Raw genomic sequence first — 144179 nt, forward strand, 5'->3', positions numbered from 1 at the left:
TCTTGGGCCGACTGAGTTGCAGTTAGAGGTGAGGGCACCCCAGCCGAAAAAATTTCAGGTGTGTTGGTTGATCCCGAGTTTGGTGAGAGATGGACACCACTGCAAGCCATACATTTGATACACTGGTATTTTTTGACGATTGAGTTTCCTGAATTTTATATTTAGCTATCTCAATCGGAAGCCATATTTTGGTTATGCTAGCCCGGGAGGGCAATATAGCAACTGGAGATGCAATTCCCCCTAGTACCTCGGCACTGCATTGTGCTTATCACATGTATGGCTTGCAGTGGTGTCGAAAAAAACTCGGAAACAAACCAACACACCTGAGAATTTTTTCGGCTGGGTGGCCCTCACCCCTACCTGCAACTCAGTTGGCCCAAGAAAGCATAAATAGGCAGACGCCTAGTTGGCAGTCGCCTCCCCTACAACATGTTCTCCTGCATTATCTCAGGCGTGGACACCGCTCTCACTGAAAAGGACCTTCTCAACGAACTACGTATCATCGGCGCCCCAGTCCACGATGTCATCAGGCTCCTTACTCACCATCAACGTACGTCCTGGCCTATGTACACAGCCAAGAAGACGGGGTAAACATCGTAAACAACGGCGTGACCATCCAGAACAGACGCCACAAAGTGGAGCGCACCCCGGCGTACATCGTGAAGCAGCTCTTCGTTGACTCCAGCACCACTCCCTACGTCAATGAACACCAGCCCCACCCCCACCACCTTCCAAATCCATCCTTCCCATAACCACCACTACGACCACTACTACCACCATCACCACTTTGGCCTTCTTATACGACCACCATTAGTACCACGTCCAGCCACCCCTCTCCTCTAATGTCATCATCCATCACTTCCCTCAATTTCACACCACCCAGCCCCCAGCAACCCCCTACCAACCTTACAGATACAACCAGCGCAACACAGCCAGCCACACAAGGAAACGTAGCCACCACCGCCACTCCAGCACCTCAGCAGCTACCACCACCGAGCTGTGTTATTCGAGGAGTAGATCCAGCCATCACAGAAACAGAAATACTCCGAGAACTTCAAACAGCAGGAATACCAGCCCGCCACACATATCGCACCCACAACGTCAACGGGCCAACATTCATGGTGCTGCTACAACTCCCCTCAGAAGAAGCTGTAGGTCAGCTGATATCCACCGGCGTCCGAATTCACAGCCAGTACCATCGAGTGGAACACTCGCTCCCCACCTCGTACCATGCTCCCCCTCCTACTAACTCGCACCGCCGCCCCCGGCCAGCCTCCCCACCCACCCCACCCCCGCGAACCGTCTACCTACCTGCTCCCCAATCACCCCTCTTCCCACCCCATCACCCGATACTAGACCTATTCCGTCTTCTAGCCACCTCCATCGCTAACATCACAGCTTCCCTCCCATTGATCATATCCCAACCCTACATTAGCAGTCCCCACTATACCTTCCCACCGACCCTGTAAATTGTAACAGCATTATAGGATTTTTGTATTATATCTCTGCTCAATAAAGACTCTTCTCTTTTGTAATAAAAAAACACACTTAGCCAAGAGGCCCCTATCTCCCCACTCCTTCATCACACATCTCCTTTCCCCTCTCCTTCTTCTATCAAATCTCCTCAACCCCGCCCAAGCTCACGGCCAGAGGGAGGGTGTAACCCTTCAGGTGGCCCGCTCCACCCCTTCAGAGTGGGGAATGAAAACGTTCTCGCACGCACACACAGTGGTGTCAGGGCTTTTCGTCGAAGTCTCCTTAAAAGTGGACTCAGATATTCTCTCACATATCCTATATTTTTGTGCGGCCGGGTTGACGACTCAACTATACATCTCACCTCGCCGGGCCAAATAGCATAATTGGCTGTCCCTAAGTAGGTTGACGGCCTTCCCCAGCAATGTTATCCACTTGCATCATCCAGGACACTGATCCCGATATCCCGGAAGAGGACATCTGTGAAGCCCTTCTCTCGACCGGTGTCTACTTTGTTCACCGCCTCTACCAAGGCACCGATCCAGTACCAGAGGTTCTGCTCTATTACACATCTGCCGCTGCCTGTCTCTCAGTCCAGAAAACCGGCGCTCTCATCCATCACCGCCTCTACTCCGTGGCTTCTACGCCGGCTCACATCCAAGCTGAGATTGAAGCGGACGAAGAACTGGCTGCTAGTGCTGACATTACGCCTCCCTAGTCCCCATCACCCCGCTTACCATTGTCTTCCTGCCCTTCCACTCCTCCTACTACCACCACCGTATCTACTCCAGCTTCCCTTCCTACTCCTTGTATAGTATCTGTCACCACCACTACTATGACTACCACCACCTCCACTACCAACAATGTCGCTCATACCTCTGCTTTTCTTACTACTCTGACTATGTCTCATCCTTTCCTCCTCTCGCAAGCTTCTCTCCCCCTCCCTCCCATCGCTGCTCAACATCTCACCCTCCTTCTACGCAGCCATCTGCGGAGGGACATACCGTCGCTTCTCCGGAGAACGTGGTACGCCTACCTCAGCATTCACCACCATCTATCTACAGCTGCGTCATCCGAGGGATCGATCCCAGTATAGCGCCTGCCGTTCTTGCCCACGACCTCTGCCAGGCAGACATCCCTGTACAGCGCGCCTTCCGCATCTATAACTCAGACGGACCTACTTTCCTGGTGCGGATTCAACTACCCACATCAGACGCCGTCCAGCGCCTCATCGCTTCCGGAATTCACATCTATGGTCGCCATCATCGTGTGGAACCTTCGCATTCTCCCCCACAACCCCTGCACCGTCCTAACACACCTCGCAATCGTCCCCGGCCTGACCCTCCTCCTTTCTCACCTCGTCCACATCTTCGATCACCTACTGTCCCACCCCTGCCACCCTATTCCTCCCCCACTCCACCAACCCCTGATCTGCCCCGCCTTCTTCTTACTTCCCTCACCAACTTCTCCTCATTCTACAATACCTTCGCCTTACACCTTTTCCCTAGCCCACTCGCATAAATCATTAGGCTATATCTATGCTCTGTATCATTCATATTGCATCTCTGTACTTTAATTTAATGGAAACAATAAAAACTCATCATAATACTAAAGCCCCCTTAGCCACGAGGCCTTTCCTTTTCCATCCAGCATTCTTCACATCGCCTTTTCCCAACTCCCAATTTTCACATATCTCCTCCTCCCCGTCCAAGCTCTCGGCCAGAGGGAGGGCGTAACACTTCAGGTGGCCCGCCCCACCCCTTCACGGTGGGGAATGAAAACTTTTCGCACGCACGCACAGTGGTGTCGCTACCGGCGTGCTAGCCGGCCAGTGTCTTGGAAAAGGTGCGTTATCCAACTGATGAGCCCATGCCGCACTCTGGGCGAAACACTAATAATTTTTTACGATTGAGTTTCCTGAATTTTATTTTTAGCTATCTCAATCGGAAGCCATATTTTGGACAAGTTCATTTATATTTGACTAGCAGTTACCCGCGACTTCGTCCGCGTGGATTTCGTAAATGGTTAAAAGTATTCGTTCCTCATTACTGTACTAAGACATTATCTGAAAATTGCTAAATTATGAAATCTCACCGAAAAATTGAGTTCATTTACCCCTGAAACACTTTGTAAACCACGTTTGCGGTATAGCCATTTGGCGCTAAGATGACCATGCGACATATAGTTCTACATGTGAGAAACAGTCTTCTTTCAAGTCGAAAAAATGTTCATTTTCAAAAGAGATTCCAATTACGCATTTCCACGCCTGTAATAACTTCAGTGTCTGAGGTATAAGTATCCTCATAATATGAATTAAACCCCTTTATCAAACCTTTCCCACACCCCCACACCCACCTAAGCGAATTTTCCAAAAACAAAAACTACATGTTTCTAGATTTTTAAAGGAGATTCCAAATACCAATTTTTACGTTTATAACATCTTCAGTTTTTTTAAATATAAGTACCCTCATAAACAGAATTCAACCCTTTCTTTGCTTATTTTCACACGCCCCCTTAAGTCTATTTTCCGAAAACAAAAAATACATGTTTCTATATTTTTAAAGGCGATTACAAATACCAATTCTTCCTCATAAATAATAATTCAACTCTTTTTCCACATCTTTTCACCTCCGATAAATGCCTTTTCCGAAAGAAAAGTTCCTGTATTTTTAAAGGAATTTACCAGTACCAAGTTTCACGTTTGTAACATGTTAAGGTTTTGACGTACACTGTAGATACACCATTACTCGATTTAAAAATTCACTCGTTTTGTCATTTTCTTTCACTCTCTTAAGTGGTTTTCCGACAACAACAAAATATGTTTCAAAGATGGTTCCAAATACCAGAAGAATACGTGTTCCTTTACTATAAATGAGCTTCCAAATATCAATTATCACGACTGTAACATCTTCAGTTTTTGAGATATATGTAACCTCACAAAAAGAATTCAGCTCCTTTTTCACACGCACGCACACACACACACAGAGCCAAAATGAATTTTTCTTTTTTAGAGGAGATTCCAAATGCATCTGGGAGGTAGTGGGTTCGAGCCCCACTGTCGACAGCTCTGAAGATGGTTTTTCGTGGTTTCTCATTTTCACACCATGTAAATTCTGTGGATGTACCTTAATTAAGGCCACGGCCATTTCCTTCGCACTCCTAAGCCTTTCCTATCCCATCGTCGCCATAAGAGCTATTTGTGTCGATGCGACGTAAAACAAAATGTAAAAAATAAAAAGATTCCAAATACCGATTTTTACCTCTGTAACATTCAGTTTTTAGATATAAGTATCCCCATAAAAGATTCAATTTTTCACTTCCTTTCACACTCCCACCTTCAGTAGATTTTCCGAAAACTAAATAATACATGTTTCCTTATGTTTAAAGGAGATTTCAATTACCAATCTTCAAGTCTGTAACATCTTCAGGTTTTGAGATATAAGTATCCTCATAAAAAGAATTCCACTTCTTCATTTCTTTCCACCCATCTCATCCCTTAAGTGGACTTTCCGAAAACAACAAATATGTGTTTATCTATTTTAAAGGAGATTACAAATACAAATTTTTACATTAGTAACATCTTTATTTTTCTTAGATATATAATCTTCATACAAATAATTCAACTAAATTTTCAATTCTTACACCCCACTCCCCCCATGTAATTTCCCGTAAACAAGAGAATGCGCCTTTCTTTAGTTATCTTTAGTTATTTAGATATAAGTATCTCATACAAAGAATTTTTTCAAATCATTCACCCCGACCCCCGTAAGTTGACTTCCGAAAAACATAAGAATAAGTGTTTCCTTACTTTGAAAGAAGATTCCGAATACAAATTTTCATGCCTGTAACATCTTCAGTTTTTGAGATATAGGTATCTTCATAAAAGGAATTCAACTCCTTTTATAATTCCCACCCCCTGTTAAGTTGATTCCCCGCCCAAAAAAGTCGTGTTCCTTTATTTCTAAAGGAGATTCCAAATACCAATTTTCACGTCTGTAACCTTCAGGTTTTGAGATGTATGTATCCTCTTAAAAAGAATTCAACTCCTTTTTCACCCCCACCCCCGTCCTAAAGTTGAGTTTCCCCAACAAATGCTTGTGTATTATTAAGGGAGAGTCCAAATACAAATGTTCACGTCTGTAACATTTTCAGATTTTTTAGATGTAAGTATCCTCATACAAATAATTAAACTAAATTTTCAATTTTTTCACCCCCCACTTAAGTGGATTTTCTGAATACAAAAGATGGTTTTTCGTGGTTTCCCATTTTCACACCAGGCAAATGCTGGGGTTGTACCTTAATTAAGGCCACGGCCGCTTCCTTCCCATTCCTAGGCCTTTCCTGTCCTATCGTCGCCATAAGACCTATCTGTGTCGGTGCGACGTAAAACAAATAGCAAAAATGAATTGCTTATTCCCGGAATTTACATGCCGGTTTTCATTGCATTCTGTTCAGCCGTTTTCTCGCGATGCGCGTGCATACATACATACATACATATGTAATGGAAAATTAAAACTGCATTGTAGTCCACATGGCTCACATAGTACAAAACATGGTGAAACCGAAACGCTGTGGTAATTTTCTCCCCCATTTCTCAACAAACTACGTGACACGTGTGCAGGAAACTGTGTTCCCAACACTGCGTGGGATAGGCGGAATTAGGTGCAGAAATGTTCTGTCCTGCTCTGCTCCGACATACCTCTCAGCGAGTGATTATGCAATGAATTGCGTGGATTACAAAAATCTGCTCTGCGCTCCGCTGCGCTAGCTCCTTCGCCTGCGTCCCAATGTGCGCCCGGCCCAAAATACAAGCACTCAGTCCTCAAGATAAAAGGTTACGCAATTATTTCTGTGGGGAACTTCAGAATAAGGTGGGCGAAGACGATGGCTTTGCCAATAAACTTGTGTTCGGTGACGAGGCAACGTTGCATGTTTCCGATGTGTGGTCAATCGCCACAACGCGCGTATTGGGTGGTTTGGGAATCCATAAGTAAGAGTGGAATATGTCCGTCGCTCTCTTAAAATCAATCTAGTTTGTTCAGGTTGATCTCGCAAAGTGTGGGGGCCATTTTTCTTCAGTGAGAGAACTGTTACGTGAATTACCTAGTCAGACGTGTGGAAAAATTGGTTAGTGCCACAATTGCAAGATGGTGACGTCATTTTCCAACAGGATGGAGCACCCCCGCATTTTTATTCCGATGTGCATGCTTATCATCACCGTACTTTTCTTAATCATGGATCAGACGTTGTTCAAACGAAGATTCAACTCTCATATCATGGCCCTCAAGGTCATCTGAGCTGACTCCATGTGACTATTTTCTGTAGGATTTTTTTAAAGATCGAGTCTATATTCCTCCCCGTACCTGCAGGATTTACCAGCGCTTCAACAACGCATCCTTGAAGCAGTAGCTAACAGTAGCGGCTGGTGCAGAAAATCAATTATGTGCTGTAACCCATCCCCACTACAAAAGTAAATATATTTAGAAACGTACCGGTATGTGGTTTTCAAGAAACTCTCCACTGAGTTTCCCACACTGAACAAACATGCAAACAACCCCAACACATATACACATTCCTCATAAAAACTATAAAACTATATAATTAAACACACAAAAACACCTGCAATGGCAAAATATTCACGAAATCAAACACTTGGTGTGAGCGCGCAAAAACAGAACTTCCCAATGTTACCAACATCATTGAAATAAAACCAGTAACGTCGTAATGCATAATTACATGTTATGTTTCTATAGTGACATTTATAAGCTAGACATTTTAATTAAAGAATATCACAATAGCATGTCCTAATTTTGACAACATAAAAAGTACAATTTTTATTGTTCATCGATTTACAAATGTGGCTTTGGAATAGGCAAGTTGGTAGTATTCTGTCCTCTTTGGTATTAAAAGATCTGGCGGGAACAGCTCTACAGTATTTTGTTTTCCATTTTGCCTTGAACAAACCCGTCATAAATACTATCGCTGAGTCAAGAGGGTGCCAGCTGCCACGTTCTCATATCGGTCGTAATGCAAGTGTGACTAGTGCTAGTGCTGCCTCTCTGTGGTCGAACGGAGAATCGTTGTGAAGTGATGTCTTGGCTGTTGTTTCAACAGCCTATCGGAACACATTGTCTTTGTATCGGAAAAGTTCGGCACGCATGCGCAAAAGGCAGAGTTCCTGGTTTCTGGCTAAAAGCTTATACATTCTCGCTGAGCTGTGAACGCACAGCACCCGGCGTGGAGCTCACCAGTAGTTACCTCGTTGTGAGGGGAGTTGAATAATTTCCTATTCTTTGGCTGACGTCTTTTTCAATGCACTGTATTTGACTGTAGATAATATTTTTAAACTAATTTATTTTTCCAATAGGCAATGTGCTGCAGCACTTCAGCACATAACGTACGGCCGCCCCTGGTAGCTACTATCGACCTCAGTATGTTACAAAGTGATTGGCAGAAACTCGATCACAGGACTGACGTCTGCAGAGTCACCAACGGTGATGTTGAGCATTTTTGGGGTAAGACAGAAACTTGTACACTTCCTTTGTCTTTTGACATATTTTCACTTTTTGCCACTCAGCTGCATTTTGTTCTGTCGAACTGTGAATCCCGTAAGGGACTTGACGACTTACAATTATAAGAACCCATTGAACTAAAATCGTAACAAAACCACACCCACTTCCTGAATTAGATACACATAAAGAGTATAAAATGATATGACTTCAAAACTGCTAAAATAATAATCAGTTCATAAATATTGTTGAAATCAAAATGGTCACTGCATTTTAGTTCATTGAACTCACTACACATAATAAATGCAGCCCAAATACGTCAAAATTGTATATACGGGGTTTCTGGAGATTCCAGCTCATAAATCTGGTAGGTTTAACATTTGCGAGGAATGATGTGTCGACTCTTCTTAAAGCACACAGTTCATAACGACCTTGTTATGATGATAGGGCCCTCCTTGAAGTAGGCTGATGTCTAGATACAATTTTCACGACGTTCCCAGTACAATAAGACTGTGTCTCTTTCAACATACAAATTACAGTCCTATTATCATCAGCCTTCTTCCATTTACCTCGACTTTTTTACAGTGTTTCTTCGGTAACTCTGTTCTTGAAGGCTGGTATAACAGAACCACAGAACCAGAATTTTTTATTTCGATGGTAGTATCTTCAGACTAATTGAATGCCGATTATTTTTGTCATAAATCAGGGTTGAAATAGTTCTTGAATTAATGCTCCAGTCTAGTGACAATACAAATATATATGTTTTATTCAAGCTTAAGAACACCCATAAACAAATCAACACTGTATTCATTTTAAGTTGAACAACCGAAGTTCGGAAGACACCTTTTGGTCAGTAAAGCTCGTAATCTTGTAAGTGTTGAATGGATACATTAGTAAGTATGTATTTATTGCACCCATAAACAAGTTATACAACGGTGCAGTATGTATGTATGTATGTATGTATGTATGTATGTATGTATGTATGTATGTATGTATGTATGTATGTATGTATGTGTACAACATTTGTCCAACTTTTCTAAGGGGTCGGGTATGAAGTGAGATGAATCTTCGTAGCGAAGTTTTACGACCGGATGCCCTTCCTGACGCCAACCTCATTAGAGGAGTCAATGAAATGAATGACGTGATAGAAGATACTCGAAAGGGAAAGGGTGAAGCCCACTGGTGGCACACAGCCTATTCCTGTCGAATAGCACCAAGGGGTCTGCTCTAGGCTTTACGTCTCCATCCGACGGACAAATCATCACCAACAGCGTCCCCTCACTCCATATGAGCACTGCGGAGAAGTTTGAAATTGAATCCAGGTTTTTGGTACGCAATCCAGTGATTATAAATTGTATACCACCACCTCACCTTAGAACCGTCTAACCGCGGTGTCAGACCATACAGACTATACGCCTTAACGATCCTGACCACCAGGCTGGCTGGATACATTAGTAAGTGTATTGCTTTTTAACCGATTTTATGGAACAGAAAGTTTATTTGAAGGAGAAAAATACAAGCAAACGAAAAGAATTTTACGAGAGGAGAAATCCTTAAAAATCAAATTTTGTTACACCCAATCAAGTTCGTATCAGATGCAAATGGAAACGGGTTAGGAAACATCCCTCCGGAATACTAGTTGAAAATCATGATCTGTTAAGTGTCATAACAGAAATGAACACTTCTATTGCATATTGAGGAGAGAACATACACATAGTGTAATAGAACATTTCTGCCAGTTCTCTCGCGCATCCCTGACACTCTCTGTCCGCTAAACACCGTAGCCTATGAACGTTTGCACCTGTGTTAGGATAAGTGTGCGAATGGGAGGTTTTACACACTGTACAGCATTGACCAGCCTTGTTGTAGAAGAATAGCTGATCAGATGAGCTGAAATTTGGTGACCGTCGATGCATACAGACAGCGTTGGACTCGTGGAATCAGTTTCTATTTTTATATTTAACCGTCATTTGGCTTATCAGGACTGTTATACACTTAAGACAGGATTATTGAAATGGTTTGAGATAATTGCTCTGACTTGGATTATTTATTGAGAGCAATGTGAATATCCTTTTCGGAGAATCGAACCCCAGACTCAGCGAGGGATCTCATCTCTACCGCCTAAAGAGTAGTGTCGTGGAGCGTGAGACTGCGGAGGATGACCAGTACCTCGCCCAGGTGGCCTCACTTGCTATGCTGAACAGGGGCCCTGTGAGAGGATGGGAAGATTGGACGGGATAGACAAGGAAGAGGGAAGGAAGCGGCCGTGGCCTTAAGTTATGTACCATCCCGGCATTTTTTTTCTGGGGGAGTAGTGGGAAAACACGGAAAACCACTTCGAGAATGGCTGAGGTAGGAATCGAACACCCCTTCTTCTCAATTGACCTCCCGAGGCTGAGTGAGCCCCGTTCCAGCCCTCGTATCGCTTTTCAAATTTCATGGCAGAGCAGGAAATCGAATCCGGCCCTACGGGGGTGGAAGCTAATCACACTATCCACTACACCACAAAGACGGACCGCTTATTTCTTTATTTATTTATTTATTTAATTATTTATTTATTTATTTATTTATTTATTTATTTATTTATTTATTTATTTATTTATTTATTTATTTATTTATTTATTTATTTATTTATTTATTTATATAATTCGCTGGGGCCATCAAGGACCACGTTAAGTCTTGTTGAATTTGACACTGAACTTGGCCTTCTTTAGAGCCCAAATTTCCCTCATTCTTTGTGAGTGGGCCTGCTTACGCTCCTCTGTCCAAGGGGCGCCGTGTCTTCTCTTCGGCTGCTCATCTCGGTTTAGCCCGTTCGTCAATATTTTCTTGCGGAAGAGATCTCTGTTAAGGGCGTCTACAGCTGAGATATGTAGCATTTGCAGGTCTTCTTTGGTATTTCTAAACCAGGGAATTGTGGTTTTGGGATTTGAAACAAAAAAGTGAAAGATTTCTTTAGTTAAATTTCTTCCGTCCATTCTTTTCAGATGACCGTAAAATCGTGCCCGTCTTTTGCTGATTGTGTCAGTAATTTTCTCTATTTTGCTGTAGTCTTCCTTGTTGGATCTCTTTTGATGGATTCCATTTCTGTACTTTGATCCCAAGATTCCTCTCACAATTTTGCGTTCTCTTTTCTCCAGTTCTTCAAGGAGTCCTTTGTTGGCATTTAGAGACAGGGTTTCGGCTGCATATAGAACTACTGGCTTCAGAACTGTTTCATAGTGACGTATCTTGGTGTTTTGGGAAAGGCATTTTTTGTTGTAGATTGTGCGGGATGTTTGGTAGGCTATTTCCAGTTTGCGTACTCACTCCTGAAGTGCTTCTTTGTCCAGTCCATTTTTCATGATGATCTCACCCAGGTATTTGAATTTGTCTACTCGGGGGATGTCCCCGTATATTGTATGGAGTTTTGGTGGAGCCTCTTTGATGTTAGTCATTACTTCTGTTTTCTCAAATGATATCTGCAAACCAGTTTGTTCGGCAATTTCCTTTAAAATTTCAACTTGAGCTCTAGCGGTTTCTATGTCGTTTGAGAGAACAGCAATATTATCGGCAAATGCTAAGCAGTCTGTTGCGATCCCCTTGGATTTTTTTCCTATTCTCAATGGACTGTAGTTGGTTTCCTGTAATCTCACCCGCCAGGTTCTGATGATCTTTTCAAGAACACAGTTGAAGAGTATCGGGGATAGCCCATCACCTTGTCGGACTCCTGTTTTGATGTCAAAGGAATGCGAGAGACATCCGTGGAACTTCACCTTGGGATTTGTATCGGTCAGGGTGGCTCTAATTAATGCCAGCAGTTTCAAATCGACTCCAAATTCATTTAAGATGTTTAGCAGGACTTCACGGTCAATGGAGTCGTACGCTTTCTTAAAGTCCACCAAGGCAGACACATACTGCTTGGACCTTAGTGTACAATATCTGATGATCGTTTTGATATTTTGGATCTGTTCAGCTGTTGAGCGACCTTTTCTGAACCCTCCTTGGTATTCACCTATTTGATGTTCGACTTGTGCTTCCAAACGCTCCAGGATGGCAACTGATAGAATTTTGTAGGTCACGGGTAGCAAAGATATTCCTCTGCAGTTGTTGATGTTCTTCATGCTGCCTTTTTTGTGTAATGGATGGATCAAAGCTATTTTCCAATCTTCGGGTAGGGTCTCCTTGTTCCAAATTTCTTCTATTTGCTTTTGCAACATATCAAGTGATTCCTCTGGGGCATATTTCCATAGTTCTGCTACTACTGAGTCTTCCCCCGGCGCTTTGTTATTTTTGAGACGGGCAATGTGGCGCTTGATTTCATCTCTGTCGGGTGGTCTGGAATCTGGGTACCTGAGTAAGGGTTCCTTGGTCTCAATGGCGCTTTGAGGTTTAGAGCAATTAAGTAAATTCTTGAAGTAATCTGCCAGAACGCTGCAATTTTCTTCATTTGATGTCGCCAGTGTGCCGTCCTTTCGCTCAAAGCATAGAGATGGAGGTTTATAGCCAGTGAGTTTGCGTTTGAAGGCTCTGTAGTACTCTCTGCTTTCATTCTTCCTAAAGTTTTGTTCTACCTTTTCAATGAGAGATTTTTCGTATTTACGTTTCTCAGTTCTGAACACCCTAGCTGCTTGGGCACGTTGGCTTTTGTAGGTTTCCCAACAATTTTCTGATTTCGTAGAGTAGTACTGTTTCCACGCATTGAGTCTTTCTTGGAGAACTGATTCGCAGGTACCATTCCACCAGGCATGCTTTTTGCCTCTATTGATTTCTGCAACGTTTTTGGCGGCCTCAACAAGGAGACTTTTGGTGTTGTTAAAGTCAGTGTCCTTTGGTCTAGCCTTCTCCCGGAACTCCTTGACCCTTTGCCGAAGTTTATCATTGTCGAAGCTTGTGATCTGTTTGGTTGTCTTCCTTGTGTTTGCGCGAATTGGTTTGAATTTGATTAGAGACATATAATGATCTGAGGACACATTGATGCCTTTCTTTACCTTGACATTCATAATCTCAGGGCCGTTTCTCCTTGAGATTGCAACATGATCAATTTGGAACTCTCCGAGAGCTTGGTCGGGAGAACGCCAAGTCATTTGCTTTCTGGGTAGATGGCGAAAGTGGGTCGACATGACCTGCAGGTTGTGATTTTCGCAAATGGACACCAGTCTTTTGCCGTTGGGATTGGTTCTTTTGTGAGTAGGATAATTTCCTATAACTCTCTTGTACTTCTGTTCACGACCTAGTTGGGCATTAAAGTCACCCAAAAGAAGCTTGACATGGTGTTTGGGGATTTTGTTTAATTTTTCATGCAGTAGGTCCCAGAAATTATCAACTTCATCTGGATCAGACTTGTTCTTATCGTTTGTAGGAGCATGTGCGTTAACTAATGCGTAGGTTTTGTTCGCGCATTTCATTGTGAGTATAGACAATCTGTCAATCACAGGTTCAAAATTTGCAACCGATTTAAGGATCTTGGTTCTAACAGCAAACGCGTTTCCAAGCATCACAGCTCCATTGAGGATTCCTCTTTGCGCTTTCCTCTTGAAAAATCGGTAGCCTTCGGATTCAAAAATCTCTTCATCTGGGTACCTTGTTTCCTGTAGGGCCATTATGGATATCTGATTTTCGTGAAGAGCTTTGGTGAGGATTTTCAGCTTGCCAGTTTGTGTAAGTGAATTTATGTTGAAAGTTGCTAGAAAGGTTTTAGATTTTGGCCTGAGTTTTTGACTCTTCGGGGTACACCGAGACGCTCCGACTCGTCTCTTGCATGATGTCGAGTCTCCCCCAGAATCCGAACGAGACTCGTGTGCCGTGGCGTTCACGACGAGGGATTTATCCGAAGATTTACCCCCTGGGGTATGTTTCTTGAAATGTTGTGCCATCATGCTTTTTGACTTGACTTTGCTTTGGACGGGTACCCATCCTTTTACAACTAGGGTTGTTATCCCTAGAGGTTGCCTCAAGATGTTTTCTGGCTTCTGGTCATTTACCAGTCTTCGCCGTAACCCTGGCAAGGGACCAGTTTTTTTTCACGGTGGTATTTTATTTCCCTACTACCCTCTGACTCTGCTGGCGGCAGAGCCAGCGAGCTTCCCCAATTCAATGGGACGCGCCCGATGGAGGTAACCGGTAAATCCCCCACACGGGTTTATTTATTTATTTATTTATTTATTTATTTATTTATTTATTTATTTATTTATTTAATCCGTTTACCCATCAGGTTCCTCCCCAGACACAGCTGGGGATCCCACCTCTACCACCTAAAGGGTGGTGTCCTAGGGCGTGAGACATTTGATCGGTGCTAAAACTGGGTGAGTAGTATAATGGGAGAGTTCGGGCGCCTCCTCCTCCTCCCGCCGCCTCCTCCGCCGCCGCCTCCGCCGCCCGCGGGAAATTTGAATTTTGGCGGGAAATTTGAATTTTGGCGCGAGATTTGAATTTGTAAACAAAGCCACGTGCTTTTTGACAGCTGTCATCGACAACAACGCAACGCTAACCTCACTGCTGCCATCTTGACGGGCCTAAACCTCACTAGTGCCAACTTAACCTAACTAGCATGAGGTAAACAAAGCCACGTGTTTTTTGACAGCCACGTGCTTTTTGACAGACAACAACGCATCGCTAACCTCAGTACTGCCATCTTGACGGGCCTAAACCTCAGTAGTGCCAACTTAACCTAACTAGTGCGAGATAAACAAATCCACGTGCTTTTTGACAGATTTGTAAACAAAGCCACGTGCTTTTTGACAGACAACAACGCATCGCTAACCTCAGTACTGCCATCTTGACGGGCCTAAACCTTAGTGGTACCAACTTAACCTAACTAGCGTGTGGTAAACAAAGCCACGTGCTTTTGACAGCCACGTGCTTTTTTGACAGCTGTCATCCGCCATCTTTAAACTACAGAGCACCGTGCTGCCCTCTTTCATCACCTATCATCGGCAGTGCTGCCATCTTGACAGACCTAAACCTTAGTGCTACCAACTTAACCTCACTAGCTCGAGATAAACAAATCCACGTGCTTTTTGACAGCCACGTGCTTTTTTGATAGCTGTCATCCGCCATCTTTGAGCACAGTGCTGCCCTCTTTAGCTACTTACCTTTGAAATGTGGTGGCGGATAATTTGAAAAATGCTTTTCGACAAGCAGCCATCTTTAATCCAGAGAGAACAGTGCTACCCTCTATGTGGTGGCGGCAAATTGAAAAATTCCACGTGCTCTTGTTTGGAAACAAACTCACGTGCTTTTTCGACAGCTACCATCTGCCATCTTTAATCTATAGAGCACAGTGCTGCCCTCTTTAGCTACTTACCTTTGAAATGTGGTGGCGACAAATTCCACGTGCTCTTGTTTAGTAAACAAACTCACGTGCTTTTTTGTCAGCTGTCATCCGCCATCTTTAATCTATAGAGCACAGTGCTGCCCTCTTTATCGTAGTAGATGTAAATTCGTCACAGCTGTCATCCGCAGTGCTGCCATCTTAACGGGCTTAAACCTTAGTGCTACCAACTTAACCTTACTAGCGCGAGATAAACAAATCCACGTGCTTTTTGACAGCTGTCATCCACCATCTTTAATCACAGTGGTGCCCTCTTTAGCTACTTACCTTTGAAATGTGGTGGCGGATAATTTGAAAAATGCTTTTTGATAGCAGCCATCTTTGAGCACCGTGCTACCCTCTTTTGTGGTGGCAGGCAATTCCATGTGACAGCAGCCATCTTTAATCATGAGAGCACCGTGCTGCCCTCTATGTGGTGGCGGCAAATTCTACATGCTCTTGTTTGGAAACAAACTCACTTGCTTTTTTCTGACAGCTGTCATCCGCCATCTTGCATCACAAACCTCAGTGCTGCGCTCTTTAGCTAGATACCTTTGAAATGTGGTGGCGGCAATTTGAAAAAAATCTATGTGCTCTTGTTTAGTAAACAAAGCCACGTGCTTTTTATGACAGCTATCATCCACCAACTTTAATCAATAGAGCACGGTGCTGCTATCATGCAGGCAATTTCATCACCTGTCATCCGCCATCTTTTAATGAACAGAGCACCGTGCTGCTCTCTGTAGTAGCGGGCAATTTGAAAAGTTCTGTTAGCTGTCATCCGCCATCTTTAATCAAGAGAGCACCGTGCTGCCATCTATGTGGTGGCGGCAAATTCTACGTGCTACGCGCAGCTGTCATCCACCATCTTACATCGCAAACCTCAGTGCTACACTCTATGTGGTGGCGGATAATTTAAAAAGAAAAATTCTACATCTGTCCTCTCTCGACGCTAATTGCACAAGATGGTGACTATACATGACTCCTTAAAGGTGCTTATGCAAGATGATCGCTATACATAGACGCCCTTGGGATGCTTGCGCAAGATGGCGGTTATACAAGGCTCCTTATGAGGGATGCTTGCGCGAGATGGTGGTTGCTCTTATGAGGCGGCTTAAGGATCCATGACTAGAGACGCCCTAAGGATGCTTGCGCAAGATGGCGGATGCAAGATGGCGGCTATACATAGCTCCTTATGAGACAGCCAGTACTCGATACAACATGTGATCAGAACATTGATTGATGTGTTCAGAACACTGTACTCGATACAACATGTGATTAAAACATTGTGTGGTGTGTTCAGAACACTACATAAGTAGAATCGAACGCTGTATTAGGGGATACCTTTGTTTAGATTGAAACATAACAAGACTAGAATTGAACACTGCACATTGATTGATGTGTTCAGAACACAAAATAAGTAGAATCGAACACTGTACTCGATGTCGTTAACTTCAACATGTGATTAAAACATTGTCTGGTGTGTTCAGAACACTACATAAGTAGAATCGAACGCTGTACAACATGTTAGGGGATACCTTTGTTTAGATTGAAACATAACAAGACTAGAATTGAACACTGCACTCGATGTCGTTACATGCGATCAGAACAATGATTGATGTGTTCAGATCACGAAACAAGTAGAACCGAACACTGTACAACATGTTAGGGGATACCTTTGTTCTAAGAAGATCAGCTTGAAACATAACAAGACTAGAATTGAACACTGCACTCGATACAACATGTAATCAGAACATTGATTGATGCGTTCAGATCACGAAACAAGTAGAACCGAACACTGTACAACATGTTAAGGGATACCTTTGTTTAGATTGAAACTAACAAGACTAACACTTCAAATGATTTGCTTAGTACGAAAATAAAAAAATATATACCGCGTAGCTAACTCGTTCATCACACTGCTAAGACGCTTAGTAATTGTGAATACACTCATACGAAAATCAAGAAAGCACACTGCGTAGCCAACTCGCTCGGCTCACTCGCTTAGTATTTGCAACACACACGGATAAGAATGTTCCGAGATACTTACATGTTTTTTAAGGGAGGGTGAAAGATCATAAATTATATGTACACATGTTGTCTCCTCCAAGTTATAAGATGAAATAGACGCAGTACTGCGAGTTTCCGCTCTAGCTGGCGAACGGAAGTAGCATGATATCTCAGCAAAAAATAAAAATACGCGTGAGCTTGCAAGTCAGACACAATGATGGATACCGCGATTCAAATCCTGGTAACTTATGCCGTCGGGAAGGGTATCCGGCGAGCATCTAGCTGTAAATCACCGATTCTCGACAGATTCTTAATCCCAGTTCTTTGACGTCAGGAAGGGCAACCGCTTGAAAACAATTATCGAACACGCATCGCGAAGGCAAGAGTGTGCAGCGATATGCTTGTTTAGACTTGCAGATTACGAAAAGAAACATAACAAGACTTGAGTCTTAAAACAAATTCTTGCGATTTAAAATCTTAGTCAGGAAGGGCATCCAGCAGTAAAACAATAGTTCGTGATTTAAAATCTAGCAGTAAAACCCCCGATTCTCGACAGATTCTTAATCCGAGTTCTTTGACGTCAGGAAGGGCAACCGGTTGAAAACAATTATCGAACACGCATCGCGAAGGCAAGAGTGTGCAGCGATATGCTTGTTTAGACTTGCAGATTACGAAAAGAAACATAACAAGACTTGAGTCTTAAAACAAATTCTTGCGATTTAAAATCTTAGTCAGGAAGGGCATCCAGCAGTAAAACAATAGTTCGTGATTTAAAATCTAGCAGTAAAACCCCCGATTCTCGACAGATCCTTAATCCGAGTTCTTTGACGTCAGGAAGGGCAACCGGTTGAAAACAATTATCGAACACGCATCGCGAAGGCAAGAGTGTGCAGCGATATGCTTGTTTAGACTTGCAGATTACGAACAGAAACATAACAAGACTTGAGTCTTAAAACAAATTCTTGCGATTTAAAATCTTAGTCAGGAAGGGCATCCAGCAGTAAAACAATAGTTCGTGATTTAAAATCTAGCAGTAAAACCCCCGATTCTCGACAGATTCTTAATCCGAGTTCTTTGACGTCAGGAAGGGCAACCGGTTGAAAACAATTATCGAACACGCATCGCGAAGGCAAGAGTGTGCAAAGGACAACTCAACAAATTCTTGCGATTTAAACACATTTTTATTCCCAAGAGAATCGAACCCGAGACTACCGGGTGAGAGGCATGCATACTGTAGGCTATGGGTTTGTTCTACTGTCCATGAAGTCGTATCAGCGCAGAGCGTGCAGCGGAATGCGTGTGTTAGCTGAAATTGTACACGTATCTTCCGGCTCGGCCTAGAACGAGGACACTGATAAGCGGCTTGTAACTCGCGAACGTCTTCTTAGCTGAGTACCATTCAAGCTCTTAAAACACAGTACTAATTAAGGTTGTAAAATATTCTGAAATAGTCCTCCTCTGTATTGTAGTAGTTAGCTGCTACCCTCGGAGGTCCGAGTTCGATTCCCGGCTCTGCCACGGAATGTGTAGCATTTAGCCTATGTAAGTTCCTAACGTAAAATATCATGATTGTACGGAGAGGTTAAAACACACACAGTGCCTACTCCTATCGAAAGAACCTGCACGGTACCGGCATGTAGGCTTCTCCTGGTGAAGGAGCATGCACATGGTTTAACGCCTCCTATCAACAGCCCTTACTTAATGCTGGCTTTTTTGCACACCCCGCCTCACACCATAGTTTTACGACCGGCTGCCCTTCCTGACTAGGATTTTAAATCGCAAGAATTTGTTGAGTTGCCCTTCCTGACGCAAAACTGGCAGTATCTAACCTCTTACACGGAATGTGTAGCATTTAGCCTATGTAAGTTCCTAACGTAAAATATCATGATTGTACGGAGAGGTTAAAACACACACAGTGCCTACTCCTATCGAAAGAACCTGCACGGTACCGGCATGTAGGCTTCTCCTGGTGAAGGAGCATGCACATGGTTTAACGCCTCCTATCAACAGCCCTTACTTAATGCTGGCTTTTTTTGCACACCCCGCCTCACACCATAGTTTTACGACCGGCTGCCCTTCCTGACTAGGATTTTAAATCGCAAGAATTTGTTGAGTTGCCCTTCCTGACGCAAAACTGGCAGTATCTAACCTCTTACACGGAATGTGTAGCATTTAGCCTATGTAAGTTCCTAACGTAAAATATCATGATTGTACGGAGAGGTTAAAACACACACAGTGCCTACTCCTATCGAAAGAACCTGCACGGTACCGGCATGTAGGCTTCTCCTGGTGAAGGAGCATGCACATGGTTTAACGCCTCCTATCAACAGCCCTTACTTAATGCTGGCTTTTTTTGCACACCCCGCCTCACACCATAGTTTTACGACCGGCTGCCCTTCCTGACTAGGATTTTAAATCGCAAGAATTCGTTGAGTTGCCCTTCCTGACGCAAACTGGCAGTATCTAACCTCTTACACGGAATGTGTAGCATTTAGCCTATGTAAGTTCCTAACGTAAAATATCATGATTGTACGGAGAGGTTAAAACACACACAGTGCCTACTCCTATCGAAAGAACCTGCACGGTACCGGCATGTAAGCTTCTCCTGGTGAAGGAGCATGCACATGGTTTAACGCCTCCTATCAACAGCCCTTACTTAATGCTGGCTTTTTTGCATACCCCGCCTCACACCATAGTTTTACGACCGGCTGCCCTTCCTGACTAGGATTTTAAATCGCAAGAATTTGTTGAGTTGCCCTTCCTGACGCAAAACTGGCAGTATCGATCGATAGGATTTAATAGGCTCAGAACTCTAGCGTGGCCCTTCCTGACTAAGATTTTAAATCGCAAGAATTTGTTTTAAGACTCAAGTCTTGTTATGTTTCTTTTCGTAATCTGCAAGTCTAAACAAGCATATCGCTGCACACTCTTGCCTTCGCGATGCGTGTTCGATAATTGTTTTCAACCGGTTGCCCTTCCTGACGTCAAAGAACTCGGATTAAGAATCTGTCGAGAATCGGGGGTTTTACTGCTAGATTTTAAATCACGAACTATTGTTTTACTGCTGGATGCCCTTCCTGACTAAGATTTTAAATCGCAAGAATTTGTTTTAAGACTCAAGTCTTGTTATGTTTCTTTTCGTAATCTGCAAGTCTAAACAAGCATATCGCTGCACACTCTTGCCTTCGCGATGCGTGTTCGATAATTGTTTTCAACCGGTTGCCCTTCCTGACGTCAAAGAACTCGGATTAAGAATCTGTCGAGAATCGGGGGTTTTACTGCTAGATTTTAAATCACGAACTATTGTTTTACTGCTGGATGCCCTTCCTGACTAAGATTTTAAATCGCAAGAATTTGTTTTAAGACTCAAGTCTTGTTATGTTTCTTTTCGTAATCTGCAAGTCTAAACAAGCATATCGCTGCACACTCTTGCCTTCGCGATGCGTGTTCGATAATTGTTTTCAACCGGTTGCCCTTCCTGACGTCAAAGAACTCGGATTAAGAATCTGTCGAGAATCGGGGGTTTTACTGCTAGATTTTAAATCACGAACTATTGTTTTACTGCTGGATGCCCTTCCTGACTAAGATTTTAAATCGCAAGAATTTGTTTTAAGACTCAAGTCTTGTTATGTTTCTTTTCGTAATCTGCAAGTCTAAACAAGCATATCGCTGCACACTCTTGCCTTCGCGATGCGTGTTCGATAATTGTTTTCAACCGGTTGCCCTTCCTGACGTCAAAGAACTCGGATTAAGAATCTGTCGAGAATCGGGGGTTTTACTGCTAGATTTTAAATCACGAACTATTGTTTTACTGCTGGATGCCCTTCCTGACTAAGATTTTAAATCGCAAGAATTTGTTTTAAGACTCAAGTCTTGTTATGTTTCTTTTCGTAATCTGCAAGTCTAAACAAGCATATCGCTGCACACTCTTGCCTTCGCGATGTGTGTTCGATAATTGTTTTCAACCGGTTGCCCTTCCTGACGTCAAAGAACTCGGATTAAGAATCTGTCGAGAATCGGGGGTTTTACTGCTAGATTTTAAATCACGAACTATTGTTTTACTGCTGGATGCCCTTCCTGACTAAGATTTTAAATCGCAAGAATTTGTTTTAAGACTCAAGTCTTGTTATGATTCTTTTCGTAATCTGCAAGTCTAAACAAGCATATCGCTGCACACTCTTGCCTTCGCGATGCGTGTTCGATAATTGTTTTCAACCGGTTGCCCTTCCTGACGTCAAAGAACTCGGATTAAGAATCTGTCGAGAATCGGGGGTTTTACTGCTAGATTTTAAATCACGAACTATTGTTTTACTGCTGGATGCCCTTCCTGACTAAGATTTTAAATCGCAAGAATTTGTTTTAAGACTCAAGTCTTGTTATGTTTCTTTTCGTAATCTGCAAGTCTAAACAAGCATATCGCTGCACACTCTTGCCTTCGCGATGCGTGTTCGATAATTGTTTTCAACCGGTTGCCCTTCCTGACGTCAAAGAACTCGGATTAAGAATCTGTCGAGAATCGGGGGTTTTACTGCTAGATTTTAAATCACGAACTATTGTTTTACTGCTGGATGCCCTTCCTGACTAAGATTTTAAATCGCAAGAATTTGTTTTAAGACTCAAGTCTTGTTATGTTTCTTTTCGTAATCTGCAAGTCTAAACAAGCATATCGCTGCACACTCTTGCCTTCGCGATGCGTGTTCGATAATTGTTTTCAACCGGTTGCCCTTCCTGACGTCAAAGAACTCGGATTAAGAATCTGTCGAGAATCGGGGGTTTTACTGCTAGATTTTAAATCACGAACTATTGTTTTACTGCTGGATGCCCTTCCTGACTAAGATTTTAAATCGCAAGAATTTGTTTTAAGACTCAAGTCTTGTTATGTTTCTTTTCGTAATCTGCAAGTCTAAACAAGCATATCGCTGCACACTCTTGCCTTCGCGATGTGTGTTCGATAATTGTTTTCAACCGGTTGCCCTTCCTGACGTCAAAGAACTCGGATTAAGAATCTGTCGAGAATCGGGGGTTTTACTGCTAGATTTTAAATCACGAACTATTGTTTTACTGCTGGATGCCCTTCCTGACTAAGATTTTAAATCGCAAGAATTTGTTTTAAGACTCAAGTCTTGTTATGTTTCTTTTCGTAATCTGCAAGTCTAAACAAGCATATCGCTGCACACTCTTGCCTTCGCGATGCGTGTTCGATAATTGTTTTCAACCGGTTGCCCTTCCTGACGTCAAAGAACTCGGATTAAGAATCTGTCGAGAATCGGGGGTTTTACTGCTAGATTTTAAATCACGAACTATTGTTTTACTGCTGGATGCCCTTCCTGACTAAGATTTTAAATCGCAAGAATTTGTTTTAAGACTCAAGTCTTGTTATGTTTCTTTTCGTAATCTGCAAGTCTAAACAAGCATATCGCTGCACACTCTTGCCTTCGCGATGCGTGTTCGATAATTGTTTTCAACCGGTTGCCCTTCCTGACGTCAAAGAACTCGGATTAAGAATCTGTCGAGAATCGGGGATTTACAGCTAGATGCTCGCCGGATACCCTTCCCGACGGCATAAGTTACCAGGATTTGAATCGCGGTATCCATCATTGTGTCTGACTTGCAAGCTCACGCGTATTTTTATTTTTTGCTGAGATATCATGCTACTTCCGTTCGCCAGCTAGAGCGGAAACTCGCAGTACTGCGTCTATTTCATCTTACAACTTGGAGGAGGCAACATGTGTACATATAATTTATGATCTTTCACCCTCCCTTAAAAAACATGTAAGTATCTCGGAACATTCTTATCCGTGTGTGTTGCAAATACTAAGCGAGTGAGCCGAGCGAGTTGGCTATGCAGTGTGCTTTCTTGATTTTCGTATGAGTGTATTCACAATTACTAAGCGTCTTAGCAGTGTGATGAACGAGTTAGCTACGCGGTATATATTTTTTTATTTTCGTACTAAGCAAATCATTTGAAGTGTTAGTCTTGTTAGTTTCAATCTAAACAAAGGTATCCCTTAACATGTTGTACAGTGTTCGGTTCTACTTGTTTCGTGATCTGAACGCATCAATCAATGTTCTGATTACATGTTGTATCGAGTGCAGTGTTCAATTCTAGTCTTGTTATGTTTCAAGCTGATCTTCTTAGAACAAAGGTATCCCCTAACATGTTGTACAGTGTTCGGTTCTACTTGTTTCGTGATCTGAACACATCAATCATTGTTCTGATCGCATGTAACGACATCGAGTGCAGTGTTCAATTCTAGTCTTGTTATGTTTCAATCTAAACAAAGGTATCCCCTAACATGTTGTACAGCGTTCGATTCTACTTATGTAGTGTTCTGAACACACCAGACAATGTTTTAATCACATGTTGAAGTTAACGACATCGAGTACAGTGTTCGATTCTACTTATTTTGTGTTCTGAACACATCAATCAATGTGCAGTGTTCAATTCTAGTCTTGTTATGTTTCAATCTAAACAAAGGTATCCCCTAATACAGCGTTCGATTCTACTTATGTAGTGTTCTGAACACACCACACAATGTTTTAATCACATGTTGTATCGAGTACAGTGTTCTGAACACATCAATCAATGTTCTGATCACATGTTGTATCGAGTACTGGCTGTCTCATAAGGAGCTATGTATAGCCGCCATCTTGCATCCGCCATCTTGCGCAAGCATCCTTAGGGCGTCTCTAGTCATGGATCCTTAAGCCGCCTCATAAGAGCAACCACCATCTCGCGCAAGCATCCCTCATAAGGAGCCTTGTATAACCGCCATCTTGCGCAAGCATCCCAAGGGCGTCTATGTATAGCGATCATCTTGCATAAGCACCTTTAAGGAGTCATGTATAGTCACCATCTTGTGCAATTAGCGTCGAGAGAGGACTGATGTAGAATTTTTCTTTTTAAATTATCCGCCACCACATAGAGTGTAGCACTGAGGTTTGCGATGTAAGATGGTGGATGACAGCTGCGCGTAGCACGTAGAATTTGCCGCCACCACATAGATGGCAGCACGGTGCTCTCTTGATTAAAGATGGCGGATGACAGCTAACAGAACTTTTCAAATTGCCCGCTACTACAGAGAGCAGCACGGTGCTCTGTTCATTAAAAGATGGCGGATGACAGGTGATGAAATTGCCTGCATGATAGCAGCACCGTGCTCTATTGATTAAAGATGGTGGATGATAGCTGTCATAAAAAGCACGTGGCTTTGTTTACTAAACAAGAGCACATAGATTTTTTTCAAATTGCCGCCACCACATTTCAAAGGTATCTAGCTAAAGAGCGCAGCACTGAGGTTTGTGATGCAAGATGGCGGATGACAGCTGTCAGAAAAAAGCACGTGAGTTTGTTTCCAAACAAGAGCATGTAGAATTTGCCGCCACCACATAGAGGGCAGCACGGTGCTCTCATGATTAAAGATGGCTGCTGTCACATGGAATTGCCTGCCACCACAAAAGAGGGTAGCACGGTGCTCAAAGATGGCTGCTATCAAAAAGCATTTTTCAAATTATCCGCCACCACATTTCAAAGGTAAGTAGCTAAAGAGGGCACCACTGTGATTAAAGATGGTGGATGACAGCTGTCAAAAAGCACGTGGATTTGTTTATCTCGCGCTAGTAAGGTTAAGTTGGTAGCACTAAGGTTTAAGCCCGTTAAGATGGCAGCACTGCGGATGACAGCTGTGACGAATTTACATCTACTACGATAAAGGGGGCAGCACTGTGCTCTATAGATTAAAGATGGCGGATGACAGCTGACAAAAAAGCACGTGAGTTTGTTTACTAAACAAGAGCACGTGGAATTTGTCGCCACCACATTTCAAAGGTAAGTAGCTAAAGAGGGCAGCACTGTGCTCTATAGATTAAAGATGGCAGATGGTAGCTGTCGAAAAAGCACGTGAGTTTGTTTCCAAACAAGAGCACGTGGAATTTTTCAATTTGCCGCCACCACATAGAGGGTAGCACTGTTCTCTCTGGATTAAAGATGGCTGCTTGTCGAAAAGCATTTTTCAAATTATCCGCCACCACATTTCAAAGGTAAGTACCTAAAGAGGGCAGCACTGTGCTCAAAGATGGCGGATGACAGCTATCAAAAAAGCACGTGGCTGTCAAAAAGCACGTGGATTTGTTTATCTCGAACTAGTGAGGTTAAGTTGGTAGCACTAAGGTTTAGGTCTGTCAAGATGGCAGCACTGCCGATGATAGGTGATGAAAGAGGGCAGCACGGTGCTCTGTAGTTTAAAGATGGCGGATGACAGCTGTCAAAAAAGCACGTGGCTGTCAAAAGCACGTGGCTTTGTTTACCACACGCTAGTTAGGTTAAGTTGGTACCACTAAGGTTTAGGCCCGTCAAGATGGCAGTACTGAGGTTAGCGATGCGTTGTTGTCTGTCAAAAAGCACGTGGCTTTGTTTACAAATCTGTCAAAAAGCACGTGGCTGTCAAAAAGCACGTGGATTTGTTTATCTCGCACTAGTTAGGTTAAGTTGGCACTACTGAGGTTTAGGCCCGTCAAGATGGCAGTACTGAGGTTAGCGATGCGTTGTTGTCTGTCAAAAAGCACGTGGCTTTGTTTACAAATCTGTCAAAAAGCACGTGGCTGTCAAAAAGCACGTGGATTTGTTTATCTCGCACTAGTTAGGTTAAGTTGGCACTACTGAGGTTTAGGCCCGTCAAGATGGCAGTGCTGAGGTTAGCGATGCGTTGTTGTCTGTCAAAAAGCACGTGGCTGTCAAAAAACACGTGGCTTTGTTTACCTCATGCTAGTTAGGTTAAGTTGTCACTAGTGAGGTTTAGGCCCGTCAAGATGGCAGCAGTGAGGTTAGCGTTGCGTTGTTGTCGATGACAGCTGTCAAAAAGCACGTGGCTTTGTTTACAAATTCAAATCTCGCGCCAAAATTCAAATTTCCCGCCAAAATTCAAATTTCCGCGGGCGGCGGAGGCGGCGGCGGAGGAGGCGGCGGGAGGAGGAGGAGGCGCCCGAACTCTCCCATTATACTACTTGGTTGGGAGGACCAGTACCTCACCCAGGCGGCCTCACCTGCTATGCTTAACAGGGGACTTGTTGAGGATAGGAAGATTGAAAGGGATAAAAAAAGGAAGCGGCCGTGGCCTGAAGTTAAATACCATACCGGCATTTGCATGGAGAAGAAGCGGGAAATCACGGAAAACCACTTCGAGGATGGCTGAGGTGGGAATCGAATCCCCTCAACTCAGTTCACCGCCTGAGGCTGAGTGGACTCCGTTACAGTCCTCGTACCTCTTTTCGAATTTCGTGGCAGAGCCGGAAATCGAAACCGGGCCTCCGGGTGTGGCAGCTAATCACACTAACCACTACACCACAGAGGCGGATAAGGCTCCCAATATTATTCCTTAAAGAAGAAGAATCATGCAAGTAAATCTGACACAGATCTCACGTACTTAGGCGACTGCGCTGGGATTGTACCCAGAAAAAGTAAGCTCAAGAAACAAACATCGAGTCAACTGTGATACTCAGTTGGTCCCTTACTCACTACTTACGTTACTTCTAGATATTCTTACTTTCACTTTGGGTTACATTTTTTCAGTCTTGTTATTCACGTTATCTGGATCTTTGCTTGGAACGGTACTTTGACGACGCAGCAAGATAGGACGTGCTTCTTGGCCTAACGATAACATCTCCATTGTTAACACGACAACCAGTAGCAACCCTGCGTCACTGGAGACTGGTAGATATTGAATGGCTCACGGTTTTGGATTCATTAAAGAAATGATACTATAAATTGATTTGCGTCAGGCCTGTTAATAGATTCACATAAACTGCCTTATAAAATCACGTATTTTCCATCATTTGGCTCGGGGTTACGGGATAACGTCAATCCCCAAGCAATATTTAATTGATTTATCGCCTTCTGACTCATTCAAGCCATTCTTCTTTCTTTTCACTGTCCAGCCACGGCTTTAGGCTATCATAATAAAAATGGCATGTGGCCTCCGAAGAGTCCTGGTTAAGGTCTTTCGAGTCGACACCTCATAGGCGACCTGCGCGTCTATGAGGATGGGGCCCTACCTATGATGATTTCTAATGATGAAGATGGCACGTACACCAAACCCCCGAGCCATTGGAATTAACTAATGAAGGTCAAAATCACAGACTCAGTCGGGAATCGAACCCGGGACCCACTTAACCAAAGGCCAGCATGCGAACCATTTAGCTATGGAGCCGAAGGGTTTTAGGCTGAACGAGTGAGATTAGGACAAAAAATACATTATTTTATTAAGTTCAGCTTAGAGCAGTGGTCATCAGTTCGAATAGCCCCGGGTTTGATTCCCGGCAGAGCGGTTCCTTTTTTAAACACGTATGGTTAATTCCTCCGGCTCGGGGACTAGGTGTGTTGGGTTAATACGCATATCTCGATCTACATGCAACACACCACACTACCAACAGCCACAGAGACACGTAATAAGGAATACACACATCCACATAGAGTTGGCGTTGTGAAAGGCGTCCAGCCGTAAAACTGGGCCAATTCACATCAAATGCGGACCCCAACAAATTGTAAAAAAAAAGGGGGGGTAGAAAGAAGAGGAAAAATCCTGTCATTGAACATCAACGCCATTTCGTCTGAATCGGAAGAGGACTTAGGAGAACATCTGAATGATATAGTCACAGCCAGCGTTGCCAACCGTGCTGTTTGAACTGTACATTTACGCTTCTCAACCTTCCATACGTAGGTCGAGTCATAAGCCATGGCAACTGTTTTTTTTCTCGGCAACATGAGACAACACAGATAATCTAAGATATGCATTTGGATACGTACGGTATGTACTTGCGTATGAAGCCACTAGAAGGTGTATGTAAACAACAGTGTGGGTCTAAGCATGCCCCAGAGTTTAGTGTATGAGTGAGAGCGTCACAAAATGGAAGTCAACAAGCAGGGGCAACGATCTATATTAAAATAGCAGTTCTCCGCGGCAGAAATGCGCGCCAATGCCATGCAGAGCTGCGGGAAGCATTAGGAGACACAAGGTTCGACAAAATCAGTCGCCCAATAAGATTATAGTAATCCTGGCATACGGTGTTCAAGGTGTTCTTGTGTGTCATCCAGTGCGTGAGGGGCATACAGTCAATGCAGTTTATTACAATTCCTTTTTGTTGTACCAATTGCGCCGTGTAGTGCGAACCAAACGTCCAGATCTTTTGGACAACGCCATAATCCTACACGATAACGCGACAGCTCACACAGCAGCCATCGATCAGCGTTGCTTGCAACGGTGGGGATGGGAGGTTCTTCCACACCCGCCTTATTCGCCTGATCTGAGCTCATATGACTATGATCTAATCCCCGAAGTCAAGAAGCCATTACCTAGACAACGGTTTGCTAACAAAGAAGACATCGTAACAGCATGTCCGCGAGAGGTGTCACACGTTAGCGATACACATGCAGCGAATGGTATTCAGCGCCTGCCCCACCGCTGGCAACGCACAGTGGAAACTTTGGGTGATTATTTCGAAGTTCTGTAACCAGTTGAGACATGTCCTTCGTACGTAGTCTTGTGTATTTGCTGTCTATACCATAATAAAACAATGTTTACCAATGGCCTGTGTTCTGTCACTTTCCTACGAGAATCTCCTGCAGTCAGAATTTTTCTTCAGGCACTATGCATAAGTACATGCCCTATATTTCCTAATCCATATCTTAGATTTTCCGTGCTGTCTCCCATTCGCGAGAAAAAAAATCGTTGCCATGACTCATGAATCGACCCTCGTATATATTAGCGGCGATCAGTGGGGTTGAGGGGATGGGCGCCCCCACCCCCACCCCCCATCCCACCCAACTTTTAGAAAAAATATATGATTATTCCATTTTGGCCACGAGACATCTTTTAAGTTTCGACTGACTGAAGTACATAAGTTATTAAAAATCGCATGGAATTAGAAATTATAAAAAAAGCAATTTGTAAAATCCCTATAGTTTTTTCAGCTAATTCCTTTCCTTAATTTATTTCATTATTGAGAAAATACAAAGCGGAAATACGCAGAAATGTCGTTCGTTGCGGCAAACCGTTTCATACAGCGCAACAGCGTGTGGTATGTGCTGTGAGGAAGGGTGGCAGGGGTATATATATATATATATTTTTTTTTTTTTTTGCCAAAGTCATGGACACAGGAATAATTCACCTGCTTGCCGCGCGCACTCGTCAGATTGGCAGTCTCTCTCTGTAAATGTGTCTGTATGTAGTGTATGTCACTTTGTTATTGTGTAGTCAAATACATTTTAGGTGTATAATCACGCCGAACTTCTATTTAACTGTAATAATAATTAATAATTTCGTGTGGCTATTTCTAGCCGAGTGCAGCCCTTGTAAGGCAGATCCTCCCATGAGGGTTTGCGGCATCTGCCATGTGTAGGTAACTGCGTGTTATTGTGGTGGAGGATAGTGTTATGTGTGGTATGTGAGTTGCAGGGATGTTGGGGTCAGCACGAACACCCAGCCCCCGAGCCACTGGAATTAACCAATGAAGGTTAAAATCCACGACTCTGCCGGGAATCCAGTCCGGGACCCTCTGAATCGAAGGCCAGTACGCTGACCATTCAGCCAACGAATCGGACTATTTAATTGTAATACATGTGTAATTATTGTCCCTTTCGTGAAAGTTTCACTACCGAGCTCGATAGCTGCAGTCCCTTAAAAGCGACCAGTATCCAGTATTCGGGAGATAGTGGGTTCGAATCCCACTGTCGGCAGCCGTGAAGATGGTTCTCGGTAGTTTCCCATTTACACACCAGGCAAATGGTGGGGCTGTACCTTAATTAAGGCCACGATCCCTTCCTTCCCACTCCTAGCCCTTTCCTGTCCCACCGTCGCCATAAGACCTATCTACGTCGGTGCGGCGTAAAGCAACATGGAAAGTTTTATTGTATAGTAGGCTACTATTATTACCGCACTAAATTTGGTACAATCAAATTTACGTCACTGTAGAAATTCGCTCAGACAGCACTAAAATAACTTACCATTTCGTAGTTTTTTTCAATTGTTATGTCCTCCCACCCCCACCCACTCCCACTCCCACTGTTTTAGCCCTTTAACTCGGGTACGTTTTGTTGTCTATACATTTTGTGCCCCCATCCCCGCCGCTACTGTCTATGTATGGTGTACAGTACGAATATCAATACGAACGAGTTATATACGGTTCTGCGAAATTTTTAATTGAACATTTTAAATTATTTTGTACGCAAAATTATTTTTTCTCCCGTTTGAATACTTCCTATGCATAAGTGACGCGGCCTTCATTTCTTCAGGGGACTCCGTAGATTTGAATGCTCTGATTCTCTTTTCAGCTGGTTTCAGGTCAACCAACGAAATGGAATGGTGCCGGGAGGTGTCCGAGGACTTCGGCTCGCCAGGTGCAAGTCTTTCGATATCACGGCCGTGATGAGAATGAAATGATGAAGACGACACATAGACCCAGTCCCCGTGCCAGGGGAATTAACCAACTATGGTTTAAATTCCCAACCCTGCCGGGAATCGAACCCGGGACCCCTGTGACCAAAGGCCAACACGCTAACCATTTAGCCATGGAGCCGGACAGATCAACCAATGAAGCGCCTGAATCGTCTGACACGTGGGATTTGTCTGTCTCACTCTGTGGCCGGGATTACCCTACTTCAAACTTTATCAACTGTGGATCTCGTAGTTTGTTCACAGTCACACTCCTGAACCAGCCCACACCGAACTCCGTCACTCGTTTCTTAACCAGTGTGAACTGTGTGTAACAGTGCAGCGTCTAGTACGTTATTTCGTCAAGGTTATGAATAGGGCTCGGATGTTTAGGAAAAGTCATATTTTTTCTTTGTCTCTATTTTCTTGGCTGGTTGGATTTTGGTGCAAATCAGGTGATTTTAGTCACTTTAAAATTTGCTTTATCAAAGTGACGGTTTTCGCTGTGCGTGCAAGATAAATGATGTTCTTAGAGGAGAATGTACCAGTGCATTTCAAGATGAGTGCATACATATTATTCAAATATGCACCAACAGCGTCTTGTGACGTAGAAAGGAGCTTTCCTTCTTAAAGAATGCGTTAAGTGATAATCGGAGATCTTTTGCGCCTGATGCTTTGAAGATGAATCTTGTCATACACTTCAATACCACCCGCGGAGAAGGATGAAAAAGTTATACGAATTTGCACTATATGCTGAGTCGCCCTACCATAATGTATCGAAAGACATCTACTTAATTGGTTTCGTGGTGCTCAATTTAAACTTTAAGGCATTTGAGCAATATTAATGTAACCTGGGCTTAAACGTTTCAATTTTTTTTTTTAATAGATTGATTTCTAGTTTTCTTCGTATTTCAAACCACCAATAAAGGGTACAAACATATTTTGACTCTTAAAATGTTGTGTGATCTATAATCTTAGCGAACTTGGTACTTGATAGGTATGTATTCACGAATGTTTGATAAGTGAATCAAGGACAGTACACTGTGAATAACTGCTAAACGTGTATATTCAGAAAATTAATATGAAAGTAAGCATAAAGAATTTAGTTAACAAATACGTACCAAAGGAATTGACGTTTCGATCTATAACTTATTTTAAAATGGCCATAGTTAGGTTAATCACTTTCGGGTCATATTTTGTAATTTTTACATCATATTTCGTCACTTTTGAGGTCATATTTGCTTGCTTATTTGGGCTATTTTTAGGTCTTAAATATCTGAGCCCTAGTTATGAATAATATTGTGATGTTCTTACAAATGATTTGCGTGACAGTGCAGTGCTTCAATTTCTTGTTGGTTAGCTTACTATGTATTATTTAAGTATGCAATATTTTCTTTGGCGTTCACTTCGAATGTTAAATAAGTGGCTTTACGTCACACTGACACAGATAGGTCTTATTGTGTTAAGTAAGTAAATATGCGGTTAACTTCTGATTCCAAAAATAAAGCAGGGCCTTCGACACCCAAAATATTAAAACTTTCTGTTAAAACACCCAGGAGGAAATGGTGGGAGAGTATAGACAGTATAGGAAGTGCTACTTTTATTTTGCTATTTGCTTTACGTCGCACCGACACAGATAGGTCTTATGGCAACGATGGGAGATGAAAGGCCTAGGAATGGGAAGGAAGCGGCCGTAACCTTAATTAAGGTACAGCCCCAGCATTTGCCTGGTGTGAAAATGGGAAACCACGGAAAACCATCTTCAGGGCTGCCGACAGTGGGATTCGAACCCACTATCTCCCGGATGCAAGCTCACAGCTGCGCGCCCCTAACCGCACGGCCAACTTGCCCGGTGCGAAGAAAGGGCAAAGTGTATATGTTGCATTTCCTTACTTCTAGTAATACGTTTCAGTTAAGTATTCCTATTTGATATTAATGCTGTCCGCCTCTGTGGTGTAGTGGTGAGTGTGATTAGCTGCCACCCCCTGAGGCCCGGGTTCGATGCCCGGCTCTGCCACGAAATTTGAAAAGTGGTACGAGGGCTGGAACGAGGTCCACTCAGCCTCGGGAGGTCAACTGAGTAGATGTGGGTTCGATTCCCACCTCAGCATCCTGGAAGTGGTTTTCCGTGGTTTCCGCATTCTCCTCCACGGCCGCTTCCTTCCCTCGTCCTTGCCTGTCCCTTCCAATCTTCCCAGACCTCCACAAGGGCCCTGTTCAGCATAGCAGGTGAGGCCGCCTGGGCGAGGTACTGGTCATTCTCCTCAGTTGTATCCCCGACTCAGAGTCTGAAGCTCCAGGACACTGCCCTTGAGACGGTAGAGGTGGGATCCCTCGCTGAGTCCGAAGGAAGAACCGAACCTGGAGAACAAACAGGTTAAGAAGAAGAAGAAGAAGACGGTATTAATGTTACTATTATTGCATGTATTCTATTGAAATTTCGTGTATTGGGGTGAATATTAGTACTGTACGGTTTTATTATAAAAAATACGGTTTATTTTGAATTTCTTTGCGGTTTTTAAATTTTCGGAAGTTGGCAGCGCTGGTTACAGCTTTCCAAACGAAATGAAGAATTACTATTAAATGCGTTGCACAGAGGTAAAGAAATGGAATTGCATCAAGTGAGGCGAGTAACATTCGATCAAGAAATTTCAAGCAAGAGGATACTTTGCCCTTATTTTGATAGTAAAATTCCGTGTGTAGACAGAAGAAAGGAGAACATTAAATACGGTACAAGCTTGTTCCGAACTTGCTCATCTCAAATACACACGCATATATACCAAACTCTCCCTTGTGGGGGTAACTGAGTGGAGCATGGAAATAAAAAGCTGGAGAATAAATTATGCAAGAAGAAAGAGAAAAAAAAGCTTCGAAAAGATGGGGTAATGGAAGAATCCAGACCGAGCAATTTAACAACATACTGTGAGTGTTAGATAAAGTAAAACTTATGGTGACAAGATTACAAGCATGAAAATACGGAACGCTTCGACTGCTTTCGATCATTAGGCCCTATTTAAGATTATAATTTCTTAACTCGAGACTCAAATTCGCAAGAAATACCATTTATTTATAGAAAACAAGTAGTGATTATTTATTATTATTATTATTATTATTATTATTATTATTATTATTGTTATTATTATTATTATTATTATTATTATTATTATTATTAATGTTATTTTATTAAAAATGGAAACGGCCCAATTCCAGTGCATAACAAGAAACATCAAGTGTTGCAAAAAATATTGTTGTTTATGCAGGATCGTAAGTTGACATTTTTACATTTTATCTTAACCCATTTGGTCCCAACCTCTTTGTTTTTAATAATATGCAGAAATGCCATAATTTTCCTTTAATCTTGATCCTTCAAACATGTTACAACTTAATTTGAAACACGAACTAGATTTCTGGACAGAAATCCATGTTCCAAAGATGGAACTGCGGGGTCTAAAGGGTAGGGTGTTTAGAGATAAGAATTTTGCCGTGTATATGGAGTAAAAGCCGGCCCCGTGGTGTAGGGGTAGCATGCCTGACTCTTACCCGGAGGCCCCGGGTTCGATTCCCGGCCAGGTTAGGGATTTTTACCTGGACCTGAGGGTTGGTTCGAGGTCCGCTCAGCCTACGTGATTAGAATTGAGGAGCTATCTGACGGTGAGATAGCGGCCCCGGTCTAGAAAGCCAAAAATAACGGCCGAGAGGATTCGTCGTGCTCACCACACGACACCTCGTAATCTGCATTCCTTTGGGCTGAGCAGCAGTCACTTGGTAGGCCAAGGCCCTTTAAGGGCTGTAGTGCCATGGGGTTTGGTTTGGTTTCATATGCAGTAAAAATGTATGTTTATACTACATACGTCTCTTTTACTGCTCACACAAAACCTGCCATCTGTTTTTTTTGTTTTTTTTTTTTTTTTGTTTTTTTTTTTTTTTTTTTTTGCGTTCAGATTTAACAAACCCTTGAAATGAAATGTCGCATGGCTTTTAGTGCCGGGATATCCCAGGACGGGTTCGGCTCGCCAGGTGCAGGTCTTTCTATTTGACGCCCGTAGGCTATCTGCGCGTCGTGATGAGGATGAAATGATGATGAAGACAACACATACACCTAGCCCCCGTGCCGTAGGAATTAATCAATTAAGGATAAAATCCCCGAGCCGGCAGGGAATCGAACCCGGGACTCTCTGAACCGCAGGCCAGTACCCTGACCGTTCAGCCAACGAGTCGGACAACAAACCCTTAACTTACATTAAGACTCATTTCAGTGGTATACACACTTAAAATTAATAACAGACGTTTATACTATTAAATACTGTACGTAAAATGTATTCACGTAATAAAGGACGGAAACACTGTCGCACATTAATGATCACTAGATAACACACTAGTTTCTATTTATAGTTTATGGTAGGGCCTACTGTGAGAAACAGCTGGCATGCAAAGCAATGTTACACTTGCTGCACATTTTCGTCGTGTTCTTCTTTTTCCTAATGGCACGACGACGTGGTCTACACTGTGGTATCCTCACGTCATAGAGAACACTTTTGACCAGTGATTTGAGGATTTTCAGAGGTAACCAAGCGACTGGAGTTGAGAATGCTTATGGAAATAATAATTTGTTGTGTGGCGGGTAACACCAAGAAGAACAAATGGTTTTCTTTACCAAGTGGCATTTGCCAGTAGAAGAGCGAAGCATTGTTCACTGAAGCACTGATTGGAAAAGCAAACGGCTGGTAGTGCCACTTCTTCATTCGGAAATGTATTCTCAGTTTTCCAGTGTTTTCATCCATCCTGTCGGTACCCCCCCCCCCCTATGTATGTATTGTAATCAACAAACATATCTGGTGTAGAGATATCAACATACTTCTTATGCTCCATGGCTAACTGGTTAGCGTGCTGGCCTTTGGTCAGAGAGGCTCCAGGTTCGATTCCCGGCAGGATCGGCAATTTTAACCCCCATTGATTAATTTCTCTGCCACGGGGTCTGGGTGTATGTGTCGTCTTTATCATCATTTCATTCTCATCGCGACGCGCAGGTCGCCTACAGGAGTCAAATCAAAGACCTGCATCTGGCGATCCGAACATGTCCTCGGACACTCCTGGCACTAAAAGCCATACCCCATTTTGTTTCTCTGCTGGGCTATACCGTTTTGATTTGCCAGTTGGATGCACTACAATCCTGTTGTAAGCTACTGTTACTATATTATTATCGTGAAATCTCACTGGTGATAGGTTTGTGTTGGCATCAACTACTTGATCTTAGGTCCCACTTTTTTCTTTTCTGAGCAGCTTGAAATACTTCAGGGGAGCACTTTCCGATCTATATGCCCGTATTGTATATCACATTGCTTTAATGTGGCCACTATGTTATCAAAATTCAGTCAGTGAAGAAAAAACCCACTTGATAACCACCCTCCCATCTGTTCCCACAGTTCCAATATTGGAACATTTGCATATGACCTTTTATTTCTAGGTTGCTTATGTTACGTGGCGGAAGATTTTTACATTGAACACTTTGTGTACATGCATCTACCATTTAATCGAATCAGCGTAGTAATCGTTTAATTAATTACTGAAACAATTACTTACTTCCAATTTTAGGTACCATATCTGAGGGAAATCAGCACATTTGGAATCGAATTCCAGCTCCTTCTTCTCTACACCCGAATGGCATAAGCGCTAATCAAATAAACAATGAGGTATATAACTGTCTACTCCATACTCATTATCAACTAACAATGAGAATTTTTAAAATGGCAGGAGTCTGAATTGATGTTCCAATAATGGAAAAGTGGGATCAAATGGGTTTTAAGACTGTCTCGCTGGTTTCTTACAATTAGTGCCAACCCAACAAACTTTAATTACTTTACACAATGAAAAATATACATCAGAGATTCGTGATAAATAAAGTTAAAAAACGGTGTTAATTCATTTCAGATGTTATGTATAAAAACTGAAAGATATTCTTTTAGGTATTGTTCGTGAATATGTATACACGGACGTTCTGGCTTTGTTATACACAGTCCAAAAAATTAGGGGAATATATTTTTGAACGTATTCCATGCTTCACAAAACAATACTTCACACCCACGTACGGTATATTACCAACTAAACCCTTATTCTTTACCGTTGAAGTATACAAAAGAACATGAATGGATTAGCATTCATATTCAGAACACAAAAGGAAATGTCCAAATAGTGGTGAAAACAAAGTGATAACAGTCCTCCAGGGTGGATTTTTATCACCGTTGGAGAGCTCCAGTATGGTGTAATGTATGTTCTTCGCGAGCATTTATCACAGCTTGGCACCTACGTGGCCTGCTCCATATAAGTCAACGGAGGTTACGTTGCGGTATCACGTATCATTCTTCAATGTGAGCCTGTTCGAAGTCTTGGAGAGTCTGTAGTGGAAGAGGAAATAATAATAATAATAATAATAATAATAATAATAATAATAATAATAATAATAATGTGGATTTACCAGTTACCTCCATCGGGCGCGTCCCATTGGAATTGGGGAAGCTCGCTGGCTCTGCCGCCAGCAGAGTCAGAGGGTAGTAGGGAAATAAAATACCACCGTGAAAAGAAACTGGTCCCTTGCCAGGGTTACGGCGAAGACTGGTAAATGACCAGAAGTCAGAAAACATCTTGAGGCAACCTCTAGGGCTAACAACCCTAGTTGTAATAGGATGGGTACCCGTCCAAAGCAAAGTCAAGTCAAAAAGCATGATGGCACAACATTTCAAGAAACATACCCCAGGGGGTAAACCTTCGGATAAATCCCTCGTCGTGAACGCCACGGCGCACGAGTCTCGTTCGGATTCTGGGGGAGACTCGACATCATGCAAGAGACGAGTTGGAGCGTCTCGGTGTACCCCGAAGAGTCAAAAACTCAGGCCAAAATCTAAAACCTTTCTAGCAACTTTCAACATACATTCATTTACACAAACTGGCAAGCTGAAAACCCTCACCAAAGCTCTTCACGAAAATCAGATATCCATAATGGCCCTACAGGAAACAAGGTACCAGATGAAGAGATTTTTGAATCCGAAGGCTACCGATTTTTCAAGAGCAAAGCGCAAAGAGAAATCCTCAATGGAGCTGTGATGCTTGGAACCGCGTTTGCTGTTAGAACCAAGATCCTCAAATCGGTTGCTAATTTCGAACCGGTGAATGACAGATTGTCTATGCTCACAATTAAATGCGCGAACAAAACCTACGCCCTAATTAACGCACATGCTCCTACATACGATAAGAACAAGTCTGATCCAAACGAAGTTGATAATTTCTGGGACCTACTGGATAAAAAATTAAACAAAATCCCCAAACACCATGTCAAGCTTCTTTTGGGTGACTTCAATGCCCAACTAGTTCGTGAACATAAGTACAAGAAAGTTATAGGAAATTACCCTGCTCACAAAAGAACCAATCCCAATGGCAAAAGACTGGTGTCCATTTGCGAAAATCACAACCTGCAGGTCATGTCGACCCACTTTCGCCATCTACCAACAAAGCAAATGACTTGGCGTTCTCCCGTCCAAACTCTCGGAGAGTTCCAAATTGATCATGTTGCAATCCCCAGGAGAAACAGCCCTGAGATTATGAATGTCAAGGTAAAGAAAGGCATAAATGTGGCCTCAGATCACTATATGTCACTAATCAAATTCAAACCAATTCCCGCAAACACAAGGAAGACAACCAAACAGATCACACGCTTCGACAAAAATAAACTTCGGCAAAGAGTCGAGGAGTTCCAGGAGAAGGTTAGACCAAATAACTGTGACTTTAACAACGCCAAAAGTCTCCTTGTTGAGGCCGCCCAAGACGTTGCAGAAATCGAGAGAAGCAAAAAGCATGCCTGGTGGAATGGTACCTGCGAATCAGTCCTCCAAGAAAGACTCAATGCGTGGAAACAGTACTACTTTACCAAATCAGAAAATTGTTGGGAAACCTACAAAAGCCAACGTGCCCAAGCAGCTAGGGTGTTCAGAACTGAGAAACGTAAATACGAAAAATCTCTCATTGAAAAGATAGAACAAAACTTTAGGAAGAATGAAAGCAGAGAGTACTAGAGAGCCTTCAAACGCAAACTCACTGGCTATAAACCACCGTCTCTATGATTTGAACGAAAGGACGGCACGCTGGCGACGTCATATGAAGAAAATTGCAGCATTCTGGCAGACTAATTCAAGAATTTACTTAATTGCTCTAAACAGCAAAGCCCCATTGAGACCAAGGAACCCTTACTCAGGTACCCAGATTTCAGACCACCCGACAGAGATGAAATAAAGTGCCACATTTCCGGTCTCAAAAATAACAAAGCGCCGGGGGAAGACTCAGTAGTAGCAGAACTATGGAAATATGCCCCAGAGGAATCACTTGATATCTTGCAATAGCAAACAGAAGAAATTTGGAACAAGGAGACCCTACCCGAAGATTGGAAAATAGCTTTGATCCATCCATTACACAAAAAAGGCAGCATGAAGAACATCAACAACTACAGAGGAATATCTTTGCTACCCGTGACTTACAAAATTCTATCACTTGCCATCCTGGAGCGTTTGGAAGCACAAGTCGAACATCAAATAGGTGAATACCAAGGAGGGTTCAGAAAAGGTCGCTCAACAGCCGAACAAATCCAAAATCTCACAACGATCATCAGATATTGTACACTAAGGTCCAAGCAGAATGTGTCTGTCTTTGTGGACTTTAAGAAAGCGTACGACTCCATTGACCGGGAAGTCCTGCTAAACATCTTAAATGAATTTGGAGTTGATTTGAAACTGCTGGCATTAATTAGAGCCACCCTGACCGATACAAAATCCAAGGTGAAGTTCCACGGATGTCTCTCGCATTCCTTTGACATCAAAACAGGAGTCCGACAAGGTGATGGGCTATCCTCGGTACTCTTCAACTGTGTTCTTGAAAAGATCATCAGAACCTGGCAGGTGAGATTACAGGAAACCAACTACAGTCCATTGAGAATAGGAACCAAATCCAAGGGGATCGCAACAGACTGCTTAGCATTTGCCGATAATATTGCTGTTCTCTCAAACGACATAGAAACCGCTAGAGCTCAAATTGAAATTTTAAAGGAAATTGCCGAACAAACTGGTTTGCAGATATCATTTGAGAAAACAGAAGTAATGACTAACATCAAAGAGGCTCCACCAAAACTCCATGCAAAATACGGGGACATCACCCGAGTAGACAAATTCAAATACCTGGGTGAGACCATCATGAAAAATTGACTAGACAAAGAAGCACTTCAGGAGCGAGTACGCAAACTGGAAATAGCCTAACAAACATCCCGCACAATCTACAACAATAAATGCCATTCCCAAAACACCAAGATACGTCACTGTGAAACATTTCTGAAGCCAGTAGTTCTATATGCAGCCGAAACCCTGTCTCTAAATTCCAAGAAAGGACTCCTTGAAGAACTGGAGAAAAAAGAACGCAAAATTGTGAGAGGAATCTTGGGATCAAAGTACAGAAATGGAATCCATCAAAAGAGATCCAACGAGGAAGTCTACAGCAAAATAGAGAAAATTACTGACACAATCAGAAAAAGACGGGCACTATTTTACGGTCATCTGAAAAGAATGGACGGAAGAAAGTTAACTAAAGAAATCTTTCACTTTTTTGATTCAAACTCCAAAACCACAATTCCCTGGTTTAGAAATACCAAAGAAGACCTGCAAATGCGACACATCCCAGCTGAAGACGCCCTTAACAGAGATCTCTTCCGCAAGAAAATATTGACGAACGGGCTAAACCGAGACGAGCAACCGAAGAGAAGACACGGTGCCCCTTGGACAGAGGAGCGTAAGCAGGCCCACTCACAAAAAATGAAGGAAATTTGGGCTCTAAAGAAGGCCAAGTTCAGTGTCAAATGCAACAAGACTTAACGTGATCCTTGATGGCCCCAGCGAATTATATAATAATAATAAGAAGAAGAATAAGAAGAATAATAATAATAAGAATAATAATAATAATGTTTACCGCGGGATAATATTTTTCTATGTTAAAAGTGGATTTAAGAGGTATGTTCTACAAGGTTTGTGGGTGTCTAGAAAATTCCAGTGAAATCCGATAAAGTTACGTTTTATTCATGGGAAGTAAAATTTTGTGACATCGTGTATATCGGTGATATGGAAAATCACGGTGTGTTGTTGTATTCCTGAGGTCCGAAAGTTGTAGTAAAAATAAATGAAAAGGTATATTTTTATAAAAGTTGCTTGCCACTAGATGATTGAGGTTTGAAAAGTCTTGAAATATAAGAAAATGGATTGAGGGCGAAGAATTTATATACACTGACTGACAGAGCAAATGCAGCACAAAGAAGGAGTGGTTCGAAAGGGATGAAAGTTGGGGAAAAAACAGAGACGGCACGGACGAATAATTGATATTTATTTCAAACCGATATGCAGGTTACACAATGCGCACTGCATCGACTCAGTAGGATGTAGGACCACCGCGAGCGGCGATGCACGCAGAAACACGTCGAGGTACAGAGTCAATAAGAGTGCGGATGGTGTCCTGAGTGATGGTTCTCCATTCTCTGTCAACCATTTGCCACAGTTGGTCGTCCCTACGAGGCTGGGGCAGAGTTTGCAAACGGCGTCCAATGAGATCCCACACGTGTTCGATTGGTGAGAGATCCGGAGAGTACGCTGGCCACGGAAGCATCTGTACACCTCGTAGAGCCTGTTGGGAGATGCGAGCAGTGTGTGGGCGGGCATTATCCTGCTGAAACAGAGCATTGGGCAGCCCCTGAAGGTACGGGAGTGCCACCGGCCGCAGCACATGCTGCACGTAGCGGTGGGCATTTAACGTGCCTTGAATACGCACTAGAGGTGACGTGGAATCATACGCAATAGCGCCCCAAACCATGATGCCGCGTTGTCTAGCGGTAGGGCGCTCCACAGTTACTGCCGGATTTGACCTTTCTCCACGCCGACGCCACACTCGTCTGCGGTGACTATTACTGACAGAACAGAAGCGTGACTCATCGGAGAACACGACGTTCTGCCATTCCCTCATCCAAGTCGCTCTAGCCCGGCACCATGCCAGGCGTGCACGTCTATGGTGTGGAGTCAATGGTAGTCTTCTGAGCGGACGCCGGGAGTGCAGGCCTCCTTCAACCAATCGACGGGAAATTGTTCTGGTCGATATTGGAACAGCCAGGGTGTCTTGCACATGCTGAAGAATGGCGGTTGACGTGGCGTGCGGGGCTGCCACCGCTTGGCGGCGGATGCGCCGATCCTCGCGTGCTGACGTCACTCGGGCTGCGCCTGGACCCCTCGCACGTGCCACATGTCCCTGCGCCAACCATCTTCGCCACAGGCGCTGCACCGTGGACACATCCCTATGGGTATCGGCTGCGATTTGACGAAGCGACCAACCTGCCCTTCTCAGCCCGATCACCATACCCCTCGTAAAGTCGTCTGTCTGCTGGAAATGCCTCCGTTGACGGCGGCCTGGCATTCTTAGCTATACACGTGTCCTGTGGCACACGACAACACGTTCTACAATGACTGTTGGCTGAGAAATCACGGTACGAAGTGGGCCATTCGCCAACGCCTTGTCCCATTTATCGTTGGCTACGTGCGCAGCACAGAGGCGCATTTCATATCATGAGCATACCTCAGTGACGTCAGTCTACCCTGCAATTGGCATAAAGTTCTGACCACTCCTTCTTGGTGTTGCATTTGCTCTGTCAGCCAGTATTTGTTGAGATAAGAGTTGTATAGATGTTGAAGGCAAAGGGAGCCTGGATTTTATTTAAAGCCGCCGTGAGAAGACGATGTGAGTGAATTTTTGAGACAGGCTATAATTGCTGATGGCGAAGAATTTTCGAGACAGGCTGTATATTAAATGTGAGATTTATGTGGCAGGCTGTAGTATATTCCGCTAACAATCCGAAAACTGAGACCTGGAGAAGATTGATTCGAGATGATTATTGTGTGAGGCACAGTAAAATTTCAAGTTAAGATCCCAAGTGAAAACAATTTTTGGTGAGGCTGGTAGTAAAATTCTAAGTGACTAGTTACGTAAAGTCAGTATAATAAATATTATAGTAATATGACCTCAAGGGTAGATGGGCATTCTGAATACACGGTTGGTGGTTATTTGACTGTCATGACAAGTTTCCAGTCAGTAAATTTCATAAATTACGAGACGGTAATTTATCATTAAATCGGAAACATTGTGGGACGAGATATTGGACGTTATTAAAGCGATATGTTTAGCTGGGTAGATTCATTGGGTTTCGTTTCCCTGGATAGTCATGGATATAAATATTTGGGAAAATGACGTTAGGCGATTTGAGGGCTTGCCCTAAAATTACAGTGTGGATTTTTGCGGTGGTGCTGATTATTATTGTTTGGCGACAGTCAAGTAGTGTTAGACGTGTGTTGGAAGTTATTATTTTTCCAAACTTCATTGCGCATGCTGGGATCGTGTGTGAGTTGTGGATTGCTTACCACGGGTTATTTATTTTCAATTTCACGTTTAGTAACACGATAGGGACTTAGTTACATTTCCCGACTTGCGTTCATTCTGTGGCAAGATTCGTTTCGTTGTGTGTTATTAGTTTGACCAGGATTCCAGCTAAAAAATATTTAAGAGTGTGTTTGAAATTACGATTTCGCCTGATATGCTAGAGGAAGCGTATACTACCCAATTTCCGCTCGACAATAGATTTAGGACGTTACGTGTTATCCTAGGAGTATACTGATGATGAGACGTCCTAGTTCACGCTCAACGATAGGGTTAGGAAGGTATGTGTACATAGAGGTTAGTCTTAGGGTGTGCAGCATTAGGTTGGCCCGACGATAGGTCTGGGATGTCAGCTGCACATACTCAAGTCTTAGGTTAGATGTTTTGGCGAAGTGACTTGAGCGATGGTAGTGTCTGCAGTAGTGTATGCAATGCGAAGAGTTTTAGCTCAGTAATAATGATGCCAAGCTTGCGTGCAGCCCTCAACAGCTGGAAGGTGTTTACTTAAGATTATGGAATCACTAATGGCCTGAACATGAGGGTTGTCCAATATTGGGTACTGAGCTAGCGGTGATTGAATATTTACTGCAGTTCGCCATGCGTGTTTGAGTTTAATGAACTTCAGTATTTTATTTTATTTTACGGAGTTAATTCTTTGTCGTTCTGACGTCCGTTTTGCTTTGATATTGTGCGTGTTGACACTCAACGTATTAGTCTGAGACTTGAGTTACGAATGCGGGTTCGATTCGTCAGCCGGTAATATATTTTATTATCAATTTTTATCGTTCTTTCATTTTTATACGTAGTTAAGTTTGGTCAATTGATAATTTTGTAGGTAGTGTGTTGGGACAAACAATAAGTAGATGGATCTGTGATGGTAGTCATTGTTAAATAGGAAAGAATTCTATAATTTTGTTTTATTTTACCATGTGGACTTATAATAATTTTATTAAGCGTAACGTAACCATTCATAACCTGAAAGTCGGTTTTATAATAATATTTTTCAAGTGATTTACCACTTTTTATTTAACTTCAGTGTTTGGCATTTCTTCTAAATGCGTGATGAATAAGTGTTTCCTGCATTTCGCAGGTTTGTTCCTTCAGAACGACGTAACGTAAGATCCTCTCGGATCGTGTTGTTGTTGGTTCCTTCTGAACAGCTGTTTGGGTGATGCACGTTCAGCATCGGGATTATTTTATAACTTAAGGGTGTCATGAAATGATAAATACATGGTGCAATTTTGTTTTCAATTGTGAATGCTGCTGTTAACTTGTAGTGAACACCTTGCTTTCCAATAATATTTCGCAACCTATCCAAAGCAACTGATAGTCAATTTGGTTCGATTAAGGGTCCATTCGGAGGGTGTTCCGTATCCGAAAGGGTATTCGACTGGTGGATAACCTTAATTAAGAGCAAATCAGGCGTTCTACTTGTTCAAGATCAGATTTTCCACGGATCGTGTGGATTAATTCTCAGTTATCGTTTGGATTAATAGGTGCCCGATTTTTCAGGCTTTCTTTTCACTTTTTCGGTTTCGCTGTCCACTAACTTATGAGATTCCTATTTTCTCCGAAGAAAATTCTTCAATATTGTATATAAATTGAACCCATGACCTTTGTGCCCTAAGAACATTATGCATAAATTGTCAATTTAATAAGAAGTTCGATTCTTGATAGCATGGATTTGACACGTGACGAGTGGGTGATTACCTTCGGTCCCACGCTCTGGGATACGTGACGTCAGTCGCACGTGTCAACTGCGGAAGAATCTTAAGTCTTTTTTGTGAACTATTTCAAAGCGCGTGTATATGGCGTGCCCCAAGCCAAGTCAAAAATATAGTGCCTATCAAAGGAGGTCATTTATCCCACAAATCGAACACGTATAAATGTTAAATGTCCATGAACACTACCGCTGGAAATGTAGCGAATATGTAGTCACCTTTAAAACTCTTGTAATTACAGTTTAGTTAAGTCAGAAAATTTATAGAAATTTTCTTGGCGGCAAAGGGAGATGCCCGAAGAGAGGGGGTAACTGCTATAAATATGAAGGGATGCCAAGACGAAGTCTCCTTCTTCTGCATTTTGGGTTACGAAGAGGACGATAGAGTTGTTGAGCTGCTCTGTGAAATCAAACAACAAAAGTAGACTAAGTTCCACCGCAGATTTCAGCCATTGTGGCTGGGGTCTTGACTCCATGTGGAGATAGTTTTCTTGAGTGGAAATAATTGTACCAGATAGGACGGTCAAAGTACTGAATACATTCTCATATGATAAATAAAGTAATTCGTGTGCGGAAGTAATTACAGTCCATCGTGTGCGCTCAAAGAAAAAAACAAGTGAAGGGCATTTCTATTTTTTATGCTTTATTCCAGGAAACCTGAAGAATATATAATGATCTGTAAAGCCACGAATGTAAAAATGGCTAAATAAAAACGCCAGGGTCGCAGGTGAGCCCTATGACGAATACTGGCGTAACTACATAAGGTATGTGACTTTCCATCTTACTACCTATTATATCTTGTTTCATGATCTCTAAATGTGTATTTGAATGGGGTATATACGACGCAGTGGTCACCCCTATGTGGTTTTGTAAATGTTAGAATACGACTAAAAAAGGAGTCATTTGTTTTATTTTCCACTTGGATAAAGTTTTTGAAGTCTTGCGAGTGCCGTATGATGTTGTAAAAAGTTATTGAATAGGGTTTCGAAGTGATATCACGCCCAATGTAGATCGTCATATCCGTGTGTTTACTGCCTATATTTTTTGATGTCAAATTAAGATGTTCATTCGACGTAAAATTTTTCTGTCTGTAATTTCGACGTAAATAATATAAGAAATCCATGGTTACTCATTTTCAATCGAGTGGAAGCGCGCTGTCTGGTGAGAGTATAGTTGGATGAATTTGGTCACGGAGTGAAACGTTTTTCTAGGCCCATTTTAAACTGTGTCTGACTGACAATAAAAAAGATCTAGTAGAAATTTTCAGTCATTATTCGTAAAAATCAAGTTATTAAAAATACGATATCATGTTATGCGAAGTTGTTCATTATTAATGCATTGTGCCTATTAGACGTCATGAATTCTAGTAAGGATTTCATTCCAGTTCTTTGTCGGTGATAGTTGCGAGTTGGGAAACAGAGGTTAGTTGTCGTGTGAGTTGAGATGAGATTTGTGAATCAGGTTAGAGACCTGTCATTGAAGCCGGGACATGGAAGCCCGAGGAATATTTTATAATGTTGGGAATGGAAAGCAATACATATATAGGAATCCATGGTGGTAGTAATTTGCGACCCGTATAATTATTGTGGGCATCTTGAAGTATAATCTACGTGCATTTGTTGGTAAGAATATCGTATTTGTTTAATTATGTCGGCGGAGTTTAAAAGGGAGCATTTTGAGAAGCCAGTCAAGTAGAACAGACCAGGTGTACCATGTTACTGCCAAGCTAACTTGGGGGCGAGAGGCCTCAGCTGAGAGGGGTTCACCGCAAGATAACGGGACACGCGTGGAATTGAGATTGTATTTCTCGGCCGGGGAGAACGTTAAATGTTGGATTTAGTTGAAATTTTCATCCGGTTATAAACTGAGTGTTGTGAAATACTGTGAATTTGTTTAATTGGGAACGTAATGTGCATTTGACACGACGGATTTAGAGTATAATGAACAAGACAAGCCAAATTCAGGGTTGTCCAAAATATAGAGCGATGGTAGTGACGATGGTTTGTCTGTGAGGGGTGCGCAAACTTTATGAAATGTTATGACGAGATATGACATCGTAATTTTATGGCGAGTTGCTTTTGGTTTGTACGTAGATTATTAGGGTATCCAAGTGTTAATAATGGCTAGGGTTAGATTAGATTTAAAGTGTGAGGTCATGAAACGAGATATATAAACTGGACATGAATGATGTAGTTCTTTTCCAGACAATAGGAAGCAACAAATAAACATCGATAGGATTTTAAAATTGTGAGAACACAATTGCGTAGGAATTTGTGAAGAAACCTGAGTCCGCGGAGATAGAATTTGTTGTCCTTTAAGATTTCATTAAATCATTTAAACTTATTTAATTATTAAATTCAGTGAAACCGCATTTTGAAATAACTTTAAATCAAGCAAATAACTTGGAGATTCATTCTGGAAATCTTAGTTTGTTTTCTGGGGAATATGTAAATGGTAACGTAACGATTAAGGGGACATATCCGAAGGAAATGGATTTTACTGCCACAAAGTTTGTGAGCATTGCTATTGTTGTATTATTTAACTTTGATTGATTGAGCAGTGAATGTGCTGGGGATAGTAAAGTGGAAACTTTGGTCATCAACCGATGTAACTTAATTGTGTTTAGCCTTCAGCTTAGAAACTTGGATGGTCAGGGGGTCATCAACCTCAGTGACTTAGATTAGGGCCGTATGCCACTGTAGCATCATTTTCCTTGCGGTCATCATCCACAATGACTTTAAAGTAACTTAGAAGTTTAGATGTTGGTCCATGACATAGACGCAGATCACATCGATTCAATTAAAGGTCCATGCCGTAGAACCACTGTGTGGCACACACCGATTGGACTGCCTTAATTATACCCAGAGTCCAGAGTTCGTGTTACGAGGGCTGGACCATAACGAATCACTATGATGGTACATGTGGTCTCACATGGAAGCCGAATTTAAGGATTTCCAGACTTTCCTTTCTTTAATAAAAAATGAGACAATGGTTTCTAGTAAGAATGCCCATCAGGCAGAAACGTCAAAGGCTCACCAGTGTTCTAACCTTCTATGTAATAAAATGATTGTGGTGTTCAGTGGACACGATTGATTTCAGTGATATCGTTGACATATTAGAATGCTTCAGAATTTCCTGAATAAATAGGAATCTTTTAAACAGACCTTTCATTCAAGTAGATAGATTAGAATTACTGAACCCTACCTTTACCTCAGCAAGTGACGAAGAACCCGATACAACCCAAGAGACAGATCTCATGAACTTTGCTGATAGGTAAGAAAGGTAGGTATCCCTAAATATGGACCAAAAGGGTTCAATATATAACGCTATGCAATGTGACTACGTTTGGAACATTTAATAATTAATAATTTTTTGATCAAGGATTTATACAAATGAAATTTTTCGGTGCAATTGATGGATTCAATAAAAGTTAGTAAGCACATATTTGCTCCTCATTTCAAGTTAAGTTGGTTAAGATCGTGACCGAATTATTCCCGCAACGGCCCCAAGATTTAAGAGTTCAATATTGCTCTACTGTAGCAGCTGTGGCCGACCAACGATGGAATGGTAAGTCAAGGGTTCAGTACATTTCACATTAGTTATAACTTCAAAATCAGGTAGGGCCTACTATACGTGAATATCACTTCCTGTAAAACAAAAGGTGGAATGGAACAATTCTTTCTATTTTTGAAAATGAAGCGTAATATGAATGTTTAGTCAAGATACAAATTTACTAAATATGCACGATGCCATTGAAGATACTTTCAATAATGTATCACTTTACTTATTGAAATTTGTATTTCAACGCAATATTGTTATTTGACAAGTGGATGGACACTTCATCGGAGAAACAAATGCTGTTCACATCACAAGATATTGGACCTCTCTTCAAAAGATACTTTTCTATTTTTCAGACATAGAAACTTTCTCTTTATTCTGAATTATTATTATTATTATTATTATTATTATTATTATTATTATTATTATTATTATTATTATTATTATCTCGGTCCACTTGATCTCGGTTTTGGCATTCTCTGGTCCAAAATTTGATCTACTTCTCTACGAAAACAACCTGATATTACTTTTGTCGATATTACTTTTTCTTTCTCCATTTCGCGAATTAACCTAGTGAAAGAAAGATTTCCATTTCACTGTCAAGGTAATTACAATAATTGAGGAGTGTCTATTCAAAAGGCGCTATTTTCATCATAAGAGACACGTGGGAAAAAGAGAGAAACGTATAATAAAAGGCACATGGGACGTACCTAGAGGCGTGATTTTTTTGCACTAACGATAAATGAGACAAGAAATAATTTGAAGCAATTCTGAGACATTAACGAATCATATTATTCTGGTTAATAAAATTGTGATTTGGCGATTACAGCGAATTAAAGCCATAACGCCAGTTTGAAGTGAAATATACTTATTTTACGATAAGTGCGAAACTGCAGCGAAATTAATGGAAAATAACGAGTTAGAAATTGTATGCTAATATGACCGGTGTGAGGAGAAATGGAAGTCAGTATAAGGATTTCTCAAATCGACGGAAATACTTGTTAGTGGTAATATTCTAGGAACTTCCTTAATGGTCTGGTCATATAAGGTGAAAGCTATGACCATGTTGGGTGAAAGGGTAATTTGTTACGTAATCTTGATTAGGGCTATAATACATTAGGAATAATGGACGGATATTAATAGTGTTTCTCTTTATATATCTATCCTTCACATAAATAATTCACAAAACGTAATAACAAGACATTTTGTGAATCTTTTTAGAAAATGATTACAACGAAATTCAAGCGATGGGTCAAGTCCTATTTCGCGGAATAACGCAAAAAATTGTTTCCTCTTCGCGAAATCGAACATAAATTAATGCTAAAAGAACATGCCTCTAGATGTACCCATGGTCAGGTGTGGTACAACTTTCAAGGAGTAGATTATGTTTTTATTATTATTATTATTATTATTATTATTATTAATGTCTGGATTGCTCATAGCATTCGGTAGTATTCAACTACTGCAATGCATGTTGATGAAACACTCATTTTTGTTTTAAATTGAAATAGCACATTTTCAAAAAGCGCTCCTCAATTGAAATAACTGTATGAGGTATACTATTGGACTGCACACTCGAACAACGTATGGTCAATCGAATGGAAGCGTTCGAGGTGAGGACATACAAAAAGGATTCTACGAGTGAGCTGGGTGAACAGTCACAAATTTTGAGGGAAAACCCAGGATTGGTAAGTGCAAAGATATATTTAATGCTGTTAAGATACGGAAGCTGCAGCCCCTACTCCATATCGTTACGAATAAAACTCCATCTGTTTTATTACTGTAATTTATCTCAGGATGACCCATTAAATGCATACACACGCACATATATACATGCACAATTCTAATTAACCATGAGTGGCCACACTCACTAATTGCTGTCTATATGCAAGTCTCTCTCTGTTGCTATACATGCGGACGCTTAATCCTTACTTTCAATTCCCCAAGTCCAGTCACCTCATACAGTGTGTAGACTGCTGGATCTGAACACAGGGCTACGGGCCACTCAACACACGATGACTCCGTTGGTTCGACTCCACAGACAGTCCAGTAATTCACACAACTAAACAGCTAAATAGTATTCATCAGCAGGACGATACTCGCAACCGCGAATATTAACACAGGACCATTTACCTTCACACTCACGAAAGCGGCTTCCCTCGCTGACTCGCGGAGAGCCTCAGTCCACAGAAATACACGAACACACAGTGCAGACTTCCGTTCCTTCGTCTCCAGCCCAGCCACGCACTGGTCTCTCCGACACCACAACAACAGCTCCTCGTTCAGACCTCGGCGGGACACTAGCGATAGCCAACACCTCTGGCACTCTCAGCCCAGCCACTGAGTCTCACATTGAATCCACCAAGGAGCCCAACTCTGACTCCGAGTCCAACACTGACTGCCTGTCCTCGGCTAGCTTCCCTTTTTATAGCTCGGGTGATTTGAGCCAGAATTTTCGAGAGGTGACTAGAGAAGAACATTCCTGGTGAATCTCCAAGAAACTCACAGGTAAGCTGGCCGACGAGAACAATACACGAAAATGCCGGCCACAAGCCGGCTGGGAGATCCCCGGTCGTCTGAGTCTGGAAGTACCGAAAGGGGCTACCACGAGGCTGGCACGTAACAATATAATGAGAGGAGAGCATTAATAAATCGCTCAAGGGAAGATTGATGAAAAGAACTGCTGTAGAAAGTGAACTTCTTTGTTTGACAACCCTAAAATTTGGTTTAAATGTAGTTTCAGTGAACTATTCAGCGCTCCTAGATCTAAGGAGAGGATTGTTATGACGAAGGCCAACCATCTCAGAGATAGCACATAAAGAAGAAAAACAAGAAGAAGATATTCTCAAGTTCTTTTAGAGGATGGTTCCCTAGTTGTACTTCCTCTTTAAACTATAATCACCACCACCACCACTTCTGAATTTCTTTGTTTCTTTTCTTCTTTCTTTCTTAATCTGTTCACCCTCCAGGATTGGTCTTTCCCTCGGACTCAGCGAGGGATCCTAGATCTACCGCCTTAAGGGCAGTGTTCTGGAGCGTCAGACTTTAGGTTGGGGGATACAACTGATCAGTAGGACCAGTACCTCGCCCAGGCGTCCTCATCTGCTATGCTGAACAAAGGCGTTGTGGGGGACGAAAAGATCGGAAGGAATAGACAAGGAAGAGGGAAGGAAGCAGCCGTGGCCCTAAGCTAGGTATCATTCCAGCATTTGTCTGGAGGAGAAGTGGGGAAATCACGGAAAACTACTTCCAGGACGCCTGAGGTGAAAATCGAACCTCTTCTACTCAGTTGACCTCCCGTGGCTGAGTGCAACCCGTTCCAGCCCTCGTACCACTTTTCAGATTTCGTGGCAGAGCCGGGAACCGAACACGAACCACTGGGGGTTGCAGCTAATCACACTAACCACTACATCACAGTGGTGGATTATTCTGAAGTTAACAGGCTAAATTAATAAGTGTGTTCCATAGTAGAATGTCCTGCTGGAATAACTTAAGTGCCCTTTCAATGCTACACTACCTATGAATGATTTTAAGAATTATATGCAAATTACCGGAAGAGCAGGCCGTGCGGTTAGGGTCACGTAGCTCTGAACTTGCATTCGGGAGATGGTGGGTTCAAATCCCACCGTCGGTAGCCCTGAAAATTATTTTCCCTGTTTTCCCATTTTACATTAGGCAAATTCTGTGGCTGTACATTAATTGAAGCCACGGTCGCTACCTTCCCAATCCTGACCCTTTCCCATCCCTCCGTCGCCGAAAATCTTTGATGTGTCAGTGCGACGTTAAGGGGGGCTCAGTAAGGACTGGCATGAAATAACTATAGTAGGCGCAAGTGACGGGGAAAAATAATGATAGGTTCGGCAATGAAAACGGTAACATTAATAGAAAATTTACACATGATATATTTAAAATGAAAATGAAAATTGGCCATCCTGGCTAACTATGATAATGAAGATGATCACCACGTTAATTTGAATTTGTATTATTCTAAGTTTTTGGGGTAACATAAAAATAGTTCAATCAAATGAGATGGTACAGGCAAATTTCATCCTAATCATTCTAACTGAATTCAACTGTGACAATAACTTCGATCTTGTATATTTTAAATAATTAAATTATTTCTTGAGAAACTAGGCTATCGAGGTAAAATTCTCGAACACATCTGAAAAATACATCGAATAATCGTAAGAGAATTCAAATATCAAAAGGTGTTATAGGAAAAATATTTAAACATTCAAAGAACTAAATTTTCTTGTAGTGGAAATTTGACTTGAAATTATACCGTGGGAATTTACAAATTAATTTTGATAATCAATTTAGTTTTATTTGAATATGCTTTCTAAGTAGTCAACTTTAAAGCCAGACTTTAACTATATTCCCGATCAGGTTAGATTACCAATTAATTAATAATTTAACGTTAAGTGGTCAATTCAAGTAAACTAAAATAAAATAAAATAAACAATTCTTCTAATGATCTAAATTAATCATCAACGCTGGAACATGAACAACAGCCTGGATCATAATCCCTACACATTGGAACACAAATAAATCTGCCCACATGGCGCACACATGTGTCTGAAATAAATCGCTCTCCTACAACAACAACAAATGTACCACAACTCTACAATTCAACTACTAAGAATAATGTACAGAAGAAATATACTACAGCATCTACAAGTCAGAAAATCACTACTCACACTCTCCAATCAATTTTACTCCAAAGTGGCAGTACAAATGCTGAACATGAAATTTAGCATGTGGTCCTGGGTCGAGCGATTATGAATTGAGTTCGCTTTAAATTGAACTAACACATATTTTTATTATTATAATGGAAGGATCTATGCCATAATCCAAATAATTCTCGGTAAATAGCCAACAAACACACTCGTAAAATTGACAACTGTCAGTAACTTCACATCAGAATAATTTCATTCTCACAGTGACAAATTCTAGATTCGGGAGTACTACTGCAAGGCTCATTAATATCAAAAGACTGCTTATGTGACCACGATCTCATTTACACGCAGACACTGCTATTTATCACCTCTTACATTCAAATGTCGCATATACGTCTAATATATCACAACGTCGCTCCACACACGTCAGAATTCAATTATCCGAGGACTAATTATAACACATATTAAATAATCAATTAATCCAAGAAGTCCACTCAAAAACTCACATTATCAATTATTGTAATCCATTACAGTACCTCACAGAAAACACGTGGTCAGAAATAACGCAAAGTGAAATAAACCTTAATTTGTTGAAACCAATATTGAAGATCCAGTCTAACATCCATCGTCATACACTTTACTAAAACACTCCAAAATTGAATGATTACCTGATATCTTAATTAACATCTCGATGACACTGAGTTCAATCGGCACAAGGCGTGAATGTAAGCACCAAATATTACCGAAATATTACTCAAAAATGAGAATATTTATCATATTAGATTCAGATTACTAATGTCAGTTCTCATATAGCATAACATTCCTTAAATGTTTAAGGATGACCAAGATAACACACGGATAAACTATCAATGATTCGCCACTGCCATAAGAACGTAACACGTGGTTAGGAAAACTTGCTATTCTGCATGACTAAAATGTCCATTGCTGGAAATCCACATTTGATAAAATTCAGTTGGAGAAGTACTTAATAGAAGAAATATAAAAGAAATACAAGAAAGTGATTCACTACAAGACCACACCACAAAAGTAAGGAAAAATATACAACTATATGGAACAGATATCTAGTATAAGACGTAATTCACAAAACTTAGACTGCAGACTACATGTTGAACGATGAAATGTCGTCCTTAATTGATATGATTAAGGCGGATGCCCCTGCATTTTTCTCCGTTGGCGACAGTCTGGTGATCTATCAACTCATAGTGGAATGAATGTTGAATACTGCGATGAAATCCATCCTCGAATTCCGATGACTGTAGAGGTCCTCTTGACACGGCAGCACTGAAACTTGTACAAGACCTGGACGCGGTTTCTTTTCAATATCAAGAAATGATACGTACTTTCTCACAAGTGACTAATTACATTCGACGTCTGTTAGTTTATTAACTTTATATTTGAATCAACTGTTTGACTAAAATGTGAGTAGCTCCAGTCGGCCGTCGAGTACGTCGCTCCACTGCGACGGTCAAAATTAGAGTGAGATTTCGTTGCTACGGTCAAGACCAGAATGAGAGTGAATGGTTTCACTACCCTTAGTTAATTAGAGCACATTCCAGCGATTACCGGAAGTACACGTTCAATTCAGATACTGAATTCTTATAATACCGTTCGATTTATTTAACACTAAATGCACTCGTAAACTGTCATAAAATTAGGTACAAATTATCTTCTAAATGTTGTAATTGAGACATGACTTCATAACCACTTATATGACCAAATTTCACATTGACACCTGCACTTGCATTTACTACAGAAAGCGCTGTAAAATTCTTCCGGTGATAAAAATATTCCACTACTCATTTACATTTATCATGTGAGAGTCAGCTGTTAGGGGTGCAAGGTTTTATTATTTTCTTTTGTACCGGGCGGCTCTGTCCACTCGCAAGCGAGAAAAATAGCTCCACAGATAAAACAAATGACCTCGCTTGTCACGGCCAAGGCACACGTATCACGCCGACAAAAGACAGAAACCAGGTGATGCACACTCGAATAAATCAACAAATTATCTTCTCCTAAGAAGCATACTGTCACTATATATATGCTAGCTTGGCATATTAACCCGTTCCTATACAGCAACAAGTACGTCTGTTCTCATGTATTCAATTAGAAATGCAGTTCTGTGACTTGATTTACTTAATTTATGATTTCCTAGATTATTTATTTCATTTATTTATTGTTCAACAGGCATTTTTGCCCCTTAGAGAATAATTCTATTTCTCATGTCTAATGTTACAAATAATATACAATAAAAATTAAAATATGAAACCTAATATTTAAACCCCTGTGACTACTAATGATAAGTGGTAGATCTTAATATCAGGAGTCTGATCGAATTTCTTGCCAATATCTTCTTGGTAGTGGAAAGTATCTGGTCTTAGAAACGTGATAATACGTTCAGTCTAATATGATTTAAAGCAAATGTTGTAAAGAGGACAGCTCTAGCAATTTTAAGACAAATTCTCCTTCTACACGAACTTATGAACTATCTACAGTGGTGTGTGTTTCAAGAATACTTTAATTTCTCCTATACTTGTGTTTGACCATTCAATAAATAAATTTTAATTATGTCTGCCATATCCAAACGGTGCATTCAGGTTTATTTGGTGGAGTAACTGTCGGATTTCTGCTTTATCTTTGAGAATTCTACGTAGAGAGAATTCGTTAATGTTCTCCTAGTCCGACGCGTTGGCTGGCTGGCCTTCGGCTCAGAGGGTCCCGGGCTCGATTCCCGGCCGAGTCGGGGATTTTAACTTTAATTGCTTAATTCCAGTGGCCCGGGGGCTGGGTGTTTGTGATGTCCCCAACATTCCTGCAACTCACACACCACACATAACACTACCCTCCACCACAATAACACGCAGTTACCTACACATGGCAGATGCCGCCCACCCTCATCGGAGGGTCTGCCTTACAAGGGCTGCACTCGGCTAGAAATATCCACACGAAATTATTATAATGTTCTCCTAGTATGCAACTTACCTATCCCAAAATGTGTTATTAAGTCATTATATGGCACATGTTTTTCACTAGTTTTAGAGATACAGAGATACAGCAGATATTTTAGAAATTTCGCTTGAACAGTTTCTCTTTTCTGTGTATATTTATTACATAAAGGATTCCAGACTATAGATGCATATTCTATCAGTATTAGGTTTGCGGATAACATTGATGTGTTTACATGTAACGTTATCATCCGAAGGCTGGTCCGACTCATTGGCTGAACGGTCAGCGTACTGGCCTTCGGTTCAGAGGGTCCCGGGTTCGATTCCGGGCCGGGTCGTGGATTTTAACCTTAATTGGTTAATTCCAATGGCACGGGGGCTGGGTGTATGTGTTGCCTTCATCATCATTTCATCCTCATCACGACGCGCAGGTCGCCTACGGGAGTCAAATAGAATGATCTGCACCTGGCGAGCCGAACCCGTCCTGGGATATCCCGGCACTAAAAGCCATACGACATTTCATTTCATTTCATCCGAAGGCTATTTCCCCAATGTACACGTTGCATCTTAAGCTGGTCTTATTATTAATACTGTAAATGACTACTAATGATAAGTGGTAGGTCTTATTCTAAGGAGGTAGATCAAAGTACTTGCCAACGTTTTCTTGGTAGTGGAAACTATGTGGGTTTAGATACGTGACAATACGTTGAGTTTAATATGATTTAGAGCATATGATGAAAAGAGGACAGCTCTAGCAATTTTGAAACAAATTCTCCTTCCACACGAGCACCAACATACAGTCTAACATAACAACACTTCAGGTAAAGGTATTTGGCTGCCAAACACCATTTAAACATTCCTATCATTCATGACCTAAAATAGAAAAAAGAGCCTAATCATATTTGCAGGTGCTTCTTCGAGGAAAGTAATCGTATTCTAGTGAGTTAAAACTAAATTGCAGAGAAAAAGAAGTTAATTTTCTAATTTATCCATTGTCTAGTAATGTATGAAGTACACGTCTTGTTGAAGTACTCTTCTGGACCTTCACATTGCCAATTATCTAGCTCACAAAATATTGGGAGGAAAGCTTGAACTCCAAGACATCGGACAGCTGTCAGCTAACGGTGACCTAGAAGAAGGTAACGCCGCGGCGTAAATATCAAAACTTTACCTATTTCATATCTGTCAGAAAAAAACATTGTGTCTGCATAATTTAGAATGAGTTCGAAGAAAGTTTTCAGAGATATGTTATAAGAGCGTACACATGTGTCTCGTGAACTACAGTCTGGGTGGGGAAAGACTCGCATTAGAAAGCGCCATGATGTTCTCATTTCAATGTTAGTGGAGCGGCAGAGTTGTCTTAACTTTCAATTAAAAGATATCAATATATAGAGTTATGCTATTGCAGTCATTACGTTCGGCCGGGCTGAGTGGCTCAGACGGTTAAGGCGCTGGCCATCTGACCTCAACTTGGCAGGTTCGATCCTGGCTCAGTCCAGTGGTATTCGAAGGTGTTCGCATACGTCAGCCTCATGCCCGTAGATTTACTGGCACGTAAAAGAACTCCCGCGGGACTAAATTCCGGCACCTCCCATCTCCAAAAACTATAAAAGTAGTCGGTGAGATGTAAGGCCAATTTTATTATTATTATTATTATTATTATTATTATTATTATTATTATTATTATTATTATTATTATTATGATCATCTGTTTACCCTCCAGGTTCGGCTTTTTCCCTCGGACTCAGCGAGGGATCCCACCTCTACCGCCTCAAGGGCAGTGTCCTGGAGCTTCAGACTCTTGGTCGGGGGATACAACTGGGGAGAATGACCAGTACCTCGCCCAGGCGGCCTCACCCGCTATGCTGAACAGGGGCCTTGTGGAGGGATGGGAAGATTGGAAGGGATAGACAAGGAAGAGGGAAGAAAGCGGCCGTGGCCTTAAGTTAGGTACCATCCCGGCATTCGCCTGGAGGAGAAGTGGGAAACCACGGAAAACCACTTCGAGGATGGCTGAGGTGGGAATCGAACCCACCTCTACTCAGTTGACCTCCCGAGGCTGAGTGGACCCCGTTCCAGCCCTCGTACCACTTTTCAAATTTTCGTGGCAGAGCCGGGAATCGAACCCGGACCTCCGGGGGTGGCAGCTAATCACGCTAACCACTACACAACAGAGGCGGACTATTATTATTATTATTATTATTATTATTATTATTATTATTATTATTATTATTATTATTATTATTATTATTAAGGTCGTGGACAAGTGCCTCTGGTGTAGGCAGCACGGCGTACACTCATGTTCTTGGACTGGCGCCTACAGTACAGGCAATACAGTGTACACGTATGTAGTCAGTATGTTTGTGGACTAGCGCTAACAGTTCAAGGATCACACCTGTCTTTTCACTTTTTTCCCCGTCGTGGTGATGGAGGCAATTTCGACTTCATCATCTCAAACGTTTTACTAGAGGATTTGCCTAATATTTGACTGAACTTGGAATTTGCCCGTTGCTCAAACTACGATATTCTCAAGTTCCGCCACTGACATTCAACTACCCTTCACAACAGAGACCGCAGTTCTGTTTATACTGTTTGCCCGCAAATGCCTCTTGTTGGGAATAGCGAAGAACTGTCACGACAACATCCTGTGGTGCAAACTCTCCGCTGAAGTACACCACAGCGATTCGCATAAAACTACAAGCTTGCTTTTTACTACCTCAAATTGACCTCAGTGACGCAGTCGTAGTCCTTGTCCTTCTATTATAACTAGAGGTGAGAATTATAGCACCAAAAACAGTTAAAATATGCAGGCATATAGGCTGTTAAGCGAGTTAAAATAGGCATGTAAATAGGCACAAATGTGTAAAATAGGCATGAAAAAATTACTTATAATTTAATAACACACTCAATTACTACAAAAGGAATTTAAAACAAGCAACTTTTCAATGTTTTCCGATAACAAACTTGTTCTCCTGTCATACAGAATGTTTTTGTACTGAGAGAAAGATCTCTCAGCATCACATAAAGTGATTGGGCAAAACTTCAAAGAAGCCACTTCATCTGGTTTTAGTTCAATTGTTTCATCTACCTCACCTCGTAGCACCCTGGCTACTTTTACCATCGCTTTCCATCCTGGATTTAGCTGCAGGACCCTATCGAACCTTTCACTGACAGCGGCTACCTTCCCAGAGGTGCGTCCAAACTTCCCGACTTCTTCCACAAGCCTTAAATCACTTCATGAGGGGCATGCCACTCTTTTCAAATTTCGTGATTGCTCCCGGCAGCTTGCTGAAGTCTGAAGATGCTACTGTTTATGCAGGGGGATATTAGCTCCCATCATTGCAGTGCATAGATCTGAAGTAAATTGTTGTTGGTCGCTGTTCACAGTGGACTGGTAGAAAGGCTGCGTTGATACAGCTTTCTCTACTCGTGTCAGATGCATCGCAGTATTTCTATGTTGATCTACAATGTTCCTATTGTACCCGCTCAAAGCCTGAGTCCCAACCAGCATTTATCTCAGGGAGTGTTACGGTCCGAATCTATCGCAACTAATAAACAATTTAAAATTTTTTTATTGAAATATAAGATCTCAAACTAAATGTAAGGGCGCCATCCAGTCAGTACTACAGGGTTGAACGGGACACTCTAATCTTTAACTTTAAGGCTCATCATAAAACACACAAATTATATGTATATTCAGATCAAAGGGAAATCATGAAGGCTCCGTCCTAGGAATGGGGACGGATATTTAAACGGTCACTGAGGGTTTACTATTATACAAGAACAAGAACCTGGAACTGTTTCCTTGCAAATGCTAAAGGAGCATTTTATTCAAGTAAACAAAATAATTTTTACACACAACAAAATCTCTTGACCCTTGATTTGCCGTTAATTTGGCAAATTATTCCTGAAATTCATTACATAATATTTATCACTTCTGACCACCCATCCATTTGGGTGGTGGAACCGTTGATATCTGAAGGTATCAGATTTACCTTCATTAACACCATGACCATATTTGGTCGTGGACCAATTACCTGTTGGCTAAGTGGGCGCGATCACATGGACCATGTTATCGCCTCCACTTTGATTGAGATGAGACCAACCCGGGAAACTACAAACTCTCCCCGGGTTCCTAACCGAGATATGCTAATCGTTAGTTGAAGGAAACGACAAAGGGACTCTAACCTAATGGTCCAGATGTAGGGATTTGCCTTCATTTTACAACTATTAACTTATTATTCACAACACCGTGACATTATTACGTTAATTCGCCAGCTGACTTCCCTAGTAGCATTCATCATCAGCATCCGAAATAATAAAATAAAATAATAAAAATTATTATTATTATTATTATTCTTATTATTATTATTATTATTATTATTATTATTATTATCAACATTATTATTAATAGTGGAGATCGTGATTATCGTAACCCGTAATCATCCTCGCTATAATACTTCAACTTCCCGCTCTTATTATTCTCATCTGAAATTTTAAAAAAGTAGCTTCCTTTTTTTATACTTCAAATATTATTATTATTCAAGTGGTTTGAAAATTTCAAATTTTTCATTTCAACTCCCAACATCATTATTGTGTTCATAAATAAAAATAAAAAATTCTTCTTCTGATTCTTCAAATATTATTATTATTATTATTATTATTATTATTAATATTTTTTTAAATTCGCTTGTTACACGGTAGTCCACTCTATATATGTTTAACCCATAACCACTTTTACAATTCCGATTTATTTTGGCACTAATCAATCCAGACATGATTTACTTGGAATATTATTATTATTAATATTCTTATGCTTTCGAGAATTTTTATTTTTATTCCCCATCTTTATAATTTAGCCACATACGTTCTCTCCCAAACAGAAATCACCAAGATCCGAATTCACATCGGTCGGGACATAATAGTGTTCGAACCCGCAACCTTATTTTCGTACTGTCGTTAATTCATGGAGACCATATGCTCCTAAGACAATTCTCAAATCCCATAACACCTCACAGTTGGGCAAATACCTCCAATCTCTGCAAGTGTTAAATTATTCCTTCCTTTTCCATTTTGAAGTCCATTTATCCATCGGAACTCTTCAAAACATTTTCATTAATTAACCCTCGTTGTGTGGACTCTCTTCTGCCACTCATATCACCGGTATAGAAATACAACCTCTATGTAGTCCTTAAGATCCATTTATTTCTTCATCAACATCAGTAAAATTCGCTTTCATTTCGGGCCGGATTTCTGTCCCACAAAACACCAAATCTCAACTTTTGGCTCAAATCACTCTGGGCCTCAAACATAGCGTGACCGTATTATCAAAATGCCTATCTCGTTTCTACCAAAATTATTTATGATTATTATGGAGTCCAAAAACGTTAAATCAACAATTAGTGTTAAAATCGGATTCAATGCCCAAATTAATTATTCACGGCACATGTGATCTCCACATTTAAATTACTTTAATTTGCAATCATTCTATCCAGCTAGGCCCGTGCCTTTATTTTCAAATATTATTACTAAACACGCCTTTACACATTACCCAATATTAACTTATTACTCCGACACTTCTACCGATTATTATTATTTTGTCCACTGGCGAACTTCGCGATATTTACAAACAAATCAATGGACTTCATTCCGTCCCACAACAATTTAAATCATTTTTCAACCCTACCTCTGGATTATCTTAACAACATGCTTTAATATCTATAAAATTTCCGATACCGGAAAAACACTTTGGAAGCACTTCTAAATGAATATTAACATTATCTTTACGTGAAACGTGCTCCATATCATATCAAACAACTCAAGCACTTGAATGAACAAATAAACCCTACTCTACTCTATTTAATAACCAAAATTATTATGAGTGCTTGATCTAATTATGTACATATTAATTTGTCCCTTTGTCTATCTATCTTTGAATTTATACGAGCCGGAAACGGCTCGTTTCACAATTAAGTTACATGATAAATTAATATAATTTCCTCCCCCTAATGATAGCAATCTACAAATATCTCAAAAGGTTACTCATCTCTGCCTTGTAGTCTGCTAAAACCGGACAAGGAGCCTAGCCCCTCCGGTTTTTAGCACTGCATTCTACCGCTTGAAGAATTAATCCTTGACCCTTTTCAACTTTACACATTTTGAATAAAAACAAATAAAATAACTGTTGCACTCTGGAATAATTTCCACCCTAAATTCTACTCACAAATTTTACACTCTCGGCCTTGTATCTAGCCCACTTAATGTAGATATACATTCTTCATTCCTTTCCCGGACACTAGGAACATAGGATACCTCGGGATCCCCTTTACAACGGCCCGTGCTCGCACTTGAATTTCCGTCACGCGTTCACACAGCTGACCAGGTGTCAGTTTAAAATCGACTGTTTACTAGGTGAAATACATCAAACACTCGTGATCGTTCTCACACCACGTACTCCCTAATTTATTTTGTAGAATCTCACACTCCTATTCGTAGGTTTTAATTTAACGAGTTCTGAATATTGGAACTCTTCCTGCTAGTAGACTGTTCAAGACTGTAATATGAACCACTACACGTCACGAATTACTGTGCTACGTTACATTCTAATATTTCGAACACTTCTCCACGAGTACATATACACATGCTCCCTAGCGCAGTGACGGCACGGAATATTCACAAGTAAGTTACGCACCCCTGGCGTGGTGACAGCTCGAATACATTATCAGAAGTAGTTGTCAGTCCTTGTCCACGACCTCATATTTATACTTGTATCCCCTCTCTTCCGAGTTCACGGGAGGTCATCTTAGGACGCGCAGTCCCGATATCCTCATATGACTATTTGCGCCTTTGCCAGTGGCTTAAATATGGGATTCAATTATGTAATTATGTTCTCAAAGGCTCTATACCAATTCTCAACTATTATCGTTCGCTGGTAATGGATATATTTGCGAATTTAGCTGCCGTATCCCGGCCTGGGATTTCGCGCTATATTGTGGCGTCCCTTGCCTCCAGCCAATCAGCGAATAGCGTCCATGAATTCTCAGAATTACGCCAATCAATCTCCCTCAGTTAGTGACTTTTAATAACTTTTATTTCTTGGTTAGGCTTATAAATTCCACCTGATTCCGAATGTATAACTCACGTTTATAAATTTAATCCGTGGAGTTCAGGTTTCTCGTGCTTCTTACAATACGAAGTTGGTGTACCTGCGACTGGTCGATGATTTTTCTATTGGTCCACATAAACCACGGGATCGGGAAGGCTCATATTTTTTTCTTCAAGTGCCAACCCCGCGTTCAACTCCCGCTAGTACATGGAGATACCCTGCCTCATTTCTAAGAAATCTGCACCCGGTTCTTTGCGCTGTTGCCACTATCAATTCTGCCCGGGGCTATGAAAACTTTCCGCAAACTTGTCAACAACTCGTGCCTTTCTCTTTCCCGTACGTCACAATTTCTGAGAATTCTTATTCTGTCACTCATTGTGTTTCTTAATCTCAGTGGAGACAACAGTCTGGGGTATGTTTCAAAACATCCTCTCGGCCTGGTCTGTACTTATATTATATAAAATACGATCTTCTCGCTTCTGAAAATGAAATATATAGTCCTCCATAAATAATTACCATTGCATGACGCTTATCACACCCCCACCAGGGCGCACTATATCTTAAATTTCTACAGTTGGGCTAACTTGCAATAATGCTTAGTATATATCATGCATTGTTTAATAAAAAAGACTATTAGAGATGATGTTTCCAGAAGTACAAAACTTTAAAGTAGGAACAAGGGAATTCGTAATTTACATGGAAATATGTACTCAAAGATTTTTCAGTTATAATTGGCAGTATCGTGTCGAGTTCACCGGGGGAAAAATATTAAAAATGACGTGAAACGGTAACTGAGTAGCATAGAGGAGAGATCCTTCCTTTCTGCTTGCTAGGAACCCACCAAGCTTCCCCTAGCAGTATTCTTATATAAGAGAATCAAAACGGAGGCACTATAAATCTCAGATTTGTGAACATTGTTTGTTGCTATTCGCTGGCTTTGTTCGGCCGGGTCAGCTGTCGTGAGGACTATTTTCTGTTGCTTGCAATAGATCCTGCATTATTTATGCCCATAAGGCTGCCACCCTAATTGAAAATGAGAAAACCGCGTAATTTGAAATTGTCGTGGCATGCGCCCATAACCTTATACTTTGTCACAATTTAGCAAGACTCCAAGAGTTGCTAGAGGCTTGTTGGCAGCTTTGCGGCCTTAACCTGGGAGCTTACGCCATTCAGACCCTCTTTCCTTGCCCACAAGCACAACAGTTACTAACCGGACCTCACCAATCCAGACAAGCGGGTTTTCACTGGCCTTGTCTTGTAAAGATAGTTTTGGCAGTCTTGTAATACACGCTGTGACATCGTCCGAGCCGTCCCACGTTGTATGCCTAGCCTCTGTGACATCGTCCGAGCCATCCCATGTTGTATGCCTAGCCTCTATGACATCGTCCTCGCGACGCCACATTGGATCTGCAACCTACTGTGTGTTTCGCGAAGGCTTAGCGGAAGCGTAATAGAGTTCACTAGAGACTACACATAACGCTGGTGAAAGTTACTCACGATTTTTTAAAATGCATTTCAGTTGTAAATCTCTTTCACAGGAAATGAATCACAATTCAAAACACCGATTCATAATTTTCATCCACTCTGTGACTAGAGACCACCGGCGTTCTAACTTCTCGTTCAGTAATTAAGTAATTATTTATATTTTAGCAATATAAATTAGCCTCCGTGGCTCAGGCGGCAGTAAGCCGGCCTCTCACCGCTGGGTTTCGTGGTTCAAATCCCGGTCACTCCATGTGAGATTTGTGCTGGACAAAGCGGAGGGGTTTTTCTCCGGGCACTCCGGTTTACCCTGTCATCTTTCAGTCCAGCAACACTCTCCAATCTCATTTCATTTCATTAATCATTCATTAATCATTGCCCCAGAGGAGTGCGACAGGCCTCGGCAGCCGGCACAATTCCCATCCTCGCCGCTAGAAGGGGCTTCATTCATTCCATTCCTGACCCGATCAAATGACTGGAACAGGTTGTGGATCTTCATTTTCAGCAATATAAATTATTGAAAGTTCACGACTAATACAGGATTGCAACAAAACAACTTGCCACAATACATAAATTAATAGGCCTATAAATGCTACAATGAAATGCGATCGTAGTCCTCAATCACGAAAAAGATGAAACGAACACACGAACTTACCTCCTTACAGCAAGCTTGGCAGAAGACTACCCTTCCATCCGTAGTGAAACTGGGATCCCCTGTGATCCATTGCTTCAGCCATTAGGACTTCAACGATTTTTTCTTGGGGATTGCCACAGACACACACTTCTTATTCCTGACAATAAATCACAAAACGTTCTGAAGACAAAGCGTACGCGTACAACAGTTCGCATCGAGCGGGGGGTATACGTGATATGGGTTGTGCAATATAGTTTGATGTTGACTGGTTCTCGCATATGTCTTAGGAGGCTGGAAGGGATGAAGGCTTCAGGTCACATTCTCCCTGTTTCTCCTGATGGAAATTTCCCGTGAACTATTTCTGATGACTTCCTAGAATTCCCATTTTTCGTGGGGTAAAAGATATTGAGAAATGAGAAGATAAATATGTCGAGCGCATCGGCTAAAATATAATGCATTGGAAGAAAACCGGGTTCGCAAAAATACAGTCAAAAGGCATCAAATCGGCAGTTATACTATAAAAGGCACAAACTCCTGAAATAGGCATTTATGGGCACAATAAAACCAACGAAATCTAGCCAAAAAAATACTCGAAAACGGATTTATATCTCAAAAGCCTACGTTTCTGAACACAGGAATAAAATAGGCAAGTAGGCAAATTCACATCTCTAATTATAACTTATACTTAGAGACCTGCGTTTTCGCGTTTGTGATAACACCGACTTTTTTTAAATATTCCTTTAAATGGTAGTTAAACAGTTACCTATACCTACTGCATAACGCTGTTAACAATTCGAAAATTAGACAGCTTTATTTCGTGAAATAAAACGAAATGAAACAATAACGCGAATATGTTAACTTTATCCATTTCTTAATATGCATAATAATGCGATTTCACGGTGCTTGCCTTCTTATAAAAGTTTTTCCACCGCCAGAATAGACCATCGTGACCATCACAGTCTTACAAGGTCCACTTGTTTTCCCACTCCATCAACTCGACTCTTGCGTTATTCTGCTTAAGGAGCTGGTCAGTAACAGTCTTATTTTCCCTCTGTGTTCTGTTACAGCTAGTATTATGTCTTTAAAATACCAAAATATGATAGTGAAATTAATAAAAATAACGCAAATTTCTTAAAACTAACGCGAAATTCTTCAAGAATAACCCCGATTTCCACCAAAAAATAAAACGAAAAACGCAGGTCCTTACTTATACTCAGTCAGTCTAAACATGAAATGTAGCACTTACAAGGCTACAACATACCTGTAAACATACAAACAATTATAAGCAAAATGTCATGTTTGGTTCTGCAAGAACATATTCAGATTTTACTCGAACAGTTTTGAACAAGCGTATATACAGTTGTTGTTGTTGTTGTTGTTGTTTGAGTCATCAGTCAATAGACTGGTTTGATGCGGCTCTCCATGCCACCCTATCCTGTGCTAACCTTTTCATTTCTACGTAACTATTGCATCCTACATCTGCTCTAATCTGCTTGTCATATTCATACCTTGGTCTACCCCTACCGTTCTTACCCCCTACACTTCCTTCAAAAACCAACTGAACAAGTCCTGGGTGTCTTAAGATGTGTCCTATCATTCTAACTCTTCTTCTCGTCAAATTTAGCCAAATTGATCTCTTCTCACCAATTCGATTCAGTATCTCTTCATTCGTGATTCGATCTATCCATCTCACCTTCAGCATTCTTCTGTAACACCACATTTCAAAACTTCTATTCTCTTTCTTTCTGAGCTAGTTATTGTCCATGTTTCACTTCCATACAATGCCACGCTCCACACGGAAGTCTTCAAAAACGTCTTTCTAATTCCGATATCAATGTTTGAAGTGAGTAAATTTCTTTTCTTAAGAAAGCTCTTCCTTTCTTGTGCTAGTCTGCATTTTATGTCCTCCTTACTTCTGCCATCGTTAGTTATTTTACTACCCAAGTAACAATATTCATCTACTTCCTTTAAGACTTCATTTCCCAATCTAATATTTCCTGCATCACCTGCCTTCGTTCGACTGCACTCCATTACTTTTGTTTTGGACTTATTTATTTTCATCTTGTACTCCTTACCCATGACTTCATCCATACCATTCAGCAACTTCTCGAGATCTTCTGCAGTCTCAGATAAAATAACAATATCATCGGCAAATCTCAAGGTTTTGATTTCTTCTCCTTGGACTGTGATTCCCTTTCCAAATTTCTCTTTGATTTCCTTTACTGCCTGTTCTATGTAAACATTGAAAAGGAGAGGGGACAAACTGCAGCCTTGCCTCACTCCTTTCTGGATTGCTGCTTCTTTTTCAAAGCCCTCGATTCTTATCACTGCAGACTGATTTTTATACAGATTGTAGATAATTCTTCGTTCTCGGTATCTGATCCCTATCATCTTCAGAATCATAAATAGCTTGGTCCAATCAACATTATCGAATGCCTTTTCTAGATCTACGAATGCCATGTACGTGGGCTTGTCCTTCTTGATTCGATCTTCTAAGATCAGACGTAAAGTCAGGATTGCTTCACGTGTTCCTACATTTCTTCTGAAGCCAAATTGATCTTCTCCCAACTCAGCTTCAACTTGTTTTTCCATTCTTCTGTAAATAATACGTGTTAAAATTTTGCAAGCATGAGATACTAAACTAATGGTGCGGTAGTTTTCACACCTGTCAGCACCGGCTTTCTTGGGAATAGGTATAACAACATTCTTCCGAAAATCGAATGGGAATTCTCCTGTCTCATACATCTTGCACACTAAATGAAATAACCTTGCCATGCTGGTTTCGCCTAAGGCAGTCAGTAATTCAGAGGGAATGTCATCAATTCCAGGTGCCTTGTTCCAATTTAGGTCTCTCGCAGCTCTGTCAAACTCTGACCTCAAAATTGGGTCTCCCATTTCATTAGCATCAACAGCCTCTTCATGTTCCAGAACCAAATTATCTACATCTTTACCTTGATACAACTGTTGGATATGCTCCTGCCATCTTTCTGCTTTGTCTTCTTTCCCTAGAAGTGGTTTTCCATCTGAGCTCTTAATATTCATACACCTAGATTTCCTTTCTCCAAAGGTTTCCTTGATTTTCCTGTATGCAGCATCTACCTTTCCCAGGACCATACAGCCTTCGACATCCTTGCATTTCTCCTTCAGCCATTCTTCCTTAGCTACCTTGCACTTTCTATCCACTTGATTCTTTAATCGCCTGTATTCTTTTCTGCCCTCTTCATTTCTAGCATTCTTGTATTTTCGTCGTTCATCAATCAGGTCTAGTATCTCCTGAGTTATCCACTGATTCTTAGTTGATCTTTTCTTCCTTCCTAACATTTCTTCAGCAGCCCTACTGACCTCATTTTTCATGACTCTCCACTCTTCCTCTATAGTGTTTCCTTTAGCCTTTTCATTTAGTCCTTGTGCAACATGTTCCTTGAAACAATCCCTCACACTCTTTTCTTTCAACTTGTCTAGATCCCATCTTTTTGCATTCTTTCCTTTCTTCAATTTCTTCAACTTCAGATGGCATTTCATGACCAACAAGTTGTGGTCAGAGTCCACGTCTGCTCCTGGGAAAGTTTTGCAATCCAACACCTGGTTTCTGAATCTCTGCCTAATCATAATGAAGTCTATTTGATACCTTCCAGTGTCTCCAGGTCTCGTCCACGTATACAGCCGTCGTTTTTGGTGTTTGAACCAATTATTGGTAAGGACTAAATTATGATCAGTACAGAATTCAACCAACCGACTTCCTCTTTCGTTCCTCTGTCCCAATCCAAATTCTCCTACTGTACTACCTTCTCTTCCTTGGCCTACCACTGCATTCCAGTCTCCCATCACAATTAGATTCTCGTCACCTTTTACATATTGTATTAAATCTTCTATCTCCTCATATATTCTTTCGATTTCTTCATCATCCGCTGAACTAGTAGGCATATAGACCTGCACAATTGTGGTGGGCATTGGTTTGGTGTCTATCTTGACGACAATTATTCTTTCACTATGCTGGTCGTAGTAGCTTACCCGCTGCCCTATTTTCTTACTCATTATTAAACCAACTCCTGCATTTCCTCTGTTTGATTTTGTGTTGATAATTCGGTAGTCGCCTGACCAAAAATCTTGTTCTTCCTGCCAACGTACTTCACTTATGCCAACTACATCTAACTTTAGCCTATCCATCTCCCTTTTCAGATTCTCTAACCTACCACAACGATTCAAACTTCTAACATTCCACGCTCCGACTCGCAGAATGTCAGTATCCATCTTCCTGATGATCGCCCCCTCTCGTGTAGTCCCCACCCGGAGATCCGAATGGGGGACTAGTTTACCTCCGGAATATTTCACCCGGGAGGAAGCCATCATCAGTACATCATTCGTACAGAGAGAGCTGCATGTCCTCGGGAGTTAGTTACGGCTGTAGTTTCCCGTTGCTTTCAGCCGTGTAGCAGTATCAACACAGCTAAGCCATGTTGAGAATTATTACAAGGCCGTATCAGTCAAGCATCCAGACTGCCGCCCTTGCAACTACCGAAAGGCTGCTACCCCCCTTTTGATGAACCATTCGTTAGTCTGGTCTCTCAACAGATACCCATCCGATATGGTTGCACCTGCGGCTCGGCTATCTGCATCATTGGGACACGCAAGCCTCCCCACCGCGGCAAGGTCACATGGTTCGCAGAGGAGGGTATATACAGTATGAACCCGAACTCTACCGACAAAATTTCGGATGTTGTTCAGGGATACCTTATGAGTAGCTTCTCAATTCTAATCACGTAGGCTGAGTGGACCTCGAACCAGCCCTCGGGTCCAGGTAAAAATCCTTGACCTGGCCGGGAATCGAGCCCGGATCCTCCGGGTAAGAGACAGGCACGCTACCCCTACACCACGGGACCGGTGCTCAAATTTATACATTACGAAAATAAACTAGTCTGTAAATAACTGGGAAAAGTAGAATCAGGACAGATCTAAGAAAGTATCCGTAGCTTCTAGAACATATTATCATCGGACGGGTCTCGAACCCTGGAATTCAGTTTACAATTACATTTACAAACGCTGTTTACTTGGCCAGTAGACTACATTAATGTTAAACGTCTAACATCACAGACGCTTAAAGTAGGAAATGCATAATGCTTTCAAAATTAATAAGGTAATACCTCCGCTACCCTTATATTATGGGGAGCCAAACTCGAAAAAGGATCGAAAGATCCAGAAGTAAACAGCGGCCGAATCAAACACTACTCGGCCATAAAGAAAAGAGAAAGGTAACACTAAAAAGGGCGATAACATAATGTGAATAATGGTGGCTGAAACACTTAAGCACTCCAATACTTCAGTAGCCCATTTGCAGACGGTACATGTCCAAATTTTCCACTTTGTTTAGGTTTGTTCCATCCAATACGTACAGAAGGATGTATCACAACGCTTCAAAACATAATAAGTACAGCTTTACTATGCTATTGGCTTTACGTCGCACCGGCACACATACATCTTACGGCGACGATGGGATAGGAAAGGCCTAGGAATTGGAAGGAAGCTGCCTTGGCCTTAATTAAGGTACAGCCCCGGCATTTGACTGGTGTGAAAATAGGAAACCACGGAAAACAATCTTCAGGGCTGCCGACAGTGGGGCTCGAACCCACTATCTCCCGATTACTGGATACTGGCCGCACTTAAGTGACTGCAGCTATCGAGCTCGGTAAGTACAGCTTTAAATTCGCTTAGAAATATACAGAAATTTGCAGAATGGGACAGGTCATATGTCAATTCTAATACAAAAGGTGACGAGTGAACACACAGCACCTAGGCTGTAAACAGTGACAAGTCCTTGGATTGGTTGATATATTATTTTTTAGTGAGGATGCAAAATGGGACAAATCCTTCCTGGACTACGTTTACTTGCCTACGACTACATGTATCTTCTTATGGGACAAGTAAGGTTCGAATATTCATGCTGTTTATGCTAATGTAATTATCATACTTTATTCATTCTGATTTTTTTGCACGGTAAAACTAAGGCAGGGCTATTGTTGGCTGGTGATCATGTAAGCATAAGACTTTGTGTCTCAGTACTTGGGCATTTAGCGGCAAGTTGTTAACTAGGGTGCTTCACTATGTCATATTATGTACCCAAGGTGATGAGTTATGGTAATGTTACACCATCACCGATACTTCGCTTGCCATCAACATGAAAACAAAATATAGCAAGAATAAACAGGTAAGTTGATTGCAATATATTTAGTAGTGTATTGAATTATGCAATTTATGTTTGTTTGTTTTTCTATAATACTGCAACAGCAGACAAATGGGACTGTCCATTGGAAAACAGCTGTTAATCAGTTATGAAATCTCCATCTTCGTATCATTTTCAGTTCGCTCCCTGCAACTGACTAAAAGTAAAATACTAAGAACTGTCCTTCTCCAGGGTGAAACAAATTATTGCTTTGATGTTGGCGTCCCAGATCTGTATTGAAGTGTGGCATTTTTTTCAGTTCTCTTCAGCCGACGAAAGTTAACACCGCAGCGCTGATTTACTTGCTGCACATGTTGGAGAAAACTGGGCCTCATTGCCAGAACCTTATTGCTTTATAAGTTAGTTGTGCAGGAACCACAAGAACAATGTTGTAGACCCTCTTTCTGTTCTTGAGGAATGTATCGAGGATGAACCCAGAGGAATTCTTTAAAATCTCCAGTCACCTTACTATGAATAAGAGATCCACAAGTGTTTATGCATAAGTGTTTCATTTTTAAAAATTTTTGTGTGACAATGTACCAATTATGGTGCATTATAAGCAATCAAAGCATATTTTGAAACAGTTAATAGAAAATAGTACCGAACTATATGTTTGATTTCAGTTTATTTCTTAACATAATAATTTGGATTATTGCATACATTTTTGTGTTCAAATGTCATAAATATAATTTATATTCTAATAAAATTAGGAAAGTAGGAAGATATACTTTGCATTTATTTTAAGTGCTTTGATCCTTATTGCTGCAATAAGGGGCAAGTCCATCAAAGAGTTGCAAAAGGGGATAAGTCCAGTATTATTTTTGATTTTTCAAGAAAGGCACTAATGCACGATTTACGAAATTACGGTGCATTCCCTGAACGTACGTGCCCTAGAGATTTATTAAAGAAGAGAAGATTATAACTATTCCTAATACGAGGGCAAGTCAAAAAGTAAGTTACACTAGCTCGCTGCGACATCACGCTGTGTGTCGTGACCGTGGCCAGTACGGAGCAAGCTACAGTAACTGCTGACACGTCCGATAGGAAAGTTGGTGTGGTATCCCGTTGTGCTGTGTGTCCAGAGCAGGTCAGGCTCAACGGCGCGTCAACTGGATGTTCACTCCAGTCAACTCTGCTTCGTATTGTCAAACGTTGAACCGGTTGCATTAGGCAGTTAAAGAAAAGCGGCGGGGAAAATTGAGCGCCGGTGTGATTTTATTGCACGATAACGCAACACCTCACTCGGCCCGCCATACGTCCGAATAACTGCAGCGATTCAAGTGGAAAGTATGGCAACATCCTCCATAAAGTCCAGACATAGCGCCATGCGATTATCATGTGTTCGGTAAGCTGAAAAAAGGATCTCGGTGAACGACGATTCTGAAACGATGAGGAGGTGAAAGCAGCTTTCTCCAGGTGTTTACATAGCGCTGGAGGTGATCTCTACACATCCGTAATCGAAAAGTTGCTTAGTCGTTCCGAGAAATATGAACTCACGTTGTATGTTTTCGTAGCCGTGTTGCCTGTGTGTAGGTGGTTTCATAAATGGCCATAATTTGGAAGTGTAACCTACTTTTTCATTTGCCCTCGTACATCAGTCACCGGAAGTTTTCTGCGTTTTGCCAACATTTCGTTCTGAATGACTTGTTCCCATTTGCAAATGGACGACAGATTTAAGTTCAGAAAAACACCTAATAGGGCATAAGGCCCGATGACGCAGTGGCTAAGCCATACTACTAAGTGACTAAGGGAAATACATTTAAAAGGCCGAAAAGAGGTACCGGTAGGTGAATTTAGAAAATATGAAAAACTGAGTCCTCAAAAAGTAAAAATTGAAGAAGGGAAACGAAGGTATACACCCGTGCGAATTTAAATTTCACAAAATCCAAATTTCGTCGCCATAAGACCTATCTGTGTCGGTACGACGTAAAGCAACAAGCAAAAATTCCAAATTAAGGGAGATATTTTAAACTCCGAAGACGGCCCAGAGAATCCTACATTAAATTAAAGTCGAAAGAGAAAGCCCTACATTAAAATTTTTTAAAAACGCCGGACGTCCTAACCGTTATATGCTAAGGGGGAACGCTGGAATCTTCCCTTTTATCACACGCCATAATTCACATAGTTAAAATTCTGCAATAACCTTCGTTATGCCCCCTTCGCATGCCAGCCCCCGCCCCAGCATCTCCTGAGGGAGATCTTCTCAGTCACGTAGAACACTTAAAGATTCACTGCAGCAAGGCCACTTTGGTCAAGAAACTGGCAGCTTTTATAGGTTAACCAACTTCCAAACATAAATATTCTCGATAATTTGTTACAGTCTCTCAACAGTAGGTAGCGCTAGAAAATTGTTGCTAGGGAACATCTGGTCGCCAAAGGTGAAATTTTTAGGATATTATAGTTATGTCAGTTCCGAATAGATACCGAGCTCGATAGCTGCAGTCGCTTAAGTGCGGCCAGTATCCAGTAATCGGGAGATAGTGGGTTCAAGCCCCACTGTTGGCAGCCCTGAAGATGGTTTTCCGTGGTTTCCCATTTTCACACCAGGCAAATGCCGGGGCTGTACCTTAATTAAGGCCACGGCCGCTTCCTTCCACTTCCTAGGCCTTTCCTATCCCATCATCGCCATAAGACCTATCTGTGTCGGTGCGACGTAAAGCAAATAGTAGTTCTGAATAGATAACACCACTGTCGGAGATTCAGTGGCAGTTTGAACTTATGGAGAGGCCTTACTAATAATAAATTAATAATTAGTATTATTATTTTACGTCTGCCCTAAATGCTAGTTCTTGACAATCGCCTGGATGTCAGATATTTGTTCTGTAAGGGAACAGTTCTGCATCTGTTACGTACTGTACAGTACACTGACAAAACAGATTGAACACACCGCGATAAAAGTGTATGTGTTTCGTCTGAGGGTTGTTTCATTACTCTGTCCGACTCGTTGGCTGAACGGTCAGCGTAATGGCCTTCGGTTCAGAGGGTCCTGGGTTCGATTCCCGGCCGGGTCGGGGATTTTAACATTAATTGGTTAATTCCAATGGCACGGGGGTTGGGTGTATGTGTTGTCTTCATAATCATTTCATCCTCATCACGACGCGCAGGTCGCCTACAGGCGTCAAATAGAAAGACCTGCACCTGGCGAGCCGAACCCGTCCTGGGATATCCCGGCACTAAAAGCCATACGACATTTCATTTCTTTTCATTTCATTACTCTGTGTTTTGTGTTGTACGATTTGGTTATTGCATGCCCATCACAGACTTTGCGTTACTCTTTGTCTTTTGTTGTTAGTTTTGATTATTGCATATTACGGTGTTTTTCACTGTGGTGAAAGTTGTTTCAGATATACAAGGATGATTGTAGTAACAAACCGGTTAAATAATAATTACATTATTACTCTGTAACGAGCCACCGGAGACAATGGGTCCCTTATACCAATGTACTCAGAAGATATCCCTGAACAACATCCGAAAGTTTTCGATGGAGTTCGTATCCACCCTGTATGTACAATATCGTTTACGTTGCGTAAACCTGTAAATGATTATGAATTGGTGATATTATGAATGAGTAAGTGAGATAAATTATTAATGTAGAAGTCCATTACTTTTAGATACAACTGCTGTTTTGCTTACGCAACATAAACAACATTGTACATACAAGGTGGCTCTCCAGCCCCGTCCTTTCTACTTATAACTGTCCCGCATGCATTAATGATGAACGGGATGCCTAATCGCTGGTTTACAAAAGGAGCGCTACAATGGGCTATATTTCGGATGTGAAACAAATAGCAATCATTTTGCTACATACGTGTTGTAACAGGGTGCCTTTGTAAACACGACAAAGATGCAGAAAATAAACTTTAATAACACATTGATTTAGACACGTACAGACACTCCAGTCCTCCAAAAAGTTCCGTGTATGTCGTATGTGCCTTGAACGATTCATAAGCTCTTAATTGCAACTCTGTTCGGCGAAATATGTATGTTATACTGGATGTTCTAAAACGAGGCATAATAACGCAAGGGGGCGTATTAGAAGGGTAGCACTGAGGAACATGCAGCGAGCGGCCCTCCGGTTGTTATCTCTTCATATTCTGACGTAACTAACCTGCATGCAGTAATACCCCTCTGAAAATCAGTTATTAGATATTTCTTTCATCATAAGTGAGCTGGTGGGCCAACTGGTATATACGCATATTTTTTTCGCATCAATGATAAACGCGACAAAAAATACTTTGAAGCTATTTTGAAATATCTTAACGTATTGTATGATTCTGGTTACGAAAAAAGTGATTCTCTTTTGGCGAATTACAGCGAATTAAAGCAATAAGGCCAGTTTAAAGCGAAATGTTCTTATTTTGCGATAAGTGCGAAACCGCAGCGAAATTCATGGAAAATAACGAGCTTCAAATTGTATTTTCAATATTACATGTGTGAAGGGAAATATAAGAAAGAATAAGGATTGCTCAATTCGACAGACATACCTGTTCGATTTAATATTCTAGGAAATCAGGTGAAAGCCACAGCCATGTAGGGTGAAAGGAACAATAAACTATTATTAATATTGTTTCTACAATATTCATATAATTTTGACATAAATAATTCACAAATCACACCAATGAAACGTTTTAAGAATAATTTTAGATAATTATTACAGCGAAATTCAAGCGACGGTTTAAAACCTATTTTGCGAAATAACGCGAAAAATTGTTTTTCTTTTCGCGAAATCGTGCATAAATCAATGCGAAAAATCATGCCTCTACGCATAGTTAATGATTTGATAGAATATGAGGAAGTTCTTGTAGAACGAAGCGTGTCATTCCGCTTATAATTCCTCATTTTTACAGGTGTGTTATATTTCATGTTTTAACATACTGAAAAACCTATGTTAACTGAATCGATACTGAAATAGCATTGCTTCTTTGTTAAAAAACATTGTCCTTCTGTTTGTCGGTGGATGCAGAGACGGGGTTGCCACGGCTGGTCTATAGCTGTACAACTCTGCATTCTGACCGGCCAACCGAGCAGAGGACGTGTGGCCACGGCTCTACCGTGGCTCCACGTCTCTGGATTCGGGAGATGGATAGGGTCTAGTCCCCACCGTGCACTGTCCTGAAAATGGTTTTCCGTAGTTTTCCATTCTCCTGCATAAGGCGAATGCCGGGACAGTTCTTAGTATAGTCGACGGCCGCAAAAGGTATCACCTCCTTCACTAATCTCCTTCTCCAATATAAATCTTACGGCTTGGGATACTGTGCGTCACCGTCTAATAGGCCCGCCACCCCGTTCAGAGGAAGAATGAAAACATTGCAGTAGTAGACCTGTTATCGATACCATGATTTCTAACCCGGATGAATTTGGTGTCATTTGATTGGGTTGTTGTCTCCCAGCACGTAAATGAACTACTGCAGCATAAAGTTCTGATAATCCGACCTCTTTTTAAAATCTATATAAATTGAAGGGACGTCAAAGAAAGGAAACATTACTACCTCAAACAACGCGCTCAGGTGCTTCAAGGACTAGGGCAGATGACTTGAGACTCTGTGAAACAGGAAGCGGACTGTCCGCAGGCCGTCGCGGACTGGGATAGTCAAATAGAATGCGGTCAAGTCAGGGCGAACCAGTGTGACAGCAGTCCCAATCAAGTGCGTACCGACTCAGTTTTTTCTTTCTTGAACTGCTGTTATCACTTTGTTGTTTTAATCAAAAATCCAGGCACCCCCTGAGGATGGGGGACGCAGGCGAAGAATACACACAAGGTATCCCGTGCATGTCATAAAAGACGACAAAGAGGGGCTACCAAGGCATGATGACATTAGAACCATGAGATACTTGTGATCTTTGTAATCGATGTGCCGTGTGTCATACAGGTGTTCATGACCACGCACTAGATCAATTAATTTCTCTGTATCTTCTGGAGACATTGTTCAGTGTTAGCCGCGTGAACTCTGTGAAAATTTACAACTGTCCACCAGTCCACTGCGAACTAGTCTGGTCCGTTACAACTTCATTTCTTTCTCTTCATGCGGAGTTTTCTCTGTGTCCAATACTCCTTCATGCGTTCGCTGTCCTGCTTCCGTTGTTCATCTGTCCAGGCTCTTCCGGTCTTCCTAGTTTTTCCTGCGGCTTGAACACCTTCCAAATCCTTCAGTGTGTTCCTAAACGTATTCCTTTCTAACAGCTGGTCTTCCAAGATGCTTAAAATTTCCGTATCCTTCTTCGTTTCCTTAATCCATGCTGTAGTGGTATTTTTTCTCCAGAAGTAATCAAATATCTGTTTCGTAAGTCTGTTTGCGTTCATTCTATACAGATATCCAAGAAACGCCAGCCTCCTTTTCTTCATGGTCTCTTTCCACCTTCTGGTAAACTTCTTTGTTGCTCCGAAGTTTCCATCCACTTTCTGTTTGGACAGCTCCCATAATTTTTCTGAGGATTCTTCTTTCCAGGACCTATAGCTTCTCCAGCTTGTAGTTCATGGACAGGCATTCACTGACATACAGGCATTCTGTTTTGACCACGGTGTTGTAATGCTTTAGTTTGGAATTCCAGGATAGGCACTTCTTATTGCAGATATTTTTGTCAAGCCGTATGCTCTCTCCATTTTTGAGATCCGATCTTCCACTGCAGGTTTTTCTAGTCCATTCTCCTGTATCGTCTCACCAAGGTACTTGAACTTCTTGACCCTTTCTATCCGTCCTGTCTCTGTTTCCAGGAATTTTGGTCCATCTTTGATGTTCATCATGAATTTGGTCTTTCCTTCTGAGATCCTCAGTCTTGTTTAGCTGGCGATTCTTTCCAAGAGGTTAATCTGGATGGTTGCGACCTCTGGTCTTTCTGATAGTATAGCAAAGTCGTCAGCAAAAGTCAAGCAGTTGACTTTAATCCCTCCTGATTTTCTCCCTAGACAGATCGGGATTATCCCTTGATGTTCAAGTTCTGAATTCCATATTCTCAATATCTTTTCTAGGACACAGTTGAATAGGAGTGGGGATAGTCCATCCCCTGGCCTCACACCTGTCTGGATTTCAAGTGATTGTGAGAGATGCCCGAAGAATTTTTACCTTGGAGGTTGTGCCTGTTAGGGACTCTTTGATTATATGGGTGATTTGATTATATGAGTGATAAATGAAGTTAGAGTTGCTCGTGTGGAATCAGTGAAGTTGTGCTCAGCTGTAGTTGTATTTACCTGGAAAATGGTATGCCTGCCGGCAATTGTGAAATTTTTGTAAGCATTAGTAATAGGATACGATGCATTCCGATGAAAGCGGAGCACGTGTTGAAACGTATTTCAAGGTTCGAATAATAATAATAATAATAATAATAATAATAATAATAATAATAATAATAATAATAATAATAATAATAATTTTAGACACTCTATGACCACGTGGTAGTGTAGGATCAAAATTAACTCAGGTGCTGTGCATAGTTATTGTTTCTACGCAGTCTTCTGAATAATAAAAGTATTTTGGAATATATCGCCGTTGTAATGTTAGAGTAAGGTTCGATTAAGTGATAATTCATGTTCAATCAAGAGTCACATCAGGTGTTGTAAATATAGAATGTAATAGGTCATCAGACAATGCAATTCAACCTGCTTTTCCTCATAAAAGTTATGAATAAAAATAAAGCCTAGGATTCGAATATAATTTTGTAAATAAATTTCGAGTACCTGAGTGCATGGAATGAATGTGGTTGTAGTTAGAAATATTTTTTCAGTGTCATTTATTTGAAATTTGGTTTCTAATCTAACCACGTGCTCATCACGGTGGACCAGATTATTCCAGCGTTGTCAGTGCTTTTGTTCGTTTATTGTGGATTGTTGTTTAATTCTTAAGGCAAAGATTACTGAGAGAATTAATCCAGTAATAAAATGATTTAGTTTGAACTGAATAAGATCGATGAATTTTCTAAAATTAATAAAGTACGAGCAAAGTAGAGTAAATGTAAATGTAAATAACGTAATGTAATGTAAATAACATTTATTAAGTCTTATTTAAAGCCATAATCTACTCTAAATATTCATATAATAATTTTTCAAGGATTTATAACTCAAATATTAATTTAAATTAATAATCAATGATTGTGTTAGTTAAGAGACTATCTTAATTTAAAAATAGTTATGATGATGATGATGATAGAGTCGTACATTTTTCCGTAATATAGTGCACAGATTAGGTTTAGGGATAGCGTGGTCATCAACCACGTACACTAACTGAACATTTTTGTTTAAAATAATGCAGCTGGTATTATGATTAAGGATGCCACAATGATCATTCATGGATGTGTTATTAGGATGGATCATTTATCCAAGGATAGGAAGGAGTTCTTCCCTTTTGTTTAATGTTTGCGTAGCAAGAAGATAAGGCTAATTTTTATTTTATTTTTCAGACTATTCCAGATATGTCAGCGTCAGCAAAAATCCAGCAATGTGAATTAATAAAAATGTATATTTATTTTACAAATTGAAAATTCGTGAGTCCTTCAGGCAACGTTCAGCAAGAGATAATTTTTGTTAAATTTTATTTTATATGTGCATCTTAAAATAAATGTCAAGCCTGTTTTTAAATTGTTTCTTGTTTATTGTCGTCAACACTTGTCCTTTAAATGCCTCTAAAATTGAGACAACTAGCAAACGAACGGTCCACCTTGGGATCTCTCGTATGCTTGCTTAGTTAGACCGGGTAAATAGGTGGCAATACTAGTACTATTATACTGTATATCATCTATTTATCATACTCTATTTTGTATATTTGTTCATTAAGTATTTCATGAACCTCGTATTGTATCGTTATAAAAACGTCGAACAGTTCATATTTCACCACGCCATCGCTAAACATTAATTCTCTTGTAGTCTGTGACAGAAGTGTGCTGTGTGTCGACACACTGATTCACTGTGCCATCGCGAGAAACTGTCCAGGTACTGCGTACAGAAACACTGTTTCTCTTGCAATCCGAAGCGGAAGTGCGCTGTGTGTCGACACACTGCTTCACCATGCCATCGCGAGACACTCACTACCCAGGTACACTGTCTTGCAGTCCGAGGCGGAAGTGCGCTGTGTGTCGACACACTGATTCACCATGCCTTCGCGAGACACTGCCCAGATACTGCTTATAGGAACACTGTTTCTCTTGCAGTCCGAGGCGGAAGTGCGCTGTGTGTCGACACACTGATTCACCATGCCTTCGCGAGACACTGCCCAGATACTGCTTATAGGAACACTGTTTCTCTTGCAGTCCGAGGCGGAAGTACGCGGTGTGTCGATACATTGCTTCACCATGCCATCGCGAGACACTCACTATCCAGGTACACTGTCTTGCAGTCCGAGACGGAAGTGAGCCATGCGTCGACACACTGCTTCGAAGCAAGCTGTGCCGAATCGAACGTTTCGAAGCAGTCAGCAGTGTCACTTCACCCATCTCTAGCAGCGAATACATCCCTCTCCGTAAGGTTAGTGTCAGGAAGGGCATCCGGCCATAAAAATGTTCATATCCATATCAAGTGCCGGCCCCAATAAATTTGGATTAAGGCCAGGAAGGTCTTTAGTTCAGAGGTACCGGGTTAGATTCCCGGTCGGGGCGGGGATTTTAATTGCGTTTCGTTCATTCTTCTGGCTCGGAGAATGGGTATTTCTGTTAGTCTTAACACACTCTCCTTCATCTACATAAAATATATTATTCAACGAAACACTTCCGATAAACGCAATAATAATAATAATAATAATAATAATAATAATAATAATAATAATAATAATAATAATAATAATAATAATAATAATAATAAATTTATTCCCTGATATTTCTCTGTACACAGAATCTTACAGCTAAATTGCTGAACCTCATTAAATACCTATTGGAAGAAATTACTTTTCACCAAGCTCGATAGCTGCAGTCACTTAAATGCTGCCAGTATCCAGTAATCGGGAGATAGTGGGTTCGAACCCCACTGTCGTCAACCCTGAAGATGGTTTTCTGGGCCTATGACCTTCGATGTTAGGCCCCTTTAAACAAAAAGCATCATCATCATGTTTTCTCTGATTGCCCATTGTCACACCAGGCAAATGCTGGGGCTGTACCTTAACTAAGGCCACGGCCGCCTCCTTACCACTCCTAGCTCATTCATGTCCTATCATCGTTATAAGACCTATGTGTGTCGGTGCGACGTAAAGCAACTTGGAAAAATTACTTTTCTCCGCCCGGTGGTATTTGAAGGTGCTGAAATACGCTAGCCACGTGTCGATTGATTTACTGACACGTAAAAGAACTTCTGCGAGACACAATTCCGCCACCTCGACGTCCTTGAAATAGTAAAAATTGCAGTTAGTTGGACGCAAAACAAATAATACATGACATTGTATTACACGTACTTTAACATTCAGGGGCGTTCATGACTATGAACTGAAATCCATCTCATTTACAAAGCAGCTGGAGAATCGCATATGGGGTACGAGACCTGAATAGTCAATTATTTCCAACTTATCTGTTTCTCAGTGGGTGATCTTTGATTGCTACACGTCAAGCAGAGGGTCTCTTTATCCTTGGCTTGCACTGTGATATTACAGAATTACGACTAGCTGTGTATGTATAGAGACATCGACATTCTAAGCAGGTACAGTTCATTCATTTTAAATTAGACAGACATACTCGTGAGGTTTTACAAGTAGTGAGGGGAGAATACATCACCTCACCCCACCACTGCTACTGTTCATTTTCTGCTAACTCCTCGTGGATAAGAACAAAACAGAATCTTTAATAGACTGAAGTATGATACTCCGTCTAAAGTGCTCTATTAATTGAACCACGTTCCTCAGGTTGTAAAAATGTGGGGGGGGGGGTCATGCTCGTTAATATTGCTCGCGGTACGGATTGGTTAAAGCACACGAGGCAGTCTGCTACTTCTTAAACCTCAGGTGTATATGAGTATAACTTTAAAATGACCCCCTGTGGGTGGGGGACGCAAACGAAGAATACACCCACGGTATCCTCTGCGTGTCGTAAGAGGCGACTTAAAGGGGCAACAATGGGATTAGAACCATGAAACTATTTGTGATTAGTACTACTACGTGGGGAACACCATGGGTCGCCTTTACTTGTGCGTAGTACCACTATGTTAGGTACCAAATAGGTTTGTGATTAGTAGCACTATATGAGTGACACCATGGGATGAGGGAACCCATGGTTCTGGCTTGTCTATGATTAGTACCCCCTATATGAGGAACACCACGGAATAGTACGAGTCCCTGTGGTTAATGCACTTAGGTGATGAACACCATACGTTTGCCTTGCCTGTCAAGGGCGCCGCAATGTGCGAAACACATTAGGTCTGTAATACATGTGCGAATTGCATTACCTGTGAGTCGTATCATAATGTATGGAATACCGCGAGTCTACGCTACTCTTGATTAGTACCGCAACATGGGAAATACCATAGTTCTACTTTTCTAGCGATAAATACCATTATGAGGGCCGATGATCTGGATTTCGGACCTGTTTCGAGAACCAGCATATTCTAACCGATTCATCATCGTGCTATAGAAGCAGTCCGTTGGTCCGTACCTCTAGTGTTTTGTGCCACCTTCTGTGCATGTGAGGCACTGTGAGTAGCATCCACTGATTGTTTTATCTTCATATCAATCCATCCATTCATTCTTCGTCTTCACGCTATGAATTCAGGTCAGTGGAGGATTTTGAACTTTTAATTTGTCATCTCATTTCGTCTCATTTCTTAGCATTAGGGGCCGATAACCTCGATGAAAATGAAATGGCGTATGGCTTTTAGTGCCGGGAGTGTCCGAGGACAAGTTTGTGTATTTACGTGTATTTATTTATTTATTGAACATAACAGGCGAATTAGCCCCAATACATGTTCACAAGGACAGCTGACAAGCAAATAAGAAAAACATAAAATACAACATTTCTGAGCATGCCATGAGGTTCATTGGATACCCCGGAAACGTGACACTCCCAAGGGAGGGTCACCACAGCAGTCATCCTCAGTCCCTACATGTCACGCCCCTCGTCTACACTTAATATTAAAAAAACAAATTAAATGAACAATAAGGGATAATAAAATAAAAACCAGAACTAATATTAAGGACAATCTACTGCTACTGCCCGGCCGTGTCATCACCCCTGGTGAGAAGCCGCCCTCCCGATGATGACACGACCGGCCCTATCCGTGAGGCCCTAAGGAAGACCCCAACAACTTTACCAGATGACAGTGCGTTTCTCTCACCATTCCATTGCGGCCGGCCACGTAAAGCTGGAGCCGCTCTCCACCTTTATCCCACTTCTCACATTTCTCCCTTCTTTTACATATTTCGGGTGGTCCCGTACCACCCGTTCTCTTACGGTTAAGTTATGCCCTGTTCTCCCTTGCCTATCACTCCTTACCATCCCCTACTATGCGTGAATAGTGAGAAAAACGCACTTGCCTAAAATCCGAGGACAAGTTCGGCTCGCCAGGTGCAGGTCTTTTGAATTGACACCCGTAGACAACCTGCGCGTCGTGATGAGGATGAAATTATGATAAAGACGACACATACACCCAGCCCCCGTGCCAGCGAAATTAACCAATTATGGTTAAAATTCCCGACCCTGCCGGGAATCGAACCCGGGACCCCTGTGACCAAAGGCCAACACGCTAACCATTTAGCCATGGAGGCAGACCTTTCTATTCGAGTAATAATGTTACTGGTTTTACGTCCCACAAACTACTTTTACCGTTTTCGGAGACGCTGAAGTACCGAAATTTTGTCCTACAGGAGTTCATTTACATGTCCGCAAATCAACCGACACGAGGTTGCCGTAATTAAGCCCCTTTCAATACCATCGGACCGAGCCGAGGTAGAATCCACAGACTCCATCTCAGAAGGCAAGCGCTCTACCGTCTGAGCTACTCAGCCTAGCAATGTTTTCGAGAGAGTGATCCAAGAAACTTGAACAGAGCGCTGATGTTCAGCAGTGACTGTCAACCCAAGTGGTTGCAGCATGATGAACAAGCTCCAGACACTACTGTATGTCGTATATTTTGTGAACTAGAGACCTGCACACGCTATTGTACTTGGCTTTGTCTTTTAAAGCACATAACCCGGAAAACAAGGCATATGTCTGCCAGCTGCCAATTCTTGTAGTAAAATATGACACCTGTTCCACTCTACATCCCCCGATTATAACAGCTAAAGTGGAGAGTGGAGTTTCAATTTAATTACACATCAAAGCACCCTGCATCTCTTTGGTGAGGGGTGACTGACGAACAGCTACAGAACATAAAACGATCAACACAAACTTTCCGTCACTTTTCAAGCCACGTTAATTCAGAGGAACGAGATGACAATGCCAATACTGGTCACCTGCTTTTCATAAAAAAATTAAGGTTTTCTTATTTTTCTCCGGTCCTAATCAGGGTAAAACCTAAGTTCTAGTAAGATTCTTTCTGCTAAAAATTGTACTATTATCGTATGTTGAAGATCGTTAAAGCATTCAACATCTTAACTTCTGGTCTAGGCCTACCTGCTGCTGTGAAGTTAGGACTTCGTTTCCGGTCTTCCTTAACAGCTTTCACACACACAGTGAAATTCAAGATTGATGTTTTGCCACAAGCCAAGAACATGAAAAAAAACCGGATTGCATTCCTACTAGATGCCTGCATAAACTGGTTTATACTCGGTATGCTGTTTTCTTTTTCTCTTACCTACAAATTAGTTGCACCATTTCATTACAAGGGACCAATTCCTAAGATTTCTGGATCATTCTTACAGTTTTATATGTTTCTTACCTTCTAGTGTGAGCTTAAAGAGTTTTGTCCTTAAGTGGTACTGTTCTTATGCGACAGTCCATATGAATTTGCCATTCCTAACTCGTCTTAATGTTATAACCGCGGTGCTCTGTTCTTGTTCTAAACTATTTAAAAATGCGCTCTTTGCATTCTCACTGTGTTCTTTCTTTCTTTCTTTCTTTCTTTCTTTCTTTCCTAATCTGTTTACCCTCCAGGGTCGGTCTTTCCCTCGGACTCAACGAGGGATCCCACCTCTACCGCCTCAAGGGCAGTGTCCTGGAGCGTGAGACTTTGGGTCGGGGATACAACTGGGAAGGAGGACTAGTACATCGCTCAGGCGGCCTCACTTGCTATGCTGAACAGGGGCCTTGTGGGGGGGGATGGGAAGATTGGAAGGGAGAGAAGGAAGCGGCCACTCCTTGAGTTACGTACCATCCCGGCATTTGCCTAGAGGAGAAGTGGACTGCATCTACAGCCGGTTTCCAGTCATTCGACTGGGGCAGGGATGGAATGAATGACGCGCGGAGAGGATAGGAATTGTGCCGGCTAATAATAATCATTTCCTGTGGCTATTTCTAGCCGAGTGCAGCCCTTGTAGGGCAGACCCTCCGGTGAGGGTGGGCGGCATCTGCCATGTGTAGGTAACTTCGAGTTATTGTGGTGGAGGATAGTGTTACGTGTGATGTATGATTTGCAGGGATGTTAGGGATAGCACAAACATCCAGCTCCCGAGCCATTAGAATTAACCAACGTAGGTTAAAATCCCCGACCCGGCCGGGAATCGAACCCGGGATCCTCTGGACCAAAGGCCAACACGCTAACAATTTAGCCATTGTACCGGCTCCCGAAGCCTCTCGCACGTTGGGGTAATGATTAATGACTGACAGGTGAAATGAAACGACAGTGGAGAGTGTTGCTGGAATGAATGATGGCATGGAAACCCGGAGTACCTGGAGAAAAACCTGTTCTGCCTCCGCTTTGTCCAACAAAAGTCTCACATGGAGAGACCGAGATTTGAACCACGTAACCCAAGGGCACAAGGCCAGCGCCCTGCCGCCTGAGCCACGGAGGCTTGACAGATAACATTAATTGAAATAAAGTTATCTTTTCACTCATAATAGGAATTAAAACAACAAAACAAACCATGCTGTATAACTGTGCTCTCGTTGTTGGTAGTGGTGTCGTACGATTCTACAGCAGAGAAAGGAATAAGTTACCTGTTGCCTTTGTAAAATCCTTCAACAGACTCAAAACTGAGTTAAAATGTATTATTCCTTTATTATTGTTTCTTTCTTTCTTTCTTTCTTTCTTTCTTTCTTTCTTTCTTTCTTAATCTGTTTACATTCCAGGGTTGGTTTTTCCCTCGGACCCACCTCTACCGCCTCAAGGGCAGTGTCCTGGAGCCTGAGACTTTGGGTCGAGGGATACAACTGGGGAGGATAACAAGCACCTCGCCCAGGTGGCCTCACCTGCTATGCTGAACAGGGGCCTTGCCGGGGGATGGGAATATCGGAAGGGATAGACAAGGAAGAGGGAAGGAAGCGGCCGTGGCCTTAAGTTAGGTGAGACAAGGTGCTGGTTTTACCTCCATCTTTTCAGTGTTTTTATAAAACAGGCGGTAAAGAAAATCGAAAAAGAATTTGGAAAGGGAATCACAATCCAAGGAGAAGAAATCAAAACTCTGAGATTTGCTGATGATATTGGAGTCTGCAGAAGATCTGGAGTAATGGCTGAATGGTATGGACAGAGTCTTGGGGAAGGAGTACAAGATGAAAATAAATAAATAAATAAATAAATAAATAAATAAATAAATAAATAAATAAATAAATAAATAAAATCCAAAACAAAAGTAATGGAGCGGAGTCAGACGAAGTCAGGTGATGCAGGAAATATAAGATTAGAAATGAATTCTTAAAGGTCGTAGATGAATATTGATACTTGGGTAGTAAAATAACTAACGATGGCAGAAGTAAGGAGGACATAAATTGCCGACTAACACAAGAAAGAAAAGTCGTTCTGGAGAAAAGAAATGTGCACACTTCAAACATTGATATAGGAATTAGAAAGATGACTTAAAAGAGTTTTGTCTGAAACGTGGCATTGTATTGAAGTGAAACATGGATGATAACTAGCTCAGAAAGAAAGAGAATGGAAGCTTTTGAAATGTGGCGTTACAGAAGAATGCTGAAGGTGAGATGGGTAGATCGAATCACGAATGAAGGGATACTGAATCGAATTGGTGAGAGGAGATCGATATGACTAAATTTGACGAGAAGAAGAGATGAAATGAAATGGCGTGTGGCTTTTAGTGCCGGGAGTGCCCGAGGACAAGTTCGGCTCGCCAGATGCAGGTCTTTTGATTTGACGCTCGTAGGCGACCTGCGCGTCGTGATGAGAATGAAATGATGATGAAGACGACACATACACCTAGCTCCCGTGTCAGGGAAATTAACCAATTATGGTTAAAACTCCCGACCCTGCCGGGAATCGAACCCGGGACACCTGTGACCAAAGGCCAGCTAACCATATAGCCATGGAGCAGGACAGAAGAAGAGAAAGAATGGTAGAACACATCTTAAGACACCCAAGACTTGTTCAGTTGATTTTTGAGAGAAGTGTTGGTGGTAAGAACGCGAGGGGTAGGTCAAGGTATGAATATGACAAGCAGATGTAGGATGTAGTACTTACGTAGAAATGAAAAGGTTAGCACAGAATAGGATGGCATGGAGAACTGCATCAAGCCAGTCCGTGGACTGATGAGTCAACAAACAACAGCTGTCAACAGCAGCCTATGACTCCTATATCACTAACAACAGGTGCAACAACTTGCTTTACGTCGCACCGACACGGATGGGTCTTATGGCGACGATGGGATAGGAAAGGACTAGGATTGGGAAGGACGTGGCTGTGGCCTTAATTAAGGTACAGCGTTTGCCTGGTGTGAAATGGGGAAACAACACTAAAACCATCTTGAGGATTGCCGACAGTGGGGTTCGAACCCATTATCTCCTGAATGCAAGCTCGGTAGCAACAGATGTTACACATCATTGTAGACTACATCAAGAAGGCAGTGAAACAATGAACCACGACTGTTATCATGTATTTGTAGTAGTTAAGCAGTTACCGAGCGAGTTGGCCGTGCGGTTAGGGGGGCGCATGTGTGCTTGGATTCGGGAGATAGTGAGTTCGAATCCCACTATCGGCAGTCCTCAAGATGGTTTCCCGTGGTTTCCAATTTTCACACCAGGCAAATGCTGGGGCTGTGCCTTAATTAAGGCCACGGCCGATTCCTTTCCAATCCTAGCTCGTTCTTATCCCATCGTCGCCATAAGAGCTATCTGTGCCGGTGTGAAGTAAAGTAAATTGTAAAAAAAAGTTATGCAGCTGTCAATTATATCTTTGCATATTGCTGTAAAACTATAAATTTGCCCAGTTTTATCAATATTCACTATTTAGCCATATCTCATTGTCTATTACCGGCTATAATTTTCATTGTCATTTTTCAGAACTATGGTTTCTTTATGTTACATTTGTTTACATTTTTTAACTATTTGTTTAATGTAGTACTGACACATCGAACGTTTTTGGCCACGGATGGATGGGAAAGGGCAAGGATTGGGAAGGTAGTGACCGTGACCATAATGAAGGTACAGTGTGAAAATGGGAAACTACGGAAAACCATCTTCAGAGCTGTCGATGGTGGTATTCAAACCCACTATCTCCCGAATGCAAACTCACTGCTGCGCGACCCAAACCGCACGGCCAACTCACTCGGTGTTTATACTCTTATTAACTTCCCAATTGTTTTGTTTTTAGTTTGCAGTTGTGAGACACCCAACATTAAGGAAGCACAGTGTGCCTGGTTGACACTCCAATTATGGTACCAAAGAGGATAGAATAGAATAGAGATGAAACTAATAAATTTCGGTGCCAAGCCACAAGGCGCTAGTAGTTTCAGTCCCAAATCAGAGATAGCGCCACAATGCACATTGTGTGCAATACCGGTACGTTACTATTATTATCAACAGATAGCGCAGAGAAGTAACTTCTGGTGTAGTGACGCACATCCTGTTATGCTTACCGCAGCTCCTCCCTCCCCCGACCTTACCGATCCACCGCCGGCCATCCCCACCTAGTCCGACGATTATAATGCAGTTCCACTATTCCCATTCCCAATACATTATTCTTCCTTTGCTACCGCTTTTCCCCACACCTCCGGGGTAGCACATGTGGATTTGGCCCTGTTTTACGGCCGGATGCCCTTCCTGACGCAACACTATATGGAGAAATGTAATCACTACTGCATGTTTCTGTGGTGGTTTGTAATGTGGTATGTTGCCTGAATATGATGAGGAGAGTGTTGGGATGGACACATACACCCAGTTCCCGAGCCAGAAGAATTAATCAGAACCGATTAAAATCCCGGGCCCGGCCGGGAATCGAACTCTCGACCCTCTGAACCGAAGGACAGTACGTTGACCATTCAGCCAACGAGTCGGACCTCTATTCCGTATACATTATGATTCATATATTTTTATTTTCAAGTACTTACTATGTTTTCAATAATGATCTGTTACCCCTAGTTCGTATGGCATACTGTGTTATTGGGAACATAACCTCACATCTCAAAGCAGCTTTAACTTGAAATGAATGATTGACACATTAACACTAAGCTGATATTATGACAAATAATAAATCCCTTCAAAAACAAGACAGTCGAGCACAGCATATGCAAGATAATGGGGTATCACATCAATATCCAAGTACCACATGAAAATAAAAATAACAGAATTAAATGCACTGTCACAGAAAATATGTATAAATACACGATTAAGAATTCAGCATTCAGCCCCTGATGTGTGCTCAGACAGGAAATATAGGATTTCAGAGCTGGCAAATAATTATACAAACAAAAAAGGAGATAGAAATGTATTATTACTACTATCAAACACACAGAAATAAAAAGTAACCAGCAATGTATAAAAGAAATAGTAAGCTCAAGAATCACATTCACAACTCTAACATTAAGCACTGAAAAAAATTCCACAATAAATGTAGAAGATAGTGGAATAGAAGCCTGCCTGTAACTGCAGTTTCTTTCAGTATGTTTTTAAGCATATTTAGGTGAATTTTGTGGTAAAGTTATAAACAACGTCTTGAATATAATACATCAGCATGCATCTTTAGCACAGCAGTTAGCACAAAATACATGTCAAATTGCTAGGCAAGTACAATTTTAACCATTGATGTTAATGTGAACATTTTTCAATTAAGTATCAGAAGCACAATTTATTTCACACATCATTGACATTTCATACGGCAGTTTTGGCACTTACGATGGAAATTTGATTAATACATATCAAACAACAATATTCCTGCACAAAATTCACATAGGTTGGAAATAATATTCACTATAGTACCGTACCACTTCTGTAGGTCATTTATGTTTTAAAAACCCTTCACAGCACTTCACGCAGGGTTATTATAGCCAAATGACATGGCTTTGTGACGAAGGTGACAACTGTAACTGTGTTCAGTGAACATGTGATTTATCTACAAGGAAAGTCATGTTCCTCAGGTTTGGATTCCAAGAAGAACTCGAGGTCTCATGAGTGTGATCATATCACCAGTCACATAACAGTACGAAGTTGCTGGCTTCTTTTGTGTTTCATGAATATATCTGTAGCCAGGAAGGAACTATAAGAACAGTATTAAAGAGAAGAAAATATTACTTCAGTGCATTACTTCACTTTAATGGTTTCTTTTAATTAAATTGCTGCAAGGGTAACCAAAACATGTTAATACTGCCATGCGAGTGCTAAGTTGATAAAGATGATAAAATACTCTTCAAAATTTGGATGGTTCCCAAGATGTACCTCCCTGAAAACAATAATCACTGCCACCACCACTCATCTAACCATTAGAACAGGGTGTAGAATTGCAAGAGAAGTGTATTTCTCTGGAATCGAACCTTCCAAAATATGAATTCTAAGTGTAAAGGGCCTTCAGTAGCATCTCATGGTGAAATACTGGTACATATATTATATATAACTTCTCCTATCAGACTGAGACAGATAGTTTAGCGAGAAGGTAGGGAACCATTAAAGCTCATAATACATAAAGGTTTTTTTTTTTATTGACCTTTGTTGATACAACATTTGGTCATCCTCTATGTACAAGGAACCCTCACTGCACACATATAAAAAAAATTAATTGCCAGTGTAAAGGACATACAAGAATGAAAATCACATTGCCACAGTCTTCAAGTAGAGAACACTACACTGAATCTCTCTTCCGGAAGAAGAGGGAGAGAACAACAAAACAAGAAACAAAACACAACACAAAACACTACACAACACTGGCAACAATGCGAAGAGCACAAAGTCAGATTCTTATTTCCGCGGTTCTCAAAAAGTCCATCATAGCATTGAGAAGTTATTTTAGTTTACGCTGAAGTTTAACAGATTCTTTGACTTCCCTATTGTACTTGGTACACCACCAAGTTACACAGATGACGCAAAGAACTCTGAGAAACGTCTGCAGTAAAATGTTGCCACAAGCACAGCCAACATTTTTTAGCCAAGGAAATTCAATCTCTCTTTCCAAATTCCCTGCTAGAATTTTAATCAAATCTGCCATGTTTCGATCTGCAGCAAGTATTTTCTCAACGAGTCACGCCCCAAGCAACGGCAGAAATGAGACTTTCCGAGGGATATGTCAAACGTCTTTGATTGGCATCCTTCTCTCTAGAGTCAATGACTTCATGCAGAAAAAGATCTGTGTCAGCACAACACAAAACAGACCTGCAACTCTCGCAGGGACCAAGGTCCCAGAGCCTCTTTACAATATACCATAGCAAGTAATATAGGCTGTAGAGCGCATAATGCTGTCACCTAGAAATCTGGCCTCATCAGAATCAACAGTGACAGGCATTATGATATCCACAGGCTTGGAAGTAGGTATATTGTTATCTTCAGGCACATCAGGTTCATGACCACCACAAAGGAACTGTCGTAAATTGGACAGAAGCACTGCATCATCGTTTATTCCATTGGAACCTCGAAGGATGTCTTCGAATGCCAGACCATTGATGATGCAGGTCTTCAGTGCATCTACAAACTGCAACATTGTGGGACAATCGTTGCAACCACAATATGATCGAATCAAACCAAACATATTTCCAAGAGCAGCCCGATTAAGATACCTCAGCTGCAAATAGCGAACCTCAGCAGCCAGTTTCTCATAGGTGCGGTTGAAATACTTTATATTTGTCCATAAAAGCTTTAATGGATATATTCCAAGCATGCTGGTAGGGCATTTTCTTATCTTTTGGAGACTGACATACAACCTTGGAAGGAACTAAAAAGCGCAAAGATTCCAAACTTCTTAAGACTTCTTCCCACATCTTCCAATGTGGACTCTTACCCCTCCCCCCCCCCCAACTGCACTTTGAGTTGAGCTCCATCTGTAAGAAAGTAAAAAATAAACCAAGTCAGTAATATGCAACAATTAACAGTAACTTTCTGTTACCTAGGTGTACTTGCTCATTTCTGTTATAAGAAATATGCTACGATTGCACTCACTCATAGGGTATGGCAAACATCCACTGAAGGAATCCATTAAGTCGTCAAACAGTTTGCAGTATTCTGAGGTCGAAAGGCTACCCGATGGCAAGACGCCTGAAATAAATAATAATAATAAAGAATGTAACTAGACACTAAATATTGATCGTCAGGAGTAATTTTAGCCTCCGTGGCTCAGGCGGCAGTGCGCCGACCTCTCACCGCTGAATACCGTGGTTCAAATCCCGGTCACTCCATATGAGATTTGTGCTGAACAAAGCGGAGGCAGGACAGGTTTTTCACAGGGTACTCCGGGTTTTCCCTATCATCTTTCATTCCAGCAACACACTCCATTAACATTTCATCTGCCAGTCACTTATCATTGCCCCAGAGGAGTGCGACAGGCTTCGGCAGCCGGCACATTTCCTATCCTCGCCGCTAGATGGGGGCTTCGTTCATTCCATTCCTGACCTGGTCAAATGACTGGAAACAGACTGTGGATTTTCATTCATTCAGGAGTAATTTTCTATAACCAGTACATTTCAAATCCCATGAGAAGTAGAAGCTAACATATTCGAACTCCGGTTTGCAGGGTTCCAGCAACTGAAGACGTGGGCAGCATTTTTACATTCGTCTTGGCACGGAAATCAGGTGCTAAGTTTGTATCGGTCAGTTTCTTTGAGCATCCAAATTCAAAATTTCTTGTCATCCTCATATACTGCCTCTATGTACTTCCAGCTTGCCACACCTTCAAACTGCAAACTGGTAGTCGTGCTAACAAATTTCAAGTCATATCTCAAGAGACTGTTCCGAGTACACTTATGGAGGTGGGGAGGATCAAAAATGATGACAATACTCCTGCCCCGGAAGAAGAAAACAGAATCATCAGTTGATAACAACTTCTTTCTGGTAAGCTTATTCAGTGCTGCTCTGTTGCCGGAACCAAGATCACACACACCGTGGCCATGACATTGTTTCCAGCATCAAAACAAGCTCCGAGTACCTGCAGGATGAGCTTGTTTAGGTACACTGATGACATCCCACTGTTACTGAAGTAAAAAGCAACGGGCTGCTTCCACTTCTGTACCAGCCCATGAAACATGAACACCAGAGCATACTTTGCCAGAAGGTTAGTCCTACCCAGGTGTCTATGATCCAACATTTCCTTCAGTGAATGCTTAAGTGTGGTGAAGATGGCATCATTGATCCCAGCAGTGAAGCGCACAGAATTAATTAAGGATTGCAGTGTCCTTTTTTTACAAGGGAGCACAAAAACTTCTCTTCTATGGTTCAGCGCCTACCCCGTGATCTCCTCTTCGAGCAATGTAATTGAGACGTGAAAATAGTAGCTGCAGAAATGAACCTTTGCCTCTGTAAAAATTGCTTACTTTTACGAAAGGAAATATCTCTCAGTCCTTTTATTGGCCCAATGCTTCTGTTGCAACCCAAGGAAGGCCTTGTCTCTCATCTGTCAGTAATTCAAAAGTTTCTCCTTTAAACGAGTTAACTCCGCCTTTGAATGCATCTTCAGCAGAGACAAGGTCAGCCTCTTCCTTTTTCTCTTCCCTGAGCCAGTTGATAATGAGATACTTCCTGCATATCATTAATAACTGAATCAGTAACAGAAGAGGCTACAAATGAAGGATGGGAAGATTCCTCAAGTGTTAGGCATCCTAGACTTGTACATCGGAAACATCTGGGATTGGAGGACCAAAGGAAAGGCAAGATATACAGCGGGGTGTGGAATTTGAGGTGTTGGGCAGAGAAGGATGGGTCTCAAGATCGCTTGAGGACAGAAATGGAGTTAGCTTACGACATTCTACAAGAATAAGAGAGACAGAAGTAGAAGGCTGGACAGGTGGGATACATGGGGAACATGATGGGGGGGGGGGGATGAGAAGGAGCACGAAGTGAAGGCACAGCATCCCTATTAAGCCTCACCAGTAACTCGTTCTGGTAGGATGTGTATGTGACGTGGGCACTGCATACATATAAATGGGAACAATCCTTCGGTGCCAGCCCCGACAACCGTTCGTTTTGGCAAAATGCCGCACACTCCTTAAATCTGCAACAAAAGATACACGTACAATTAGAAATGCTGAATCAATATCATTTAACAGAAAGAGTAAAATGTTAACAGTAAACGTTAGAGATTAGATACAGAGTAGTTATGTACAAGATAATTTGAAATTTGAAACTCACACTCTTGAAAATTAATACATAATAGGCAACTTGTACATAGGAGGAAAATGATGTTGGTGAAATTATGCTTGAGGAAGTGGAAAGGATAGTAAATAAACTCCATTGTCATAAAGCAGCAGGAATAGATGAAATTAGACCTGAAATGGTGAAGTACAGTGGGAAGGCAGGGATGAAATGGCTTCATAGAGTAGTAAAATTAGCATGGAGTGTTGGTAAGGTACCTTCAGATTGGACAAAAGCAGTAATTGCACCTATCTACAAGCAAGGAAACAGGAAGGATTGCAACAACTATCGAGGTATCTCATTGATTAGTATACCAGGCAAAGTATTCACTGGCATCTTGGAAGGGAGGGTGCGATCAGTCGTTGAGAGGAAGTTGGATGAAAACCAGTGTGGTTTCAGACCACAGAGAGGCTGTCAGGATCAGATTTTCAGTATGCGCCAGGTAATTTAAAAATGCTACGAGAGGAATAAGCAGTTGTGTTTATGTTTCGTAGATCTAGAGAAAGCATATGACAGGGTACCGAGGGAAAAGATGTTCGCCATACTGGGGGACTATGGAATTAAAGGTAGATTATTAAAATCAATCAAAGGCATTTATGTTGACAATTGGGCTTCAGTGAGAATTGATGGTAGAATGAGTTCTTGGTTCAGGGTACTTACAGGAGTTAGACAAGGCTGTAATCTTTCACCTTTGCTGTTCATCGTTTACATAGATCATCTGCTGAAAGGTATAAAATGGCAGGGAGGGATTCAGTTAGGTGGAAATGTAGTAAGCAGTTTGGCCTATGCTGACGACTTGGTCTTAATGGCAGACTGTGCCGAAAGCCTGCAGTCTAATATCTTGGAACTTGAAAATAGGTGCAATGAGTATGGTATGAAAATTAGCCTCTCGAAGACTAAATTGATGTCAGTAGGTAAGAAATTCAACAGAATTGAATGTCAGATTGGTGATACAAAGCTAGAACAGGTCGATAATTTCAAGTATTTAGGTTGTGTGTTCTCCCAGGATGGTAATATAGTAAGTGAGATTGAATCAAGGTGTAGTAAAGCTAATGCAGTGAGCTCGCAGTTGCGATCAGCAGTATTCTGTAAGAAGGAAGTCAGCTCCCAGACGAAACTATATTTACATCGGTCTGTTTTCAGACCAACTTTGCTTTACGGGAGCGAAAGCTGGGTGGACTCAGGATATCTTATTCATAAGTTAGAAGTAACAGACATGAAAGTAGCAAGAATGATTGCTGGTACAAACAGGTGGAAACAATGGCAGGAGGGTACTCGGAATGAGGAGATAAAGGCTAATTTAGGAATGAACTCGATGGATGAAGCTGTACGCATAAACCGGCTTCGGTGGTGGGGTCATGTGAGACGAATGGAGGAGGATAGGTTACCTAGGAGAATAATGGACTCTGTTATGGAGGGTAAGAGAAGTAGAGGGAGACCAAGACGACGATGGTTAGACTTGGTTTCTAACGATTTAAAGATAAGAGGTATAGAACTAAATGAGGCCACAACACTAGTTGCAAATCGAGGATTGTGGCGACGTTTAGTAAATTCTCAGAGGCTTGCAGACTGAACGCTGAAAGGCATAACAGTCTATAATGATAATGTAAGTATGTATGTATGTACATAATATTATGCCGTAAAATATAATGATTTTACAGGCTTTTAAAATATAACCTCTTACCTTCCTTCAGTTCTCGGGAGGCTATGAAACCTCACGTCAGAATTCCGTGAGGTATTCTCACACCTGGTCACCAAGCAGTTCTTTGGTCTATCCATACCAAGTTCTCCTTCTTGTTTTGTTTGTTGGCTTAGCTTTTGCCCTCCGTCCAGCCACTAAAGAGATATTTGTTAAAAGTAAGGTTTACAGAGGATGTGATTTATGATTTCTAACAACACAGGCACATAGGCGCATGGAATTCAAACAACACAGTAGCAGTAATACCAATATAAATGGTCCGTTATTGGACATTATAAATTTTCCAGCTAACTCATTCCAGGTTGCCAGCGTTTCGCCCCCGTGTGCTAAGTTGGGCTCATCAGTTTGTACTTAGCACACCCAAAATTTTGCTCGCGTGACTTTCTAAGGGTGAAAATTTGTGCATAAGTGGGCTTGTGAATGAAGCGAAGGAAATAAGAAGAGAGGATGTATCAGTTATTTCTGCAAATGCGATACAGCGACCGTCTGTGGCACTATCACCGTACACAGTAACACTCCAGGTAACTGTGGGTTTGAACCCCACTGTTGGCAGGCCTGAAGATAATTTTCCATGGTTTCTCATTTTCACACCAGGCAAATGCTGGGGATTTACCTTAATTAAGGCCACGGCCGCTTCCTTCCCACTCCTAGCCCTGCGTCGCTATAGCCCCTATCTGTGTTGGTGCGACGTAAAGCAACTTGTAAAAAAAACTCATCCTCTTCTCTTACTTTTCTTTCTGTTCTATTTAACGCCCTTTTGAAACATTCAGCAGCCAAATCATTTGATATATTCCTTTTCTTACAATCTGTTGGAAGTGTGGCGTATTTGTCAGTGTGGGGTGCTAATAAATATTATGTTCATACAAATGGCTAAAAGGACGAAAATCTTAGCATAGATAATGATAGGATGGTCGACCCACAACATCAAAGATCGTCAAACGGTAATCATTAGGACACCATAACGCTAGAAGCAAGCAAATGTTATTTCACCGGTGGTGACTTGTCAGACCACGGAAAGGCATGCGCTTGATGCCTCGTTGGGTCAAACCTAGTATATCAGACCTATTATTCATCAATCAGCAGAGCCAGTTGACGCCACGGCGGGCTAACCGAGAGGACTGTCCGTGGTAAGTACAATGTTCCAAAAAAAAAAGGAGAAGGAAAAGGTAAAGAGTGATAGAGAACGTACAACGAACCAAATGTAAGAAAAGTGAACTGATTTAAAACAAATTGTATTTACACTTCAAATGACTAGAATAGGCAGTGTATAACAAACGAAGAATGGGAATTATAAACATTTAGCAAGGGCTCAGCCCGTTTGACAACCAAAATACAATCAATATAAATAATAATTAAGAATTCTTGGGAATAACGATTATGATTTTCAAGAAAAGCCCAAGACCAGGGTTCGACAGAAAAAACCAGAATTAGCACCTATTTAAATTTACTACTACCTTTTTTTTAAAAAACACATTGCTTAAGAAATAAAGGGGGAGGGGATATTAGTATATTTGAAAATAATGATTTAAGGCCACCCTTACAATCTTCATTTGAAACCCAAAAGAGTGCAAAAGAGTTAAAGCACGTCGGGATTCAAAATTTTTACAACTCAATACCGGAAAAGAAAAAAGGGAAAGAAAAAGAAAACAGAGTGAGAAGGGAAGAAAAGAGGAAAGGGGGGGGGGGTATCCTTCCAGGCTGCTTAAACGCTATCACGTTGGCAATGTAAGCGACCACTCGGGCCTGTAGAAAAAGTCCAGGATGTCGCAACACTTCTATCACTTGTCCAAACACAGTTTATTTTGGTGTATGAGATAGATAAAGGTATCAGTCTGAAGGACTCAGTTAGAAAGGAGACCATGAAGCCACCAAATAATTTAACATTCAAAGTTCAAATCTTGATATAAACCACGAAAGATATAAAAAGTTGTAACATTTTGCTCACCCAGTCTGTTGATAAACAATGCAGCTATTCACAAATTAAAAGTAGGTAAAACGTCGCAACGGCCCAGCCACTAGCGAACAGTTCCGCTCTCTCCACTCGTGTTGTTTTCCAACTCAATGTCTGACCCGGGGAAACTAAGGAATAGCTTGCTTATATACGTGGTGAAAAGATTCGAGAAGTTACTCGATGAAAAATACGTAGGTGTGACGTCACAACGAGGGAGCAGCAACAGTGCCGGAGAACAGGCCAGTCAGTGAACAGCTGGGCGAGCAAGCAGATGGACGGTAGAATGCGACAGAAGGCAGAAGGTAAGATGTAGTAGAGCGGTCGTAACAGAAGGATCATAGGAACATAAGCAGGATTTTCAGATGACCTATTACCAGTGAAATGTACAGTGAAAATTCTTAAGTGTGGTGTTGGTTCCCGACATGAACTATCTGAGCTAAAATAAAATATATTTTTGTGTAGATCTGTAATTTCTGTCTAAAGTATTTATACTGTCAATGAGTGAAAAAAGACAAAAGCTTACTTTATACAATTCACTGCTTGAATACTTCGCTGGCTTCCTACCTCATTTATCCTCTTTGAAAAAGAATAGCATATCACATCAGTAGTATTTCTGTACCTATTGGAACACGCTAAAACACATCACAGTATGGAATTTCCAATTCCTTTGTCTTTCTGTATTTTCTTACACCCTATATTCATGATTCCAGGTAAGTAAATGAAGCGGCAAGTCTACATTTAATTCATCCGGTGACTGCTAGAGTGTTGCGCATGCAGCATGTCTATATATATTATAAAATAAGAGTTTTGTCTGTACATAGCTCAGAATTTTAAAACGATGGTATTTCTGTATCAGTTGTGCCCACAGAAACAAGGAAATGCACTTTTTACTTTTCCGTAATGTCTGTCTGTCTGTCTGTCTGTCTGTCTGTCTGTCTGTCTGTCTGTCTGTCTGTCTGTCTGTCTGTCTGTCTGTCTGTCTGTCTGTCTGTCTGTCTGTCTGTCTGTCTGTCTGTACACGCATCACGAGAAAACGGCTGAAGAGAATTTAGTGAAAATCGGTATACAAAGTCGGGTAATAAGTCGCTACAATCTAGGCCATAAATAATTTTATTCACGCTGATTGAAATGGTAGTTTAGGGGAAGGCCTAAAATGTAATTCTCAAATATTTCTGTTATTAGTGGTCATATCATAATGAAAATCGCTATACAAAGTCGGGGAATAAGTCGCTATAATCTAGGCCATAAATAATTTTGCTCACAGCTGAGTGAAATGGTAGTTTAGGGGAAGGCCTAAAATTTAATTCTCAAATATTTGTTATTAATGGTCGTATCTTAACGAAAATCGGTAGGGGAAGTCGAAGAATAAGTCGCTACAATCTACACCATAAATAATTGTATTCACGCTGAGAAAATGGTAGTTTAGGGGAAGGCCTACAATGGAATTCTCAAATATTTATGTTATTAGTAGTCCTATCTTAATGAAAATCGGTATGCAAAGTCGGGGAATAAGTCGCTATAATCTAGGCCACAAATAATTGTATTCACGCTGAATGAAATGGTAGTTTAGGGGTAGGCCTAAAATTTAATTCCCAAATAATTATGTTACTAGTGGTCGTATCGATAAAAACTACATGACTACACTTATATAGTATTATATTTCCGATCATTTATGTCTCATACATTGTTACTATACCAACTATGATCAGAGATATTCATGAATTTGGATTTTTGTTACTAAATCCTTATGAGCGCTGAGTCACGAGAAAATGGCTAGACATGGTTTAATGAAAATCGGTGTGTAAAGTCGGAGAATAAGGAACTACAGTCTTTTCTTTTTTACTATTTTGTTTTACGTCGCACCGACACAGATATGTCTTACGGCGACGATGGGAGAGGAAAGGCCTAGGAAGTGGAAGGAAGCGGCCGTGGTCTTAATTAAGGTACAGCCCCGGCATTTGCCCGGTGTGAAAATGGGAAACCACAGAAAACCATCTTCAGGGCTGCCGACAGTGGGGCTCGAACCCACTATCTCCCGATTACTGGATACTGGCCGCACTTAAGCGACCGCAGCTATCGAGCTCGGTGGAACTACAGTCTACGCTATAAATATTTTTATAAGACGCTCTAAGATCACAGAGTCGAAAGAAAACTAAATGTGAAGGCCTATAATATAGAAAGCTCATAAAATTGGTCAACAATAGCATTTCAGTACATTGACCATTGTTTGTTGTGATGTGCTTTTTCTTCTGTTGCCCCTCATCTCTGATAGATAGGATTGCTGCTGCGTACCGAGTATTTTTTTTATTTGCCTTACGTCGCACCAACACAGTTAGGTCTTATGGTGACGACGGGATAGGAAAGGGCTATTAGTGTGAAGGAAGTGGCCTTGGCCTTAATTAAGGTATAGGCCCAGCATTTGCCTGGTGTAAAAATGGGAATCCACGAATTAACAACTTCAAGGCTGCCGACAGTGGGGTTCAAATCCACTATCTCCCGGATGCAAGCTCACAGCTGCGCGCCCGGTCGTACCGAGTATAACAGCCTGCCTTTATATTGGCGGGAAGTAGCTGGGGAGTTAGGAGACTTTCTTCTTTAGCGTGCCATTCCTCTGTTTCATACATTTTCCGATATTACTGGTACGCAACACACTGGTTCATCATAGCATTCCAGCTATTCAACCCCTACTCTGGGGCACTGATTGGAATGAGAAGTGTGTAAACTTAACGAAATTCGGCAGAGGAGTGTTCACAGCTGTTTGCGGCCTGGTCATTTCAGTTCTGGAACTATGGACTGTTAGATCGACACCGTAGTACTCTTCGTTAAAAGTGAGAAAATGTGCAGTTTTTCATTTGTCGAGTATGTTATAGGATAACATTGCTTTTAATCCCTATATTCCTACTGACGTTTTTGTAATAACCTATGTTGACTTCAGTTAGGAAAACCACAAAGTCAGTCTTTCTGAGAATCCCGTAGCGAAGTACGGGTACATCAGCTAGTTATCTTTAACGCTGGTACTGGTAGTGCGCGCAGCTCTGAACTTGTATGCGGGAGATAGTGGGTTCGAACCCCACTGTCGGCAGCTCTGAAGATGGTCTTCCGTGGTTTCCCATTTTCATACCAAGCAGATACTGGGACTGTACCTTAATTAAGGCCACGGCCGCTTCCTTGCCACTCCTAGCCCGTCGTCGGCATAAGAGCTACCTGTGTCAGTGCGACGTAAAGGGCCTAACATCTAGGTCATCGGCCCGAAAAAACAACAATCTTCCACAACTTACTTGCGAATCCTTCCTGACACAATTATCAGCATGAAATCAACAAATTGCGTTAGGACATTGAAAAATGCATTTTATAAATGCAGAAGAGATCTCAGCCTATCAGAAGTAGTAAACACGAAAAAAATCACAAACGCCCAGTGATAGCCGGCTTTCCCGCCACTCCAGTGTAGCCAAGCAGTAGGCCTAATTTGACTTCTCCGTCATATCAACGTACAAAAATCCATCAACATTCGTAAAATTATTCGAGTAAAGTTATACCCCTTACCAGTATTGTAACGTTCCAGACGTCACAGTGTAATTATGTTAATGTTATTATGTGTAATTAATTCAGGAATTTAACGTCGTGATATTTATCTTGGTATGTAATTGTATTATAATTCATGGTTGATCATTTGCTCACTATCATTTCATTACTTTGTAAATACGACTTGTAAACGAGGGCTGAATATCCTAATATTCACTTAGATTCTTGCGACATTCGTTTAAATTTAACTTGCAGTAGATTTCCTCTATCTTGCTACATCAGCGAGGAAGAAGGAAGGACAAATTTAGACATCAAATTCTGGGAAAAGCGAGCACGTGTTCAAGCGTTGTAACGACAACTACCGTACTTCGACCAGAATAATTCAAACTGATCACCGCCTATATTTTCAAAGGAGCGTCATGTTGCCATGGATACTGAGTGAAAGGGCTAATAGAAGAACAGTTGATATCATGGTTGGGAGCCATCAACTCTAATATCTGGAGTGGGGAGAGACGTGTCAACTGATTGGACCACGTGTAGCGACCTGTAATTAGAGCCAGGGAAGGTTATAAAAGGGCGTGTTGGAGCTCTTGGCTTGACTCTTCTGCATTCTTCTTGATTCTGCATTCGTCTTCTGCATTCGTTATTATTAATCTTCTTGATTCTTCGATCTTGTATTTCGCTGTAGGTCTGAGAACTTGTCTTATGGTTGTTGTACCATAGTGGACTAGTGTGATAGTTTATCACTTCTACATTAATTACTTCATTACCACGACGTGGTACTTAGGAATTTCTGAATGAGGGGTGTATAGCCACTCTCATCAGGAAGTACGTACAGCTCGGCTACTAGACCGGTTTGTACCAGTTCAGACAATAGGTAGTATTAAACTAGATAGAAATGAAACTTCAGGGAACATTTTCAGTAAAGTTGGGAGGATTATTAATTGAGTATCCTCTCCACATAACCCAAGGAGGTTTTTCTAACTATGACTTAGGGCTCATCTCCAATATATGGAATAGAGCATAATAGGGAGTGTTAGTGTTGAAGCCATCTTCCAATTAGTGGGAGGTGCACTTAGCAAGGCAGGAATGGTAATGAGCTGCAGATGAAGATATCTCAAAGACGACCGGTGATGTTCCAGCTACAAGGATGGAAGCTTTCCAAGGACCAGCAGAACAAGACTACATGGTGAGCAAGCGAGTTAAAAAATATTGCAAGTTTTCGCGAAGTAGAGTCATTCAACTTTTTGTTAAATTCATTTCCTATTTTAAATTCAGTTCTCGTTAAACCGTCGTCATTTATATTCAATATAATAAATAGTATTTTCCTAGTTCACTTTAATCAATCTGCCTTAATTAGCCTTTTGATTTCTAATTCTCCTGCTTAATGATTAGTGTGATAAGAGTCCGTCCAAGCTTGATTATAAATTTTTATCTTTAAGTCATCAACTTAAAGATTGGCGCCCTTAGCTTGCATGGTTGCATTTCTCGTTCAATGATTGTTCTCCAAGAGGGGAAGTCACATAAATGCCGCTCCAACGTAGGGCGAGAAAATCATTAAGTACGGAGCAGTTAATGACAGTAACGATATCAGAATTCGTATTATGGGTAAAATTTGGATATCCACGTTATATTAGGAGTGTTTGATTGTGGGGAGGGTCATGGCTGATCAGACGAAAGAGGAGAGGATGTTGCGCAGTGGACGGGCGATAAAAGGCAATAACGTATTGAGTTCAGAGGAAGAGTTGTGTAGTCTAGTAGAGGAAATTGAAGATAGAAGTGTAAGTAGTATGGAGAGTGAAGGCAAGCAGAAAGAAGTCAGTATGGAGTCAGATGATAGTAGGATGGGGGGCGAAGCGGAATTAAACACTAACAATGAAAGTAATAATAATGATCAGTTAATGGGAATGATGCAGTTAATGTTGAGTAAGATAGAGGACAGTAAATCCGAAATAAAAAGTGAATTAGAACAAACTAACACTAAAATTGAGAATATTAAATATGAACTTAAAGAACAGTTAGAGCAAACTAAAACTGAATTAAGCAGGGAGATGAGGGAAAATAAGGAGGAAGCGAATCGGAGAATGGACGAACACAGTAGGCAGTTACGCGATCTGGTGGTAAAAAATGAACATTTTAATAAGCGATTAGAGGACCAGAAAAGTGAATATGAACGGCAAGGGAAAGAGGTAGAGGAAAAGTTTGCGGAGCAGAGAAGTAAATTCCTGGAATTAATGGGGAAGGAAAACAACTCTACTAGGGAGGAAGTAATGAGGCAGGTCACTAGTATTGATAAGAGAGTTCAGACTCAAAGAGGGGAAATACGGGTATTCAAAGACCACGTCCAACAAGAGATTGACACAGTAAAGCTTAGAATAGAAGATGAGACCCGGGCAAGTGAAGAAAGGTTTGCGATAGCTGAAGAGAATAAGATTGAAATTAGGACATTGAAAGAGAAGCAGGTTAATTTGGAGAGCGAAATTGATAGGAGAGACAAGGATGTAGAATGCCGGATGGAGAAAGCAGAAAATCAGTTAAAACAGGTGGCAAAGGATAAACAGGTTTTCACGGGAAAGCAATGTCTAGGAAATAGCTACATTAGGGAAATTGAACTACCTAAATTTAATTGGAAACAAACGAACCCGCTAGATTTCCTTAAGATGATAGAAAAACGATTTGAAAAGCGTCTAGAGGAAGGGTCTATGGACTGGGAAGACGTTATGGAAAATATTGACCATGCTTTTGTAGGAGAAACTCGGTCTTGGTTCATGGTATATAGGCAAACGATGACGAACCTGAAAGAATTCAGAAATAATTTTAGAGAGAAATTCTGGAATGAAGCGATACAAGCTCTAGAGAGAGAAAGGATGGTATTTGGGAGGTACAAACAGCATGAGGGAGTCACTATGACCGAGTACTTCCTGGCCCATGTCATGATTTGTCAGAACTTAGATGGTATAACCGAGGGGTCTGATGTAGTAAGACTGCTTTTGAGACATTTTCCGGAAGGGTGAGAGAAGCGGCCTGCATGCAAAGAGTTGGTACTATTCAGGAGATGGAGAACCTACTAGGCAGTTTTGATGCTTTAGGTAACCTTAGGAGTAGAACGGAGAATATTCAGAACTTTAGTCATCACAATGGAATGAGACATAACGGAAGAACACAGAATCACGAAGCTCGCAATCAGTTCAGACCTCAGCATAACAGTAGGAGCGGAGCACCTGAATATAGGACAGGAAATTCCCAACGGGGGCCAGAGCAATGTACTAATGAGTCCAACGTCAATACACAAAGGGGACCTTTAAACTAACTAGAGGCTGTAATCTGAGGTCAGAATTCCAGCCTAGTACGAAGGTAGCGAAGTGTCTTGTCATGAAAGTGTTACCATATAACCTAGATGTTAGAGACGATTTGTTGTATGAACCCGAGCAGAATAATGGAGATTCAAGTAATAAAGTAGTCAATCCCGTTGTTAAATTGAAAGTCTGGGGGGCGTGGGTTAAAGTTTTTATTGATTCTGGTAGCCAAATATCATGTATTAGTTCTCAGTGGTATGAGTCATTAGTGAAACAGGGTATTCAGTTGGAGGAAATGCCTGTTAAGTCTACTTTCATCATTACGGCTGTTGGAAAGAGGTCTAAGCAAATTTGTAAACAAGTAGCTGTTCCGATCTGTATTAATAATTTTATTAGCGTTCAGATATGTTTGGTAATTCCGCATTTGATATTTGATCTTATCTTGGGTTCTGACTGGTTAACGTTAAAATTGGCTCAGTTAAATTACAATGATTTAGTGCTAAATTTGAGGTGGAATAATGAGGATATCAAGGTCAAGTTTGAGGAGGAAATTCAGAGGAAAACGGAAGTTAGTACAGTGTGGAGAATGAGAGAGGTTTCTAAAGTTAATGAAGAGGCTAGTGAGGGCCTGAAGTTGTGCCAGTTGTGGATTAATGAGGATAAAATATGTGGCTTGAAAGACGCCGTAAGTAGAAATCAGTTTAATGAAATCCAGAAGGACAAGTTATTTGAAGTGTTGTGTGAACACGTGGAGATTTTCTCCGAGAAACCTGGTGTTACCCATCTGTACGAGCATTCTTTTTCTGTGCTGGATAAGAGTCCATTCAGCGGACCGCGGTATCCGATACCACACAAATATGCCATAGCCGTAGAGGATCAAATTCAAGATATGTTAGCAGACGATGTGATTGAATTATCAAACAGTCAATACGTTAATCCCTTAATTGTTGAGCCCCAGAATGAACTAGTGAGAGTGTTAGGTTTGCCTGAGGAACCACCTCGTAATGCTGAATTTTACGTCCGACTGGCACGGGAGAACCTGATTAAATCTGGAGATAAACGTAAAAGGCAGCAGAAACGTAAGGTACTTGATAACTTTGAGGTAGGTGATATGGTTTTGGTGAGAGTTCCCATGTTGTCAAACAGTGAGGATAAGGTAACAAAGAAATTTTTTCTTTTATATCAAGGTCCTTATAAAGTACATAGAAAACTAGGACCCTGTGCTTACAAGTTAGCGGATGGCGAGAGCATAATGAATGGTTCATATAACATTAGTAGTTTACGGAGATACCTGTCGTGTGAGGTGGCTGAACCGGATTGTGAGATATAGGTCAGTAACTCGGGGAAGTTGCTACCTGTTATGTCAGACTACGAGCGGAATGAGTTTGCCTCTCAATTTTGGTGGTATTTCCTAGTTGTGTTTGTAAACAAGGGAGGTGTTTGTGTGTAGCGGTAGATTTACGCTCGTTCATTGCCGATAGATCATCTGTTTTCCGTATGTGAGGCCATGAAATTTTATATCTTATCTGTTTTCTGAGATGTTACCGAAGGCTAATTAAAGCTGACGACGGCAAATAATTAATTTTCCCTTATGTGCATTTCTAACTTGCAATAATTTTACCGTGAGCTTAAATCGCGTGTGTATTCGTGTGAAGTGTATTGCATCCTGCTCCAAGATAAGGTTGAAACATTCGAGAGAGTGATTAAGGTGTAAATTGGTTGTATCATTTGTTTTCCATGGTTTTAATGTAAAAGATTGGAAGAGAATATGTTACTGCTATCTAGCAAAGAATGTCGGAAAGATGGAGAGTAAAAGGACTAATAGACACTCGGGAGAGTTTGTAATCTGAATTGTATATATATTATGTTATATTCTCAAAGATAATCTTGTTTTTTTTTAAATGGAAAGTTGCTCGTGTTGGGCATAATTTAGTATCTAAACCTCAAGATGAACTGAAATAACAGACATTCGCAATGGTAAGCAGTCTAAGAGAGATATGGAAACAGTGAGATATAATTAATTGTATGAAAATAATGTCGCTCGTAATGGGCAGGTAATAGAGGTATTTCATGTCAATGTGGGAGTAAGTGTGTGAGTTCTCAACTCATGTGATATTTGTTAAGAACTCATGGGGGCGTATGTAACGTTCCAGACGTCACAGTGTAATTATGTTAATGTTATTATGTGTAATTAATTCAGGAATTTAACGTCGTGATATTTATCTTGGTATGTAATTGTATTATAATTCATGGTTGATCATTTGCTCATTACTTTGTAACTACGACTTGTAAACGAGGGCTGAATATCCTAATATTCACTTAGATTCTTGCGACATTCGTTTAAATTTAACTTGCAGTAGATTTCCTCTATCTTGCCACATCAGCGAGGAAGAAGGAAGGACAAATTTAGACATCAAATTCTGGGAAAAGCGAGCACGTGTTCAAGCGTTGTAACGACAACTACCGTACTTCGACCAGAATAATTCAAACTGATCACCGCCTATATTTTCAAAGGAGCGTCATGTTGCCATGGATACTGAGTGAAAGGGCTAATAGAAGAACAGTTGATATCATGGTTGGGAGCCATCAACTCTAATATCTGGAGTGGGGAGAGACGTGTCAACTGATTGGACCACGTGTAGCGACCTGTAATTAGAGCCAGAGAAGGTTATAAAAGGGCGTGTTGGAGCTCTTGGCTTGACTCTTCTGCATTCTTCTTGATTCTGCATTCGTCTTCTGCATTCGTTATTATTAATCTTCTTGATTCTTCGATCTTGTATTTCGCTGTAGGTCTGAGAACTTGTCTTATGGTTGTTGTACCATAGTGGACTAGTGTGATAGTTTATCACTTCTACATTAATTACTTCATTACCACGACGTGGTACTTAGGAATTTCTGAATGAGGGGTGTATAGCCACTCTCATCAGGAAGTACGTACAGCTCGGCTACTAGACCGGTTTGTACCAGTCTCAGACAATAGGTAGTATTAAACTAGATAGAAATGAAACTTCAGGGAACATTTTCAGTAAAGTTGGAAGGATTATTAATTGAGTATCCTCTCCACATAACCCAAGGAGGTTTTTCTAACTATGACTTAGGGCTCATCTCCAATATATGGAATAGAGCATAATAGGGAGTGTTAGTGTTGAAGCCATCTTCCAATTAGTGGGAGGTGCACTTAGCAAGGCAGGAATGGTAATGAGCTGCAGATGAAGATATCTCAAAGACGACCGGTGATGTTCCAGCTACAAGGATGGAAGCTTTCCAAGGACCAGCAGAACAAGACTACATGGTGAGCAAGCGAGTTAAAAATATTGCAAGTTTTCGCGAAGTAGAGTCATTCAACTTTTTGTTAAATTCATTTCCTATTTTAAATTCAGTTCTCGTTAAACCGTCGTCATTTATATTCAATATAATAAATAGTATTTTCCTAGTTCACTTTAATCAATCTGCCTTAATTAGCCTTTTGATTTCTAATTCTCCTGCTTAATGATTAGTGTGATAAGAGTCCGTCCAAGCTTGATTATAAATTTTTATCTTTAAGTCATCAACTTAAAGATTGGCGCCCTTAGCTTGCATGGTTGCATTTCTCGTTCAATGATTGGTCTCCAAGAGGGGAAGTCACAGTATTTCTACACAAATATTAAAACGGAAATTTAAAAATATAGGCTATACCGGTACTTATTGTCGATCAAGATAACAGTTAATTCAAATCGCCATTATCTGCATCTGTAATACTGAAGCTAAAGCAGGTAGCCAAAAGCACGAAAATATCTGTAGACCTACCGGTACCGATTTTCAACAAATTTTCAAATATCCAGATTTTATTCCTAGGTTTATATAGTTTTGCCATACTTGTATTTTCTAACTTTCTCTCTTTTAGCGGTCTAAAACTTACGGTAAGCTTGTGTAGGATCCTTTCAGTGCGTATTATATTGGTTATCTCAATCTACATTCGAATCAAATTCGTTTTAGAAATGTTATACTTAAGCCATATATCAAATATCAGTGTTATGTGTTATCCTGTGAAATATATATATATATATTGTGCCCTTTTCAAGGCAACAACTGCGGTGAACTCTTCCTTCTTCAGTGCGCCGGCTGCTCCTGTAATAAATGACATGTAAATCATACTCACCGCTGCATGTAGACTCTTCTTCCTCAGTCGTGACCGTCCGCTATCCCCGAAGAGAGGCCACCCGTCGAATAAGGAGTGAGGGAATGAAAAGAGGGGGTAAACTAACTAAAAATGACGGTACCCAAAGACTGAATAAAATTTAAATAAAAGACAGATTTATTAAAATAAAATGCAAAATGCTAAAATGAACGTAAACTGAACTAGTGAAAAATGTAAACAAACTGAAATCAATGAAACTAAGAAAATTAAAGATTGAAGATCTGCCTTACAAAACATCAAAATCTGCCTAATAAACTGACTGAAGGTCAAACACATTAATTAAAATTATTCCAGACTCTGTTGACACTGTCTTCAAGTTAAATAACATGACTCAGTTTAAAACTCTGATCAGAAAGACCACCTTTTTGAAATACAGAATTATTACGTAGAAAATATCTCTCAAAATAAATTAAAATAGTTGAATCATAATAAGGTAACTTAGTTACGTCATCACTCCACTGACTTAAAGGAGTTATCAAATATTTATCACATGTGGCTCATTTGGTAAAATACCCAAATTTAAATAATCATGTACTGCACTAACCAAGTGTATCATATAAGGAATAACCCGAAGAAAAACACAGCCATGAACATCACACTTCATTTCCGACATAACCATTGTCTTATTCAAAACCTCATGATTAAACAAAATAAATTATTGAAACATCAAATCTGAGTGTATCGACCACTCATCTAAATTTTAAACTTCACTTGCATACCTGTGATAGACTGGACTTCTTAAGAATAAACCAAAATTTAGGCCAAGTGCCTGATGTTAACATATCAAATGATAGCGATCCTTGTACATTAAAATTTCTGTTGAATTTGCCGCTAACTGCATTTCATTATCAACTCATATTTGTGGTATCACCACTAGATGGAGGCAGATGCCATCTTATTTACCTCATTCATTGCGGCAGTTTTATACAATTGGTTTATGAAAGATCGCTTCATTTTGCAAATAAAAATGTAGTGGATTTTAAAAAGGTTTGGTAATTACTTAAATGCCTGGTATGAGCATACCACTACTATCGTTTCGACTGTGATTTAATCGATGATCCATAAACCTAACATCTGACAATCTTATTTACATCATTACCTCTGTTAACGGAGAAACACTGCTCCGACAAAGAAAATACAGAAATCAAAAACTAGCCTATCTACACCTATCTATTTACATCAAATCAAATATAAATAATTCACATACGCTTGCGTCCTACAAATAAACGGTAATAAAGTACACTCAGAAAGAAAGCAAACAAACAAACTAGATCCCACCATCGCGGCCTACTGGAAATTAATAAGGATGGAATGCGCAAAATAAAGTCGGAGTCTCCATAAAAATATACCCCGCTGCGAGTAGCAAAATATTGCGAATTTGACGGCAATCTCTAACCTCAGACGATAAAGGTCTGGACATGATACTATTTAACCTTGATGGACAAATTACTGTTATTTCATGTCATCCATGACTCTACATGATTATTGAAAAACACATTGACTCGCCGCTCTGCTCACATTGCACAATGGCTAGCATATCTGCCGAACATCTACTTTCCCTGGAATTATTTAAACAAATACAGGCTTCTGCCTACAACCATAACCCCTGTCGTAACACATTTAACACTCGTGGTTAAATTCTTCATTTCACAATTCTCTTTACTCATTAATTCTCGACGTCATTATTATTCATTACTCTCACAATACGGCCTCGCTCGTATCCGGCGGGCAAATATCTGTCGTGCACATTACGACTTCTTACGACACTTCATGACATGGTCCAAATCATATTTCCATCATCAACGTAGATCATCAGGGATATTAATCATCTAGCTCGATCTCTCGATCATTCTCTGCTTAACATATCACAAAATCTCAGAGCTGACTCATCAATGGCACTCACTGTTTCTATATAACAAAAAAATGACGAGATTGCCTCTCAAAACACAGATGTTGAAACATGTGTAACCGCAACTACACAGAAATAAATACTCGCGTCTACCAAAAATCGTCGTAAAATACACGGGATAGGTACAATCAAAATCGTCGCATCTGAAGGATGATCCCCAACAAAACAAGCTGAAAGCGCAAAGTAGCAAATAAAATATAAAACATTAAAATCATCGCGGCGGCGTCTACAAGATCAAAACTTCAACAAAAATATAACTCAAAAACCAACGATCAAATCACATGATGAATAATAATAATAAACAGGCATTACACTCATAGGTCAAATATCCATAGCTGCCTAACTGTCAAAGTGACATACTACAGAAATAAATCAATAAAACACGCAAACAACATCTACCTAAACGAAGTGCACAAATAACCTAGCTGAAAGTGCAACATAACATTATTATTATTATTATTATATTATTATTATTATTATTATTGTTATTATTATTCTAATTATTGTTATTATTGTTATATAGTTACAATTATCAACCGTGAATTATTTACAATCCTACCTAATACTCTAAACTACATTGATCATCGATTAAACACAGTCCTACATATTTATTTACATTATTTATTGATGCTCATACCTGTGTGATGGAGGCATGTTGACTCACCCTCTGGCCTCGGTCATGGTGAAATTAGAATTCCATCTTCACGCTGCTGTGGTATTCCAAATTTTTACACACGCAAATTTGACACATATTTGCCATGCCGTAACACACGTTTATATTAGCATACAACACTCGCATTTCCTCTCACTCCAGTGAAAGTTAGACGATCCCACTGCAGACTCCTGTTGTGTAGTTGGACGGTCGTCTCGCTGTCTACCTGGAAATCACCTGTTGGTCTGCACGCCGGTCTCTCAGCTTTATTTACCTCGCAGCTTACAGAAAATTAACCCCAACGGAACATAACTGTTTGCCCAAGGTTTGCTACTGCGTCCTTCATTGAAGAAAAGTCATTCTCCTCCCTGTCTGTCTTTACTCGTTTCTGCCCGTAAATATCTCGCTTGCCAAATAGTTTATTGAATGTTAGAAGCAAGCTAAATACAGTTTATGTTGTGGAGAAAATTTTATGCTGATAACACATGTGAAACTACCCGTGGGTTAGAGAGATTTTTATGTAGTTATGCCGAAAACATGAACTGGTTCCTCTCGACTCGTAATGTGAGTTCATTTAAGTTGAACGTGTAGCTCTTGCCTGTCATCTCTCTGCATTTACAGTAAAAGTTTGTTAAAGTGTTCACTACTGAAATGTTACTCTCCCAAGTAAATAATACAAGGCTTTCTCAAAATGCCTACAAGTGTCTAATCGCTTTTTTTACCAGCCAAAAGTAAAGCTGACTAAATGAATTAGGTGACACACTCTGTCACTCTGTCAAACGGAGATTCACTGAGAATACTGAAGAAAAACTGAGACTATTACAGAATCACTGCGAAGACTCTAGAAAACACACTGTCACACTCAAGACACTGAGAGTACTCAAAACAACACACTGAGGATTCTCAAGACAACGCACACTGAGAGTACTCACGACACTGCCAAGACTCAAGAGACACAATGAGAATTCAACCCCCTGGTCGCTGGGTTTTGTAAAGAGTCCTCCCACCACCTAGAAAATAGTTCCGTGGAAGGGATGTGGCGTAATAATCTAGTCCTAGGGAGCGCTTTATCGTACATCCGTAGGTTATAGTTTTCAAAATTTATATGCAAAACTTCCGAAATTTTGTCCGACTTACATGTGATATTGCGCCGCGGGAAATGATCACAGGATAATCCACACGACGGCTTGCGTCACTGGTGTTATTTTCTTCCGGTGGACGGCTTCCTCCCGCCATGACAGCTCATTCTTCTGGGTCCTCTTACTCCTCCGTGCGAAGTTAAATTTTATTAATTAGGCACTAATTAACCACAGATTCGCACTGATAATTCACCAAATATTATAAAGAAGTCAGAACACTGTTTTTCACCACCACACCGGGCTTCAGATCGCGAAATACTGACTGTAGCCTCCCGCTATAACAGTTCATTCAAATTTAGAATTTTGTGATTGGCTGAGACTTTCGCGCCCTTCGTAGCGTGGGTGCTTCCACTTCCTCCCAACGGTTGGCGGGTATTTTCGCTGTCCCTTTTGTCCTAGCTAAGTAGGTCAGGCCTCAACGCGTGATTTTCTCGTGAGAACCAAACAGCAAGTCGCCACTCCTATGCGGTGTCATAAAATTTATTGGATGGACTCCTTAGGGTGGTTTACAATTTGGTCATGCTCTGAGAAGAGTTTCATGGATTTTACTTGCCGCCTGACTGGCGCCAGAATGTTCCTTTGTGACTGCTAGTTTCACAGCCTAACTGTGGTATCTCATATGCGAAATATTCAATTTTAATTTGTAAATTAATTAGGTAAATTCGCTTATGGGTGCAATATATATGGCCTCTAATGGCCGCTGAGGCAACCATAAGGTAGGCTACTATGTATGTTAAGTCTTCAGCCCTAAGGCTGCTTGGATCCTAAACAGCTCCGCCACCAGCTGTCATAGATGGCCTAGGTATCACTGAAGAGGCGTACTAGGGAAATGAGGAGTGAGGTAGTTTCCCGTTGCTTTCCTCACCGAGCCAGAAGTTGCTGTTACATATCAGTCTGCCAAGACCACTGAAGTGCATGCACCAACCGACCCTATGAGCAACATTTTCACACCATTCATAGCAGGGACTGGCTGCAGAAGGAATGCCATTACTAGCATCGCTCATACCTCAGTCACTTTCATATTGTCAAAGCCAAGGATAAGACAGAGACAGATCTATGAAAGTAACAAAGTTTCTCTAGCCCATACCAGAAGACATAGTGCACTGTAAACACTAGGTCCTGCCAGCAAAGGCATGGTAGGCTCTATTTTGTAAATATCTGAATCACCAGTCATGTAATGAGCTCATGATCTCTTAACTGTCGGTTCCTCAGGTTCTGTACATAACTACCAAATTTTGTGATTAAATATATAAATGAACAAAAATATAAAACCACCCACGATGTTTCGAACTTTTAATATCTGGCAGTTCTTTCTCTCGCTAACTGAGCACGAGCACCAAGCTTGCATTTTCCGCGAGATTCACATTTAGCGTTGCCAAATGAGCAATATTGACAACAACAGAGCGAGTTGGCCATATGGTTGGGGTCGCGCAACTCTGGGCTTGCATTCGGGCGATAGTGGTTTCGAATCTCACCGTCGGTAGCCCTGAAGATGTTTTGTTGTTTTCCATTTTTACACAGGAAAATGCTGGGGTTGTACCTTAATTAAGGCCACGGCCACTACTTTATCAATCCAAGCGCTTTCTCATCTTTCGTCGCCGAAAACCTCCGATGTGTTTAGTGCGACGTTAAACAAGCAGCAAAAAAAAGTTTATTTTAAATATTCTGTTCCTTAAATATGTACGTATTTATAGGTCTTTTTTCGACAGTTGGGGTTGCGAAAATGTTGCAAGAAATTGGTGTGTTGTTGTTATCAGGTGCGGATCCACAAAGGATTGAATGAAAATAGAAACATTTTGAATTTAAAGAAGTTTTAAAAATAAAAGAGAACATCATTTTCTAGCGGGATATGACAATCACTATGAGCTGTTATGAACCTTCAATTTACGTAGCAACTGGACACACATTTTGGCGTTACAAAATGAAATAACAATAGGTAGGCCTGTCGCCTGTTCAGCATAAATGGCAAGAGCTACCCTCTTGTGTTAACAGCACCAACAACTTCACCTTGAGGAGGAGGGAAGAGGGAGAATGCTAATGTTCAAAGATTCACATCGTCGTGAGAAAGTGCGGTGAATAACGGGAGAAATATAATCGCAAACTAAGTCCGGCTCCGTGGCTAAATGGTTAGCGTGCTGGCCTTCAGTCACAGGGGTCCCGGGTTCGATTCCTGGCAGGGTCGGGAATTTTAACCATCATTGGTTAAGTTCCCTGGCACGGGGGCTGGGTGTATGTGTTGTCTTCATCATCATTTCATCCTCATCACGACGCGCAGGTCGCCTACGGGAGTCAAATCAAAAGACCTGCACCTGGCGAGCCAAACCCGTCCTGGGATCTCCAGGCACTAAAAGCCATACGCCATTTCATATTTTTCATCGCAAACTAAGAGATGTAGCGAGCTATAATGATAATTAGCTCCTTGATTCTGGTTCTGCTGTTTGGGAGAAAATATCTATAACGGAGTGTATATGTCTGTTTTTAATTATTTTGTTATACCACTAGCTGGAATATTTCTGCTCATAAAGTAAGTACTAACCTGGGGCGTCTCGTCTTAAGGATCACACGAGTACGTGAACACCGTGGTAATCCCAAAATTCTTGAAATTTACACGATATTGTATGACGAGAATAAGATTTCGGGACGTTGATAACGTATTTACGAAGTTGTAAGTGCCGATTCACGTTCCGTTTCCATTTGAATCACGCGCCACGCCAGCAGTTTTGAACTAAAAACTTCGGCGTATTGCCAAATACAGTAGAGACAATACGCGACACTCAGCGAGATATCGAGGGACAGCTAGTAGAGCTCTGTCTAGCGGATGGACCTGAGAACTAGTGATTCTGTCATAAGAGCACGTGTATTTGTGTGTGAAGTTTTTGGTGTTATTTATGCGTTTTCAGTGCGTTGACATAATAAAATAGTAGCGTGTGTCATTCCTTGATATCTCCTCTCGACATGAGGGGAAAGGTATGTGCTGTGTATGGCTGCAGTAACTATGAAGTAGAGAAGAATGCGCGGTCTTTCCTTCGTTTACCTCGTGACAAGAAAATATAAGTAATATTGTGTTTGCATATATATTCTTCCAGTGACAAAGAGATTTTTATAGTACTTCATAATCTTCTGACGGCTTAAAATATAATACGCATATTTTATTGTATAGTGTAGCAGTTAACCTTCAATACCGATGTGTTGTTGTAGGTGTGATCTGTGGGTTTTGAAATGTCACAGAAATGATTTGGATAAGGTGTACAAGAAAGAAGGGATGTTACGCTTATATAAGAATTAAGAGGAAAATTGTCCTGCTTTTAAATGTTGATTCATTGCATCATGTGTGTAAGGAATGTGCCGATACTTGTATTGACAAGTGTCTTAATGTGATGATAAAATGTTTTTAAATGAGAAAAAAGACAACTCTAATCGTAAAAGTTCAGGCAAGGACGCTAAAGCAAACAAAGTAATGCATAAATGAAAGATCAAGCCATTTCACAGCAGTCCATTTCACATCTGGTTTATATGTATAATTTCAGTCTTTAAATAACAACCTTTTAAATAATTCTTCATTCATTTATCCAGAATTGCTTTAGCAACTTCGAAATTAATATCTCAATAACACGTTCTTTCTAGTCGCAATTTATTCATCCATTTTCGTATATGCATTTCCATTGATATTTGAATTTAGCGCGACTTTTCAGGTCAAGTCACTAGGAGCGCCACCGTCGGATTGTCTCCCATGTTAATAAGGCTAAATACGTAAGTGTCGCGTATTGCCTCTACTGTATTTGGTATTGCATAGCTAGAGCTTGAAGGAGCAATGCTGTGGGTATGGCGAATATAATCACAGTTTACTGTGTGATCACGGCCAAAGAGGGGCGGGGGTGGAAAGGGGGGTGAAATATAAAAATAATCGAAAGCGACCAATAATCATGGGTTATCGGGGTCGCTGGGATGAATAGGAACACTTCGGTTATTATTTAAGTCCAAGTTCAGTCCCAATAGGCATGGGGGGGGGAGGGAGAGAAGGGGTGAAATAAAAAATAAAATAATGCATTTCATACAATTTATTTAAAAACTACGTGTATTACTAACTGTATAAAATACATGGATTAAAAACATCTAACGGTTGAATTAATAATACGGCCAAAACCTTGGGTACTTGCTTATAATAATAATAATAATAATAATAATAATAATAATAATAATAATAATAATAATAATAATAATAAACGCAGAGTAGGTCTATTGTATAAATACTTTACGGGTAGGGCCTGCATTTTTCTGAGAAACAATTGAACCTCTGTAGATATAATTGTTGTGAGTATTCACAGGGCTTGTATCTAAATGAGATATGATTTGTATGTCGATGATAATTGTTTTTTATAAAACATGTTAATGCGAGGATGCATGCATTCGTTCTTTGTTAACAGGTATCGTATGGAATATCTGTGATATAGCTCAATTTCTGTATTTATAGGTAACGCTTTCTATAGGTTGCCTACATTCGTGGGCTTAAGTTTGAAATTACAGCCCAGTACGTCCGTACCAAGGTCTGTCTAGGGAGGTCAAGTCACGAATGCTTCTTATGGAGCCGCCATATTGGGTCTTTAAGCGAGCGTAACCAAAGGCAAGTGCATTCGAATTTAGAGGATTTCTGTGCCGTTCATTGAAATAAAAACAAAATACCAACTATTTTTCATAAAGAATTTAATTGGGCATCTACTGTTCATGTATATATAACTGTATAACACTTGACTATATAATAATTTCGTGTGGCTATTTCTATTTTTTTTTTATTTTTATTTTTTTTGCTAGTTGTTTTACGTCGCACCGACACAGACAGGTCTTACGGCGACGATGGGACAGGAAATGGCTAGGAGTGGGAAGGAAGCGGCCGTGGCCTTAATTAAGGTACAGCCCCAGCATTTGCCTGGTATGAAAATGGGAAACCACGGAAAACCATTTTCAGGGCTGCCGACAGTGGGGTTCGAACCTACTATCTCCCGAATACTGGATACTGGCCGCAATTAAGCGACTGCAGCTATCGAGCTCGGTGGCTATTTCTAGCCGAGTGCAGCCCTTGTAAGGCAGACCCTCCAATGAGGGTGGGCGGCATCTGCCATTTGTAGGTATCTGCGTGTTATTGTGATGGAGGATAGTGTTATGTGTGGTGTGTGAGTTGCAGGGATGTTGAGGACAGCACAAACACCCAGCCCCCGGGCCATTGGAATTAACCAATTAAGGTTAAAATCCCCGACCCGGCCGGGAATCGAACCCGGGACCCTCTGAACCGAAGCCAGTACGCTGACCATTCAGCCAACGAGTCGGACAACACTTGAATGATATTAATACATTCACAGCTATTTGAATAGGAAGATGATTAACAGAGTCTGATTCTTTTTTCTTTTTTTTTGAGAAACAAGAATCAACAGAAAAGCTCATGTCCTACTCTTTTACTTCCTTACAACTTTGTCTTACGGTGGTGATTATTGTTTTAAGAGGAAGTACAGCTGGGCAACCATCCTCTATAAACACTAATCAGAAGAAAATAAATGGAAGGGGTCCAACACTTCGAAAAATGAAGGTATCGGCAAAAGAAAGATGAAGACCACAAAGTGCGTGGAAATGAAAAACTTCCTAGGCCTCGAATGCGCTAATGCCGTCGCGGTCGGAAAAGAACAAGTGTTGACCAGGGGAGGTCGGATGGGCTAGAAAAGGTGAGAGCCTGACACAAGTAAGTGAAAGCAATATAAAGACTCAGCTAAGGGCCTAGTAGTCACAACCCAAATGGATCTCCCCCTGTGATTGGGGGCAATAGAATAACACCCACGGTATCCCCTGCCTGTCATAAGAGGTGACTGAAAGGGGCGCCAGGAGCTCCTAACTAGGGAGCGTGGGTTGGCGACCACGGAGCTCTTAACTGAGTCCTAACATTCATGCATATATTAATAATAATAATAATAATAATAATAATAATAATAATAATAATAATAATAATAATAATAATAATAATAATGGTTAAGAAAATAAAGCCGTTGGTAGACACGATTCCTTAAGAAATAGAAATTCAGCCACTATTAAGTTGAGTTAACCTAGGTTAGGCTATTTTAGGGATTATATTAGGATATTATGTTAGGCTACGGTAAGTTAAATTACAGTAGTTGGTTAGTGCGAGTGTTGTGATCTTTAAGTATTTGTCCAGCCATATAATGTACTCTATAGAGCATTTAAGATGAATGAAATATAGCTGTAAATAATAACTACAGTACCGTATAAGACAGCTATAAACAATTATTGGTATAATGATGGCGAGCTGGACACAAATTGTTGGTTTGAAGAGATAGGCCAGCGAAATTAACCAATTAGGTTAAAATTCCTGACCTCGCCGGGAATCGAACCCGGGACCCCTATGACCAAAGGCCAGCACGCTAACCATTTAGCCATGGAGTCGGACACATGAAAAGAAAATTTCATAAACATCATTTGTCACGCCTACAGTTTTGTACCCACTGAGCTCCCCTTTGCTTATCTCTCGGGAAGCGAAACACTCTAATTCCCTCAGTTGTCTTATTTTGACAATTTGGTGCGGCACAGTATCCCATTTTCCTTCAAAATACAAGTAATAACTCACATCATTACATCGGGCACGCCCACATAACAACGATATTTAAGACCCAATATGCCGCCACCGCAAAGGATTGCGGTAGCGTGACCAGACCTCCCTAGACAGACCTTGGTCCGTACAGTCGGAACTAGCGCTGCGAACAGGAGGTGGACATCATATTAACCTTTGAAGCTCCGAAACAGCTTTACCTCCGTCGGTAGCACCGGAGATCACCGGAGGAGCGCTGTAATCGTATTATCCGATTCAATCAACAGGAGGCCCACCTCCTCTTCACAGCGCTACTCTGTTGGTTGATTTTCGAACTTCGGTGAGAAGGCCGGTAGGCGGTAGTAATTCTGTAAGCCCTACAGATGGCGAGAAGGTTGTAGTGTAAAACACCAGCATTAAAAAGCACGATTCTTCCTGAAAAGTGACTCGATGTGTTTAATACGAATGGATAAATATATTACAATAATACCATTATTTTATTCAGAAAAGCAACAGTCTGAATTACTAAGGAAGTGGCGGGAATACATAGAAACTTTGATGTCTTGATCACTTACAGGATAATTTAAATTAAGTTCAGATAGATCAGGGAAATGATCACCTATGAAATTAAGTTTAGCTGCTATTGAAATTAGTTCCTTCTGTCATAATGTCTCTGATAAAGTAGTCTTTTGGCCAAGTTTGGACAAGTTTGCCCGTGAATAAAACAAAGCATAAAACTACACTCTAAGCTGCAAGTAGTCTCGGCTCCGTGGGTGAGCAGACAGCTCACTGCACGGTAGAACTAGGTCTCAGCCATTGAGTTCTAATACATATATATTGAGATCACTTGTCTCAGCACCTGAACGAGATCTGGCGGTACCCCGTTATCCTATGTTAGACAGATCCCTGGATACTTCCGCGCTTTTTCGGGATAGTTTTAGGACTCCAGTTCAAGTCGCGCGGACAGATTATATTCTCCACATATTGTTATCGGCCCGGTTGTATTCGTTTAGAACCTCATATCTTATCGTAAGCATTGCCTTACCGAATCTCAGTATATACAGTCAATTTTTAAAAACATGCTGTACGTCACCCGACACAGATAAATTTTATGGCGAAGATGGGAGAGGAAATGGCTAGGACTGGGAAGGAAGCGACCTTGGCTTTAACTTAGGTGCAGCTCCAACATTTGCCTGGTGTGAAGATGGAAAACCATGGAAAATCATTTTCAGGCTGCCGATTCTCGATTTCGAACCAACTAAATTTCCTAATGCAAGCTTAAAAAAAAGGGCTACTTTACCCAAACGGCTTATTAGGGATCCGTGTAAGGGGACTCAGTGTCACGAAGAAAATACCTTTTTCAGCGCAAAATTTCAGTGCTTCGGTGCGTCCTAAGACCGATCGAAATGGAAGCAAAATTTAACTCGTGTTATTATTTTATTTTTTTGCTAGGGGCTTTACGTCGCACCGACACAGATAGGTCTTATGGCGACGATGGGATAGGAAAGGCCTAGGAGTTGGAAGGAAGCGGCCGTGGCCTTAATTAAGGCACAGCCCCAGCATTTGCCTGGTGTGAAAATGGGATTATTATTATTATTATTATTATTATTATTATTATTATTATTATTATTATTATTATTATTATTATTATTATTATTATTATTATTATTATTATTATTATTATTCGTGGTGTGGGTAATTGGTGACATCGTACTTCGTGAACCATGGGCAACGGCTGAGTGGCCAGGCAAGTGGTCCTGAGTATCAGGATACCAGTTACTATGGAATAAGAGTAAGCATCTCGGACTTTCTCTGAGTAACGTCCCCGCGAAACGCGAAGAATTTCTCTTTCTTTTCTTTGACACAGCAAAATCCCAAACGATACGGGCCGTGAAAGCATAGATCTAAATAATAATATTATTGGATTTACATCTTACTAACTATTTTTAAGGTCTTCATGGACGCCATGGTGAGAAGAGTTTGCTCCCAAGAGACTTCTTTGTTACTGGTAAATCTACCGACACAAGGTTGGTGTATTTGAAGAACTTCAGATGCCACAGAAATGTGCCGGGATCGAGCCCGCCAACTTGGGCTCCCAAAGCTAACGTTCTATTATTATTAATGCAGCATAGATGACGAACATTGGACTGTGGTAGCCAAGTTTATTACACCAGGACAGGAGCAGGGAAGGAAAACTACGAATAACCCGCAAGAAAGCGCGGTCTGACCAATGTTTCGAGATATTTCGACAGAATTCCTCCCATTTGCCAACGGCCGTAGCCGTGTTGAAACACCGGAACCCGTGAGATCTCCGAAGTTAAGCAACATTGGGCGTGGTCAGGAGTTGGATGGGTTGCCACGTGCTATTGGTAGGGGGTAAGGGAATGGAGGAGCGGAAAGGAGCTGGCCACCCTACCGCACGTAAACTCCGGCTCAGGAACACCTCTGCGGAGGTTCGGACCTGCCTTCGGGCAGTATAACCCTTACCTACTTCCCATTTTCCAATCATACGTTCCAGCAAACGGTTGCGAACTTCGCGGGCGAGTTCCTGGTATTTCGCCCAGTCGGCTGGGAGGCGATATTTTTGCCATATTATTATTATTATTATTATTATTATTATTATTATTATTATTATTATTATTATTATTGTTGTTGTTGTTGTTGTTGTACCGGGTGGTACACCTCTACGCCGCACATTCGAATTTTCCGCCTTGAAGTACTCCTCTACAGGAGAAAAGGTGAACTTAAAACTGGACCTACTTAAAATTTTCCTCTGAAGATGTCACTGTGTGAATTTCGACTTGTTTTTGTTTACTATTTATCAAGAAGTTTGGACATTCTCTCATAGATGTCTCTACTAAAAAACTATGATCATGCACCCTGGTGCGAAGTGAGGGAACTTTCTTGAAGATATTTTGAACTCATAAGTTTTCTTATTACTAAATTTCGTTCTTTCGTTTGTGGATTGGCAACATTAATCTTTCCTTCCGCCAGTTTTGAACTTAGCCAATCCAGAATTTCTGTAATTAATTTTTGACCAATCGTGTCTGTCTTCTTCAATTTTGTGTGTAACTGTGTACTGTAGCCAATAAAAGCCTGTGGGTGTGTCTTAATTATTCATGAAAGGTCTCGAATCTTCCCCGAGGGTATAAAACTGCTGACTTTATTGTCTCCGGGCCACTTCAGCAACATCTAACTTAGTGTATGGACGTGTAGCAGGAGGCGGGAAGCGCCTCTTTCTTCAGGCAGCAGTTCTTCAGTAAGGTAATGGCCGATGAACATCTTTATTTCTTGCTAGCTCAGCAGTTTAACCCGCGAGGAAAGTCCGAAACCTTTACCATGTAACCCATCTCAATAAACGGGTAAATTTCTTCCGGTCTATGTAACAACTGCATATATCTGTAACTGTAAATCGGGGATAGAGAGTGCTTTACCCTCTCGAGCTCCCCTTCACTTTGTCTTGAGGTGACTACGTTTTGGTAACTGATTTTCTACTCTTCCTTAATGTGTTAAATTTATTCATTATACGAGTCATCTCCATAGTTTGGGAATAGCCCCTGTTTCATCGGCCTAGTGCCTCTTAGGTTTTAAGTAGTTTCATTTAGGAGTGCAAATCCACGCCTCCATTCATTTTTGCATTTTGGGCCATTTACTTCACCTATTATTTTTCTACTAAGGCCCAGTAGGCTGGGTACAAGATACCCCAGTTTCATTTGGTGTAAGTTGTGCCTTGATGGCAATTTAGGGTAAAGCTTGGTATCGCCTTTAATAGGCTTGGAAAACTGAGATCGGGTCAGCTCTTTTAAGTATTGGAAATGTGCCTCTAGGAGGCTTGACATTGCTAGGTGGGAGCAAGTGCTCCATGTTATTAAGGGATTTCTGCCCTTTGGTAAATATGTGTTTGTAAGCTGAGAGCTAAGAAATTGTAAAAACTTGGGGCTCGAAGCCCAGCTTGTTAAATTGTCTCTAAATCTTGGCTTTTCCTGGTCTTGTACCTGATTGTTGGTTATTGGTTGTGTAACGGTTCAAATCCCGTTACAAGATAATATCTGTATTATTATTATTATTATTATTATTATTATTATTATTATTATTATTATTATTATTATTATTATGTCCGTATTATTATTATTATTTTATCTGTGAGATTACTATTTTTTTGTTATAATTATTATTCAATTCCATTATGCAATGGTTGTCGCTTGCGTATTTGTAATTGAATGTATGCATATATAAGTATATGCAGGTTAACATTAAATACCTGTACAGTGAGAATTTCGATGTATCAGATGTGGATGTGACGTTGTTATATTTTGCACTACTGGCGATTCTGCCAAGTCATCGCCACGTCATGGCTACGTCATCGTGCTCACTTAGCACTGAGCTCCGTTCCTATGATTTTCTTAGGGAGCCCCGGGGGATTTCACCATTACATGCAACAGTTTGAGGCGTTGTGGGAGTATGTCATTGTTATTTCTGGAGATTACGTAGCTGTGTCAACCAACGTCTATAAAAGGTGGATGCATATTGTAGCGTCAGTCATTATTTAAACGGAATCAGTACAGTGAAGAAGCCAAAATGGATAAGTGAACCGTCATTAGTTAAACGGAAGCTGAACAGTAAAGAAGTCTACGAGATGAAGAGGCCTCAGTCGGTCAGTCAACGAGTGTGATCGAGAGATGGAGAAGACTCAGTGAGCCATTAATTATTGGTCTTTGAGAGAGTGAGGCCAAAGTTGGTCCGTCACTTAGTTGAAGACACGGACGCAAGGGCTTACCATGGAGTCAGAGAGGGATACCACCTGCTATGAGGTAATACCATATTGACTTACAAAGAAGTCAGATGATATGGAGAAGAAGCAGTCACAAGGATGTATCACCAAGTTAGGCGTGACACATCTACAGTAAACACCAGATCAAAGGAATACGTCGTAATTACACTCAAAGTGTTGAAGGTGCAGTCAAGTGAATCAGTGAGGGAAATATTTCGTATAAATTGTTAAATGTCCGGTCAAGAAGAATTCAAATTCATGCCTAGTTTCTTTCAGTTGCAATGTCATAATTTCATATTCTCATCTGTTTTATCGCAACAAGACTCACTATTTTTATATATTATTTAAAGAATATATTTTGTTCTATCAAATGAATTCATAGTTTTATTTCAATGACAGAATTAGATAACCTCAAATTTAATGGGGAAATCGAACGCCAATCTCCTTTTCCCAGAACTTATATGGTATGTTGTCAAAAATAAGCTTATTACCCCACACCCTGTTAGTTGTTAGTATTAAATATTTTTACAATGTGTCGACGCAACGTGGGACTCTAATAAATTCAGAATTTGTTCTGAATGACAGCGTATCATAGGTTCATTTTGGGAGGAGTATGCACATTTAAGCCGACGGAATTATTACCGGTAAATATTAGGAGTGTAATTTTTTTATATACATTTGTATTTTGGGGATATGTCAAGGGATTAGAAGAGGGAAATAAATTTGAGATCGCGTATTATCACTAGTGAACCAAAGATGGACAAGGAAGACAATGACAAGTCATGTGACGACGAGGGCATTGCTTCTGCGGACATCCAAGGTGAAATTCAGAGTAGGGAGCAGGTGAATACGATGGAAGGTTCTAAGGTAATTCAGGAAAGTGCAGAAATTGGGAAGCACACGGAAACTCAAAAAGAAATCGCGGGGGGAATGAACCAAATTTTATAAATTTTTTGATTGCGAGATTTACCGAGATCAATAGTGAAAATAATAAAGAGATGAAAGAATTAATTAGTACTAATAATGAAAATTTTAATATACAGATTGACTCCATAAGTAGCAAAATGGATCAAATAATTAGTAGGAATAAAGAAAGTAGTATTAAATTGAAAGAATTAATTAGTAGTAATAACGAAAATTTTAATAAACATATTAACTCTATGAGTAGTGCACCCTACGGGTCAGGGTGACCACAGTATTTTTCCCAACTAGTCAGTTACATATCTCAGGGTATTCATGCCTCCAGAAAAATGGTTAATTTTTCTATGTTTTGGTTTAACGTGCGTTCAAAGAGAAAATAATGACACCATATGCGGTCCAGCATTACGTAATTCAACGCTCAGTAGTGGATTTCGCGTACGCAAACTTCAGTCAACCTTTCGACAAGCACATCTGCATAACGAGAACCTTACTCACTAAGTATAACTACAGACTACCATTACAAATGAAAACTCATTCCATTCTATAAAAAAATCAATCAAGAAACACATTTATTAAATTATCAAGACTTGCGAAAGAAATGGTTAATGTCAAATATTGCTCATGATCTTCCAATTTTCAACCTAATAAATAAATATTCTAATTCCTAAATCAAATATTCTAAGTCAGCGCTGGCTTATTCCTAAACTAAGTTTTCATATCTTAACATTCTGGGTGTGTATTCCTGAAATGAATTGTTGCTTTGTTTCATCTTCCTATTGAAATTTACATCTGGTCATTTAAGTATACAGTATATCATAGTCTTCTGATCATGGTCAAAATTCGGTATATCAGTAAATTATTCCATCACTCACGGTGTTAATTATACACCCTCATCAAAAATACAATCATTACATTGTTCAAATTATCGTGGAAATGAACTGAATATGAATAAAAGTGTTCTGAATACTAATATCAGTGACCTAAGTTACATTGAAAATTATCTGAGTTCGTCGGTGCAGACTACAGTGAAGAAAATGAAATACTGAATGAGCACTAAGCTTCTCGGTCCAATTGCCACTTAAGTATGGCTCCTAGCTAAATATTTGCTCTAATAATAATTTTTCAGATTAACAAAGCATCGATGATATCCTACGTAAATCTCAAATAATTTCCCTACTCTAGCTATATAATTTCTTATGTAACGTATTCCATTTCAATATGCACGTAGCCAATAAGCATTTTTTCATATATGGATGTGCAAGTGCCTACATTAAGATGTTTCAACACTACATTACCATACTAGTTACATCCTAGTTTGATCTTCCACGCCATTAACATTCATTCAGAATACGACACAGTCATGCATTCATATACCCATCACCGGTTGTTATAATAGTCAAACCAATTTCACACTTCATTAAAATATGCGTAATTTTATTGTCCATACATTGCTATAGTTCCTCCCTGGGGCATACTTATATTCCGTAGTCGCTTTACTTGTGCTCCTATATCGCACATTATATATATACGTTTTACTTCCTGTTAGTCTGCGCAATAATACATTTAAAGTATCATATATACTTCATTATTTCATTACTAACCTTCGTTTCAACCCATATTTAATTCATTTAACATCTATAATTATCGCGTTTAACCTCCACTATTAATTAAACACAACGATACGTATCACTCCAATAGCGCAGAATTCGTTCCTCAAAACGCATTTTGTCATACAATTTAACATATAACCCCAAATTCAGTATCTATTTTTTTAATATAATAACACAGCAAAGAGTATGGTAAGTTAACTTAACCAATACAAACATGCGTCCCTCTGTGACGTAAACTGGGTTTGACTGGTATTACATCATTCATGGATCTTTCTAACTAACCGGGATTCTATGAAACATATGTTACACTACGTCACACTTTTTTCTTACTTCCTTGGATAAGATGATATAATAAATACGTCACCAATCTGTCACGAGATATCGTCTTAAATATTTCACACTGCACTTTCTTGTATTCACTGCACACTTAATTATCTCACGTTTAGGCTATTCAGATCTATTCCATATACTGGTAATACTCTACATAAGAAATTATACTACTTAATACTATTACTTAGCTCGCCATTCAATATCTCGGGCCTTAGTTGCTCTTCGGTCTGGTCACAGGCCTTGGATTGAGAACTGGGCAGGTTCTCCATCACTGGTATCTCGGGTAGAGTGACCTCCTCTACACGGGTCGGGTGGTTTTAACTGCCAGGATGACATCTCCCTCCAGGTTGGTCTATGCCGATTTAGCAAGCCATTATCTGTTCAGGAACACAGTAGACAATATCCATCGATACTGGAAAATGTGAATTCATCATGGTTCTGCGAAGTATATATATTTTTTTATAATGATTGCCTCTTTATTTAGGCTATCGTTGCTATTATTTCCACTTAATATAGCTCAATTTCAAGCTCTCGCGACTCAATCAACTTCTTGTTTCCGAACGATTTTGCGTCTAAGTATTTTGACGACCTTTTCGAAATTTCTGGATTTTATTTCTTCTTTACTGTATTTCAACGTTTATCTCTTCGTTTTCTTCAATATTACCGACCTCTGAGCTTAAAATTCACGTTAGATACTGCAAATCTTGCTTATTTTTTTAGAGCGATGTTCAGGAAGTCTTATCCTTACGAGGTCAATTTTTTAAGTCCCTTTTTATAATAATCCGATTGACCCTTCTTATTTTTTTCAAAACAATTCTATCGATTCTACACCATTGTACACCGCCTTCATAGTGGTAGGTTTAAGTTAGTCATGGCCTTCTGACATATATAAGTATCGATATCCTACTACACATTTGTTTGCCTTGGCTGGCCTCTATCTTCCGTAGGCGCCATTTTGTAATACGTCCAGTAAATGCATCGGGTACAGTAGTAAGATGCAAGAATTAATTGGCAGTAATAAAGAAAATTGTAGTGCGATCATTAGTAATATAGATACTAAGATATTAGAGATAAATAATCAAACATCTAAATTAGAATCTAAGTTAGAAAATAAGCTAAATGAAGAGTGTGTTTACCTTAGAGGAGAAATGGAGTTGAATCGGAGTGATCTTCATACTCAGATTGAGCATGTCAAAGGAGCATGTACAAACAAGATCGTACTGTTAAGTAATAAAATTTCTAGTAATCGGGAAGAAATTCATGAGGTAGTCGAGAAAAGATTGGACAAGATTTACAATGCAGTTGGGGAAGATACGAGGGAACAGATTAGTAGAAATGAACAAATTGAAAGCAAACTTGTGGAGGTCACTGAACTATGGAACGAACAGGAAACGCTATCACAGCAGGTGAGAGAGAGAGAGGAAGAATTGCAGGAAGAAGTGAGAATAGAGGAAGAGAAGGCTGAGAGAGGAGCGGAAGAAGAAATTTTGAGTTGCCAGGGAGTGATACGGCGGGAAGGTACAGGTGAGATGATGGGAGAAGTGATAGTGGCGAGTGGTTTGTTCAGTAGGGATCGTGATTTAACTAGGTTTTCTGGAAAACAGTTCATTTGTATAGAATTTGTAAAAGTAGTTGAGAAAAGATTTGCAAGTGAGTTGAGGAATAATATTATTGAATGGGAATACGTGCTGGAAATCTTGTCGAATGTTTTTGTTGGTGAAAGTAAAATATGGTTTCGAGTGTACTGGGAAAATGTGTCTAATTTGGGAGAATTTAAAGACAAGTTCATTGACAGGCTTTGGAAGGAATGTGTGGAGGGGCGCGCGAGAGAGAGAGAGCGCATGATATCTGAGGAAAGTAGTATAGTAGAGTGAGGGGGGAAAATGGTAGCCGTGTATCAGAGGAGAGGGGGTGATCATGATCCGCAGAGGATTAAGAGTTATGTTGATGGTATAGGGGTCAGAGGAGTAACCAGAGAGAATCGGAAGATGGGAGGCGTATGAATCTGAGTTGTGAAAGAGAGGATCAGAAGAGTAACCAGAGAGAATCGGAAGATGGGAGGCGTATGGATTTGTGTTATGAGAGAGAGGGTCAGAAGAGTAACCAGAGAGAATCGGAAGATGGGAGGCGTGCGGATTTGAGTTATCAAAGAGACTATGATAGTCTGAATATGAATGTTATCCAGGTGTCGTTATCGAGTCAGAGTATTTCAGATTCACAGGGAATCGGGTAAATTAAGTGGACAGGCCGAAGGTAGAAGATGAATAGGTATGTAGTGTAAGTAGTTATGTAGTGAAAGTAGATTTAAGAGTATAGTGTGATTGTGACCTAAGTAATGTTAAGTGAGATATTTAAGTAATGACGTAGTAGTAAATAATGAAGTAAATAATAGTAGTAGTAAGGTAGACGTAGGAAGTGTTCTGTTAAGTGATGTAAGTACTTGTAATACTGAGAATATGATGTAAGTAGTGAGGTAGTAACTCCGATGGTGGAAATTGTGAGATGAAGAAGGTAAATGAAGGTTCTATTAGATATTATAACAGCCGTTGGGTAAGTCACAGTGAGTAAATAAGATGGTAGCGGTACTAATCACGATTGAAGATAATTGTAAGTTTCAGCTATGCCTTGTACCAAACTTGTGTATTCAGTTATTTTAGGAGCTACTTGGTTGCAAATCATGGAAGTAGAGTAGACTTTAATTTAGGTAGTGTGTGTTTGTTCTATGAGGAAACTAGCAAAGAAGTGCGTGTTAATTATGATGGTCTGAGGTAAGTGTGTTGGCGACGTGTGTTCTTTAAAGATATATGAGAGGTAAGTGAAGGTGTTCCTAGCGAGAGGAAGTGTGTTGAAGTGTGTCAGGTGTCTATAACGACCAGGATCTGAGGGATCGTCGGTATGAGGCAGTGACGTGAGGTAATTTGAGTGAATTACAGGAGGAATAATTGTGTTCGATGTTAGGTAAGCATCGAGATGTATTTAGTGGTAAGTGAGGAAGAACACGTATATGAACATAAATTTGTAGTACATGACCATTCATCATTGTGGGAGGTAAGTACCCCATTCAACTTAAATGTGCTAGTGGAATCTAAGAACAAATAAACATTATGCTGGATTACGGAATAATTGAACCATCTTGTAGTCATAGTATTGGCCTTTTAATTATTGTTGCCAAGGAGGATGATTTAGTGAGATTTGTAAGTTAATAAGGGCAAAATTGGTTCAGTTTGAGTGACAGAGTGCTACTCAGAGTTCCATTTCCATTATCTGCAGAGGCGGGAAATATGTCTAAATTCCTTCTTTTGTATCAGGGGTATTTCACTATTGTGAACCGTACCGGGAAGTGTGCATATTTTTTAAAAGATCAGGAAGGGAAGATTGTCGGTACTTATAACATTAGGAATTTGAAGAAGTACTTCATGTGAGATTTGTTGAGGTAATAACAAGATGATTAATTTTGTGGGAAACTGGCAAAATAAAACTAATATATATGAATTTGCGTGTGAACCAAGTGTCGTATTGGTGTATTGGAAGAATAAGTGCTACATTGTCATGTGTTGTGTGGCAAAACGGAGAACAGGACATTGGACAGTTATCTGCGATAACAATATGCGAAAAAAGTTCTCATATAAGTGAATTTTCACAAAATGTTTTGATATGTTAAAAAAAAGAAGAATGTAGTATAATCAAGTAAAATTATTTGTATGTATTTAATCAAGTGTTATACTCTTGTGATTTGTATGAGAGAGACAGAGAATGGGACACTGAACAGTTACCTACGATGGCAATGTGCGAGAAAAATTCTCATATTTGTGATATTTTATAAAATGTATGGATGTTGAAAAAGAAAATTATTGTTGTATACTCTGTGTCAGTGTTATATATATAATTTTGTTCATAAATCATTCGATTCTTTGTTCTTCGATTTATTTATGAGGGAGGCGAATAGTAACGGTTCAAATCCCGTTACAAGATAAGATCTGTATTATTTTTATTGTTATTATTATTATTATTATTATTATTATTATTATTATTATTATTATTATGTCCGTATTATTATTATTATTTTATCTGTGAGATTACTATTATTTTGTTATAATTATTATTCAATTCCATTATGCAATGGTTGTCGCTTGCGTATTTGTAATTGAGTGTATGCATATATACGTATATGTAGGTTAACATTAAATACCTCTACAGTGAGAGTTTCGATGTATCAGATGTGGATGTGACGTTGTTATATTTTGCACTACTGGCGATTCTGCCAAGTCATCGCCACGTCATGGCTACGTCATCGTGCTCACTTAGCACTGAGCTCCATTCCTATGATTTTCTTAGGGAGCCCCGGGGGATTTCACCATTACATGCAACAGTTTGAGGCGTTGTGGGAGTATGTCATTGTTATTTCTGGAGATTACGTAGCTGTGTCAACCAACGTCTATAAAAGGTGGATGCATATTGTAGCGTCAGTCATTATTTAAACGGAATCAGTACAGTGAAGAAGCCAAAATGGATAAGTGAGCCGTCATTAGTTAAACGGAAGCTGAACAGTAAAGAAGTCTACGAGATGAAGAGGCCTCAGTCGGTCAATCAACGAGTGTGAACGAGAGATGGAGAAGACTCAGTGAGCCATTAATTATTGGTCATTGAGAGAGTGAGGCCAAAGTTGGTCCGTCACTTAGTTGAAGACACGGACGCAAGGGCTTACCATGGAGTCAGAGAGGAATACCACCTGCTATGAGGTAATACCATATTGACTTACAAAGAAGTCAGATGATATGGAGAAGAAGCAGTCACAAGGATGTATCACCAAGTTAGGCGTGACACATCTACAGTAAATACCAGATCAAAGGAATACGTCGTAATTACACTCAAAGTGTTGAAGGTGCAGTCAAGTGAATCAGTGAGGGAAATATTTCGTATAAATTGTTAAATGTCCGGTCAAGAAGAATTCAAATTCATGCCTAGTTTCTTTCAGTTGCAATGTCATAATTTCATATTCTCATCTGTTTTATCGCAACAAGACTCACTACTTTTATATATTATTTAAAGAATATATTTTGTTCTATCAAATGAATTCATAGTTTTATTTCAATGACAGAATTAGATAACCTCAAATTTAATGGGGAAATCGAACGCCAATCTCCTTTTCCCAGAAATTATATGGTATGTTGTCAAAAATAAGCTTATTACCCCACACCCTGTTAGTTGTTAGTATTAAATATTTTTACAGTTGACTTGTTGTTATTTGTTAAATTTTGAAATTCTATGTGAAAATTGTTAAGTTTGGCTATTTTCGAAAATATGACCTTTAATGAAATTTTAATTCATATCTCGGCTTTGTAGTTAGACCCGTTCACCCCGGCACCTTCTTTCACCTCTGCTGTTCCACAGATACCTCGGAGCAATTATTATTTTTATTATTATTATTATTATTATTATTATTATTATTATTATTATTATTATTATGGACATATTGGTGTGACGTAACATCTCGATTTAGCAGGATGTTACCTATGCCATTATTGCCGATGTTGACAATACCGCTGACATTATCGCGCGCAAGAGAAGGCACGGGATTTCTGGCAGCATGAATAATGTATTCGCGAGCAATCGTATTACAGTATGTTGGCTCGTTGGCTGAATGGTCAGCGTACTGGTCTTTGGTTCAGAGGGTCCCGGGTTCGATTCCCGGCCGGGTCGGGGATTTGTGCTGTCCCCAACATCCCTGCAACTCACACACCACACATAACACTATCCTCCACCACAATAACACGCAGTCACCTACACATGGCAGATGCCGCCCACCCTCATCGGCGGGTCTGCCTTACAAGGGCTGCACTCGGCTAGAAATAGCCACAAGAAATTAACAGTTGCTGTAGTATTCTCCCCTTAGGATTCATAATCCTAAAGTTCCAATCTGGATGCTTGAAATTTATACCTTCTGCGATAACAGAAGCTATATCTGACGAGTTATTTAATACAATATCTATTCCCGCTCTATGTAGTGCAGCCTTGTTTGGTAACTACGCAACAAAGAGCCAATAGTGGTAATTTTCATGTCTAGTCACGATACCGAGAGACTCAAGGACGCCAAGAGGAAGAGGGTCTGTGACTTGGTGAGTAAGCTTCCACGTAATCAGCAAGTCCACTCCCCCGCCCTCATTGTTGACTTTATCTTTGCCATATATTGCAAAGGTTTTAATCTTGAAGCACATGTTAGGTCTTAGCCATGTCTCTCCCAGAAACAGGATATCGATATTATGATCAGAAACAAACGACTCAAGATCGTATTTCTGATCAGTAACACCCATACAATTCCATGCACAGATAACAGATAGTAAGGTCCATACCGAGCGAATTGGCCGCGCGGCTAGGGGCGCGCAGCTGTGAGCTTGCATTCGGGATATAGTGGGTTCGAACCGCACTGTCGGCAGCCCTGAAGATTGTTTTCCGTGGTTTCCCATTTTCACACCAGTCAAATGCCGCCACGGCCGCTTCCTTTCCACTCCTAACCCTTTCCTCTTCCCATCGTCGCCATAAGACATATCTGTGTTTGTACAACGTAAAGCCAATTGTAATAAAACTAAGAAGTAAGGTCCATTGGCTGATGATGATGCTGCTGCTTGTTGTTTAAAGGGGCCTAACATCTAGGTCATCAGCCCAGGTCCATTGGCAGAGAACAAGTTACAACTTAGGCTTCTGAAAGGCACTGCATTGCAGCACTGATCAGTACTTCAATCTTATCTATTGTTGTCTGATATTTCATGAGTTTAGTTACGGCATCTTTTAAGCAGAAGCCTGGAAATATTTATCTGCCTAAAGAGGTCCAAACTGTCGCTCATGCCTGATAGGTCGGATATGGACAACACTTCAGCTAGCATGGTTCGATGTGGGGCAGGGGCACCTCCTGCTCCTTCAGCAAGGACAATCTGGGGTCAACTTCTCTTGTAGGAGGGAGAGTCCTGGTGTTCTGAGTTTTCTGCACCATAATAGATCAGAAGAGATTACAGGCTTTCTAGGAAGGGTTCTTGCCCCCCACAGTTTACACAGTTAACTGTTGCCTTTGGGGTGTGGGGGCAGGCAACAGCTGAATAGTTTTCTCCATATTTGATGCAGCGTAGGAGCTTTTTGCAATAAATTAGCATTGGGCCCCTCATACCCCCTGAAGGCCTCGGTGAATACACGGAACCTGCACAGGTACCACAAGGTGTATATGATATTTGAGAACTTGTTATTTGGGAGCTTTACACTCATGACGCATCAAGGTATGAGCTTTTTGGTCATGGCATCCTGCCTAGTGAACTGATACACATCCTTGGACTGATAAGCCTACCTAAGCGAAATCAGTTCCTCCTTGACCCATTCCATGCCTACGGTGGGAACAATATTTCGAATTATAACCTACAGGGGCATTTGACTTGAAAGTCGGTGAGTTTAAAACCCTGGTTGTTCTCCAGGGTTGTAGTTCAGTCCAAAGAGGATATAATGGTGATCACGGCACTGTCTGCTCGATATGTACCCGATGGCTGCTTCATATCGAGCAGGCAGCAGATTACGGACCACTGAACCGCTTCCAATGCCTTCTCTAAAAAAAATTTTCAAATCCCAAAGATGGCAGCACATATTGCATAGTCAGTGGCAGTCTTCAATGCATAGAGTTGTTACACCGGAGGGGATAATTAACTAACTGCATGCCGCTGTTGATAGTTGCATGTGTAGCATATTGTTTAATGAACAACATAGGCGATACAATATAGGCTAACTGAGCTCCTGTTAATGTATGGACCGTCCGAGGAGCAACTTGAGCCTATACATCAGATTTTTTATCCACTATCAGCTCTGTGTGAAGACCCAAAGATTTTAAGCATGCAGCACCACTGGTGCTAACCATCTATGTGTAAAAGCCAAATACCACTCACTAATCACTACTTCTTGATACACAAAAGACCTGGGAAGCTGAAATTAGGAACATATGTGCATTATTCGCCATAGAGGTGCACTAAGAAAGGATTTTTCAAAACCTAGGCCCTTTGCCACAATAGCACCAGCTAACACAGGCAAAATTCATTCGCTCATTGAGCACATATTGGATGACAAATACAACGACATCCAACCCCAGCATTACCCGTTGCTTGTTTTCAAAATCGTGGTGAATACAGCGGTTATTAATGTAATGCCATGTCACATGTCTTTTCGTGCATATTTGAACCTGTGAACCGTAAAAAATATTTACTACCACCAATGTCAAAAATTGAAAAGCAAATCGGAATCTGCTATACCCGCATATTTTAGTGACCTTTCTTCTGGAAAAATGAAGGCTATAAAGTGTGAAGCTACATTTGCAAAGGAACACTGCAATTCTGTCATAAAGCTGATCATTACTTTGGAGGAAGCAACCTGTCCATTTGGTCACAAATTATATCCCAAGCTCAAGAACTATTATGGCTATTAAGTGATTGGCAGCTCATCCAAAAGTTTGCCTGGTATGCTAATCAATGAGATACCTCGATAGTTGTTGCGGTCCTTGCTGTTCCCTTGCTTTTAGATAGGTGCAATTACTGCCTTTGTCTAATTTGAAGGTACCTTACCAACACTCTGTGCTAATCTTACTCTTCTATGAAGCCATTTCATCCCTGCCTTCCCACTATACTTCACCATCTCAGGTCTAATTTCATCTATTCCTGCTGCTTTATGGCAGCATAATTTCACCGACATCATTTTCCTCCTCCCCATGAGCTTGGCTATTCGCAACACCACCAGGATGATATCCTTTTTACATTGAGAAGATGTTCACAATATTCCCTCCACCTCTCCAGTGATTCCCTGGGATCTATTATGAGTTCATCTGAATTACCCAGAACACTGTTCATTTCCTTTTTCGCTCCCTTCCTAAGATTCTTTATTACTGTCCAGAAAGGCTTCCCTGCTGCTTGGCCTAGGCTTTCCAGGTTATTACCAAAATCTTCCCAGGACTTCTTTTTGGATTCCACAACTATTTGTTTTGCTCTGTTTCTTTCATCTGCTTATAAATCTCTGTCTGCCTTAGCCCTTGTTTGGAGCCATTTCTGATAAGCCTTCTTTTTACATTTACAAGCTGCTCTCACTTCATCATTCCACCAAGATGTTCGCCATTCTCCATCTTTATACACAGTTGTTCCTAGTCATTCCCTTGCTGTTTCTATTACAGCATCCCTGTATGCCACCCATTCTCTTTCTGTATCCTGAACCTGCTTCCTGTTTACTGTTCGAAACTTCTCACTAATCATGTCCATGTACATGTGTCTAATTTCCTCGTCCTGGAGATTTTCTACCCTTATTCGTTTGCAGGCAGATTTCACTTTCTCTATCCTAGGCCTAGAGATACTTAGTTCACTACAGATCAGATAGTGGTCTGTACCATCGAAAAATCCCCGGAAAACTCGTACATTCCTAACAGATTTCCTGAATTCGAAGTCAGTTAAGATATAGTCTATTATGGATCTGTATCCCTAGCCTCCCATGTGTAGCAGTGAATAGCCTTATGCTTGAAGAATGTATTCATAACTGCTAAACCCATACTAGCAGAGAAGTCCAGCAAACGCTTCCTATTCCAATTAGCTTCCATATCTTTCCCATATTTACCAATCACCCTTTTGTACCCTTCAGCTCTATTTCCAACTCTCGCATTGAAATCAACCATTAGCTCTATACTATCCTAGCTGTTGAGGACGATGGCACTCAATGCTTCATAAAACTTGTCAAGTTCATCGTCATCTGCAACCTCACATGGTGAATACACTGAGACAATTCTGGTCCTAATTCCTCCAACTGACAAATCTACCCACATCATTTGCTCATTTACGTGCCTAACAGAAACTATGTTGCGTGCAATGTTATTCCTAATAAACACATCTACCCCATACTTTGCCCTTCCATTTTTAACACCCGTCATGTACACCTTACAATCTCCTATCTCTTCCTCATTATCTCCCCTTACCCAAATATCACTTACTACTAGCACAACCAGATGCATCCTCTTTGCTGACTCAGCCAGTTCTACTTTATTTCTTCCATAAGCCCCATTAATATTGATAGCTCCCCATTAAATTCCATTTTGTTCGCCAAGTTGTTTCCAAGGAGTCCATTGCCTGTCAAATGGGAGTGGGACTCCGTTACTCCCATAGGTCCGAGGCTTGCTTAAAATGTTCTGAGCTCGGTAAATTCATGAAGCAGGATGCTATCCTACTTACACATAGTCCAAGTGAGAATCTCTCCTCTAACGGGTTATGGACCACCAATGGATTGTATAGTCCTAGCCGCCTGAGCACAAGGAGGGACACGACTCAGAATATGTCCGAGATGCCCACTCCCATTCCATAGCAGCTGGTATCCCAACTCTCAGGACCACTTACTAGGCCACTCAGCCGTTGCCCATGGTTCACAAACTAGGACGTGACTACAGTAACCCACACCATGAACCATCAAAAAAATAAATGTTTCATTTTTTCCAAATTTGATTAAAGATACCAATTTTCACATCTGTAACATGTTCAGTTTTGAGATGTTCTGTAGATATGCTCATTTTAAAAATTCATCCACTCTCTTGGTTCCCCTTAAGTGGATTATATGAAAAAAATTATCTGTTTCTTTACTTTTGTAGGAGATTCCAAATAGGAATTTTCATGGCTGTGACATGTTACATTTTTGAGATGGTACTGTAGATATAGTTTTTTTAATTCACCCCTCCCCTTGTTCACCCCCCATTAATTGGATTTTCCAAAAATAAAATAATACGTGTTTCTTTATTTTTAAAGGAGATTCCAAATACCGATTTTCATGTCTGTAACATGTTCAGTTTTTGAGATATATAAGTATCCTCATAAAAGGTATTCAACCCATTTTTCACCTTTTTTCACCCCCCTTAATGGGATTTCCCAAAAACAATTTTTAAAAGAGATTCCAAACACCAATTTTTACGTCTGTAAACTTTTAAGTTTTTGAGAGTCTAGCCCCGTGGTGTAGGGCGCAATGCATCCGCCTGTCAACCGGTGGCCCCAGGTTTGATTCCTGGCCAGGTCAGGGGTTTTTAATTGTAATGATTAATATCCCTACCCTGGGGACTGGGTGTTTGTGACGTCCATATTCTTTCCTCACACACAACATTCCACACTACCGCCATTCCAATTACATGCAGGTTTATACAATATGGTGCCAGTAGGGGCAAAAGATCCACATAGGTCGATGCCCCAAACAAATTGCATTCTTTTAAATAAGTTTTTGAGTTATAGATATATTTAAACAATTCACCCCCCTTTTCACCCCCATACTGATGGAGTATCCAAAAATCCTCCCTTTGTGAATACCTAAACTCTAAAATAAATCTAGCCCCAAAATTTCATTTCTTTATGTCCAGTAGTTTTATCTTGGTGATGATGAATCAGTCAGTCAGTCAGTCAGTCAATCAGACAGTTATTCAGTCAGTCAGTCAGTCAGCCAAGACATGTTATTTTATATATATAGATTGATTTCTTTATCATACGCTGAACTAGCAGGCATGCACTGTGGTGGTGGACATTGGCTTGGTGTCTATCGTGACAAAAATAATCCTTTCATTATGCTGGTCATAGTAACTTATCCACCGCCTTATTTTCTTATTTATTATTAAACCAACTCCTGCACTTCCCCTGTATGATTTTGTGTTGATAATTCTGTATCCGCCTGACCAAAAATCCTGCTCTTCCTGCCAACATACTTTACTTATACCAAGCCCATCTAACTTTAGTCTATCCATTTCCTTCTTCAGATTCTCTAACCTTTCACAACGATTCAAACTTCTAACCTTCGACTCTCCGACTTGCAGAATGTCAGTATCCATCTTCCTGATGATTGTCCCCTCTCGTGGAATCCCCACCCAGAGATACCTCTGGAATATTTTACCTGGGGTGTGGGGGGTAAACCATCATTAGTACATAATTCATACAGAGAGAGTTTGTTGTCCTCAGAATTTAGTAATGGCTGTAGCAGACATGCAAACTCTCCCGAATGAAGTGGGAGTCTCCCAACTTTTCATCATTCCTCCCAATCTCCTGATCGCCAGGACCGATTCCCCGATTTTGAGAGCAGTTTCAGTAATTTTTGTAATTTTATCAATATATGGCCGAGTATATCTGGTCGATAGCAGTTCTAATAACCAGAGGGCAATACATGGCAGGGTGGCCAGCCACACTGGACAGCCATGTGCTCCTCTTTGGTCTATAATACAGTCAAATACCTTAACAATAGGAAGTAGAAGTAGAACCTCAGAAGTGGCACGCCATAGACGTCTACCCGGGGCAGGACCTGCGTCAATGCTCATGTTACATCATGTAGTAGTGCTTCTTGGTTGAATGTCTTAATTATTTTTTGACTAAAATGTCAAAAAAGAAATATGATGCAGTGTTTAAAAATCTTACAGGAAAGAGTTTCCATGTTTGACATGCTCTATTGGTGGAAAAATATCTAATTCCCTCCTTGGGAACTTAGAATTTCCATTTGGAATTGCTAGGTGGACAATAATTCCATTGTGGAGTTTTATCTCCCGTATGCAGTTATCAGACTGTGCCTCTTATATAGGGCTTCTGATAAGTTCACCTGCATACACCCCAGCATCACTGGGTAGGGTCTGACACATCCCACTCCGATGAGTCTAGTGTCAGACCTAAGACGAAACGCTGGTTAATAGAGCAAACGCCTGAAAAGCCTTCCATCTGATCTGTTTCTTGACATGCTCTATTGGTGGAAAAATATCTAATTCCCTCCTTGGGAACTTAGAATTTCCATTCGGAATTGCTAGGCGGACAGTAATTCCATTGTGGAGTTTTATCTCCCGTATGCAGTTATCAGACTGTGCCTCTTATATAGGGCTTCTGATAAGTTCACCTGCATACACTCCAGCGTCATTGGGTAGGGTCTGACACATCCCACTCCGATGAGTCTAGTGTCAGACCTAAGACGAAACGCTGGTTAATAGAGCAAACGCCTGAAAAGCCTTCCATCTGATCTGTTTTTTGACATGCTCTATTGGTGGAAAAGTATCTAATTCCCTCCTTGGGAACTTAGAATTTCCATCCGGAATTGCTAGGCGGACAGTAACTCCATTGTGGAGTTTTATCTCCCGTATGCAGTTATCAGACTGTGCCTCTTATATAGGGCTTCTGATAAGTTCACCTGCATACACCCCAGCGTCAGTGGGTAGGGTCTGACACATCCCACTCCGATGAGTCTAGTGTCAGACCTAAGACAAAACGCTGGTTAATAGAGCAAACGCCTGAAAAGCCCTCCATCTGATCTGTTTTTTGGCATGCTCTATTGGTGGAAAAATATATAATTCCCTCCTTGGGAACTTAGAATTTCCAATCTTGGATGGTGCCATTCAAAAGACCGAATAATATTGTATCTAGAAAAATTATGCATCGATTTTAATATAACTAGTCTGATTCAAAATTATGTCGGCCTAAATACTTTAAACCAAACCAAACCAAACCCCATGGCACTACAGCCCTTGAAGGGCCTTGGCCTACGAAGCGACCGCTGCTCAGCCCGAAGGCCTGCAGATTACGAGGTGTCGTGTGGTCAGCACTACGAATCCTCTCGGCCGTTATTCTTGGCTTTCTAGACCGGGGCTGCCATCTCACCATCAGATAGCTCCTCAAACCTAATCACGTAGGCTGAGTGGACCTCGAACCAGCCCTCAGGTCCAGGTAAAAATCCCTGACCTGGCCGGGAATCAAACCCAGGGCCTCCGGGTAAGAGGCAGGCATGCTACCCCTACACCATGGGGCTGGCCTAAATACTTTAAACCTCTATAAATACTGAATGAGTGGATAGATCTCAACTTATAATACACCAAGATTTATCTCCTCCATTTTCCCATGTTCAGATGTGGTATAAAATATTTTGTGTATGTTTAAGGCTTCAGACATTTGAACAGGCTCAGAAAAACATCATGTTATTTGATCTTCCAGGAGGTACCTTCAATACAGGAACGGGTACAATACAACCTTGCTGTGCAATTTTAACCACATATTAATACAGCTTGACCTCCATGTTTTAACATACCTATGTTAATAAAATAGTTGTCAGTTATGTGAAGAAACCTTTTCTTAGCACTGGGGATTCTGATGAAGCTATACTTGTCGTCATTACGAGTGATCCAATTAGTGTTACAATAAAGAACAAGTACAAAACACTAGGATCAATGTGATAATTTTATATAATAGAGATAGAAAGCCCATCGGGCTGGGTACTCCGCTACGATACAGCCAGCATCTCTATACTGAGTGTCGGTAAATAACCCAATCCCCTAAGGCGACCAATGGCTTCAGGTTGATGAATTTCTTGAGGTGGGGTGATGGTCCCCTCAGTGTAGGAAAGGACACTGGAAAGTGTCGAGTAGCATCTGACCCAATGTTCAGGGCAACAGCGAAAGGCGTCTGTAATTCATCTTAGGGGCGGCTTGATTCCCAGCTGGAAGTACAGTGAAACCTCAGAATGCGAGTAACTTGGTCTACGAGTGTTTTGCAAGACGAGCAAAAATTTTAAATAAATCGTAACTTGATAAGCGAGTGAGGTTCCGCAATACGAACGTCACGTGTGCCTACGTTTTCCCCTCCCATGTTCGTGTTTTGAATGGATGAACGAGGTCTTTGGTCCTATAGTGAATACGTACCTTTCAGAAGATAATCTGCCGCTCAAAGTCTTGCTGGTTATGGACAGTGCTTCTGCTCATCCTCCAGGCCTTGAGGACGACTTACTGGAAGAATTCAAGTTCGTTAAGGTTAAGTTCCTTCCTCCTAACACTACTCCACTACTCCAGCCTATGGATCAGCAAGTCATTTCTAACTTCAAGAAGCTATACACCAAAGCACTATTTCAGCGATGCTTCGAAGTGACCGAAGGAACAAACCTTACCCTCCGAGAGTTTGGGAGAAATCATTTCCCCATCGTGAACTGCCGGAAGATCATCGATAAAGACTGGGATAGTCACCAAGAGAACTCTAACTTCCGCTTGGGGAAAGCTGTGGCCTGACTGTGTTCTTGGACGTGACTTTAAGGGGATTGTATGTGACAACGAGCTGGTGATTGTCGATCAAATTGTGTCTTTAGGGAAGACTATGAGGTTGGAGGTAAATGACGTGGACATTCGAGAGCTGATGGAAGAACATAGCCAGGAACTGACCACCAACGAACTGATGGACCTGCATCACGAACAACAGGAGGAGGTTATGGAGATATCGTCCAGGGAAGAGGAGGAGGAAAAGTCAGAGGAATCTCTCACCTCAGCTGAGATACGGGAGAAGTGAAAAATATGGGAAACGGTGCAAAATTTCGTAGAAAAGCACCACCCGAATAAGGCTGTACCAGTGCGAGCGATGAATCAGTTCAATGACAATGCAATGTCACATTTTCGTGAAATCCTTAAAAAGAGGCAAAAGCAACAGGCATTGGACAGGTTCCTCGTCAAAGCTGCACAAAAAGAAAACAATTCCAGTGACCCAACAGGTAGCAGTGATTCTGTTAGTGAAATTCGTGCTACAGAGTAACTCTTCTCATGTGATCTCTCGTCTCCCTCACACCAGCAATGATTCTATTGTAAGGAAAAGTGCACTTTAATTTGTTTTACGTTATATTTTGTTTTAGAAATGGTACGCAAATAAATATTTTTTTGTTGTGGACGAATCATCCGCGTTTCAATTATTTCTTATGGGAAAACTTGCTTTGATACACGAGCGCTTTGGATTACAAGCATGTTGCTGGAACGAATTATGCTCACAATCCAAGGTTCCACTGTAGCTCTAAATTGCCTTTGGGGTATCAACCACTTTGTAAAAACATGAAAAAATGAAAATGACACTTTTAAATCAGTCTCAGAAAAGGCTAGGGTTTTCCCGGAAAGGAATGTGCAGTTCTTATGCTGGGAGTAGATGACCAGAAGAGAACGTGATGAAAATGGCAATAATCAAATTCATGTCACTGATTGAGAGTCAGAAGAGGCAATCGATTTTATTGAAAAGGCGAATATAGCTATGGTGGGATTGAGTGAGGTTAAGTGAAGAGATAAAGGACAGAAAAAGTTGAGGAAGGGATAAACTCTCTACTGGAGTGGAGAACACAGGACAACAAATGGAATGGGGATAGTAACCAACAAGATCTTAGACAAGTATGTATATAAAGTGGACTATATATGTGATAGAATAATAAAGGTAATAAAGAAAATGGAGCAAAGGATGCAAAGACAACTTCTTGGAGACACTGGAGAGAGAAATAAAGGATGTGGAGGTGACTGTCTTACTTTATTGCAATGGTGGGATGTCACAGAATAGGAATGAAAGAAGATATTGGACATTTTGTATATGTAAGGAGAAATAAAGAGGGAGAGAAAATGTTGGGACTTTTGTGCTAGAAATAGGTTAAAAGTAGGAAGTGAATGCCTCAGGAGGAAGAATGACAGAAAGATAAGATGCGAATGGGGAAACAGAAGAACAAGTAGATTGATAA

This window comes from Anabrus simplex, chromosome 2 (genome assembly GCF_040414725.1).
Source record: "Anabrus simplex isolate iqAnaSimp1 chromosome 2, ASM4041472v1, whole genome shotgun sequence".
In the NCBI taxonomy this organism is placed as follows: Eukaryota; Metazoa; Arthropoda; class Insecta; order Orthoptera; family Tettigoniidae; genus Anabrus; species Anabrus simplex.